A 111,568-nucleotide genomic window follows, 5' to 3' on the forward strand; every position below is an offset into this window, starting at 1 on the left:
GGGTGTGCTGAGCAATCAAGTTATGGCAAACACAAGGTTAGAAGAATATCCAACAAGATTACGGACGTGAAGGAGTAATTTAAAAACACTCAATAGGTTACATCATTCTTAACAAGAGGTTGGAGAAACCAGTTCATCCATGGAATGCGTTCTCACAAGTAGATTGTGACAGAGATTTCACACCTGCAAATATCATCTGAAAAAGGCTTTAAAAATAAAAAAACCAAAGACAAATATTCAGACAAATAACACAGAAAACTTTTACATATTACGTCAAAAATTAATAAGAAGTAATTGAATCAACACAAGCTATGGAAGGGATAACGTTAATGAGATCTTTAGCAATTACAGTTAAAATAAAGTTCACGAAAAAAAATTGAACATTGCAGATGACTGAGGAGAATAGAAGTCAGGTCAGGCTCCAAGTCTGCTATGAGTAAAATGTAACCTCGTACTACCTGCCTCATAGTCCTACACCCCTGAGAAATCTAGGGTGCAGGCAACTCACCAATCCGCACTGAACCATCGTGGTGAGTCATGGTTCACACCCACAACATGAATACACGCAACACACAACGGCCCTCAGTCCCCGGCAGCCGAAAGGCAGAGGGTGCTAAGAATCCCCGGGTTTCAAGAATACAATTAAATATTTGCACCTACAACGTGAGAACATTGAAAGATCCAGAGAAAGAGAAGGAGCTAGAGCAAGAGCTGATAGGTTTCAAGTGGGACTTTCATTGGACTGTCAGAAACACGAAAGAAAGGAGAGCAACTGAAACAGTTGCAAAGTGGGCATGTGCTGTACACAATAGGAGGAAACGAATCTGTTGGAGGAGTTGGCTTTCTGGTCAACAAGAACATCAAGGACCGAGTTATAGAGTACGAAGGAGAGACCAGCAGAGTGACGTCGCTTACACTGAAAGTGAACAGCAAATACCAACTACAAGTAATACAAGTGTATGCGCCAACATCGAGTCACAATGATGAAGAAGTTGAAGAGCTATATGAGGAGATTGGAAAATCAATGGAGAAGAATAAAAGTCAATACAAGATCGTAATGGGTGACTTTAATGCAAAGGTTGGACAACATCATCAAAGCGACGGAGGGACAGTTGGAAATTTTGGTCTTGGAGAAAGGAACGAAAGGGGAACCAGACTGATGCAATTCGCAAAATCAAAAGGTTTGAAGATCGGAAACACCTTCTACAGGAAGAGGAAGATCAGAAAATGGACCTGGATAAGTCCAAATGGCGAAACCAGGAACGAGATCGATTATATTTTGGCAAATAAAAACATGATCCAGAATGTCAATGTCATAAAAAGGGTAAACATCGGTAGTGATCACAGAATGGTCAGAAGTAAGATCAAAATGAATACAAGACTGGAAAGAATGAAAATGATGAGACCAAAAGGAGTGAAAGTAAACATCAACGCCCTGAAACAAAGAGAGAATGAATTTCAACTGAAGTTGCAAAATCGCTTTGAAGCCTTGCAAGAAGAGGACAGTGTGGAGGAAATGGCACTTAACATCACAAAGACCATTAAGGAATGTGCTATGGAAACAGCAGGAAAAGAGGAAAGACGGCGAGAGGAGAAGCTCAAGCAGGAAACTAAAGAACTGCTAAAAGAAAGGAGAGCAATGGCAAAGAAAGATCTGAATGACCAAGAGAGAAGAGAGTACAACAAATTATGTCAAACCATCAGGAAGAGATTGAGAGAAGATCTTAGAGTGCACAACACCTTGCGAGTGAAGGAGGCAATTGAGAGTGGGAAAGGATTGAAAAGAGCAAAAGAAAAAGAAGGCTGCAGGGTTCTTATACCAGCATTGAAAGAGCAAGATGGAACCGCCATCACCAACAGAGAGAGAATTCTTGAGAGGTGCGCAGAATTCTATGAAACGCTATACAAAGATGCAGCCCAGAACATCAGAAAAGAAGAAGTAGAGGTGTACCACCAATCCTTGATAGTGAAATCGAGCATGCCATAAAAGGTATGAAGAATAACAAAGCACCTGGAGAAGATCAGATTGTGATTGAAATGCTCAAAGCCGGAAATGAAGTTGTGAGATCAAAGCTGAGAACACTCTTCAATAGAGTGATGACGGAAGAAAAGATACTCAACGAGTGGAAAAATGCCATTATAACACTCATATTTAAGAAGGGAGACAAGAAAGACCTTGCTAATTATAGACAAATCAGTTTACTCTCCCAAGTCTACAAACTCTTCATGAAGATCTAGAAGAACAGGTTGAATAACAATCTGAGTGACCACCAGCCGCCAGAACAAGCTGCCTACAAAAGAGGTCATTCAACCATCGACCATCTGCAGTCAGTCGTGCAAATACTCGAGAAAACCAATGAGTATAAAATACCCATTCATATGGCGTTTGTAGACTACGAAAAAGCCTTTGATTCTGTACTGCACAAGGCTGTTTTTGAAGCGCTAAAACAGCACAGCATAGAGGAGAAGTACATCAACATCCTGAAAGAGACATATGATGGAGGCACTGCTCAGGTTCGGAACGAATCACTTAGCCGAAAGATTAAGATCATGAAGGGAGTGCGGCAAGGAGACACCTTGTCACCAGTGATGTTCACAGCAGCGTTGGAAGAAATATTCAGGAGAATGGAAGTTGAAGTGGGAATTAACATCAACGGAGAGAGAATGAACAACCTGAGATTTGCAGATGATATCATCTTATTTGCAGAAAAGGAAGAGGATCTCAGCAAGCTGCTCAACGATCTGAACAAGGAAGGAAGAAAAGATGGCATGAAAATGAACAGAAAGAAAATGAAAATCATGTGCAATGAAATAGCTAGGAAAAGGAGAAGGAAAGGAATAATTGTGGATGGAGAACAACTGGAGGAGGTGGATGAGTACAAGTACTTGGGAAGACTGCTAACACCAGGAAATGAGATGGCGAAAGAAATAGACGAGAGAGTAACATCTGCTTAGAAGAGATTCGGACAGTACAGCACGTTTCTGAGAGATCAAAGAATGCCCATGTGTCTCAAAAGGAAGATCATGAACACTGTCATACTGCCATCAATGACGTATGGAGCTGAGACATGGTCACTTACCAACCGCCAAAGAGAGAAACTGGCAGTCACCCAGAGGAGCATGGAACGATCAATGCTGGGTGTTACGAGGAGAGATAAGATCAGGAACGAAGACTTAAGGTCAAGAACAGGGGTGAAGGATGTCATCGAGAAAGTGATTGAAGCCAAAGGCAAGTGGGCAGGACATGTAGCACGAATGAAGAACCACGAATGGGCTAAGAAAACGACAGAATGGACTCTGTGGGACAGGAAGAGAGGAAAGGGAAGACCAAAGAGAAGATGGAGAGATGAGATCGAGCAGAAGGCAGGCAGCACGTGGACCCAAAGTGCCCAAAACCGTGATGAGTGGAGAAAGATGTGGAGGCCATCCGCCAGCAGTGGTGTGACAGGCTAATGATGATGATGATGATGATGATGAGGAGAATAGGTTGGAAATGCAAAATGGATGACTGAGTCTCAAATTACCAAAGCCATATGCCAAAACTGGGCACAATGTACAAACAAACAAAGCAGATATATGGTAAGAATATTTTTTCAAGGTATATTAAAGCAAAGTATAGTACAACCATCATGAAGAAGAAAATGATATTGCAATATGGACGGCGTACATAGGTAAAACTTCTGACAAAGCAATGGGAGGAGAGCCTCTGTAATTCACAGACCCAGAGAATGACCGACAATCTTGAAATCAAAATTAAGGGCTGCATAAAAGAAAATGAGATATAGCAAAGAATGAAATCGAACGAGATCGCAGATCGATCGAGACCATTGGCAGATTTTAAAAAATTAAAAGGTAAATTTGTATATAAAGTGAAGAAAATCAAGAGGAAAGATTTCATCAAGTTATTTGAAAGTCACCGTGAATAGATTCAAATCTAAGCGCTTTTATTGGCAGAAAAAAAGTTTGGGTGTATTTATCATTTAGTAAGCAAACCGTTTTCTGCTTTATTGATCCCACAAGGCGCATCACAGAAAGCTTACTATTATACTTGAGAAGCTTGACCTTGAAATATTTACTGGGAACAAAAAGCTTGAGTTGAATTGATAGAGAATCTAGGGTTGCATAAAAAAATATAGCAAATGAGATGTAGGTTAATGTTCAGAGCTGTTGCCAAACATATGTCAGTGAGATTTAGGTCAGTGTCAAATGCTGAAGTAGTCACATGTAAATTTCTCACATCCAATGAGCAGATGGCAAAAACTAAAGATCCTTTTAAAAAATGTAGCCAAGGAAATGCAAAGAGACAGAAATAAGGCAAATATAGAGGTTAGATAATCGCAGAAATAACATCAAAGAGAATTGCAGATGTGACAATGAAATAAAACGATGAACTAGTCTCAAAAAGAGCACTCACAAATGGAATAAGACTTCAAATATAAAGGATGCTATTGACAGACAGAGAAATATATGCTAAATTCCTTTGTGTGGGTATCAATCTTCAAATATCTCTAGAAAAATGGTTAGAACACTAGCAGCTCTTGAAATATGGTAGAATTTTGTAGGATATTTTTGATTTGCAGCATGACAGAAGACAAATTAAGAATAGCAAACAAGAGAAAACGGTAAGTAAATTATTTTATAACTGGAAAATAAAAAAGAAACAGAAAGGTTTACAAAAAATAGATATTGAGAAGTAAACGAGACATGCTTTTGGGGAAAAAAATGATTGCCAAAGCTGAGATAAATAAGAAATCTCGAGAGAATATAAGAATATATTTTAAAAGAGAGGACACACAGGAAGAAAAGTATACATGAGTATTCGAGGGTCTTTACCATGAGCCACACCAAAAAGCAGTGCTGAGGCATTGACGGACTGTGCACCATCCTAGAAAGCAGTGGAAGGTTGAAGGAAAAAAACAACTGCCACCTCAAACAGTTGGCGGTAGACCGGATTTACCCAACATCAGGGCTCATCAGTACAGCTAGACTGAATGAGGACCTAGAGCTGACCTAGGTCTAGAAATTAGGATACATCAGGTTCTTCTTTGAAAACCTTAAAGTAACAACACCTTCTCCCCCTCTAATAAAATCCCCAAACAGCGATTGAACGAAGGTAATTAGCGCTTGAGGCCAGAACTCAGTTCTAAAGGTGCCTTCCATATTAATTAGCAAGAGAGGTTGCTTTTTTGTCCAACACTTGTCAACTTGTTAACTACAGCAAGTTCTAATAGAGCAACAAACTCTTTTTCGTTTCTTAAAAGGATCACCATTTACTGATCATCCAACTGTTTTTAGCTTTATCTGGAAAAGCCAGAGTTTATCGTTAGAATAGTAGATCTAAATGAAATAAATTGGCTCTTGTGGATTTGTTTTATATAAAGAAATTTTTCAAAGACAGATTCACTGGTTATGGGCGGTGTGTGACCCCCAATATTTATGTGTTCTTTGGCAACACTTGGTAAAAATCACTTTTTCGTAGTCAGTTGTAATCAAATGATGCAAAATTAATTTCATTAATCTTCTTATCTTCCTCATCATTAATTAAAAAAAGAATTCAAAAATGGTAGTTTCAATCATTTTTCAGGCAACGTAAGGGTGTGGCATCAAAATCCAATCATTATCTTACACCCCAATTGTTGCAGCTAAAATCAGTCCCTGAAATTATATCACTTTAACCTATAACATGGTTCACATGGTTCACAGCAAGTCTTTCAAACTGGCAAGTTATTTTGTATAATAAATGAAATAAAATTCATCTCTGGATTTTCAAATTTGATGTTTAATAAAATTTTGCTAAACAAGCTTTTTCCTCATCTTCATTTCCCAATGCATTTTCAAAGAAAATTTTTGGATTTGAAACTTTCAAGCTTAGGGTAAGAATACATTTTCATGATAACAAGTAAAACATTTTTTGGATTTTCTTGATTTTTGCAAGTAAAAGCAAGTTTTAGGAACTGCTTTGAAGTTTTATAGGAGCCCCTTATAAACACAACTTGGGTAATTTTTTGGCACAGTTAGGCCCATATAAATTGGTAAATTGTCAACTAGTAACTAGCAAATTAATACAGTAAATATGTCAAAATAAAGCAAAACAGTTTCCTTTTGTTCAATCAAATCAATGCTAGGTAACAAGAGAGGCAGTCTTTTTCATAAAAGCAATTATTCTCCTTATGAGGCCATTTTTACTCAAATTCTGCAAACTCATGTCCTTCCTCGGCCATCACAAAGACCTAGCCTTGAAATAAGCGAATATTTCTTGTTGCCAATAAAAATGATCTGATTTGAAATCCACAATGTTCTCTAAGGTCCAAACAAGAACAGACTTAGAGTGTTTATAGAGAATGAAGGAGAATCCCAGTGCATTTCATCAATAAATTGTGTACATCAATTCCAAAGCAATTTTCCGCACTAATCAGAACCAAGAGCACCTCCACAAAATGTTTGCTTAATTAAAAGTTACTTGAATAATTGATTTAAAATTTTGAAAAAATGAAAATTGAATATTCGAATTCACTTTCCATTGAATTTGCAGCTTTATTTGCATGTCATTGGCTGATTAAACAATAGCTTAATCAGACAACAACAAAAGTTATTACATGAACTACCATTTATTCGCAGGTGTTGCAATACTTTTGTCCTGTCCTGGTATTTGATTACCATCAATGTTAAAAATGTACTTTGTGTAAATGTTGATTTCTACATTTTAGGCAGCAAACTTATTGGGAACATGGAATTACCAAATAACATGTTTAGACTCCCCTTTACCTGGGTTTCCTGAATGGAGGAGACTGGGGCTCAGTTCAGTTTCAGTTTTCCTTGACAATTCTAACTAAATACATAATACAAATGTATGCAATGTAATTACCTAAATCAACTAAAACAATCAAAATACATGACAATCGACTAATACAGATGTACATTCACGCCAGACACAGAAGAAAGTAAAAAAGGCACAATACTGTACAGAACATAGAATGAGCATGGGTTTCAGAAGCAGTCAATAAGACTACATCTGAAAACCATGCTCATATGTATTTAGATATAGGTATAATATTTATTTAGTATTTAGGTATAATTGTCTAAGCAGGAGCTTTCTAATAGTTTAACCAATCGTGGGAGAGAGTCCACCCCTGCTGGCTGCCCCCCCTCCATCTGAAAACTAGAAAAACATAGACAAAGTTTTGATTGGGCCTTGCAGACCGGAAAGGCCGCATATCTGTTTTGGATTACAATCTATTCTCTGTTGCACATTTTAAAACAAAAGTTTTAAAAAGATGCTGGCTTGCATCATGGTATTGGGCTATTCCATTTGATATCTGTACATGGGGATGGAAGTAAAATTCCAAGGGGGTCTGGCACGAAGGATATTCCAGGGGGTATCAGACAAATGTATGCTTTTTCCAGGGTGTTGAAAAAAAATATATGAAGTTTTCTAAGGAGCATTAAAAAATGTACGATGTTTTCTCAAATGGGTTAAGAAAATTCATTAAAAAGAATGACATGAATTTTCCGGGGGGTTGAAAGAATCAAAATCAGAGTGGTCATGATCTTCAAATTCACTTTCCGGGGGATATATGATTAACAGAAATCTTACTTCCATGGAGAAAAAAATCTTACTGTATGGAGAAAAAATGGAATAGCCCATTGAAACAGGATGAGAGTAATGGTCTGTCTTCTTTTCTACATGGAGTTTGATTGTTCTTCATTAACATTAACCTACTAAGGCATATAAAAAATTGCACAAAGGCATTCAGAATCTTACACATCATCGAATACAACAATACAGCAAAACAGAAGACAAATACCTCATTTCTTTGAGATTTATCGTTAGCAGCGTCGACGCCATTTTGTTTTTCAACGTGAAGGGAAAGAATGGAAACGAGGCTGTTCGCAAGGGATTAGCTGTAAACTATGTATGACCTTTTTTGTGATGAAACATTTCTGATCAAATTGATGTTAATAATAGCAATAGCAATTAGCTATAATTTAAAGTGGAAGACAGAGAATTTCGTCGTTATGAGCTGCACACTTTCTTGGCTATCTGTAGAACTAAATGCACTGCTTTCCAACCTTCATTTTTGCCAAAAAGGAATGTTGTGTTTATGTGTGAGTTTCCCTTGGTTCAAGATGTAGCCAATTTTACTGATCCATAAGGTCTTCAGCAAACAGATACATCGCTTTTGAAACGAATCCCATAAAAACGGTCTTATGTTATGAAATGATAATCGTGCTTCGGTCTTATGTTGTCAATGGGGTCTTGTTTACGGTTTTCTAATATCTCCAGCTTCTTCACACAAATAATATAAAATTGAGGAGGGACACAGCTTTACATGGTATATATATATACGTGCATTAACAGGCCAACATAAAAAGAGGAACTTCACCTAATTCTTAGAATACGATGTTAAATGTCACATCCAAGAATGTTAAATGACAAAATAATGACTAAATATACAACCTTGAACAAAAATCCTTATAATGTCGTATGACCATCGTGTTCTAAAGACTTATCGAATGAACCTTTCTTCTGCACTATTAACCTTTTATTTAGTGGGAAGAAGCCCAAGATCATTTCGACAGAAAATGGTTTGTTCAAATATTCACGGAAGTTTTTTGAAATTCAAGACTAGTGTCATTTAATAAAACGTGAAATTCTTTCAACATTAGATCGACTAATTGAAATATTGTAAAAATACCTTATGTTAAGAAATGTTCCAACTTCTGATATTTATAATTAAAACGGAGATGAACTTGTCTGAAATTTCTTCGAACAACAGGAAAATGAGCAGAAATTTTCTTTCACCTTTTTTCTACATAAAATGACCAAATTCTCACGATATATTATTGCAGGACTATAAATCATGCTAAGAAATAAACCTAAACACAGGACAGAGCAAATTATGTATTTATTGTATTTTAGAACTACATACGAAAATCATGAGATAAAAATATAAACAAGTCATTTACTGTGAATTAAACTAATATTCAAAGGTGTAATCTGCTATTAGTCTTTTAGTTGCTGCAGTTGTTGCTGGAGTGATCATGGTCTGTTTGGAACTGGCGGTGGGCGGGAACCAGGGGCAGGCCTTGTAGGAGCTGGTCGTCTGCAAAAAATTAAAGAATTGTAATTCTCAATAATATAGGAGACAATTGTGGAAATCACCCTAGATGGGATTGATACTAATATTATTAACTGTCCTGTTCTATACACAAAAGTGTGTACAGCGCTGCCTTTACAGCATAAAGCACTACATGGCAGACTGGTAAGAGAGGTAATTTTCATTGAGGATACTTACGTATCTAACAAGCCTTTAAGACAATGCAAACCACATCTATTTCGAGCTGATTGGAAACCAGATTTGTTTATGCTGGTTGTTCGTTTTATAAGTAAAATGGTCTGGACAGTACAGGTTTTATAAATAGGTTTTATAGCAGTGGAACTGGCTAAGAATGACAAAAATAATGCACCTTATCAAGCCACAAACAAACCAGAAAGTTAATAACACAGGTCGTTGAAATACCAGTTGTCAAGAGGAATAAACAATAAAATCCTTACTTAGGTATGAACGGCGTTCCAGAACTGGCTTCTGAATTAGGGAGATCTTTGTTTGACGGTCTTGAAGGAATGTGTGGCCTTGGAGGAGCCTGCACAGCAGGAGATGGCCGTTGGGGAGGCGGTCTAGCAGGTTCGCTTTAGGAGAATACTTTCATTAGGAACTTAGTCAAAGCTTCACAAAAACCCGGAAATAAACCGGACATATGTAGCGCATAACAATAATGTTGAAATGACATAATATGACAATGATTCACCAAATTGAAAATACTGTTACTTTAAAAGAAAATAGCGAATTGTAACTGTTTAATGAAGTCCCATTAAGTCAATGGAAAGCAAAAGCACTGATTGAAGGTAAAAAACATCAAACAAAGGTACATAACTATATCGAACATACTCAAAACAGACTTACGGTTTGCCAAAATCGAAATCTGTTAAATCATGCTCAACAGGTGGAGGAAGTGGGGTTGACACAGTTGTTGAGCTAACATCGCCAATGATTTTCAATGCTTCCTTGCTAGCATGGTAAATTCTTAGAATTTCATTGCGACGAGCCACTTCCGCATCACTTTCGTGCATCATGTCATTCTTTTCAAAGAAAAACAATCGTAAAATGATAAGCAAAAAATAATGTGAGTTGAAAATCAATAAACAGGTTTCCTTTTTCTACGAAATAACTACGAAATCTGCTGAAGGGGAGCAGTAGAGTCAAGTAACCCTAGGTCCTTATTAACTATTCTAAAATGATGCTTATTTTCAAAGAAACTCTTCTCAGTACGTTTAACTAAAAATGATAGCAAACGTCGACTTATTAATTCGTTCATCCAATCATTAATTCATTTACCCGATCATACACTCATTTGTTCATTCATTTGTTTGTTCGTTAATTCACTAACTTATCAATCAATTGATTTGTTAGTTCATTCCACGACGCAATCCAATTAAGATATAGATGGCATCTAAAGTTCATGCCAACTATTTGTGTATGCGGAAAACACTTTTCCGTTGACCATGCGATGTCTTGTCAAAAAAGTGGATACATTCATCATCGACACAATGAAGTACGTGATCTACTCGGCAAGTTAGCAACAGAAATTTCTAACGATGTTAGAATTGAGACACCTCTACAACATCTCAGTGGTGAAAATCTCCCAAGAAATTCCAACATATCAGAAGAGGCAAGGCTTGACATCAGCATACGTGGCTTCTGGCAGAAGGAACAAAGTGCATTTTTTGATGTAAGGGTATTCAACCCATTCGCACCGTCATACAGAAACCAGAAACTAAACAAAACCTTTGCAGGGAATGAAAGAGAGAAGAAATGCGCGTACAGTCAAAGGGTTTTACAAGTTGAGCATGGTTCTTTTACGCCATTGATTTTCACTCACAGTGGTGGTTCAAGTAGAGAAATTGAAAAGTTTATATCGGTTTTATCAACGAAGATATCAGAGAAACGTGATCTAGCAATTTCACTGGTGACTAATTGGATTCGTACCAAGCTGTCATTTGCACTACTTCGAAGTGCCATACTGTGCATACGTGGTTCCAGAAATAGGCAAACAAAAGTTCAAGTGGACACAGCCAACATAGAAATTGTAGAAACAATATCCCGGATTGATTAGTTAAAATTGTTGGGAAAAAAATAAGATTCAAGTTTTTCAAGTTTTGTTCTAATCATGTGTGAACCGGCGGCCTTTCGGTATATAAACAGCGCCAAATGTTGAATCATTGATGAGAAAAAAGAAAAAAAATTTGTTAGTCCATTCATTCATCCACTCATTCAATTCTTTTTCGAAACTAAGCGCTATCACTCAAAAAAATTGCTCCAGCAACTAAAGATAATTTATTTTATTTATCATATATTCCGACATGATCAAACATGTCTCAACTTAACAACATCAATATAAAATGTATAGCCAGACACAGTTCTAGCAGATAGCAATTGTATACAAACCGTATTGCCCTTGGCATAGAGGTTGGCCAATAATTCTGCCTGTACAAAATCTTTAATCTAAAAGGATAAGCAACTGTCAGTCATCTAAACAATTGCGAAAGCAACAAGAAATGTAGTGACAGGCACTTGAATGGCAATATATGTTTACATTTTCATCAACACAACTTGATTTCATGAGCAGAAATACTTCGAAACATACTGTCTAAATTAGTACTTTGGATCAATTTGCTTCCTTGATTTACTTAGAATGAATTTAATTGATATTTCTTGAGTAAATATCAATGGGTCACGGCACCACCATTAAATGTGCTTGTGACATCGAACATTCTAGCTGACTCAGCTATATTATTTCGCGCCAAATTGCAATACATTTAACTATGCATAAAGTTGAGAAATTCACATCAAATACGGGACATTCATGAGGATCACATCAAAATAAAGACATCAAAATAAAACAAAACAAAACACAAGTCTTGTTACCTTGTTTACAACAATGTACATGACAATCTTTGGAACCATATCCTGGACACTTTTGCTGACAATCCGCATATATGAATCCACAAGATATCGGACTGTTTCCACTTGTCGTTCAAGAATCGGATCCATAGAGCCAAGCCCGTTTGACTGTTCAAAGAGATGTGCTTAATGTGTATGCAAAAAAATACTGCAAGTTCAGTGTTATGAAATAATCGAGTCAAAAGGGTAATAACTGAGAATGATCAGGACTAAACAAGCTAACAATTATTTAATCAAATAAAATTTCTTTGACAGGTTTGGAGGTCTGATAGTAAAGTTTAAGCGAAGACAGAGTTTTCATTTTAGAAAATATCTAAACCTCTTATCAAAACTACATTTAGTGGATCTGTTATATGCTTAGACTTCTTACAGAAAACTTCACTTCCCAGGGCAGAAAAGATTCCTATAGTCCGAGTCTAGAAAAAGGAAAACTTCTCAATTTTCCAAGTGCGAACCAAGAATGGGTTTGTCAAACTGAGGGGATTCAAAATTTCTGCGCTGAAAATGGTTTTCTACACGCAACACTTACTTTTCCTTCTGCGTCAAACGTGTTGTGAAATGCATGAAGACGATGTTTTTAACGAATTCAGAATCCTAAATTTTACGAAATTACTTATTTTACTCTTTACACATTTTGTTAGTATTTCTAGCACTACCATAAAAAATGACTAATTGATTTGAGCCATCAAGCTGGATTATCAATCACCTTCTTATTACACAGGAAACTGCTCATAAATTTGAGCAAAAGAGGGCAATTTTATGAAAGCCAAAATCATGAATCAGAGACAGACCCACATGGTCCTATAATACCCATTATTATAACCCATTTGGCAATAGAGCTTTGGAAAAAGCTTTGCCCAACACTCCTGATATGTCCTCAAAGTCCAAGTTGTAGAGCTAATACCATCTTGTAATTAGAGAATTTCCTTTGAAAACCTTACCCCTCCATCGTCATCATCTCTGTCTCTCTCAGGAAACACACCAGCACGTAGAAACGAAGCTTTCCAGCTATCTACGATATCTTGAGTCTCTGCAGACAATTCTAACTGCTTGTAGTCCTTCAAAACGTTTCTATAAAAACCATACAGAAAGACTGTGATGTTTAATTCACAACACTTAAACAACAGTAGTCCACGTAGAGAGCAGAAAGATAACTTTGAAGCTGTTCAACATCTTTGTTGAAGCTTACATTAGCAAGTTATAGGTATACGTTAAAAACGTCTCTTTTGAGTTTTAAAGATTGGGAGGAAATCAGATGGGTAGAACTTCAACCAGAGATCTCTGAAATACAGCTAGGATCTTTACATTATAAAAGGTTTTTAATGTTATTTGCAGCCGCTTTATGCTTAATTGGAATTAAAACTTAATCAGAGCCATTTCTGTAGGCAGGAAGTAGTTCAAACCAAAGTAGATGCTATTTAATTGACCATGACGTTATTCTACGTAAGTAAAAATTCTATGTTTAGACTTATATGAAGATCAAAATAATGTTATAAATCCTATTTGCATAGCCTGATTTGCATGGAAACATTTATTTTCATTTTTTTGCAACACGATGGTGTTTACCGTAATCTCTCTAATGAGCGTCCGGGGAGGGTCAATTGCAGATGGGGGCACGGAATCAAGGAGGCACTAGGTACGAAAATGCGGTCGGAATTAACTTCGATACATACTTTGAATCTGGGTTGAAGAGTGCAAAATAATGGCGCTTTGACAGCAAGCCACTCTCTACATCCCTGAGTCTGCAGTCCTGCAACCTTAGCTGGTACTTCGTTTCTTTCTCCTGATAAACATGAAAACAGTGTTGAAATGAATAGGTTAAACAAAACATCAATCGAGATTTTGTTTTTGCCCTAGAATAGTTTTAAAAAAAGTGAGGCTATTAGCATTATGACTTTATTTTCTTTAGTCAGCTGTCTTTAAAGGTGAACTGACACGCAAAAATAACTTGACCTCAAATGAAGGCATATCGAGCATAAATACCTGATACATTATTATTTTTTAAATATTCAACACAGTTTTCGAGTTATTGAGCGTCAAAGTTAGCCACCGAGCATTTTCCGAGCACGGACGAGTTCGCCCGAGCCTTCTGCATAATCGTGACGTCACAAACACCATGTTCACATCACTTGATCAGCACGACAGTCTGAAAGGGCATGCTTTTATGACTTTTCGGATGAGCACCGATACATTAATTGAGTAGGTTTTGGCTCCATTTCGACAATCTAATTGGAAAACAGATTATGACTCCTTTACAAACCTTTCATAATAAGATTTGCAAGAATATCGTATTATCCAACGCGTTTGAGGCCCTTCCTCCGTCTTGGAGGACCCAGTGTGTGGCGGGCCAGCATATCTTATAATGGTAGCGATAAATATATCGACAGGATTTTCATTTTCTGGAAACCTAAGTAAAATATCTAAGTAATATAAATAAAGTAATAGTAATATAAAACCTAAGTAATATAAAATTTATCAGCCATCACCCCCCCCCCCCCAAAGTTAATTTCGGTCTTTGATCCAGGTTAACTTCAATATTCGCAGTAAATATTTCGAATTTAAGTCACTCATTTTTGGCATATTCTTTATTCAATCACATGAAAGATTTTCAGGGGTTAAGAACCTGGTACGATCGAATCGCTATTTGCAGGAAAACAACTTAATAAGATTGTCAATTCCCAGGCCGCTGCACTCCTGTAACTCGGGTGAACCGATGAGTTTGCAAACCCAAAATAAAATAACTTTCATGATTTATATGGATGTAGAAATAATCTATCGAAGTAATAATATATTGAATTTATTCGAAAAAGAAGCTAGATTCATGATAAAATGATAAGATTCTTATATTTGTCCGCATGATTGACTTCAGAATTGAGAATTTCTTCGAGCAGCTAAAAGTGCCTATTCCTTCCAAACTTAAATTCCCTCCTAACATAACGCAGTACCAGCCAGCACATATCCTTCGTATATTTCATTAGTCTCGATTTTTCATTATTTTGGATCAAAGGCTACGTAGATCTCCTCGAATAGTAACTGAACAAGATGAACTGAACTGTCCAGTCCGTGCGTGATTTCCATTCAAGGAATAAAAACATGGTGTTTGTGACGTCACACGCACTGGGTCACATGAAATGCCGACAATGGTCGAACACTCGACGATAATTTCATGACATTTAGAGCGGAATTGCGTCAAAACGGACAATAATAATTAACCGAAAACTTGAAATTAAGATTCCATGCATCGTTTTCTACATTATATCAAAAAATAGTTTTGCGTGTCAGTTCACCTTTAAGTAACAGAACTTCTGATTCTTTTTAAAGACATGTTTGCATGTGGAAATAAGGTGGTATTTTAAAAGAAAATGTGTTGATGTGCAGCAATTTCAAGTCGAGTGGTAAAAACAAACAACTTATATGATTGAACTTACGCTGTCGTCTTTGAACCAAGTGAGGGATTCAGCTGAACACAAGGAAAGAAAAATACAACAATGAAAATTTGCTATCATGGAAGTTCAAAATAATTATTTCACATTGCTGAGCTGGTCAAGATTAGATTTTTCAATTCGAGAACAAAAACAACAAGATCATCCAGGTTTAACAACAAGTAGCATTCTTTTAAAATTTAAGAAGCATAAGCGAAAAATTGAACGAAAAATCTTTAATAAACAACAGTGCAGGGTAGACTGTTTACAACCAAACCAATTAATCTTTAAAATATAACATTAACTAATAAAGACTGAAAACTTTTTTGAAACCTGACCCTGACCCTGACCTTGACCCTGACCTTGACCCTGACCCTGACCTTGACCCGACCCTGAAGAGATGGTTTTTTATACTGTTTCTCATTGAAAGATTGGTACATTTGAACAGTTATGCATTTTGTTCCACCCTTTTATGAAATCTTGACTGTATGATTACGAGGTTCATTGAGGTTATCTGTTTATAAAATAATACAGATGCATGATGTTTTCTTACACCACGACGTATGGAAAACCCAAACAAAAGAAAACCCGGTTCCTATGAGATTGTGTAATTTTTTATCGAATGAAAAACTTCATTCGTTTCTAACGATGTGTAGCATTTGACTAGGCTCTTGTGCAGACTGGCAAGTTGCAGAGTAAAAAACTTATAAAAATGTAAACAAATTTTGTACCTGTCAAGACAAACCAATAATCCTTTGACACTTTCATGAAACCTCCTCCGCCAAGAGTCAGCCATCCTTTGCGTATCACCTGATTCCCAACGTTCAGCTTACGGCTTCTCGTCTCGCCTGAGTTAGATGCTTTGGATTGTGCTCTAAAATTCATACATAAACATTTTGGATTGAGAGCTAGGAATTAACACAATGATACATTACACAATGCTGTACAGTTTCAAGTCCAGATCAGGCTCAAGTCCCCTTATCTAAAACTGCTTGGGTCAGGGGCGGATCTAGAAAATATTCTGACTGTCGCACACAAGGGTGTGGTCGGAAATATCATTCGTGACCACACCCCTTGGTTTTTAAGGATATTCGCCCCCTTCTCATTTGAGCAGTCGACACGCACATTAAATTGGCTTTTATTTAGAACGTGGCCAAACTGTTGTTTATTCCTTATCTGAGTTTTCAATTGATACTACAGAATCATTTGTGTTGTTTCTTAGCCAAGCGTAAAGCAAGAAAGCGTATTGACGGTTTTCCTTTCATAGTCAGGCAAAAAGTCGAGTCGTCTTTTTCGATTTGTTTATAGTATACGATGACAAACCAGGCCACGCGAAAAAATAAAAAACATCATTGCAATGAATTTTCAGAACTAACCAAATAGAACAAATTTACACAAATATTCATAAAACCTGCATTAATAACTAATATTATTTAATAGCTAAACCAAATCAGCGTGTAAACATGTATTTTACTCCGAAGAAACCCCTTCGAATTCAGGGGAATTTCCAAGCAAGTAAACATTACCCGGAAATATCTGAAAGCTGATAAAGAACTGAAAATCCACATTGAAAAGATCACTTTGAAAGTTTTGTCTAAGTGAAAATTTTTCTTTGCTAACGTCCTGAACATTATTTCTTCGCCAGAGCCAAATCGCAGGTATTGCCCACTGATTATCACCCCAGTCTAGTGCATTTATTGACATTAGTAGGCCCTCGATCCATGGAGGAGGAAATGAACATCGAAACTTGAAAACATCCCGTGTCGAATGTTACTCTGAAAATCTAGCGACCTGTGTCTTCCAAATTACCAGGTTTAACGTATTCGTTTTACATGTAGCCAGCTGACTCCATAACACAAAATTCCTTTTCTCCAGTGAAAAACTTGCCCATGCCAGGCATAAATAAGCTCAAAACTGCACAATACACGCAATGAGGACGGATTAATCTTAACCCAGTGGTGCGACCTTACTAAAAAACATACTGTGCACCGAAGTTCGCACTATCTAGCAATTTGATTGGCTAAAAATTTTGAAACAAAACCTGTGCGAATCGGTGCGAACGTGCTACTAATCATACTGTGCACCGAAATACCCTAATCTAACTACATTGGTACCCTGTTGTTTTTTAGTCAGGATGCTTTGAGATTTGAATCAGATTGAATCAAGATCGAGATAGAATTAGAGATGGTGTTTAAGATTTTGCTTCTGTTTATGGCCAGGTTTAAATCATGCATGATTCAGACCTTGGATCTTCCTGCTCCTGCACAGTGTTCAGTTGTCAAATATAACTGAAGCATAATTCCCGAGTAAATAGAATCAAAACACAAATGAGAAATTTGCCAATAAGCGAAAAAGTTGTTGTTCAGCAAAAACCTCTCTCGAGACGGATTCTTAGTATAATTTTAAAAGTTTGACTGTCGCATGTGCGAACGGTGCGAACGTCTAGATCCGCCCCTGGCTTGGGTGCAAGAAGTTGCAGTGGACAGAGGGATACTGAGATGCAATATGGTTGCCATATGTGCCACTAGGAATTAGGAGTATACCAAATGTTTCGTGCAAGTTGGCAGCCCCCTGCTACTACAAGTAGAATGGGACAATTTATATTTTGTCTGCTATTATACAAGTGAAAATAAACCACACAGGCTACAAATTAACGTCAAGACTACCAAATAGTGTTTCAGAATGTATATAAATCATCTTCGTTCTCTTGATATTCAATAGTAATATAGAGTGAGATTGTAAAGAAAAGCAATGATACGTTTGCCTCACTTTGAAATAAGAACACAGCAGTTTAATTAATATGATACTTAGTTGTTCCACACTAGACTAAGAAAATACTTTTTGCACTTACTCTGCAAAGCCAATGAAATCAGGATGCTGTGTATTGATATAAGCAAGTTCAATCTCAACCAGCAACTTAACCTAAAACGATCAAGAACGGAATAACCATAAAATTTTGCACACGAGAGGAACTAAAATAAAATTTTGCACACGAGAGCTTTGCCTTGAAAGGGCACATAAGTTGGTAGGTAGAACTGTTTCTTGGAAATTGCGATCTAGAATAACATTAGCATCAGACAGAGAAATAAAAAACAGAAGTCACTAACCATGAAGTGTTGGAATGTGAGAGAAACTCATTGAAGTCAACAATGTCCGAGTTAAACAAAAACTTTTCAATAAAAGTATGTTGTTTCTATATTGACCAAGGCGCTGGTAGCAAGATCAGGCGAACGAGCCCAATGATTCAAAAATTATTACTTAAAGTATTAAACGACAAACCTTACATTTAAATGGTTTTATTGTTGAAAATCATGGTCTATCTTCTTATTTCCAGCATATGGTAACATAATTTTCAAGGTGATAAATTAAACCTATAGTAGATTTTGAAGATAGTTGTGTGATATGTCATGTATTAATTGTAGAATAGCTACCTGCCATCTCGGCCTATATACATTTGGAAGAATATTAGGGTGCGAATACGTCAACAAAGGATAAAATTCTGAATCTTTCAAGACTTTCGCAGGAAGTGTCAAAATGATTCTAAATTCGCGGGAATTATCAAAATTTCGCGGGAATTGTCAAAATGAATCTAAACTCGCGGGAATTATCAAAATTTCGCGGGAATCGTCAAAATGAAACTAAATTCTGATGCATACTTGTTCTTTCGCTTTGATTTCAGATTCTCTTATTTCTGTTAGACAAATCATTTCAACTTCGTCTTTTAATCCCGGGTATTTTTCCATCTTTGAAAGAGAAAACAAAATTCAAGATGACGTAAAGAAGATTAGAATTTGTTCAATGCTTTAAATAAAATATAACAAGCAGAGTTCACAAATTTGTTGCTACGCGAGCTTATAAGATGCTACACCATTTTACATTATCATTCAAGGACAAAACTTTCAAAAAAGGCAAAGATCATTTTGAGCAATAACTGCAAGCTGTGCACACAGTTCAAAGGGGACAATAAAAAGTAATACCAAGGAATTTGAATCGTAATTTAAGGATTTTTACTAAAAAATAACGACCAAAAAAGCACAATTTACTGACTAATAATCATATTATAACTGATACCACAAGGAGCATGTAAATACATTGCCACCCTGCAGCCTTTAGATTCTCAACACAGATTCTAAAAAAGAACCTTAGATTTTTAAGGACAAACAGATATCAAAATAGAACTAAAACTTTGAAGTTTAGATCAATAATAACTTTAAATGAATGTATGTCCCCAAAAAGAAGGGGAGGTACATCTTCTAATTGATTTCAGTTCGGGATTGCTCTGTTTTTGAGGTCTTTTCCCTTTACAATCTTTGAAAAAGAGAGAATGTTAAGCATACCTTGTTCGTACATATTTTGACGATGGTAACAAGCTCAGCCATGACCATATCAACACATCTTATAGCTGGTGATCTCAGGCGATCGATCTGCTTTTTAACGATTGCTTCAAATGCCATGTCTGGAGTGAACAGCCCGGACCTATAACAATAATCGTGATAGTTAAACAAGCCTTACGCATCATGCACGGTTCATCAGACATTCATTAGAGTATACAAGGTTGGATAATTATTTAAAGGTAATGGGACATCCAAATCTAGATGCAGATTGAGAGTTATGAGGGATGAAGAACAGCTCGCTAGCTATCCCATCAGGAAGATGAGAAGTCAAGGCGAGAAAACGACTCTTTATTTCTTGACCATTAAGCAGTTGTTACTTGCGATGTTTTTTGTCTTTGGTAGCGGCCCGTTTTTGGTAAGATGTCTTTGAGAATTACATATTAAAGAATTTCACGGAAGAAGTTGCAAATACTTCAGAAATTAGTTCTTAATTTAACAGTGCATAATTTCAACTATAAAAAGTTTTAAAAGGCATAGAAATCGAATAGAGTTCATTCTGCGTGGCAACATTCGCAGAATCTAAGTACCAAATAATCCTTACAAATGAAAAAAACTTAAAACTGCTTACCTGATACCGTGAATATTCTTAATTGCAAAACTTATTTCTCTTCTAAGCTGCTTTTCGTCATACTCGACCTGGGAAAATAAGGGAAAACAAGGGGATTACAAATACATCGAAAACTGTTTTCTGCGAAACCAAACAAGAATAAAACCAAAATGAACTTTTTGTCATCAATCATTACAAATATAAAGAGCGATAACTGTATAAATATTTGAACTAACATAGACCACTGCTAAGATATCATTTAAGTTTAAAGCAAGACCACAGAAAGCAAACCAACTACAAAAAAGGTATTCTCACGGCAATCGCGATTCTTGTGAATCAAAACGTTTGGTTTAAAGCTTTGCTCATCAAAAGCACGTGAATACTCAAGTTAATGATAGATATTTACTAACCTTTACTAATTCAAACGGGAAACGCTCATTGAAGATTCGGTTAATTTTAGCTCCACCTGACAGCTGAGCTGTGTCAATTTCATCCCCACCACCTCCTTCAATGATTCTCTCAATGTCGGCACTGTAATTCTGCAGCATCCTGATAACAAAACAGTATGAAAGTTGCAAGCAATCTCGGGTGCTACCTTAATCATAACGTTAACAGTTTTAAATCAACCATGTATATTGGCTAAAAAGCTTTTGCAAAGACGACCGTATAATTCAAAATCAATTGAATTACTAACCAAATAACAAAGCCACTGGAAAACATATTGAGTTGAGCAGACACAACACTAGCAGCAAAACCACGTGAGCAAAACACTTCCAGATAAAACTATGATTTTTGAGATCGAACATTAAGACGTTACAGGCTTTCAAAAAAACAATAAAACAAACTGACTTTAACTCTGATATACTCGACATAAAACTTCCTTTTGATACAATTTGACTTCATACTTTTCAATATAAATTAGCTGATAGTTAAACAGCTTTAATTTGACACCGATTTGCAATCAAAGTTGCAAGTTGCATTTTCAAGTACTTTGCAAGCAAATTTATCGTTTGGCAATAATCTATACCTTGGGGCTGTCAGTATAATTGGCAACGATAATTGGAAGGCATAAAATAAATTTGAAATGATAACAGAATCGTAGCAACAACAAACCAAAGAAATTCAAATATTTGAATATTAAATTTAATTGTATAATTTAAAAATTTAGAATAAAGCGAGAAAGAAAAAGGTAACATACAACATGAGTGCTTTTGTTTTTGCAGTTGGATCATCTGGTCTAAAATTTTTGTACTCTGCAACTTCTTTTTCCATCGATAAAACTTGATCTTGTAACTTATTCTTCAATGTTGGTAAAGTTTCACGAATGTGATTTGTGAGTTGCTGTGAATCGAATATACCAAATATCAGAGCAAAACTTCACACGCAGAGATGAATTGACAATCGCAGTAGACCTAAAGATACTCTGTGTTTGTTTCCTCTACATATAAGCTAATGGATGTAAAATGAGGAACTTCGTGATTTTCAGGCAGCAAAAATTTTAGTAGATAGAGCAGAATAAAAGTAACTTACGCAAAAGAATCAAGGCGAGATATTTCTTAGGAAGCTTTTTACAGAAGCTGTTGAGGGCTCCTACATCGGAATAAGCACATATACATCGGCTCATAAACAAAACTTCCAATAACCATACTGAATGTTTCAAAACAAAGAAACGGAGTTACAAGCAATCTGAGGCTTTAAGCCTATTTTCACTTCCAACGCCTTTAAAGACCTTCCCCAGGGTAAAACGAAGGTGGCGAAAGCCCTTTCTGTCCTTACTCAACATGCCAGGAAATTTGGCAGAAATGCTCCTTCGTTACCGTGGCATTTGCTTTACAAAAAGCTTTCTTGTACTTATCGGCAACTTTTTCGTGTTTGTTTTCTCGAACGCTTTTGATCGCTCGTTATTAAAACACTGATGTACCATAAACAGTCGGCCATAAAAATGAAATAAATAAAAAAAAATAAAAATAAAAAATAAAAAATAATGTTAATGCGACGTCGTTCCGTCACATCCGCAATCCTTACATTGGTTGTGGTGTGGAACTTAGAAAAGACAGCAATGTATTTTACCTGGTTAAGGGCTTTCTGCAGAAAAGGTGTTCCCATTTTATCAGCCAAATGCCTATAAAACAAAAATTATTCATTTTATTTAAACGTTTTGTCCAAACAAAACAACAAGGTCCTACAAGAAAGAAAACACTTCTAAAAAACGTTCAGGCTTAAATAGTTTTGTGAAAGGCTCTGGTTTATAACAAACTTAAAAGCTAAAGAGTGATATATTGGGTCCAAGTTGTGTTTTTCTTGACAAGGCATTTAACAATACAAATATTTTTAGATGACAGAAAAAAGTTGATTTTTATAGGAAATAATGCTATAAGTTTCAAGTAACCTTGTTGGGGAGATGAGATCTCACTCCTATTGTTTGAGACAAAAGGCTTAATGATTTGTTCGAGCCAATCAACGTCGAGGGGCAGGGACGCATGCGTATTCTAACGAATTATCCCTACAAAATCCCGGGCCATCCTCAACACCAAAAGCCAGGGAGCACAACGAGATCTCGCCAACATGTCGAGAACAGTAATTTTAGTAATTTCTGAGAAGTTTTACGCATATAATTTAAGGACGTATTTTTGTTTATTTTTCATTTAGGGGTTTCCTCGGAACTTTTTGTAGATGTAGTCAAAAGGGGAAGATCAAAATTCGAAGCTTTCCGCCTTAAAAATTTGAATAATTGAATTGAAGGTACGTTGTCTGTTGTTTTAGTTGCCTTGGCCTGGCTCTAGTGTCGGAGGTCAGTTAAAATCAGGTTGTATTGTTTACATCGAATGTCTACTCTCTGTAAACACTTAGGCCGCGTCATGAAGTTCTCGATGTTTTTGCTTACCTTTGGAAGTAAAGTGAGCCTTAATACAAACAAAAAACATAAAACAACAGAGAATCCAGGCAGGATTTTCAGTATGAAAGATATTTCTGCTATGATCAAACTCCCATGTCAATGTGAATGATAAGCTACGACCGCTCACTTAGTTTTGAAATTCGATCGCAAAGTTCTGTTTGTTCCTTTCTCGGGGGGTTCTATGCCTCTTTGATTCAGAATATATAATACGCATGTGCAATGGCCCCAAAACGGGGGTACTCATTTCATACTCAAGAACTTGCTGCATCTCATCTCCCCAACAAAACCCATTTTCAAATTAAATACATATACGAACGGGTTGGAATGTAATTTTTATGGTAAATAATACAGTACAGTATTTTTAAGAAATAGCGCTACTCGGCCTAAGGAAATTTAGAAAAAGAGTTCCTAATGTGCGGGGCCTTACTATATGCTACGTAGCTTGATAAAATTATTTTATTTGATTCAACAATTGAAAGTAGAGATAAATGATTTAATGAAATAGTGTGTTTGTTTATTTGCAAATACTTTCAACACAATTTTCTGGTGATAATACATACGGGTTTTTAATAGGCTTTTACTCTGGTAGCTAAACAATCATGTTCTTATTATCAAATATCGAATTTTCAAACGATAGATTATATCAGGACCAAGGCATAAATAGAGAACCAACGTAGGTAATTATAAAAAACCAGACAGACTGCTCTGGGCTTTTTGCTGACAAAAAATTTCCAGACATTATAGTATGGTCAACCAGAGAATAAATAGCAACTACAAGCCTCCGCAACTAACTAAAGCTACCCTTCCATATTTCGCTTTAAATTTTCTTCCGTTTTTTTTCATTTTTCCCCTTTTTGGTCTTTCTATCTCAATGTTAATTTTTATTCTCTTCTAACTATAACTCTTCCGTGGTCTAAAGTGACGGTGATGCAAACAATTTTATTGTTCAAACTTTCAAGAGCTTAAGCTGGATGTTTGTAATTTTTCTTTTACAATATTGGGGTTCGCTTCACGCTCACTTATGAGACTTACATACTATGTAACTCTACACACTCTCCGTGGAACATCCTGCCCTGTGCTTGAAGAAAGGTTGTAAAATGTTGATATTGTAGCATTCTATTAATTCAGTATTTTGGTTATTTGAACCATTGCAGTATCTGTTTTTGAATCTAAATATTTTAGCAACGTTTTTTCCGCATTGCTTTATAAAAACATATTTGTTGTTTAAAGATTGAAAAAGCAAGACCAGCAATTCATCAGCGATATAAAAACCCTTTAGAATCATTTCAAAGTCATTTTATAAACTAAATTTGAAAATGATTTTGTTTTGAGAGATTATAACAAGGGTGTGTCATTTGCGCTTGTTCATGGTTAGGGTGTGGTCTTTCTCGTAAGATTTGACACTTTCATTACTTATTCAATCTTTCAAATGATTTTCATTTGGCATCTATCAAAGGCTTGTGTTTAAATATGAATACTCACTTTATGGTGTGTAGTATATCTCACGTTCTTCAATTCACACAGGTATACTGGGTTTAATTATTTGAATGTTATATTCACCTGTAGGCTGGATGACTCAGAAAAAATTTCCTCTCGGCTGCCATAGCTGCCTTGATGTCCTTTCTGCCATCAATGTCTTTCTGACTTCGATTTACAATTCCAATAAACCCTAGAAATCGAAGATAGCTAAAACTGTGCGGACAATTAATGTACCATTGCAAAAATAACATAGAAAATGTTCCATTTCCTAAAATCAAACTCAATGACTGTGCCATTGAATGACTAAAAAAATGCCATTTGTTAAAATCATATCTGAAAGGAAGCTAATCTTCATTTAAATGGGAGCTCAATCGAATAATGATGTATATTTGCAAAACAGCTTTTAGCTGTGACGTTTGGCTTATGATACAAATCTCATTACAACATGTCTGTCTTTATACCAAAGATCACTGTCTTAAATGGCAGATGCAATCGAGCAAAGCAATTGGACAATCGAAAAATCAAACAGTATATTGATATCTGCTTGTCAAAAAACAACTGTATAGACAAATGGGTAGTGGTTTAGAGTATTGTCAGTAATTGAATTGATAAGCAGGATCAACTTCTAATTTATAAAAAGCTCTTATGGCGAATATGATGTCTAATCGAGGTGCCACCATCTAACAAACCAACAACTTTATTCTATAAAGTAAACCCTTTTGTTATTATATTTCATGTTTATTTAAAAATCACTTTTTTTAACTCTGTTCCAAGGGACCTCTGATAAAAACAAAAATTACAGTTTAGAGCTAAAGCACAAAAATAAAAAAGAACCATAACATTAAAAGATACTTGTAGTTATACATTATTTACAATAGAAATAAATGGTTCAAATGTCGAATTATGTTTTTAAACTTTTCAGGGAGAATACTGTCTTCAATTAAGCGGAAAAGCTGTTTCACAGTGTCGCTTTCTTGAATGGAAAGCGTTTTTTCATGAGCTGACTTTTGCCCATAAGGTGACTCTAAAAACTGATAACAAACATTACATTGGCGTCCAGGTTTAGAACTTCTAAGCTTCAAATGATACTTATAAAGGTTCCAAAAATTGAGACTTCAATTGTGACATGGCTATATAATTTGCGGCAAATACAGTCGAATCTTACTAACGTTATCTCTTAACGTTATCAAATGATCAAATGAGCCTGTATTGTTGCATGTCTTTGATAGCAGCGTTGGATTTGTAATAAGATGATATTTTGGTGAAAATAACTTTATGCAACAGCCTTCAAAGCCCGTCTATTTCACATGACATGTAAAAATGCATTACAAAGCACTAGGAGATTTAGTAACAAAAGTTGGTGATAAGACACTCAATTGAAAGTAGCTAATGTAAATGTTTTGGTTAAAGAACCTTCACCCACCTCTTCTGAGGGGATACACTTTGTTTTCCAATATATCTTTAGCATCCGTTCCCTCATCCATCAAATCTAACTTTGTAACAACTCCAATTGTTCTCTCTCCTAGAAAATAACCATTCGATGATTCAAGATAGAGGAGAAGCTCTTATTAAACTGTAAACGAAAATGCAATGTGTGGAGGTTAAAATATAGCAAAGTAAGGTTCCACGGGGTAGTCAGAAACTCCAGCTTTCGGTATGAAATACGAAGTGTCGTGCTGCCAGGAATAATTAATAGTAAATTAAAAACAGTTTTACGAATAGAGGAATGAGTAAGAAGATTTATGGAAATGAAGACAAGGAGCCAATTACACTTTAGAGGGTTTGTACCATCAGCCAAACAATGGCACGTATTTGATCTCCATAAGAAGCTACAAAGGTGATTTTATAGTATCAAAGTGAATGTGACATCACAGATTGATTTAATTTACGGACTTTTGAGGATTGTGACTTATATGGATTGTTCATGATTTTTATTTTCTTCACATTGTTGAGTGCTCCGTGTTATTCTGGTATGCGTGCTTTTGTTAAAGTATAAAAATTGAGGTTATAAAGTGTCACGTCTAAAGATGAAAAACGGAAAGTTAAGTAATTCCATATCTAGCTGAATATTTATAGAGAGGATTAAAATTCTAGAATCATATGAGAAGTAAAAGGGGGGGGGGGTAATGTATATATAGGTTAAATTTTCCTTTTTATAAACTGCAATATAATTTGTGACTGAAAGCAGACTTGAAAGTGCTTGCCAAAGTGTTGAAAATGCGGATTTGAAATTTGTTAGAGAGAGATCTTTCTTGCTGGCCAATCCCTGTGATACCATTGAGCCCCCAAGAAATACATTTTGTTTACATCTGAACAGTAAAAAATGTCAACATTAAACACTTTGAAACTTAGCTTTTATCTTTAGCCTAAATTGAGTGTTTTTTGAAAAAGTTTCAGGAAATGAATATAGTGAACATATAAAGTACCTTGAGGGTCGGCTTCTTGAGCAACTCTCAGTGCATCAGAGTTTGCCAAGTCTGAATTCGCAGGAGATACTGCAAGGATTAAACAATTGGGCTTTGTTATGAACGTCATCACCATGTCTTTTATTTGACGTTCGATATCTGGTGGTTGTCCAGGAATTGCAACCCTTGTCATTCCTGGCAAATCTATCAGCGTCAGGTTTAGAACTGCAAAGAAAACAAGAGGTTGGGCATTGAGAAACAAGGTTGGGTTATTTTACACCATTAACCGCTCCCAGATATAATCATCCTAGCATGTCTTTGAGTATGCTTCTTGGTAGTTTTTTGATGGAGAGTTTACGAGATGTGAAGATGGTTCAGTGGCTGGCATTGTGATTGGAGTTGGGAACACATGCAAGGAACTATGGTCAAATTCACTGACATGGCCATACTTTCAATTAAAGTATACATAAGTGAGCAGATTTGCCCGCAATCATTAAACCAAGAAAACAGGTATCACGAAGTGTGGTCACATCCTGAGAAAGGACCAGACACTGACCAATAAAACAAACACTAAGCACAAATAAGGAAAAGAGGTGACAAGGTTGGAAGAGTTCCTGAGAATGCTAACAAGCAGCCATTTTGTTGGGAAATTTTCAGAAGGGCATGAATTGCCCAGGTAGGGCATAAATTGCCCAGGTGGATGACCTTATGCAGGTGATCACCTGGCAATTGTTTTCTTAAAGGAAGCCCTCCAAGGCCTGAGGGGTTTTTAGGGTACTATCTGCCAACTATTGCTAATCATTTGGTTTTGTAAATGAAAGGATACGACCAATTTGTAAACATTTGATCTAATAAAATGTGAATAATAAAGCAATATAATGCTTTGTTTTCATTGGCAACTTGACATTTTGCTCAAAGAGATTTATTTGATCTAACTTGCCATAAACTATCTTCCTGTGGTGAACTTGCCACTCTCAGGTCAGATGAACTTGCAATTGACTTAGAATAAAAACGTCTTATGATTAATATTAATCTTTAGACATAGATAATACCAAGAATTTTAGCTGTGATTTTATTAGTTGGTAGCCATTATAATAGCAAACCATTATAATAGCAGGCTTTCGTCGGAAAGGCGTGCGATCGCACGCGCACGCCCTGGCGCACGCCTGCTGCTTTCCAGGAGTGCAAAACATCGCACGCCTTCTTTTATTATCGGAGCAAAATTCATAATTATTGGTTTTGTGGGTTTTTGAGATGAGTTAATAAATTGATCCCTCCTTGGTACTATTACTTCATGCCACTTCAAAAAGGCTTAACACCTTTTCAGGATTGCCGATTAAATATAAAATTTTGAAATAATCATAGAACTAATCTACAGTGGAATCCCGATATTATGAAACATTAAGTGTTTTGAACAAGACTTTCATTTTCCATCGCTAATGTACGAAAGTAGCCGATTATGCGATAAAAAGGAGCCGATTTGCCAATGATGCGGAAAAAAATAACAGAGGATTTGCTGGATTTCGCTACCCCCTACAGCCCCCTCTTTAGACATCGCTATGCTTTAAATCTAGATTTTAGCAACATTTGATTTAATGAAAATTGGGCCATCATTATATTCTATGCATCTGGCCAGTGAGGTACACAAAATAGCTGTCATGTTTGATAACAAAGGGCTCTCGATGCACTGATTTACATGAAAAAACTGCCATTACAACCAGATGAACGCCAAAGCATCAATGATTCTGCTAAGGATTCATTATTGAAGCTAATGAAAACTGCTTACGACATGGCAAACATATTTCTATACTTGTAGTGCCGTTTTTTTTGGATATATTAAATAAGCTCAGTTTATACTTGTTTAGAAAATTGCTCAATTGCTAAAATGTAAGTAGTCATGGTAAGAATTCAGCGAAGTAAATTTCATTGAAATTTTTGCTGTCATCATTTTCGTGTTGGCCATTTCTCCGTAGATCTACCATAATTATCAAAATGTTTTGTGAAAAAATGTCACACGCCATCACACGCCTGCTATATTTTTCCCACGAAAGCCTGATAATAGCAAATCAATTCCCCTATGATTTTACTGCTCTTACCCTGAATATCTCATGCATAAAAACCACTGCCCTACCAATCCTATTTGGGCTACTGCTGTGTAGCCCAAACTTTACAGAATGAATCTTTACACACTATTCAAAACATAAGTCAAATAACTGCAAGAAACTCACCATGTGGAGAGTAAACTCTGAGATTTATAGGAATTGGTGAAACATTTTTGGTTTTGCCAGTCACTCTGTCAGTTTCATCTTCAATCTCCTGTCTGACAGCATTGAAGTCTGTGAACTTTTTGTTCTTGCAATGGAGGAACTCAGCATACTCTATGGAAAAGAGATTTACACATATAGCTTGCTTCTTTCTTATAAAGAGAGTAAAAAAGCAACATGTGTTTATTAAGGGAATCTGTTTGAGATATGCAATCACCACTGCATGCCTACATATACTGATTTGATTGACCCATTCATTGCCTTTCTTAGGATCAAATTTATGTGTTTTTTGTTTCTTAAATCTCTGCTATTTCTTCTTATCAATAAATCAGGATTAGTGATAACTTCCATATGTTAACTTTCATTGCATTAGTTGCAAAATTATCTAGTTTCTTAAAAAGCAAATCTTCCTGGATCCAATGTTCAGATGGGCCAACTGGAGTTTTTGATCAAATAACACTTGTTAATGGCAGTCAAACATGTAGCAGTTAGGCCATAGAGTTTTGAAGGAGAAATTCAACCATGGCAGGCAAAGTAAAAGTATAATATCTCCTTTTATTGGAAAATTTTAAAGGAAACTTAGTCTATAAATTAAACATTGTTAGGAAACTTGTTAGTTTATATAGCTTTGTAACATAAAAAATCAACAAACAATAAAGTGGTGTGATGTTGTGCCATAGTAAGTTAAATAGCCTGGCAGCTACTACATGTAAACTACTGAGGAGCAAATGTGTCTAGAGGCATGAACTTTAAAGGGGGAAAACTATCAATGTATTTAGCTGGTTTAAAAACAACTTTAAATTCAATTAGTCATCATAAAAAAGCAACTTAAAACCATACTATTCTATGGTTGAATAAAATCATGTAAAGCTCTGCCTATACAGTATCAAGCACTTCACAACAGAGCAGTAAACAGTATATTACTTTGCACTAAAAATCAATTGTGCCATAATTGTAACTTTGAAAAGAGCAATTTACAATCTGCCTGCTGAACGTCTTACAGATGTGCTATATTTGCTATATGTTGAGCATTTGAAAATTTGAAATTTTACATTAAGTTGAAGATTGCACAAAACATGATACATTCTTTATGTAAATTTAACCAAATTATAGCAAAATTATTTTGATCTTTCATGAAATATGTAAACTTTTCAATGAAAGATGTGACCTACATAAGATGGACACCAGGGTTTATTCCATGTACTTAGGCCTGAAGATCTTCGGTGTACACCCAGGTTTTTTTTGGCGTTTGGCATGTAAACCAATAAAAAAATTTTTTTGGCTTACTTAAAATTTCCGTTAGTTGGCATGCTAAACATGAAGCCATGTACATAGTTAACGTAAAATAAAGACTCATACACCACAGTTGTCTCTAATAATCAGTTTTCTTTGTCTGGCGCAATAATGTTTACAGTTTTACCAACTACTTTTTATATTTTCGGGATACATACTGAAACCAATGTCCCTGTGGACCTTTGGCGTACAGTTGATATGGAATGCACCCTGGGATGGACATGGGCTAACATGTGCAGTACTTCCAAATCTATTCAGGTATACCTGAACAAAGGCACAGTAAACAACAGCCTGTATCATACACAAAACTTTATCAAAGACTTTCATAAGTACTTCATAAGTATTTCAAAAAAGTTTCATAATAACACTTTTTTAGAATTTGAATTATTAATTTCCCTTTGATCTGTTAAAGAACATATTAAAATTGATCTGCTATTTTTTCAAATTAAACACCATTAACATTAACAATCTCACCTGTGTTTGAAAATATGAGTTGCAAGATCAGTGGCCTTCTGGTAACTATTCCTGAGCCTCTTGGAAGAAAATCCCTGTTGAACATGAAAAAAATTGGGGGTTTGAAGGACATTTCATGTTGAATTCTGTTTTAGATGCAAGGTATTCTACTGAGCTTGCTTTGAACTAGTATAAACTTGTCCTTGGAAAGCAGCATTTTTTTAAGGTATACATAAAATTTTCCTTGATCCTATCAAAACATTAATAACACATTTTAATTACATTTTGTTGTGCTTTTAGAGGAATTAATCATCTTCTAAAAACAAACAAAAGCAACAAACGTATTAGAACAAATGCTAAAGCAATGTCAGCCAAAGAGCCAAACAAGTAACAGAACAATTAGAGTTTTCCCATAAAAAGTCAGACAATAAAAGGTAGGGGAAAAAACTCATAATTTGATTTTCTGGCTTGAAAGAAATAATTGCCAGTCTTCAAGTTAGCTAGACAGGTCCGAGACCAGAGGGGGGTTAGGGGTCTGAGCCCCAGTCACAAGACAAAAAATAGCATCTTTCACACTTAGTTAGGATGTGACATTTTGCACAGTCGTTTAAAAAATGAACAGTTCCTATTTTTTTCTGGGTTCCTCCCAAGATAAAAACAACTTGCATCATAGTTTATCTCAAGATACAAAACTTGGTATACCTTTTTACAGGTTTTTTTGCATGTTTTCGCCTTAGCCCCTTACAAATTTCATCTTAGTCTTGGGCATGTGGCTTTACAAGTACTGGTTAGATAAGGAGATGCATCTGTGGCTTTACAAGTATTGGTCAGATAAAAAGAAGATATTATATGAAGAACAAAGAGTTGTTGTCAAGATTTCCTCAATCAAAAGGCCAGATGTCGGGTTGTAAGACATGTATGGTTTTGGTCAAGTCTGGCTGCAGCAATTTGAATTTTATAATAGGCTAGGATATATTTTTAAATTTGCTCTAAGCAGCAAAATATTTTATGATAGGAGTGAAAATGATTTGAGAGGCAAATTTTTTGCCTGCACATTGTGGTGAAAATTTGCATTCTCCAACTTGGCATTAACTCAATCTAATTCAATTTCAATCATTTCAATCTCTTCATTGTTCCAAACACTTGATAGGCCAGTGCTCAAGGGTTTTTTATGTTGCGTTTTGATGACGGGTTTACAACAAAATTGACACTAGATTTCATTAGTAGGTCCCTTTCCAAGAGTTTTTATACTTTTGCACTAGTAATGTAGACCCGCAATTGGTGATATTGCTATCCTAGTCTCCATCATCTATCAGCCTCTCTAACAAAAACATGAACAAGTAGCTTGATGGCCACTGCTTATTATCATCCATTCCCGTTTCATATTCTGCTATAAAATTAGCGAGAAAAACTTGGCAGAAGACAGGGGGCTAATAATATGCTGCAACTCTGAGATTGGAAAATATTTACAAGTATGCATGGTTAAAATTATGCTCAGATCCATGCTCACCATGTTCATTAAGAAACCCAATGTTCGGCCTAGTTCAAAATTACTGATGTTACTTACAATCGTTTATCCAGCGAACACCTTCAACATTTATTTTAACGAAAAAATGTTCCTGATATGTTACCTTCCAACAAAATTTTCCAAAACGCTACTTTTACCAGCACTCTGACCTCCGACAACTGCGATTTGCGGAAGGTCGATTGGAGCTTCGATGCCTAACTGAGCAAAAGCATCTTGTAGTTTGTTAACAATGGGAATGAGCTCTTCCATTCCCCTATTGCCCGACATTTTGATTCTTTATATGCAGATAACAGTGCAAAACGATGCTAGTTGAAGCTGGTTTCGCTACACCTTGCCCAATTTCGCCATTTCCTTGAAGCTTTGTGTACAAATTCACCTCTCCTCCTCCAAAGACTGAGGTAGGCCCAAATCTCTCAAGCCTGGAAACTAGAGACGTCATTTCGGCATTTTGTGGTAAATTCAATAAACAGAAGTGATGTCAATAAACTATAAAGATAAAGAACGATACCGATCGAAAAAAGAAAATATTCTGCTGACGCTGTATCAAAAATATATGTAGTGGTTATGGGGGTAGACTACAGATTTAATTGTCTGAAGTTCGAGTTCCTGTCATGACAAAATTTTCACGTGAATTGAAGTGGACAGGGGCCAGGATCACGAGGTGTGGTCACATCAAGAGGAAGGTCCAGGGAACTCCTCAATAAACATTGCTTCTAAGTGTCCTGAAAATCTCTTCGGATACTAGGCAGTATCAAATTCAAAAATATTTATAACGTTGTTTAGGAATAAAACGAATATTTCCATGCAGCAGCAACTAGTTATATAAGCAAACAGTTTTCGGAAGGACGCCTTATGGCCCTCTTATGACACCGTATATTCAAAAATCAAGATGCTTTAAAGAAATAACGTACTTAATACAGCTATTTCTGCTAGTTATTGATTTGGAGGCTGATTATGCCTCCGTCTTGAATATTTGTCATTGTAACACATTAGTCTCGCATTTATGTAAATATTCTATCATACAAAGATATTCTTGTATGATATTTTCTTGCTCTATATTTAACCATTCTTAGACTATATTCCGAAAAATGGACAATATGACAAAGTACACGTTCAATGTGGAGTGAATGAAGCCTCTCCATGAGAAAAAGTGTCCTTTTTAAAGCTGGATTTCAAATGAGCAAACGCGCATGCGTGTTTTTGGTGAATTTTTTAAATACACGTATCTCAAGAACGTCCATATGCACACAAACAAAGTTGAATTGGATCCTACTTTTTTACGTACTACGCCGTATCAAGCCATAAAAAAATCAATTAACTTTCGTATTTCTGGGCATTGATAATGAAATCAAGATGGCGGCTAAAGTTCTGTCGAAGAAACGTGTCGCCAGATATCTCAGAGTAACACAAAGTATTTCGCTAGAACAATTCCCTTTGCAAGTAGAACTTAAAACTTAGGTGGAGTCATCCTGAAGAATCTAAAGAAGTACTCTTGGTCGTACAAAAGCATATCTTGCACAAGAAGATAAAACTCTCTTTTAGATTTTTGATCTGATAATAGTTTTCTTACCCAGAACCTTCTCTTCTTGGTAAAACGATTCTTTTTAATAATAATAAAACGATAGTTTTTCCGCTAAACACAGCTGCTATCCATCATTCAATTCACGTGTTTAAAATTTTGTAATGGAAATTGCACCGAAATTCAAACACATCTATATACGCGTATTTTGATACGATACGCGAAATGGTTTTTCTATTGGAGATTCGGCTTAAGCTTTCAGGGTTGCTAGGGAAGCCTTTTCTGAAGATCTTTACGATTAAATGCGGACCAAAAGAAACTTTGAGAAGATTGAAAACTGATAAGAAAAACCGGCAGACAATATTCTTCACAACAAAAAGGAATGCACGATGTTCCTACCATGAACATATTCCTCGTGGTATTTTAAAAAAATAGAAAGTCAGTGTTTGAAGTCGAAATCGTTGAAATTGTTGCAAAATTGCGGCCTTCGATAGCTATTAAGTTTTGCACAAACTTCGCAAACATTTCACCATGCATTTCATTTTCATGGATATGTGTATTCTAATGAAACACACCAAACATTTTATCGAGCATTTTCACATAAACAATAAGTCACCACCAAATAAAATGCGAGAGAGCTGAAAGATGTGGAAAAGCCAGCTTATTTGAGGAAAGAAATGATAGCATCCGACCACTGGCACACATAACTAGATAGTCAGAAAAATCAGAAAATTTCGGATTTCGGCAAGAGGACTTTGCAAGAGGTATAAAATTTATTCTGAAGGGAGGTCAAACGCATTGAACAATTTAACAAGCTTTGACCACCACCAAGCTTTGCTACAATCATGACAAAAACAAGAACAGTTGCATGTTTTGTAAAAAGTTGCTTGTTACTAGGTAGCCAGAGCTTTATCATCAGCATATCATACTTAGTAGTTCATCAAATATCGTACTTGCTTATCAAATTAATATGCATACAGAAACAGCAAAATTAAAACACTGTAGATACTTTTTCCATCAGCAAAATATCAACAGAAACATATTTAATGGGATGGGTGATATACAGGTTATGCTTATCATGTCTACAAATATTTATAAATAAATGTTTATTTCAGTTATCTGTGCCGATAGTGTTATAATTTTCATTGATTTGTGTAGCATTCAAAATAGAAATAAAATCACAAATTTAATGTTTCGATTATTACACCAGTTTCTAAAATTTTACTACCATGTCAACATTCAATGCCACTTATGACCCATCGGTGGTCATACTTCCTTCTACGTAGCCTGACAACACTTGAATCAACTTGGGCTCCATTGTTCTTATCAGAAATATCTTCTTTCAGTCGATTCTGTGTCAGTTTCAGTAGTGCAATGTTTCTACCAATGGCGTCAAGTGACTCTTTTAAACCATTGTTTCCCTCAATTATCTCCTGCGCTTCAGGTAACTGGGTGCCTGGATGTCTTTGGAAAGTTGATACTGTAGGACGATCTAATCGCTCTCTTGTCTCCAAATCTTTTGAAGTGACTGGGCCCTGTAGTGTTGATAAAACCATCAAACCTCTAAGCATAACACTTAAAACTAAAAATTTCATGCTAAAAAACTGATGATGCCACTATAGGTAAACTCTTTATACCCTCTTTCCTTCTAACACTTATTACTGATGTGAAGGTATTTAACCAAGGCCAATTAGTTTTTAAAAAGGAACTTAATTGTAATTTTGTGGCAATTCTATCAGGGTGGAAAGCAATTTGTATAGTTGTTGAGCTTTGCTTTATGAAACTGATCCAACAATATTGACAAGGATTGTAGCAATAAATATAGCAAACAACAGTTATTGACAAAACCAACAGCAATCCAAGGATTAGACAAATCAGTTTCTCAAACTTACTGGGATTTTTCATCCCTAATAGAAAGGATGCTTCAAAATGCTAAATAAAATAACAGAAGGATCTTTGGGTTTCCTAGTGTGCAAAGTTAAAAGCTGTAATGTTTTATGAAGGTATGGTATGGTCTTGAGTTCAATCATATAGACTTAAACAATCATGAGGTTTTGGTACATACCAAAGTGTAACCTCGAGCAACATCTGTTGCATAATGCCACCTTTCCCCTCTATGTCTTGCCATCCTTATCTCTCCAGAGGTCATTTGCAAGTGTTGCTGAATGAAGAATTTATTGATTATGTTTAGCAACAATTTCAAAAGAACAGAAATCAGTGCCACTTATACTATATGCAGTGCATTTTCAAAATATCTGGCCATCCATTTTGGCACCCAGTTCAATTCTAGCACTGGTCTTCTCCATATTCACATTATGTGAACTAGAAATAAAACCAGCAAGGTGTTCATCAACAGTTTACAATTTGTTTATTAACAGTTAGCAATAAATACATAATAGAAAGAGTTTGCCAACGAAAGAACCAGAAAAGCACTCTATAGCTCGTGTTCTTGGGAAGAGAATTATAGCTGGCTACCTTACTGGGCATGTGTCAAACAGAAAGACAGGGCTCTGCCCATTTATATGGCCACATCATTTTTTGTGCTGTGGACAAAACTGTTTTTGTAGTTTGATCAAGGCTAATGGTTGCTATGTGCAATTCAGTTTGTGCTTTCACTTTCCTTATTGACCTAAGTTGCACACTTGAGAGCAATTTATATTGTTGTTTATAGAGAGACTTGGGTAATTAGATAGTTCCCAAAGGTATTATAACTTTCTGTCATAAAAATTTATTAAACAATTGAACCAGGAGAGTTCTTGAGCAAAAACAAATTACAATATAACTAAAATGCTATTGAAATCATGGAATAAATAAACGAAAACAAACCTTCATAGTGGTTGTTTCTGAAACTTTCTTTGTTAACCCATCATTGACACTTCTATGTGCTGCTTTTTGCAATTTTTGTATTTGGTCTATAGTCTCTGTTACTTCCTTTCTCAAAGTAACAGATCTTTTTCGAGCATCTGCAGCAAGTGACATAACTTCAGTTACCTCTGGAGTGCAAGGTCCTAATGGGTCTGTTTCCATGGGAGCATATCTAACAGTAGATCTTTTACCAACCGAAATGCTATCACTTGAGGTTGTTGCAGGAATGGCTGATGAAACTGAGTGACAAATCAAATCCAAAACTCTGCTTCTTTCTGATATAATAGCTTTGATTCTTTTCCTTGCATTATCAAGTGCTTGGAGCTGTTTTTGGACTGATCTTAGCTTAGATTCAAGAATTCTTTTCAATTTCAGCAACTGCTCTTTTTCCACTGCTAGCAAGTCATCTGCTCCATCAAGTTTCTATAAAAAAGGCAACCATTGTAATCATTTATTCAAGAAAGAGCATTTATCCAAAATAATGTTTTATTCAAGAAAGTGCCTTAAAACAACCTGGAAATTTAATCATTCCTCTAAGAGCTTGTGTTGAACTTAAAAGATATTCGAAAGACAAAAATAAAATAAAACTAAGGGACACGCATGTCAGTTTGAACTTTATTTTGTCATATGACTCATGCTTCAAGAATGCTGGGAAACAGAAATTTAACCTCCCAGCTCAAGAGAGTATAGCAATTACTTGCCCTTGAAGAAAATTTGACCATATTGATTTGACCTTCATTGAAATTGGAATCCATTAAGATTGCTGGATTAAGATTGTCAAATGTTAGGTGTTATTAAATTGCAAGAACTTTCAATGATCAAATTGCAAGCAGCCATAGTGATCAAATAAAGTGGAGTTTAAAACGAAATAGTTGACCAAATGATTGATTAACTTAAAATTGATTTTTATATTGTAAAACGTTTGCTTAGGCTAAGAAGAATTTGATTAATTCTGCAACACAGGAAAATGAAGATAAAGTGCAAATATGGTGCAAAGTCATCCCTTGCAACACCCCTACAATATAGTCTTCCTGCATATTTCTAATTTTGATACAACATGAAGGGAATAGGGGTTTAAATCAACAGATCAATGCTTGTATAATTTATGGAAAATGTGCAATTTAGATGAAAAGCTATGAATATTGATTGGTGTGGTCTGCAAACTCAGTGGGCTGAAAATCGATTTCAACCAAATGGGAATCTAAGTTTGTTTATACAAATGCATACATAATTCATGATTGTTTAAAAAATTGATTTTTGACACACTTGATTTTGATTACGTGAAAATAAACCTGGTGCACACCAGTGTATCAAATATTTTGACAATGAGCAAACATGATGCTGGCAAATTTCCATCATTCTTACATATGATTTGTTATTTTCTATACGTTGATCACAATGGTATTCAAAGTCTTAGCTTGTAATCCTACCTGTTGCCATGACATCAGACAGTTTCACCTGGTGAAACAAAATTGCCAAATTTCTAGAACGGCGATTTCCGGATCGAAATGACAAAGGTTCGAGATGCTCTCCAGCCGAGATCGAGCTGACAGAGACATTTTTCTTACTTTGTGGGGAGAGGGTCACTTCGCCCAGTCTACAGGTAAAAATTCCGTTTTTAGAAAATTGTTAAGTTCTTACCCTCTCTCTAACTGGCCTGGCTTGCCTCCTCATGTGGGAATTATTGTTCAGCAAAATGTCTTTTCGTATATGTTCATGGGTTTTCTCAAGGTTTTCTTTTCCACGCAAAAGTGACTTTATTTCCTCTTCTGTCTCAAGCAAGCAATATTTCAGCTTGACAACAACGGAACGGGTTTCTCTGACATAGCTATGAATTTGTGCATTGCTTTGCTGGATACAGCTGTCTCTCAGTGAAGGCAGTGGGTCTAGTTGTCGTCCTAAATCGTTAAATTTATCGCTGCGTTGAACAACTGTCTGAGCTAGGCGAATATTCTTAACGCTCGCCACTTTCCATGAATCTGGCCCAATAGTTGCCTGTTTTGTCACTTCCATCATAAGTGAGAAGTTTACATGTACTACCGGATGAGTAATATAAAACTGACAATTGTTTGGATCGCAAGGTGTGAACTTGTTCAGCTGATGATGGCGTTTGAACACTTCAACATGCGTACAACAAAAATCAATTCATGATCACCAAGGCATCCTAGCTTGTTTAAGTTTCCTAGCAACTTCAGCCTCGTACTGACAAGGAACCATGGAAAAAGGAAGTAAATGGTTATAAACAAAAGTACATATAGCGATCAATCCATTTTGCCTTTCAAATCTAAAACTTTCAAAATTACAAGTAGATAACGGAGAATGTCACAATTAACAGACTCAAATAACTGGGCTAGGGTTTGACAACCCAGAGAGGCTCAATTGCTAACCATTCAAAAGTTCGAAAAGTTTGCAACATTCGTCCAAAATTTTAAAAAAATCAACCTCAAAATATTTAAATGCAAATAATTTACTGGAACAATTGCAAAGACTAAAAAATTCTGAAAAAAATGCTTTATAGCTATAAAGTATCGCATTTGATTTGTTGGTATTGAGGCACCTGCTACCGTAATACTTCTGGAAACACCCACTTCTCTTCAGCGCCCCCTTGTTGCTTAGGGTGTAACATTCTCGGTCTTAAAACAGTGGAGAGTGGGTGGCTGACTTCAGACTGCGTGCAGCTAAGCTGACTTAGGCATTTCAAATTCACGTTAGTGTTACATAATCTTGGCTTTGAGCGTACGTCGAGAAATAATGAGGTTGTAAATATTACTGCAATGGTATTCTGACATGAGAAGCACCTTGGGAAAAAAGTTCAAAATTCAATGCTACACACATAGGTAATATTTTTGATGAGGCAGGTCTGCTTATGTCAACCAAATGGTTGTTGTGGGTCTTATGAATAACAATACCAACAAGTAACAAAACTAAAAGGAAATAAAACACTATTACAGAATATTAATAAAACATCAATACAAATATACGCTAAAAATTAATACAATATACGCTAACAAAGAGAAAAACATTATAGATTCTTTGGAGGGAATTACTTAAAGTAGGAGCTCTCTCAATAGGTAAACTAATCAAGGAGAGAGCCCTCCCTATCCTGGTATAATTTCAATGAATTTGGTTGAATTTGAATGATTACAAGAAATATACTTTGTCGCTTTTCAATTACAAATTGGATCTAGCTGTTATGTTGGATTGTCTCGTTGAAACTGTATGTTTCTAATTAAAGTTGAGCTGTCTTAAATCTTGCCTTGGAAGCGTCATAACTTTGGGCTTCTTTGATATCAGATGGAAGGGTATTCCAAACAGTAAGGCTTCTGAACTTCACACTGAGCCAACCGAACTCTGTTTTGGATCTTGGAATTTTCATAGCATATTTTAATCTAAAGTTATAATTTTCCTTATTTTTCTGATCTTGAAAGATTTCATTAAGCATCTTGATCATCATTAAGATTTCATTGAGATTTCACATTTCTGATTTTGAAAGCTTTTCGTTGTTTGCTATATATGTAATAGCCACCAGTCGACGCTTATAAACGTAAGTCGTGATTTCTAATTTGGCGTGCCGAGAACTTGATGCGCTGAATATGCTTTAAGAATCAAATTGGCACCAGGTTTACCCTAGTTTCCTACAACCATTATGCAAAAAATTGATTCAATTCTACTGCTATAAGTCTCAACAAAAATTGAAAACACCATATTGTCTTCACTTCCTTCAAATAGCTTTCTTTTTGATGTCAAACGATACTTAGAAACTAACAGGTATTAAAGAGTATCAATTAAAATACGGTTTCACCACCACCCCCTCCCCCCAACTTGTTTTGCATCTTCAAAATTGATTTCAAGCAAATGAGGGTTTTAGACTAAAACTCACTTCTAGAATCAAATTAGGAATTTCTTGTCAGATACAATTCCCTATAATTCCTTATCAAAAATCATTCATTGTATCTTAAATAATCTCGCGTTGAGGTAAGAAAGCTCAGGTCCTCGATGAATTATTTTAATATGTTCCATTAGCCGCAATTAAATCTTTATGAAAGTAAAGCATACGTAGTACCTGCTCATACCAGCTGATGTCTATTGAAGTCTATTGGCATGCTTCTGTAAATTTGCTGTGCCAAAAATCTTCTACAGTCAATTGACTTATTTTTTAAACATGCTTTTAACTAAAGTAGTTTTCATGAGTAGACGAGCCTTGAAGGCTGGAAGGTTTAGGCTTCTGGGAAAGAAAAGGTAGACACACGGAAACTGATTAATTGTCCAGTATCATCACTAATCTAATGAAATCCTAGAAAGATTACATAGGAGAAACACCTTCAAAAAAGGTTTGTATTATACCATCAATGCATTCAGTCGATGATAATTCTATCAGGACCAAAGTATCAAATGTCAATTAAAAATTGTGACGTCATTTTCTAAGAATATAAGCCAGCATTCTCACATCACCAAAACAAAGCACATTGCACGAACAGATTTTTAAATGCAATAACAGCTACCAGTTTATACGAAAACTGAAAACAAATGCTCTGTTTGAGCGTCCTTTCATTAAGCGTAGCAGGTCAATAAAAAATTAAATTAAAACAGTAGGCCTATAAAATACCATGTATAGGCAGAGATGAGTGCTCACAAACTACACACTAGTGATCTATATTCTAACACCCATGGATAAAAGATAAGATATGACGAAGCCCGTTGGATTTTTGCAAATAGACATATTCGTCATGTGTTGCTAAATGAGAGAAGTAGAAGCATAGCAAAATTAGTAGCTGAAAACCAGCTTGAAGACCAAAAGTTAATTGTATTTGAACAGGGAAACAACCAGAAGATGGATAAGCAAAAGAAAAATGCGAAGAGAGACTACACTCAAGACATTGAGAAACTGAGAATGACGAAAGATAAAGAAGAGGAGGCGGTTGAAGAAGCTAAAAAGTTGCGCAATGAAATTGAAAAGGAAATGGGAAAGTCATTTGAAATGATTGAAGAAAGACAAAATGAAGTTAAAGATTTTCTACACCAAAGAGAAAAAGAAGAAGAAGAACACAAAAGAAGAGCAGCAGATATTGTGAAGAGGCTTCAAAATGGTATGATGGATATAGAAGATAATATAAAAAATAAACCTATTAACAGGAAGAGTAAGTCAGAAGAGCAACAAGAATTAATCAAAACAGATGAATACAATAGTAGAAGATTTGGCGATTTTCATACGAATTCAACACAAACAGAAATCATCGAGCAAGTTTCACAGCATATTCAAATCACACCGGATGAGCTCGATGCGCTCCTCCAAAACCAAGGTGCCAATTTGAACAAGAATAGGATCAAAGAAGAAGATATACCTGATGTAATCGAAGCTATAAAAGAAAATCTTATAGAGAAAATGAAACTAAAGCTGGCAGACGAGCAAGAAAAGAATGAAGGCAAAACAAAGAAAAATGATGAGATTAGTAATGAAAAAAAGAAGGACTTGCCTTTGAAAATTTCGAAAATAAATGAAACTGAAGCTGTTAGCAAAGACGGTGAAACTTTATGCGACGATGATTTACAATATCATGACAATTTTAAAAGTGACCAGCTTCCAAGAAAATTGACAGAGCTGGCGAAATCACTAGTCGACAATAAAATCAACGATGATGAGTTGCCTGAAGTTATAAGAGATACGATTGAGGAGAATAAGAATCAGTTAGTGATTGGACTCCTGGAGAATGTCAGGAACGTTGATGAAATACCAGGTGTCTCGGAAAACGCAAGCGATGACCTGCAGGAAACGTATGCAGCTATGCAAACAGATTTTAACAACTTGGCAGATTTTGTTTCAGCAAATGGAAAATATGAAGACGATGTAGGGGAAGCGCGGTTAACAAGATGTAGAGAGCTCTGCAAAGAAATTGATAAAATTGAAAGGGATCTTGAAGACCTGAATGGTGAAATTATTAATCTTCAGGACTCGGAGAATAAAGGTGATGAATTTGTTGATCATTCAGAGAATGGTCAGAAACAAGAAACGAGTGAAGGTGTTGGGACGGTTGAACATCAGGTGGCCGAATTTGATCCGACTTACGCCGACGACAATGGAATCTATAATGGCAAGGAGGCACCCGCAAAAGAGGTTGGCAACAGACAGTTAGCTGAATTGATAAGGAATAAAGTGAATGCAGACGCAAAGCTGAACTCGAAGCTAGATGATCTGCGGCTCATGCTAGGCCAAAGACAACAAAATACGATGTTGCAAACGAATCCGTCTCTGGCGGGCAGTCATACTGAAGGGAACAAGGAGAAAGATATGGCTGCATCGGAAAATACCCACCTCCGCTTGCAGAAAGAATTAGATCATGCGTATCGAGCTAATAAAATGCTTGCAAAAGAAAATGAGAGGCTATTGCAGAAAGCAGGTGACGCGAGAGACGCAAAGGACTTCGATGAGGTAATTTTTGGCAGGACGTTTGACATTCCACGATGGCAAAACGAAAGGCAGTTGCGAGACAAATTAACGAAAGCAGAGGAAGGGATTGGGGAAGAGCTTTTTGATGCCATAGTAAACAGTAAGACACAGCAAAAGAAACCAATTGAAAAAGTGAAGGATTTCGAGCTTTTGCAGATTGAGAATAAAACGGTAGCTGATTTGTTAAAGCTATACAAAGAGAAGGAAGGGACGCTATCGGAACAGCTCGCAGCCGCAGATGTCACAAATGCAATAAACGACATAGTAAATGTAAAAAGAACAGACACAAATAGGTTGATGGAAGATCTGCAAAATGAAGCCAAGAAAACAGATGATTTAATTGTTGATCATGAAGTATTGGCTCAAAGAACAGAAAATGAGTTAAATGAACTTATCAAACAGCGTATTGATGAGATAAGTGATGCCAATGAACAGCAAGAAGAAATAGCAGATCTTGAAAAGAAGTTGGTGATGGTGAATGACGCAATTAACAACTGCTTCTTAGCTAACGATAGAGACACGGTTTTAGGCAACCTTGACGACAAAATTGCTGAGATTGACAAGCAGATAGAACTAATAGGCATGGAACTAAAGAAGGATTTAGAAAGGGAAAATGGTGTAAGCGATGAAGATCTGCGTGAAACAGAAAGGCTGAAAAAAATGCTTGAAAAACTTAAGCTTTACGCAGCAGAAGAAATAAGAAAGGATGAAGACGGTATGAAGAGTTATCAAGTGCCTACTGAGGTGGAGGTAGATGAAATAATCGAAGAAAAACTCAAACTTTTGCGACAATGTGACCAACAGCAAAAAGAGAAAATACCAGGCAGTGATCGGGCGGTAAACGGACGTCAAGTTCGGTTAACCTTAGGCTTAAGTAATGGTTTAGAGACTTCAATAGATGGTGAAAACGTGGAAGCTTCTGATGATGAAACTATTTTGAAGAATGCAAAACAACTGGAAAATATCAAAAATGAGCTGGAACTGACTGACGAAGAAATAGAAGCCATGGACATTGGAAAAGAAGAAATACCGTTTTTAAAAGATGCTATTTCCTCAATGAAGAACTCTATTGCAGAAATGAATGAAAATGTGGACAAGGCTAAAAGCAGATCATTGGAGAGGAACGAAACAAATGAATTACTTGAAAAAATCGAGGAGCAAATTGAAAATCTTAAAGCAGAATTGCTTGACACTGCACTTAAAGGCACAGAAAATAATCAAGCGCATAGGGTAACGGATAATAAACCAGAGGAAATAACAAGAGAAAATGCCAACGAGAAGGTTACAAAATTGTGTGAAATGCTTGAGCGTGAAAAGGCAAGGGTAGCAGAAGTAATAGCGAATACTCAAGATTTGGCAAAGGATATAACCAGCTCAAACGGTCTCAAATTTGTAGAGTTTAAGAACAGATACGAAACCAAAACAAACGAAATAAAAGCAGAGATGGAGGAACGTCTAGATGCTGTAAATAGAGTGTTAAGGGATGCCTCTGACGTATTGGTGTCAAGCAAAAATGAAGGTGACAATGAAGAGAAAAGTAAAATATTAGAAGAAAAGAAAGAGAAGCTTGCTAAACTAAAGGAAGGAATAGCGCAGGTGATGAACGATTTAGAAGGAATTAAAACCTTTGAGAAAGAGGGGCAAATTGGCGATTTGCAAGATTCAGATGCCGAAGAGCTGCTTTACAAAATAGAGGCGATAGAGATTTCTATTGATCGTATGGGAAGGACGATCGAGGATGCGAAAGGGGACTCCAAGACACTAGACACTGTGTTGAAACGACAGGATAGAATGAAGGAAAGTCTTGAAGGTGTGAAGCACGAGCTAACCAGGCTGAAGGACAATATGACAAAAGACTTGAGTGACTTACAGTTTGAAAGGAAAAGAACTGAAGTAGAAATCAAAGAGATATTAGGCGAAGGTGAAATTGAAAATGAGGGCGAAAAAGAAGCTATTTTAGAACTTATTGGGAGTTTTGCTGGGAGCAGCGATGCCAGTAAAGAGGAACAGGAGCTAGAAAGGTATCTACTGCAACGTAAAAGACTTGCTAAAGATTATGAAGATTTTGATAAATTGGGAGGACTTACAGAACGAGACGGAAGATTTCTTGAGGATATGATCCAATCAACAGAATTGGATATCAATGACGCACTAGAAGAAATAGATGAAGTCTGTAAAGGATACCAGTTTGACAATGATCTGGCATTTAACAAAGTGTATTTGAACAACATGGTTGAACAGAGGTCAGGGTTGCACTGTGCTTTGCAGCAGCTTGGAAAAATCATTGATGGATTTATGATACCTGCGGTGGACGACGCACAAGAGCAAGGAAGGAAGGAGTCCGAACAGCAAATGAATTTCGAGGAGCTGCAGAAGCTAGCAGAAACGAAAATAAACTTGATTGATGATAAGCTTCATACGCTGAATAGCATTTTGGAAAACCCTGCACTCAAGAACGTTGCCAAAAACAGAGGAGACATTGTGAGTGAATCTAGAGAAGATGCAATGTACGGTGATATTGATAGCGAAGAAATATTGGCTATCATAAGAGAAGTTAAGGAAGAGTTTGATTCAATTATTATGACCAAAGAGCCAGATGCTGATTGGAAAGGTTTAACTGATTCTCTAGCAAATGAAATAAAACTGCGAGATGATATTGATGCTGAAATTAGCAGCCTGTTCGATAAACGAGAAGAATTGATCGTAAATTATGTTCATAACGTCAATAATGAGGATTTACAAAATGAAGGAGAAAATAATTTGGGTAAAATATCTGAGATCGACAGGAAGATCAAAGATCTGGATAACAAGTTTGTTGACGCATTGCTAAGCTTCAAAGGTGCCCAAGATGCTACTGGTGACAAAACGGATGACGATTTGAAGAAACTGTTCGCAGAAAGAGATTTGACAATGAGGCTGCTCTTTGCATTAAAGACAAAAGAGGGTCAGCGAAGATATACAGCTGAGAGAGAGTTAACAGCTAATAATGCTAGTTCATTAAGAGAAGATTTGGAAGAGAGATTACAGTCCCTGGATTCAAGAATACTTGAGCGTAAAAGCGGTGGTCAATTGGAAAAGATCGAACGTGTACAAAGCCCCAATTTGTTGGCTGTAATGAAAAAAATACATGATGAAACAGAGACCTTGAAGAATGAGGTTGAAAATGATAAAATATTTCTGCGTGAATACAAGCCACACGACTTAATCACAGAAACGGGTGAGACAGTTGATGCTTTAGGGCTCACGTCAGACGAGGAAAGTGAGGAAGTCATTGAAGCAAAGATGGCTGATATTAAAGCCAGGATTGAGGATTTGGAGGACAAGCGGACTGAAGTACTTTTGACCGAGAAAAATACAGATGAAGAGGATGAAATAGAAGAGATGGAAGTGATACAGAAAATACATGACATGGAAAATGCATTGAAGGATTTTGAGAAGAAGCTACGTATTTTGGAAAAGAAAGAGGATCTGGAGAGGAAAATGAAGATTATTGAAAATTATAGTGAAATTACGAGTGAAGATACTGACGGAGATATAGTGCAAGAGAAATATGACATGTTTCTAGAAGCATTAGACGGTGTTGACAGGACAATAGAAGGTTTCGTAGTTGCGATTGAAAATGAACTAGAAAAGCAATCTGCCTTAGCACAGAAGGATAAACAAAGAGAGGACCTGAAGCATATAGAAGCTGATGAGCTTCATGATGTCCTTAGATCTAAGATAGAAGACCTAATAAAAGAAAGAATGAGCATAGAACAGAATAGAGAAAAGATTGTCAACGAGATTCAGGATCAAGGACAATTACAAAAGCTTGTCGATGAAAGAAAGGGCATTATTGAAAAGTTGAATGACATATATAAAATGTATGATGACGAATTGGCAAATACTAACCTACCAAAATGTATTTGTGATAAGAGACAAGATTACTTGCATGATAAACAGAAACGGAAGTTCCTAGAACTGAAGAAACAAGAAATAGCCAGATGTTTAGAAGATTTAGATACGGTAGCTTCATTAGAAAATTCAACAAGTGGGTTTAGCGATATTGAGGAAACTGAAGAAAAACTAGAAGTCATGGCAAAGGAGAATAAAGAGAAGGATGAAATTATTGATAATTTGGGACAGAAAATCTCAGCACTAGAAAAGGAATTAGAAATTTTGAATGACGAATTTCACAAAAATGAAGAATATATGTTGGAAGAAATTGACAAAAACAATGAGGAAATTTCTACACTGACAGGTCAACTTGATGCTGAACGAAATAAGAACAAAGAAATGGAAGATCAAATCAGGATGCTAGATAAGTTAAAAGAAGAGCTGAAGACAAAGGGGAGACGGGTTGTGAAGATTGAAAATGAAAATATCCAGAGCATGAGCCCGACGAGAGAAGACTTGATTGGAGAAGAAAAGGAGCCAGGAGATTCAAATGACTTGCAACATGAAATTGACAAGATATCAGCTGTTGAAGAGATCATGAAGTTGGCTGCAGAGTTTATTTCTGAAAATGAAAGAAAGACTGCACAGTGTGATGAGCTTGAAACTGAGAAGAGTGAGTTGGCAGATATATCTGAAGAGCTCTTAGCTGAATGTCAAGAGTTGAGGATGGATATCGAGAAGTGGAAAAAGAAGCTAAAAGAGACAGAAGATAAAACTGAGAAGATTGAACATGAAAAAGTTATCATGGAGCAAAAATTGGAGAGGATAAAGGATGATAATAATGACTTGGCACAAGAAAATGAGAAATTAAAAAACGAATTAGAAATGGTGATAACTGATTATGAAACAGTGCAAGATAATGTAAGTAATTTAAGAAAGAAGAATTCTTCACTAAATGACGAAATACAAATACTAAAGACGCAACTGGAATTAAATGAAAAGGAAAAAGAGAACAGGAAGCAACCATTCGTTGATAAAGAACAGGAAATTATAGCGTGTGAGAGTAGAGTCTTGTTAAACGAATCTGATTCAGCTATAGATGTCGAAGAATTCAATGATAAAGGTGAAAAGGACGCCCCTTACGGAAAAGCCATGCAAGAAGACCAGGCAAAAATTGAAACAGCACGTTTGCTTGCAGAGATGAAAAGTCTTTCATCAGCTAATGAAATTTTGGATGACAAAATTTTGCTGGAACAGCAGAAGAGAAACTCGCTAGACGAGAAAAATAAAAAGCTAGAATTATTGCTTAATGAACAAAACAGAGAAATTGAAGAACATAGAACTTCAGAAGCACAGTTACGATTTGTCAATAAAGATCTGGAAATGCAGAATGAAGATTTAGAGTATAAGATAAAGAAATCAATGAGAGAAAATGATGGAGCATTAGGCAGATTAAGGGAACTTGAGGAGGAAAGGGACAAGTTGCTAGGGATCTTGGATCAACTAAAAGGTAAACTCAAGGAAGAAAGGGAGAAAACTCTCGATGAGAAGCAGGCGTTTGACGAAGAACTGAGAAGCAGGGCAGACGAATTTTCAAGACTAGAAAGCAATTCAGAGAAAGAAAAAGAACAACTTGAAAAAACAATGCTCAGCAAAGATAGAAAACTGAAAAAACTAGAATTTCAACTTGACGAAGAGAAAGAAGCATATGAGGAGCTTCAGAGGAACTTTGATCGAGTAAAAAAGGCAAAAGAAAGCATACTGACGGATTCCGAGAAACAGCTGCAGAACTTGCAAGAAGAACTTGCTCGTCATAGAAAGCAAGAGACAGCACTGGATCTTGAAAATTCAGGAAAAAAAGATGAAATCGCGCTCCTGAAAGAAAAACTGAACAAAATAAACAAGCGATGTCAACAACAGAGAGATGAAATTGAAAGGTTAACGAGTGAAAACCGAAATCAAATGAACGCTTGCATAAACCAAGCAAAGGAAGCTGAAAACCAGCTGAAAAGCAACGCCAACGAGCTTGATAAGTTTAAAAAGAGGTTTAAGGAAATGAAGAAAGACAAAGAAGCTGAAATACAACAACTTGAAGACAAAAATAGAGAACTAAATTTAGGTATTGACAAAAAAGATGAAAGAATAGAAGAGCTTGAAGAGTCTCTGCAAAGAAAGTCGAGAATGGGTGGGAAAATTGATCCAGAACACGAAGTTATTCAAAAAGTTTATGAAGAGAAATTACAAACTGCAAAAAGAGATTTGCAAGCAAAAGAACTGGACAATGAATCAATTAGAAAAAAGTGCGCAAACATGAAAGAGAAATTGAATCAAAAGGATGTAGAAATGAGCCAGATGATGTCAGAGTTTCAGAGAGAAAGCAGGGGTTTACGCAACAAAATTAGCGAATTAGAACTTGAAGTAGAAAATACAAAAGCCAGAAATGAAATGAAAAGAGCTGATGCAAAGAATCTTATTGAAAAGATTGAGAAACAATTGGCCGAGAAAAGCGAAAATGCTAATAAGAGAGAAAGGGAAAATGAAAAATTGAAAATGGATGTGAGAAAACTAGAAGCATTGCTAACACAAATTAAAGAAAGACGCGAGAACGAAATAAAATCACTGGAAATGAGGATGGAAGACATGGAGGACAGAAATAAAACCTTAAAAGAGAGGTATATGAAAATGCAGGAAAAATTAACAAAGGAAATAGAGGAAAAAGAGGAACTCAAAATTATAAAAAGGAACTATTTAATAGCAAAGGACGAGAATGCTGTTCTAAAAGAAAAAGTACTTGAGTTGTCACAAAACATTGAAGTTAAAATTGAAGCTGAAAGACTCAATAAAGAGCTACAAAACGTGAAGGAGGATTATGAGAAACTGAAAAACGAGTCAGTTAAGGTGATCAAACACTCGAATGATATGAAAAATGAAATTAAACGACTGAAAAATCAAGTTTCGTTGGTGAAAAAGGAGAATGAAAAGGAGCAGAAACTTCTGGTGGAAAATCTAGAAAAGGAATTCCGGAAAAAAATTGAAGAAATAATCAGATCAAACCTGCAAGAAAAGGAAAAATTACTGGATATGTGGGATGAGGAGAGAGATAATTGGGAAGAAGAAATGAAAGAGGAAATGGAAAAGTCAAGATATGAACTGGAGCGAAAATTAAAGGAACAGAAACAGGATATGGAAAGTGAACATATGAATAGGTTTTCAAAGATGATGAATGAAAATAACAGAGTTGTGAACGAGCTAAATGAAAGGTTAAAGGAACTTGAAAATGAACGATACAGAATGGAACGAAAATTTGATGAAGAAATAAGCTCTAGAGAAAATCAATTTGTTGGCGAAAAAGAATACATGGCAATGATGATCCGAGAGTTGCTGCGTAATATAATTGATAACAAGTCAAGGCAAAGTCAAATGAAGCAGAGTCATATAAAGGAAGTGAAAATTATAGAAGACAAATATGAGCATGATAAAAAGAACATGGATGTGCGTTTGAAAGAAGAACTTCAACTTTTGAGAGAAAAGGTTACAGAGATGTTAAGGAAGGATGTTGGCGGGAGAAACAGTCCAAGGGTGTATGGTAAAATGGACGATCAGCTTTTGCTTGACTTTGTGCCAAGAAAGCTTAGATAAGCTGAATCGCTTTTATTTTAATCATTAAATCTCAAATTAGCAATTTAGTATGCACAGGTAGATTTAGAAGATAGATAGTTTTTAGAGCCGGTTAAATACTAGCTGTCCCCGTTAGTAACATCGTTGTTCTCGTTACCAATCTAGCATAAAAAACTGACATAGAATGACAACCCCTAAACATTACTCGCCAAAAATTAATGGAAAACGGGGGAAGATCAGAAATAGTATTCACTTTCTCGTGCATGATTCGCAAAACAGTACCTCCTAAAAACGTACTATTGCCGAGTGACAAGGTAATACAGAAAGATGTTTCTCTAGTAACGCCTTAAGTCTCCATAGTTCCCTTACAGCCCTGCCGAAAGAAATGCTTTGCAACCTAGGTAGCGGAAATGAAATGAGGCTTCAATAATACCAAAAATGACATAATATACTGAGCTTTCCGTGTCATAATAAGACTTAAATAACAGCCTTACCTTGTATTTCATAATTTTTGTGCAAGGCAGTTCTGAGAGATCTTTAGTTTATTCCGAGACATTATACTCTCTGTAAAATGACATAAATACCATCAAAAAAGTTCTCCGTAAAGTATGGTGCAAAAAATAACATAACAAAATATAACAAAAACTTTAGGCGGAATCCTTTTTTTAAATTACAAGAAGGCAGATACTGTGAAAGAATTTATATCAATCATCTAAATGTTATATGTACTGCACATTTAATGATGAAGAGTAAAAATATCGATATAAAAACACTTGATGTTTGCTTTACGGCATTCAAGAAGATGCTTACGTAGGATATAAACAAATTGCATAAATGTAAGAATATTTCACGTTTAAAATTCTATAATGGATAATAAAATTAGCTTGCCTGTTAGGTATTTTGTTTATTCACACTCTTCTTTGATTCGAAAGCTCTTGTTCTACATTGGCGGATAAAATAGCATTTATGAAATATACTTCAGTTATATGAGTTAAACTCCTTATTACTGCCATACCGAAAAGGCGGGTTACTAAAAAGTTTCAAAGAATTTCGTAACTGCTATTTGCGGAAACAGCTGACAAATTTCTAAGAGTAGCTTGTTTTCACTTAATACCTCTTAGAAAAGAAAATGCTACACAATGTATAAAGGAGAGCACTTTTTAATGAAGCTGCGGGCGACTTATTACGTATAAGGCCCAAGACAGGAAAATGACATCCAATTAACATATCTGGAATGGCTGTATGGGTTTTGGCAAGTCCTTAATATAATAAGGCAAGAAAATTTAAAGATAAAGTGCAATATTGCAGAATTACGCGGCTTGGATCCACAGATATCCCCATTGAGCTAAGGCAGTAAATTTCTTACTTCGAATAAGCATAATGGTGATTTTGAAAACAAGCGCTGAAATTTTCCGGTCTTGGAAACTAGGCAGCCGGTTTGATCGAAGCTCGAAATACCGAGCTGGCAAAAAGAACAGAAGCGAAGTAGCATGAGTACATAAGAAGATGAATAATTCAATGAATACATTTAATACATTTCGTTCGTATGACTAAGAGCATAAGATTCTAAATATTCAAACAAATACAGCTTAAGAACTAACATAATGCTTTATAAACTTCATTGAACAAATAAGATTGAAAGCGATAACTGAACAAAAGCTACGTACAAAGAATTCCACTGTATTTCGACTTGAATGAATTTTGGGAATGATAAGAAGGGAGAGTAGTTTCTGAAGGAAGTTTAATATTCACAATGAGTTCAAGCAGGGAAGTTATGGAAAAAGTTGAAAAGGACCAAAAGCCTTAGACGCCTACTACGCTCGCCCCTTGTTAAGTACTTGAGCATTGTCAGCACACTATCTTTAGAAAATCCCATTGATCCGCTCGAGTCGATTTATTCTCTCGAGTTCAGAAAAAATGGCAATGAGTTTGTAAGGTTTACTCGCCAGCTGACCCCACTCTCATCAAAAGTCTCCATCAGAAAAACAATTTCAACTATTTTTAGAGACACTCTTTCAGTTCTCAGCGAAGTTAAAGAAAATTTTACTTTCCGATGCAAAGTTGACGTTCAACTTCACGGGGATAGTTTTAAGATGTTGCTATTGAAAGTATTTTTAAGGACGTTTTTGTGATTAGAGGAGGCTAAAGCTGCTTACAACATAAGATGCAAAAAGGTTATCTTTAATTGTAAATTGTTTTTTAACAATGCGCTGATTTTTTCAAAATTATCTATCAAAATTGCAGCGTTTGACAAAATACATTGCTTGGGGGATGATATTTTACATTATGGCTATGTAATTGAAACTCATTGAAAATTTTCTAGGAATTTGTTAGCACATATAGCGGTTAAGCGATTAAGCGGCTAAGCATGAAGATGGCATCTTCAATTCAAAGAAAGCCCCATCAAGTCTTTCCATGTAAAACAATGATATAAATAAGTATTTTAGGGGCTAGCCAGAATTGTATAGAACTGGCTATATTACAATATCATTAATGTTGAGATCTTAATAATGGTTATTGATATATAAATCAAATAGCAAAAAATAATATTTATGGGCAGAAGATGTCAGGAATGCTGCGTACAGCTGGGATTTATTTTGCCAAATGGGGTACAGCTGTAAAAGATGATATTCATACTATTTGAATTCAAATCAAAAACGCACTATATGAAATAAATATTTCAAAAGGGTCAAATGACAAACATGGGGCAGTGTGTGAAATTACATAGTAAATGCGTGCAAAATACAGATTTTTATTAAAAAGTTGATGTGCTACCATCGCTCATTAAATACTCATCGTCCTTTATCGTCCCCATCGAGGTCTTGCTCCGGTAATTCAATTGCTAAGGCCTGAACAATCCATGGATCACATTTGGACCCTTCCCTAAATTCCTCCATCGTAAGCTTACCATCATCATTCTGCAAGAGAACAATATCATTTAGGTATCATTAAAGTATCATTCTAGTATCAATAAAGCTAAATATCAGTCATTATGCATTATAGTTGAGTATCAGTCGTTATTTATTACAGTTAAGTATCAGTCATTACGCACCCAAAGCCTATAAACGATACAAAAAAGAAAGAAATTTACATTATCAAAAAAAAACTCAAGAAAAACTCAAAACATTTCATTCACAGCAATAATTAACTACTACATTTCTATTTAATACTTGAACCACAAATAACAATTATTTTTTACAAAAAGGAAAAACTACAAACAGTAGGTAGTTATCACTTGAAGAGCAAATGCTGTCAAAATATTAAAGTTATAAAATGAGAAAAAAGGAAACGTAATCCACATGCTACATTATCTTGTTCCAGTTTATTAAGTATATAGCCAACCTTGTTTCCGTTATTGTAATTACTGTTATGTTTCTATTTTTCTAATTATACCTTCTGTTAACGGCCCAAGCTAGATAAGTCTATACTTTTCTTGGGTCGCATATTTAACAGTTTTAATATAGTACTCATCTTCTGTAGTATACGAATAAAATTGAATTGAATTGAAAAAAGCATCAATCATTACGTATTATCGTCAGTAATAGCGAAGACTCTTTTAATGCATGCATCCCGATAACAATGGAAATAGAATATTTATTGCTATCTTGTAGAGGCAGCCATCTGGCAGTAGGCTCTCCCGTATCACAGGTGCTTCCCATTTCAATGTTTCACTTTATAGTTTTAAACGAAAAAAAATACCTGAACAAATTGGCAAAGCAGCTTTACTCTGGACAATTTTTTCATTGTGCTAATTGAGTTACTTCTTGCAAAAGCATTCTAAGGGCGCATCAGGAAGTCCCCAAACAGTTTATTCAATGGCTAACATACAGTCCACTGCCTAACTATTTAGCCTTTTAGAAAAATCATTTTGCGTCTTCTATAAACAGGTTTCACGTCAATAAAAACATGTGCATACGGTTAAGATCAGCAGTTTAGTTCTATCATTTTCGTTTCTAAAGTATAAGAAACACACACGACGAGAAGCAAAAGCAAGCTCAACAGTTCAATGGAACATTCCTTTGGCGATTTCATGTGGTTTTAATCATCTGACCAAAACAATAAGCACCACAGGATCAAATTCTGTTTTTATCCTACCCAGCAAACAGCCTTTCACTCAATATCCGATTTGTTTATTTTTATGGTTATGCCAAAATCTCATTCATTTTTTTAAAGCGAAAGTTCATTCAAGGCTATGTAAGGATTTAGATATCATAGTATAATCAACCCATTTGCGGTTCAGCTTGTACAAAACCTAAAACAAGAAGACCGCATCACAGATTCCATGATGGATGGAAATTTTTAATGAAGCAGAGGGGTTTAGAACTTTAATTAGGCGCGTGTGACAATTACGATGGGTGATTATAGATTGTTGGTTAGCGTCGATTTCAATTGCTTATCTTAAAAAAGCATTTTAACACATATTAGTCAATCTTCTCTGAGAAAGATTAAATCAATAGGCAGATGCTATGTCTCATCTTTAGACAAGATCAAAACCTCTTAAGAATATTTGAACAGCGACTGATTACAAAAGCGTATCATATCAATAAGGACCACTTGAAAATCTTTACGTTGCCTTTTTAAATTCTAGAAAAATATATTCCCTATGATTTATTTACTTGGGTTTTAATCTTAAAAAGTACAGGCTGACATTTATTCCAGTTTTTCTAACTTACATTCGCACAAAGAGCTTAACATGACATCCATGCCATTCTTACTTCACTTTTCAAAATTCACCAACCTTTAAATCAACCTGCTAACCAATGCTTTGGCTAAGTGAGTTTTCAAATGTAAATGATTTATTTGCTACTAAGCACGCCCTTACTCGTGGGTTTCATTCTGAAAACAGAGCAAGCACCTGGATATCATGTTTAGAAGCCCATACAGCCCATAACCACACAAATAGACCAGGTAAAAGCACGGCTCACCTTGTCCATTTTATGAAAAATTTTGTCTACTCTTTTTTCCGGTGTATCTTCGTCTTCTGGCAGATCGACCATTTTACCCTGTTGAAATTCAAATGGATATTTTTAGATTCGGAAAACATAACAGTACAGTCACCATACTGCAAAATGAAATCCGACTCGACTTAAAATCACTTTACCCGTTACAGTCACATAAAATTTAGACCCAAATATGCATAACTATTAAATTTTTACAGTCACACTCCATTCACAGTCACCAATTTTCAAGCAACATTTGGTGGGACTATAACGGGAGTCTACTGTATCCATAAAGTACAGCAACAGGCATTGTTCAGAAAAGTGCTCCTCCTTTCTCCAGACAATTTCATCAAGCTTTGACAACCTTCTTCAGAGAACCAAGAAAATAGGGCGTGATTTGGGCGCGGTTTTTACGCGGTTTCGAAATTGGAATCTTATTTAGGAAATAACTGTAGAAAACCACATTGAGTTAGTGGAAAGGCTATTTCAATCTTCACAAACTAGCTACAAACAATATTTCGTAATTCCCTCAATTTTGTATCTTTCCTTTAACTTCCCTAAACCCTAATTTTGTTTCCCGGAAATGAATATCTGTGAAGACGGAAGTTTTCTAGCTCAAACTGATGTAGCAATCTGCTGAAGGTTAGTATAAATCGCTGGATGGTATTTCTGGCAGTCTATAGGCAGCACATTTCAACGAACAGAAATTAGGCTGCCGAAGGTGAATGATATCTGCTTACCACCATACGATATATAGCTTCGACAATATGAAGCATTTCGTCTCTTGTGATGTAACCATCCTTGTCTAAGTCATACAACGAGAATGCCCCTGTAGATCAAATATAATCATATCAAAAATCTACCATGTCCCTTTTTTAAACTAATGTTGGGGCCTGTTGACATGAAGAAGAAATGAATATTGCTTATTATCTTAACATTCAATGAAGCAACTGAATTCCCCACTTTTTAAAAAAACCATCACGCGAATTACATTCAAGATTTTTTTATCCACAGCTCTTTTTAAAAGCGCCATAATGACTGGCAAATTTCATCTAACTATAAAGATATGAAATTGTTTATAAACAAACTGGCTGCATAGTGACTAATGAAGTATGTCTAAAGAATGAGTCTGGAATAAACAGATTTCAAGATGACTCATAATATATGATGGATTCTAAGAATGATTCAGGATTAAAGTAACAAAAAATACTGTGGCATGCCCATGGATCAACCTGATTAAAAAAATGAATGAAGCTAAGCTTTGATGACATAAACTAGAAAATTCATAAACGCTGATAAACTCATAAATGCATCTACTGAGAGGACGTAATTAGAAGATTGTAATTACACTCAAGTTTCTCGTCCAGACTTCCGCGTGACGTAATAGACAATGCAGTGATGAACTCGGTGAAGCTGATAGACCCATCCTAGAAGAGATGAATTTTGTGCTAATAAATTATGAATAAACAAGATGAGCAAGATGACGGCTTTAGAACACCCGAAAACAAAAGAGTGACGACTTTCCAGTTCCCAAGAAACAATAGTTCATAATCGTTAGCTTTTAACGGTGTGTAAGGAAAAATTAATATGCAAAAACACAAAAATACGCATATGAAGATGTACACTACTGGAAAAAGACTCATCAATGTCTGTGTAGAAAATTTGTTTTAAGGATGTGTCTGAGGCTACTTTCAGAGGTCAGAGATGTAGAGCCGAATTGTCATTTAAAGGGTACCTCATTCGCGTTCATTGTTGTTAGAAACAATAATCCTCAATATTTCAATCACTAAAACGTTTGAAAACATACAAACTCGAAGACACTGTCATAGTATTTGGCTTTACGACGCCTTAGGTTGAATAATAAAATCGAATTATAGTGCTAAAATGACGTAGAGGAATAGCAAATTGCATCAAGCAAAGACTAACAAAATGTTCACTTACGTCATTTTTATCGAAAACTTTGAAAACAAAAGCAGCAAATTTTGATGGATCCCCGAAAGGAAAGAACTGCTGGTAAATTCTTTCGAATTCCTATGAAGATAATTTTTTTAAATAGTACCGAAATTGCAAAGGTATGCAGATCTGCATGAAGCAGGAAACGCCTTACCAACTAAGCAGTAAAAACTAGGCAGAAAGACAATGTCTATTACAACGATGACTCCTTAAGCAATGGGTTTATAACAAATTAAAGACAGACTTGCACCAACTATATATAATTTACTAATAACATCTGAAGAGGTAAAGAGAAGGGCAGATTTTGACCTTACCTTGTTCTAAATCAAACTAGCTGTGACTAGAACTAAAACAAGTCACTGCTGGAATGATGCATCCTAAAATTTATGTCATTGTTTACAAAAATATCATAGCTAGTGAGACAACAAATCAAAGATCTGTTTTGACTAAAAAAATAACAGTTGGTTTAACAAGCTTAGACATTTCAGATGTGTTTTAAAAAGGATAAGATTTAGGTCCATATTGGCTGAATTTTAACTAATCCTATTGTCTCATTCTTCAACCAGGCAAAGGGCATCCTACTATTGACATAACAATATAGCAATGTCTGATCTTTTCATAATCCACTAAGTCTTAATGAAGACAATTTAGACTAAGACAATAATTCTGATTAGCAATATGCCGCTTTTATTGAACAGATAGCTACAGCAGCCCTATGAAATTTGACTGATATTTGATCTACAAAATCATTGAATTCTTTGTTGCACAAGTTCAGAACTATGATAACTGGATTTTTATCAACACTTTTGTAATAAATAGGTTTCTTTCGATTACTAACAAAAATGGTCAAGAATTACTTAAAGGTTTTTGATTAAATGTAGATGTACATGTCATTAAAATCACTGTTTTACTGGTCTGTCATATAGTGCTCAATTCCATATAGGCAAAGCTGTACAGGCTTTTGTCTATAGAACAGACAGCTCTTAGCTGCAACTCTGAGTTTTCAAATTTAATGTGATCAGCAGGCAACGTTTTTAAAATATATAGACACAAAGTATATGCAATTTTTTTTGGAAATAATATGTTGTCTACCTAAGAGTCAGTTGTTGACTTAAAATGTTGTCTGAAACAGATCTATCTTAAGAGGCTGATTAACTAGCAGCATTTGAATAGATACAAGAACAGCATACCCATAGACCTCCTAAGTTGATATTTTTAGAGTCTTCTTCCATCTAAAGTACTAAATGTACAGCTTTATATTAAAGACTAATACCTAAAATAATTGCATGTAGATTACTAGTCCTGTAGAGACAAAACATAATATGCCTGTAGAACTATATAACAAATCAGTGAATGGTTGTAGGTTGTGTCAATTAGCTTGTCAAAATGACCAGGTCTTTGGGCAATAAGGCCTCAGATAGAAATATTCTTCAAAGTTTATTAATAGGCAGGTTTGTCTTGGAATTGAGAACAATTGTTTTGGTACAGGGAGCCAGTTTTGATTTAAAGCAGCTCTTATAGTGTTTAAATATTTATGAGCCATACATTTTCCTATAACATAAGACAAAAGTGAAAAATGTTGATAGTTCCTTGTCACAAATGAATAAAAAGCCATCAGACATCTGCTTAATTTGGCCAAGCAACTTCTTATAAAACTGAAAGTATATTTCCACTAATCTATTTTGGTCTCAATAAACTAAAACAGCTGAAACATTTTCACATTTATTTCACATTTCTAAGTTAATGATATTGTGAAATCAATTTGTTCATGTCAATCAAATGTGTGCTCTTCTTAATTACCTATACCTTAAACCAAAGCATCTAAACTTAAAACTTTTGTAACTAACATGTGCAAACCTTTGCTTTAATGAATGGGGTGAATTTTTCTGACCATATGGTAGGCAAATGATGAGTGAATACATATCACATTGATAAGCAAGAATAAAAATTCTAATCAACACACATCTTGATGAAGTTGGCCAGATGGACAGTCCTTCATGAAATCTCTATACCTAGAACAGAACATTAACAAAATTGAAAATTTGGTGAAATTGATAGAAATTAGGGGGTATTAAATCATAATTTGATCTGATGATGTTCAACAGAAACATTCAAGTGTCATCTAAAATTCATAGTAGAACTACTTTATCTCTCCTGTCATCTTCTAAGTTTTCTAAAGCTCATGAAAGAAATGTATTTCAAATTCCCAAATCAGTTCTTTATGAGATTCATTTAACCAGAAGATGTTTCAAACCTAACAACTTTAGAAGTAAATCTTAGAAGACAGACAAAAAAACTTTTCTATAAATTATTGATAAGAGCTATTAAAGTATTGAGTACTTTACAGATCTTGACCAGAAATGTAGGTTTGTGGTGTGTAATCATCAATTAATATTATGATCAAGTGTACACTGTTGTCAAAGAAGATTATATCAAAAAATCCCAACAAACATCAGCACAAGGAAAGCTTTATAATAAGTCCAATTTACAACTGGAATTAATCATCCTTGATTTGACTTTAAAATGCCATGATGGTGAGTTGCAAAATGTACAGAACAAGAAATTAGACAAAAAGGCCATTAAGAAAAATGGTTGCTCCATTTTAAATGATTCATTGGTCAAGGATAAAATTGTTAGTTTAATCATTGCTATTGTCTTCATAATTTTATTTTCTTAAGAAAACGTTCATAGTGATATATCCTAATATTTCCTAAAAAGCAGAATGCAACTACACTTACCATTTTTGCAATTCTTTCTTGTCAACTTGAAACAAAAACATAGATTATTGGTTTCAAATACAAATCAAACAACAAGCAATCAAGTTTTAAAGTACATTTATACATGATCATCAAACTGAGGGCTGGAAGAATGGAAAGGCCATGCTAACAACTCATATCTGTTTGAAAAGCTGAATACTTTATAATATTGGATCAACAGGGTCTTGCAAGGGCTATGGTTTACGATTATCATAATAGCTGTCAAATGTCCAAATAATTTCACGAAAATTGGTGCAGACATGCTGCTTTAATTACAAGTTTGGGAGGATATAAAATCTTTTTAACCTCTGGCTAGGAAATATGTCAAAAAAGAACACAGTTAATGAGTTTTATTTCAATCAATAACAATAGTTATCATTGGCGCTTGATAATTGCAAGTTAATGGCACTGATAACATCATTGAATAATGCATTGTCAATTAGAAACAACATTTTTAGAAAGCTATGCAGGTTACCAAATACTCCATTTGATGTTTCATGAGTTTTTTGAGTGGACAACCAAATGTGAAAATTTGATTCTGAAATCCAACAATAAACTGAAATTCTCCCAACCCTTCGTTTTATAAATGCAGAATTTGATCAAAAACATACTTTCGTTTCGTACATTTTTTCATTCAAATCCGTAACGAAAAATGAAAGTGAATCAATTATATAAAATGCACCTAGATCACGAAAGGCCACCATGAGGTTGTTTTTCCTAGTTTTTGCTAACGAAGCCTCAGTAGGAAACAAGGGGGTAGAATGTGGGCGCCACATGCTAGAAAAAATTCAATTAGCACACTATGCTTTGATTTATTTATGGAACAAGACGAGCAAGCAACAGGCCAGCATAGTCCTTATTTTGGTTTCACTATAGTATTAGCATAGCACAATGTCCAACATTATTAATATCAGTTACAAAAAATTCAAGAGAATTGGGTGAAAACGAAAAAAAAAGATTTAGTCAACATACAGTAAGTGGCCTTTTGTAGGTTGCGAATTTCATCTTGTGAGAGCTTACTTCCTTTGTGCCCCATTTGTTTTTCTGTCAGAGACGAATGGCATTCAAACAGTTCTGATATCCGTGCTTGATTGTATTATAACTCAAATCAACGATTCATGCATGTACTATGACATTTGCAGGCAAACGGTCTGTTTCATCTTGTTTTCCTCCCTGCACACCTCTTCTTATCATGATGCTTCTGACTGCAGCAATGGAATTTTGATCGGCGAAGATTATTATATGGGAACGAGGCAGATGTTTCGAAACGAAGAAGTGACGCCAGTTTCGCTGATGCGGCTATTATGTGAACCTAGTAGGCTATTGCCCACGTTCATCATGAGCCAAGCCCACCGTCCAAGCTGTTCACCGAAAGTTCTTCAAACATAATAGACAGGATGGGGATGGGGTTAAAATAGGGATCGAGGCTATAAAACTAGGAACCGCATTTTTATCAATTTCAGCAACAATGTGCTTCCAAAGCGATGCTTATGAGGGTAATGTTTGAGATCTTGAATATCCAAAAGTAAAATTTTGCGAAAGAAGGGGGAGCTCATACTCTCAAAATCATAAGGGATAATGGCAGGGTTCTAGCTTTCTCAGGAACTTACATAACAAGAATAAATTTGATTTTGCCTCTATATACCGACGAAGTCCACAAACTTTCTGCCTGGGCTGGAAAGAGTGAGATCTCAGACAGTTTTCGTGCATATGTTTGATGCCCAGTGTTTGATGCCCATGTGCATCTCTTTTATTAGCAATAATCAAACTTAGAAACGAATAAGCTGGTAAATGAACGACTAGAGATGGAAAAAGGAACAGCGATCACCAAGGGTACGTTATTCTCTTGGGGAGGAATTTTACTTAATTTTCTTATGTGAGGGAAGTTATTGAGCACATTTTATCATTCTTCGTAGATATTCTATCTTTCTGCGTATAAAGAGTCTCAGCTTTATTCGTTGTTTGCAAAATGCAGGGGTATACAAATTTTTCTTGAAACAACTTTTATTTATCTTTGGTGATATAGTTGCCTTGCTGTTTTTTGTTATGAATCAACAGATTTATTCCATTTTATATTTAGCTTTGCATATATTTTTCAGGATTTTCATTATGAAATGAATGAGCAGGGTATTTTGAGCAGAAGGATCAGGGGGGGGGGGGGGTGATAGATGACGATTTGACTTTTGTTCCACACCCTTCAGGTGCCTAGAAAATTATGGTAACACCAATTTTATGATTTCATTTCTAATTTAAAGATAAGGAAGATGAAAGGGTTTTTAAAGTAAAATCTTGGCCCCTTTTTTACTTAACTGGTTACCAATTTTTTTTTACCGAATCAAAGCAAAATTAAACGAATGATGCAGAAATTTTGGAGGTGTCGAGCCCCTAACACCCCCAACACCCCCTGATAAGTCCGTCCCTGTGAGTGACCTTAAACAGCAGTTATTGGCATGAAATGGGGAAGGATGTCAGTGCGAGCATCCACGAGAATTTGTGCCATCCAACTCTTTGGTGCCGACACATATCTATGTTAGAAACTGCCTTGGCTTAAGCCTTAGCTAAATGGCTCTGAGTTTTATTCATTGCAATAATCGCATTTATGTACAAGAGCAAGACTCAAACAATGCTAGATATAATGATATTTCCGAATGGACGGTGGCAATAAAACAAGACTTGTTGTATCAAATTCTCGCAATAAAAGAAGTCGATTTGCTTATGAGGCAGATGTTACCTATCCAAGCTATCAACATAATAACACATTGATATTAAATTACCCTTTCAATTTTTAGAATATTTCTGTCAGTAGCAATTCAAATGTCAATAATTTGTTCATAGAGAAAGCCCGATTTTCGATATTTGCATTGCACAATGAAAACCAATTCAAAAAAGAGCTTTCAGATATGCACCAGCTTTTCGAATTCAAATATTGTTATGAAAACTGTTCTATAAGAACAGATATAATCATATCTTCTAAAAAGCGCACGAAAAAGCATAATCACGTTATTCTTTTTCCGTTATACAAGTGGCCGACTGGTATTCTAAAGTTGCTACAACAAAAAATTTGATGATTAGTATGTAAATTATGATCGTAGAAAAAAAATATAATCCTTAATTCAAGCAACCTTTCAAAGGTTATCAATGGTTTCTGGTTTTTTTAAATGTCGAATGAGCTGTTTACTTCAGTTATATTTCGACGGTCTATGTTAAGGTGGGTCTGTATTTACACATCAACTTAGCTTATTTCTAACCTTCTATGTCTCTTCTATGTGTTTTAAAACAGTAAAAATTTAGAATCAATATACAAATTTATTATTTTGCTCGTTAAGTAGACCTGTGCAAATTGGTTGGGGGAGACTTGGTACAAAACGAAAAAGTAAACCGCAGTAATATTTCCTTTAATAACTTCCCCTATTTTCTGTACACGTGTTCTTGCCTTTGCTATTAAGCATCCGATACTGCCTATTGCAGAGAGAATAAGGAACCTTCCGAACATTTCATCTTGTTGATAGGGGCTAAAATTGATCCCTGTGGAGCTACTATTTGCATTCTCAGCGGTAAGACAGATGTAAGCATCTCACTATAATAGAGGTTTAAGATTTCACAATTTTCTGTGATCTTGAATACAGATTTATGTCAAGCAAATTACATTCTACATTTAACACTTTCTGGACCTATGTATCATAACTAGACTGCCTTTCACCTATTGCACTCATTCTCATTTCGTTTTATATGAATAGATTCCTTAGTGACTTCTTATATCTCCTGTAAAAGCAAATCTCTGATTTTTCATCAAAATCTGAAAGGAAAATGCTAAGAGAAAGACGACTTAAGTTGATATAGGAAGCGAACAGCAAGACTGGTAGTGTGGTGTTTCCAAACTTTTTGAGGAATCACATGATGATTTCATTTCTAATTTAACGTTGTTCAAAGCCAAGAACAGTGACAGACACACAACTGGCGAACGTAGGGAAGGCTAACGAACCCAAATCAGTTTTAATAAGCACACCATTTTGTGTAATCACTGTTCTCAATATCTATGGTTTCAAGAAGATTTGAGAGTGTATCTGAAATACAGGTACCGCGAAGAAATTATAGAACAATGGCTTTTCAGCAATGAAAAAATTTAGGATTTGATTTCTTTTCTAATGACAGAACTTTTAGGTATGCACTCTATGATACCTTGGTTGAACAGAATTTTGATGGAGGAAATAGAACGGCTACTTTTTGATAGCATCACTTTGAGATGTTGCTAGGGTTCAATTTGAAAGCAGAATTGTTTTGTTAGCCATTACCAATTGGGGGATTACAACTATAATCATTGCCCAAAGTATTTGGAACCACCAGCAATTTGCGTTGCGTCTTTATTTTTTCACTTCTTTTCCCGGATACTCCTATTTCCGCACCCCCTTCCCCCTAAATAATGTTGATAATTAAGAAAAATAACATAGAAGTTGCAGAAAAAAGCATTCTTCTTAATCCCCTAGGTTGTTTTGTAGTAAACCAACATTGTTTAAAGGGGGAGAGGAGAATGGCTGAATTTCTCTTGGAAACTGACGTCAGTGTACCAAGACTTTGGCAAGGATTGTAGTTAGGTTCCAGTACCCTACATGCATCCAAGAACAAGAAGGGCAGGAAAAAGAAGAGGAAACGGAGAAAAGTAGAGAAAGGAAAAAGAAGCAAGAACAATAAGAGAAAGGAAATAAGAATTATACTTAGAATAACAACAAAAACAAAAAGAATGAAACAAAAGAAAACAAATACCTAGACGAAATATAAACATTCCAAGAGCTAGGACAAGTAAAAGAAGAAAAAGAATAAGAAAAAGAACAATGCCAACAAGAGGGAAAAAAGAAAGAACAAGAGAAAGAGCAAGAACAAGAACAAGAACATAGAGAAGAAGAACTACAACAAAAAAAGACAAGTAACGGGAAGAAGAAGGACAAGATTTAAAGAACACAAAGAAAGAAAAAGTAAGAGCAGAGAAGAATGAGAAGAAAAAGAAGAAGTGGAGAAAGACAAGAAGAAAGAAGAAGAAGAACTACAACAAAAGAAGACAAGTAACAGGAAGATCACGAATGAAGTAAAGAACAGTAACAAATTCAAAGCAATTGGAACAGCTCACGTCGAAAAACTAATCGTAAAGATGGACAAATCCAGAGACTTTTTTGAAATGGGCCAAGAATTTGAAAATAGTAAAAACAGTTAAATTTTATTAATATGATCGAGGAGTTGAGTAATAACGATGTGTAGTTTTTTCTCTCACTAAATAAACCCTTTAAATTAACTTCCTTTGGCTGGATTTTAAATGTACATATTTTTCCTTGTGTTAACAAAATAGAGCAGATTTTTTAGCTAATGAACCTTGCGACTAAAAATGTCATGGAAAACTGTTTTTCAATGGACTTAGAAAGAATTCTTAGTTTGCAGATATAGAAAAATCAGTTATGAAATCAGAGCAACATTAAGAACACCCGAGCATGAAATTATCCAAAAAAAGAGCATCGAGCGTTGGCAAAATTTCTCAAGTAAAAAAGTGTCGAGCATCAAATATTAAAAGAAGGGAAGACAGAGTCAAATAATAGCTACCGGTTGTTGATTCAGGCCATTAACTCCCATTTCTAAAAGCAACAATAAGAAACCAACTGTCTATACCAAACTGCAACTAAGCGTACTCAGTATGAAATTTTCAAAATTTCTATCTATATACTTTAATGTTCGTGTACATTTCTATGCATATTAAGCTTGCGATACGTTTAAATCTATCAGTTGTATCCAGGGCATTTTTTAAGGATTTTTGAGTGGTGGAGCATTTTTCAAAATAGCCCATGCTTACCTCAAGGAACTGTATGGGATCCATGAACGATTGCTTATGATTGTTATTTGTTTCTACTCACGCTAAAAATCCTGGCTTGTTGCAAGGACTAGCTGGGCTGTTTTTTGAAGATAACTATTTACCTTCTATTATATATGTTATTACCAAGGACATAAATTAAAAGACGTTAACAATTTAGTTTTGGCTGTGGAATTGAAATTTTTACGTTGTTTGCAATCTATTACATTTAGAAAAATGTTTGTGACATTATGGTCACGCTGTTTCCACACTGAACTTTTTTAGAATTGAAGGTTTAGGCTTCAAGACTTGACATAAAGTCTTTTTAAAGCGTTCTTACATATTGTATATAAACAAAATTGGAACCTTTTCATAGAGTATTTAAGATCAGGAACCTAGCAAATAGGTTTTCTTAAAAACATAGACTGGGAACAGAGAGAACAGGGGACACGTGCACCTCCCCACCTGTAAATAGTTCAGGAAAAATGCCCCTTTTTGCCAACTGCATAACAAAAAAGTCCCCTTGAAATGCTGAGTCACTATACGAAATGAGCAAAGCTGCCAAAAGGTGAGGGGTTGGGGCAAAACGCCCTAAGGCCTTTAGGTTTAGGGAAACAGTTTATTTAGGTTTAAAAACAGCAAAACAACAAACTCACAACCAGAGCTGCCAAAAGGTGAGGGGTTGGGGCAAAACGCCCTAAGTTTAATGAAGAAATTAGTCAGAGTAACAATTTTATTAATAAACAATGGTACAACGCTTTAAACAATTGCAACAAAATGACTGCAAAAAATATTCTGAAATGCATTTCAGCTTATTTTTAGGGCATGGTCGCCAAAAAACTTCTGTTCGCTTCGCTCGTAGCAGACTTTATCTTTCCGTGTTGCCACAGGGCTTTCAAAACCTCTCGGCGGCATTGCTCACAAGAAACAGCCTTTCTCAACCTTTCTGGAATTTTTGTTATATTACCCCTTTAAAGAAGTTTTCTTACCTTAGAGAATCTATAGTAAGTTGCCTCTTTAAACTGACGCTCTGCTCGGTCTTTTCTAACGCTTCCTTTTCTTAAATCTTCATTGTCAGTTATATGGGAAGTAAAAGTATCAATGTCACACATAACATTACACACTTGACACCGAGACTTGCCACACGGAGTACAACCTTTGTTATGCGAAACCCCTGCCCCCTCACTATGAAGTTTAGCCCTAACTAGTATATCTTTAAGATTCTTACATCTCTTAAATGATATCAAAGGTGGCTGAGGAAACACCTTCCTACGCTCTTCTGATACTGTAAGCATGAAGTCTCCCGGCCACCTTGCCGAAATTATTCAAGGCTGGATGGTAGGTGGTAACAAACGGAACCCGCCCATTCCCATTGTGTTCATGTTTCCCATTAGCCTTATCCAGTAGTGTAACCCATATAACATATCCCATATCCCATATAACTGATAAGGAATATAAGATAAATTTTTCGTTTAATTGTGATTCGTCCAATGTTGTGTATCTTATGGAATGTAAAGTATGTGGTGTACAGTATGTGGGTAGCACTTGCACGTCTTTTAGGCTTAGGTTTAATAACTACAAGGCGTGCAATCGTAAGTTTATCGGGGGCTCTTCGGGTGTACCTCAGGCTGATTTTTTCCGGCATTTAGCAGGGAAGGATCATCATGGGTTTCTCAAAGATATCAAAGTTACTATTATAGATAGACTTAATGGGAATGGTAGGATACATGAAAGTTTCTGGCAGTATAAGTTAGAAACCTTTGCGCCCCGGGGCCTCAATATTAGGTTAGTTGACACATAGTTTTATTTTTATTTCCTATCTTTTTGTTTATACTCTCCTTGTTACATTGTTTATTTTTTCCACGTTTTCTATCTACTTTCTTTCTTTTCTTTGCATTCTACATTTATAATATTTATTTACCTAGTTTCTTATATTTTTTTGGGACAGACAGCATTTACCGTTTCTTTTTCTTGGACTTTTCTGCATGCTAAACCATCTGCTATCACACTTGTTCTATTGTTCTTTGGTCTATTGTATTTATCCATCTTTTCTCACTTCCGGCTGGGCTTAGAAACTATCATTATGTAGTTAAATTAGCTATTATTGTTCTTGCTTGTAAAATGTGTTACCTTTTGTTCTTTTGTTTCGTATTCCTTATTTTACGCTCCAGATGTATGTGTTAGTCATTCTGAAGAAGCTTATAGCGAAACGTCAACCAAGTGTTTTTTTATTGAGTATCTATTTATATTTTTAAAAAACTTTACAAATCGTATCACCTAAACTAATACTTTGCAATGTAATAACACCACAATTTCTAATTAAAGCAATTTCAAATCTAAAAAGCAAGTAAGCAGAGAATAACTATTTTTGTCGTAACAAACAGCTAAATTTCGCGGCTCAGCGTTTCTGCCCTCAGATGCTGTAGGTGGAAGGTTCGAAAATCATCGCATCAGTTAATATTGAAAGCTTTATAACGGTTTTCATTCCAAAAAGCAACTCAAGTATTAAGTATAACTACCCATGGGTGTAGCGGATGCTATGAAACTACCTACAAAGCATCAAAACGGTACCGGCATTCTTCGAACACAGCGACAGGATACCTATGTTTTGGTTTAGTCTTCAATCGCTAACCTGTCCTGAAGCTACAATTCTTCACAGCTTTCTCTGCGTTACATGATTCTTGGCTGTATCCAAGCGCAAACAATGGAAGGGGGCTGAGCCAATACTTTTATTTTCTCGAAAATTTTATTAAGGGGGCTGTGCCCCTGAGCCCCCACCTCTATATCCCTGGGGGTATGCTGCTTTCACTTTCTTTTAGCCTGGGATCAGATATGGAGCTCGGATCTCGAAATGACAGGGGGAAGAGGTCTTTTCCGCTTGAGATCCGGTTCGAGCTCCTTTTCCCTTCGTTCTTTCTTTTTTCCGACTAAACTTTCGCTTCTGAGTCTGGTCACACAGGCTAGATAAGAACTTTAACTTTTTTCTGGAAAGATAAGAACTTCAGCAGCGGACGGATTCGATCACGTTCTCCAAAGTGAGGCTGACTTCTAGTCTGACTGGCAAACACTGAAAAGGAGTCTGGGCTTGGTTCTGTTTCCTTCTGGATTCAAGACTGGAAAAATGGAGCAGAAAGATTCCTCAGCTATCCCGGGCCAGCAGTTTCGTTTAGACGAGCGTCAACTAAAGAATGATGCTGGTGGTTATGTTTTTAAGATTGACGATTTAGATCGGCTGAAAAGATTTCTCGTTTTGGGTGCTGATGGAGGAACGTATTATGCCGGTGAAAGGGAACTTGCAATCGAAAACATCAAGTGCATTGCTGACTTGATATGCAATAGAAGAGGAAAGGAGGTTGTAGATATCCTCAAAACGTACAGTGTCGAAGGAAGGTGTCCCAAACAGATAACCATTGTGTATGCGCTGGCATTTTGTGCAAGATATCACAATGGCACTTTAGATCAACGTTTCCTAGAAACAAGGAAGGCAGCCTATGATGCCTTGAATGAAATTTGTCGTATACCTACAGATTTATTTCATTTTGTAGCCTATTGTGAAGACATAAGTAAAAGCAACAGAGGTCGTTCCGGGACTGGCTGGGGTAGAGCTCAGAGAAAGGCCATCTCGAAATGGTATCTCAGCCAGTCACCGACCAAGCTGGCTTATCACGTAACAAAATACAAGCAAAGAGATGGCTGGAGTCATAGGGACCTTTTAAGACTTAGTCATCCAAAGCCCAGCTCTAAGCAGAAAAGCCATCAGATAATTTTCAGATTTGTCACTAAAGGTTTTAGCGAGTGTAAAAAGCTATTTGATGATCCAGAACAGTTTCCAAGCAAAGATGAAGAAGTTAACAAAACCTTTGCTACTCTCAATGCTGCACAAGAAGCATTACAGCTCAGTATGCAGGACATCCCAGAAAATGAAAAGGAAGAAAAAATTATTGAACTTATAAAAAATCATGATCTAGTCAGGGAACATATACCAAATACATTTTTGCAGTCACTTAAGGTAAAACTATGTAATAGTTATTTGGATTTTCAATCTCGACCTGCCTTCAAGCATTGTTTACAGTGAGAATGACTTATGTGGCTAAGGTCACAGACTATAGAGTCACATTGCCCCTTATGGAACAATTCGATTTATTCATGAATTCCGACTGTGCACTGATGAAAATAAATATGAAGGAGTTAAGGTTTGTTTATCTTCAAAAAACGCGCGAAACTATTTTGCTGATGACATTACTTGAACTCTTTGCTAATTATTGTTGTTTCATTTTGTTTTTTAAAGCTAGGAGGATATTTTAAAAGTAAGCGGAATGTAAACGAAAAAGTTTTCATTAGACCTTCAACCTTTCTTTTTTTCCTGCACGTCAACTTTCTTGGTCATTCCCTCGGTCGGTTTTTTATCTAAAACAAAACCAACCCCCAAAACGTGTTTCTTTATCTCCCAAAAACCAATATTCATTGAAACCCAAACAAAAGCTTGCATAATTTTCATTCACCGGGATTTTTTATCAGGAGCATTTTCATTGGCCTAGTGGCTTCTTTGATGGAACGGCGGGCTTCCTGTTGTGATTCTCAACAATTCATGAGTGGCTGAACGTGTGACACATGATAAAGTCTCATTCAAGTAAGAAAACCAAACTGGGGGATAACCTTTTTTTCTTTACTCTGAATTTGAAAACAAATGGCTCAACGAAAGTCTGATTTGATACTGACGAATGATAAAGGTAGAAGGAAAGAAGGCAGATAACAATTCGCGGTTTTTCTCCATTGTGTGCTTTTCTGCATGCCTAAATTTGAGTCGTTCCATAAGGGACGGTGGCCTAAGTTTTTCACGAAGAAAAGTAGCCTGTAGTAATGTTGCTCGTGCAGAAAGAGAGAAAAGCCGATAAGACTGTCTTTACACAAGCATGTAGATTATACAGCAAATGATGTGCTTGTAGTACTTTTTATTTATTAGGAAGTACCAAAAAGCCGAGGAAACACTTTTTACTGAAATCGTTCCATAAGGGGTGATGTGACTCTATACCGATTAAAGGTTCTGTAATTTGAGTCACTGACATGAAAAGACTAGAGTAAAGAGAGTTACCAGCTCTCTACAGTTCTAGGTGTAGGAATCATGTGGTGTGGTCATGTTAAGAGGAAGGACTCAGCAGACAGTGCTCTATAAGCATAGCTTCTCAGTGACCTAAATAATACCTTCAGAAGCTAGGAAGTAACAAATACAAATACGGTTTGTTCTTTCCTCTTTAACTTAAGATTTTTCATCACTCTATGCCGACCAGAATATATAATTAATTTTATACAGCCCAGTTTTTAAAAAAAGTGAAATACTCACAGCTTTACAAGAGAACAATCTTTACAGAGTGGTATTTATAGTAATAAAGAGATAAATGAATAACAATGGTTTTTTCAGGTATGGCTCCAAATGCTGTTTAAGATGCCAATGACTGCTCTTATAAGAAACCTTGGGAAAATGAGCTCTGAAGGAATGTTTGAGGACAGTGTGAAGCACAATGGGACAGAGATAGCACACAGGGTTGCAGATTGGCTAAAAGATGAAAAACGACTCGAAAAAGCTAGAATACATCCATTCAATGTACTTCTAGCTTTAAAAACCTATGAATCTGGAAAAGGTGACAAGGGATCAAAAACCTGGAATGTTAACAAGAACATTGTTGGTGCTCTTGATGAAGCATTTTATAAGTCTTTCAAGGTAATCTGTTTTTACTTGAAATGTAAACATTAGCAATATATTGCTAAGGTGACTGAGATTGTTGAGATCTGGTAGATGTAACCAGTAGCATTCACGGGGATATATTACAGTGCCTCTAGCTACAACCAATTTTCAGTGAATGCCCATCCACTGAACAAATCTCAATCATATAGGTGTGAATTTTGAAGGCTGAATTTAATTTTTCATAGCATAAAAGGTTTAATAATTTTTTCTGTCCTCAAATATCTTGAAATTTTGAAAGACAATTTCATGCTGCACTACTTTTATTGAACATACATACCCTTTTAATGTGAAAATAAGTACTTTTTGGTCAAAAATAGCAGGTAGGGGCAACTGGGCAAAAGAAAGTATATAACTTTATGAACAACTTATATATTAATAACACTAAAATATCCAGTAATGCCATCCTATCCAACAAGAAGCAAGGGTTAAGAATCCCGCTAACTTTTGAAATTTCAGTAATCTGTGTATCATCTTTTAGAACATTTGTGGCAGGTAAGTGTATAGAATTCCCTCATTCTGTTGAGAAATTGCCAAATTTCTACAATCTATGACAAATTTCCCTAAAATTTTGTTGTTCTGCAATCAGTGATGACATCTACAGTTGGAGATCAAAAGGCAAGGATTTACCCCTGTGTTTTACAGACAAATATCCTTGCTGAGAAAAACTGTGGGTAGGCAAGGTTTTTTAATGCAGAACACGGAAAAAGGTAAACCATGTTGAAGTGTATTTATTACTCAAAACTTTCAAAATTCCAAGTCCGGGTTTTCCATTTTTCTAAACTATATTCCAGTTTTTGGTTCCTGGTACTCTCAAAACAAAGTGTGCGCTTCTCAATTGAAAAAGTCTGCAATCTTTGGGGTTATACTTAATTTGAAAGTCATATTTTGTTCTGGTAAAGAAGGGCATAAAGGGAATGTCACTGGCCCAGACTCAAGCTGTAGTTTTTGGCATCCACTTTGAATTTGCACTGAATTTGACCGTGTTGTTTACCTCTTAGTAACAAAAATTACTAAGATTGAGGATGTCAAGGAAAATAGTTGAAAAACACTGCAGTCCACGAAGCCCTCTCTTTGCACATCAAAAGAGTATCTTATACCGCTGCCTCACAATAATGTAGTCATAAAATTATAAGAAGTGTGATGCAAAGGTAAAGCAAATCAGCGCTTTAAACCCATTTCTAGAAATTTGAACATCCTACCATACAAATATTTAGAAATATAAAACATTATTTCTGTTCTTGATTATGTGAAGACATCAACGAGAGGACGTAAACTACATGCCCAACCTAAAAATGCATATGTCAAGATTTAATGGCCATATCTTTATATGACTTGCACCAAATTGATACTTGATTGAACCTTGGGTAAAACTAGTATTGAAAATCTAATAAAAAATAGCTTGGTATCTAGAATTTTGCTAATATTTAAGAAGCAAAACGCCATTTTTTCGTTTAGATAGTTTAGCACTGCAGCCGAAAGTTTCAGGAAGGATAACGGTGTTATGCCCCGTTACCACTGGTGCCATTACACCACTGGTGCCTCATCATTCACAGGGCACACTTCGCTCTGTGCCCAGGGCCCCTACAGTTAGAGTGGCCACAAATGTTTTGAAAAGATTCATGATCCAAATCCATCATTTTATTTAGCAATATGGGTGGATATTCCTCAAATCCACAACCTAACGGACTTCAATAATTGCAAAACAAGAATATTATCATACTTTATCTCATTCGCACACTAAATTATGTTGCATCAATAGAAGTTGCGAATTGAAATGAAAATATTCAGCAAGAGGATCAGCAATTTTTTCACATTCTTTTCAATATTCACTCGTTCTGCTTTGTTTTTGCCTAATCACCACTTGTTTGCACATTCCAAGGGAATGTATGTTCTTTAAAATTTGTCCAGCATGAAATCATAGTCATGATGAAATCATCTTTAAAAAGATTTACATACTGTGTGGTTTTAGCGACATTAAAATTGTGAACCCCTGCTGATCAGTGCGCCATTATGGGGTTTGCCCAAATAAGGAACTCCCAATGTCCAATTGATGGGGTTTTTTCGGGTCATTTCCAGCATAGTATAGAGCATCTGTGCCAAATTTCAGCTTTATATTATTTTTGACCGGGCTAGACCATTTTTATATCTAATTCCAATACACTATGCCTCTTTTTCTTTTAGTTTGTTAAGCCAACTAACAAACGCTACTTCCTTGGTATTGATGTAAGTGGCTCAATGTCATTAGACAATTGTAATGGATGCTCCATTTCACCTGCATTAGCATCTGCTGCCATGGCAATGACTACCTTGAGAACAGAGCCAAAAACTTTCCCAATGGCATTTTCAGATGGTTTAGTACCACTTAAAATCAATAAAGATATGAAGCTTGCAGATATCTTGAAAGAAACAAAGAAGGTGATGTTTTTTTATCAAGAGTTGGCTTTTAAAAATGTTTTATTTTGGGATTTTGCTATATTATAAACATATTAGACAAAGAGCTTAATTGTGAATATAGTTTCTGAATGGAATGCATGATTGAGATGACACAAATGAAACTAATGTTGCATTTATCAGTTTGCTACTGATAGACTACTACAGCTTTTGAACTTTAAGGTTATGTTTTTGGCACAACTTTGTGATAAAACCATCAATTACCGGTTGATAATATAATTACTTTTTCAGCTAATGTTTGGATCAACTGATTGTGCACAGCCAATGATTCATGCCATGAAAGAAAGCATTGAAGTTGATGTCTTCATTGTTTACACAGACAATGAAACATGGACCGGAGATCTTCATCCCTTCCAAGCCCTTGTTGATTATCGCAAGAAAATGAATATCCCCCATGCAAAACTAATAGTCTGTGCAATGGCAGCAAATGAATTTACTATTGCAGATCCAGATGATCCTTTAATGCTCGATATAGCTGGATTTGATTCAGCAGCACCACAAATTATTGCTGAGTTTGCTCAGTTTGAACCTCAACCTGTAAAGTAGTGTACTGGTACAACCTGTACTGTAGTGTAGCATTCAGTGTACTGTTTCTTGCAGTTATTTCTCATCCAGTTGTGGATGTTTACCTGATTTCTATAAGTTTACAGTTTAAGGGGCACTTTTGATTCCTTGGGACTAAGGGGCACTTATGATAATCATAAGTATACATATAAATCATAAGTATATTACGAATCATTCCTAAAGTATACAGAAAACCATACAAAAATTATCTTGCCATAAGGGCTTTTACAGGTTTAGCCCCCTTCCCTTATTCACATTATGATTTGCTGTATCTGCAAATATCTGGATATAAACCACTCATCTTTCATTCAAGATTTTACATTGTTGAAAGATGTATCTTGTCAAATACAGTGTATTTAGTCTATTTCTCTTGCATATCCAATTTTTGAAGGCAACTTCCTTTCTATCACTTGGTTAATTTTGCCATAGAATCTTGATTATTATCTTGATTATTATTATCTTGAATCTTGATTATTATTAACCTTATGTTTATTATCAATTCAAAATTGGAGCAGTAAATGGCAAAATATTAATGAGATATAAATTTGAAAATACAATTTTGATTACATTGTCCTTGATCCTTCTTTTAGATTCTTATTAGTTCTTTTGCACAAAACATTTAATCAAATTTTGATTCTGGTTTTTCCATGCATATTTGTAATTTCAATGCCCATAGTTAACAAAAGAAAGGATTTAGAAACATATCACTAAGTTCCTGAGTAGCTCTGAAAATTGTTCAATTAATTGTATACAATTTACATGGAAATTTATATAGTAACTATATATGGTCTTGAATTAATATAGCAATTGATGCTGTTAGTACAACATGAGGATCTTCTAATTTTCTTCAATTTCTGATCCAATAAATACTAAGACAGATATGTTGCTTATCTTTGGCACTGAATCTATCCTTAACTTCAAGCATACCAAATGATTTAAAAAAAAGATTCAGAAACCCAGCACTAAGGTTTTCCTGATTGGGAGACAGATTTACGGTAGGACGAAACCTTGACTTTTGCATCTGACAACTGCTTATCATTTTGGATGTTTGTAGATGTCAATGAAGCCCAGTCTGGCAAGAAAGGTTTCTCTTTATACTTCTCCCTTGTAATAGAATACTCTGAAAGTGTTTCCAGCATCCCATAAATTGCTGCTCCTAGCCATGATATATAATTTGCTTGAACTGGAGGTTGGCATATTTTTACACTTTTAAAAGCAAGTTTTTTTGAGTAGAATCCAGTGTTTAACTGATCCTTTATTTCAGCCAATAGCCTTGCTTTAAATCCAGGTGCCATGCTTGTGCCTCCCATTAACAATATATTTTCACTTAAAGTCTTTCTGCAGTCAATGGGGCACCTGCATAAATAAAAAAACAAAGTCATGGCTGCAATAAATAAATATTTTTAAGAAAAATAAAAAAAATTAATTTTTAAAATTGCTGAGAATATCATAAAGTGTTGAAAAGAAATATCATAATGCACTCTAGGAACACATGCCCTAGATTTACCAAAAATAATTCAATCCAGTTTTGACAATTAATCTAGCAGGGAGATAATTTGAATCTCTTTTTGTCTTTTCAACTTTTTTAACCAAAAACGATCAACCAGAACACAATTTATCTATTAAATTACATTATCTAAAACCCTAGTCAGATTGCAGAGCATAGCAGGTCTCAATAGGATATTGTGTTGACACAGTTGTTTCATTAATGTTTTTGTATGCAAAGCTTCTTTAAAATTTTACTTGGCATGCAAAAAGAAGCTTCCATAATAGATTGTAAAGTTGATGTGCAAGTTAAAGTTGATGTGCATACATCTGCCATAATCAGCACACTGGAAATTTGAAAGAATTGTCTCAACATTGTTGATGGTTACATGTATTTTTACCTTGATATGGCATCGAGAATGTATGTAGCAAGAGACTTTCCTTCTTCATCACCATCAAACATACAGTCAAATGAATGGGCTCTTAGTTTCCCATCAATTGTAATTTTCATTCCATGGCCTACTGTATATTCAACTGCTGGGGGTAGATTTTCTTCTGGTTCTTTGTTTCTACCAACAAAGCAAACTGTCGCTTTGATGTTTTCAATTATCTCCTCGTCCATGTTTTGCCCTGTGGCGGATAATAAGTTCTCTTGCAATTGCTTGTGAATAGCTTTCCCCCCAGTTTGGAAAGATTCAATGGCGGAGAGAATCGGAGTGTGCTCGTAAATGGGAACTACTAATGATTCGCTGTAACCACAGTCAACCACTAAAGCAGACGGTACACCCAAAGTAAATAAGGCAAGCAAATGGCTTGGTGCCAACATGACAGATACCACATCAAAATAGGTGAATAGAACTCTGGCTAAAGTGTTTCTGAATTTAACCGGGCATAAGATTGATTCAACGATGACCACTTTACGCTCTTTAGGGTTCACCAGCAAATACTTGAAATATATAGTGTGCAAGAAATCTCGCAAAGTTTTGTACAACTCTGCTTCAGAGGCATTAACTCCCATAACGCTAACTTCAAGCAACTCATTGCCGACAAGTCTTTTCACTTTGCTTGAAATTATGTGTCTCGGAACAGTTTCACCGGCGAACCCAATTTTGGTGTATGCTTCACCAATATCAAGAACAACAGCTTGTTTATCGCCACCTAACCCTATCATCTCAAGTAACGCCATTTTCTACGATCGGAAACACCCAAGTGAACTTAAGGCACCCCTCTTCTATACACCTCGTTTGGAAGACAATTGTTAAAAAGAGGATACCACAAAATGTCTGAAATTAACAGACAAAACAGAAAATTAGAAATTTTGGTATTGTATCAGAAACTCATCTAACTATTATGAGAGCTTAGATTCTTATGAAAAAGAAATGGAAGATAATCGCTTCAACATTGCTGCAGAACATGCACGAAAATTACGAAACCTCAGTGAATCGTCGATGTTACAATTGTACGGTTTGTACAAACAGGTTTGTTGGTTACCCAGCGACGTTGGAGTGAAGCCGTTGCTGATACGCAATATTAGTATATTAAAATTGTAAAAATGTTACAATTTCAAGTTTAAATAGCTCAGCTTTCAATTCATTTTATTAAATTGTGCTTCTATGAAAAACTTTGAGCCAAAACGTGCAGATATTCTTTAAATTTAATTTAGTATATTCTTCAAACAAATGTAATTTATTTTGAAAATTTTATTTCGTGACATTGGATTCTCGTCGTCGTATTGCTTTGTTCCTGTATATCTTTCTAACGTGCAGATACTCTTGATTTTTGTTGAATTAGAGAATAACCTAACCCTTAATCTCTTCTGTAAATTAATCCATTTTCAGGAAGAAGATGTTTTTTCCATTGTTTCAAGCTGAGTAAAGACCAATGATACTGCACTAGTATTTTAGCTGCATTTTCCACATCTCCGTTTTTAGTTTTTTTTGCTTCTTATTGAATCCACGCATGACGCTTTGAAATGCTGTGCTTTAAGCTATTCTTTTGTTATCTATCAAATAATCATAAGAACTAGATAAATATATAAACGTAATTATTAAAATTGCGTAGTGCTTTAGTATTAAAGTAAGAATAGAGTGAAGCAAAACATCACTATTTCCGTTTACACAAATCAAAACTAACATGTGACAAAAAAAACCTTTGACAAAGATAGAAATACTTTACTGGGATGATTAAATAGACCAGCAGTACTTAAGATAATGATGTAAGGATGAAGGTAGAAACGCAACAAAATAATGTGTATGATGTATTCTTAATTAAGAGTACAGAGCTGTTGCAAGAGTATATCTATGTAAATACCAGACTGAAAAGTTTGGTCTGTGCAGGGAATGCGTTCCCTGCGCAATAATTTTTGTCGCGTTCTCCTGCAACAATAGTTAAGAATCTGCCGTAGATTCTGCAAAAAATATTTGTTTATCTGGTCATGTTCCCCTCAAATATTCCACCATTTAAAGGGCCTCTCCAGCCAAATTTTGCACTTGCATTTTATTGGCTAATCTAAAGGAGTTGAACCTGCTGATTACGATTTTGTAATCTTCACAGTGACGTCACTGACTGGTTGATTGTAAAATGGTTAGAATGATTGTAAAAATTTGATATTTTCTTCGATCCTAAAAAGCTCTTGCTGTAGATTTGGATGCAGTTATCAACACGTGACCGTGACTCCTTCATGCTTCGGTGGAAGATATACGAAATTCATGGCGAACAAGAGCCGCACATTGTGATGTCAGAATGTCACCAAACTGATTCGGCTTTTGTCGTTTTTTTCTCTGAAAGGTGCAACTTTAAAGCCTTATAACTAATTGGAATTTTGCAAAAACAACAACTTTACCATAATACACGCACCAGATGCTAATAAAAATTTTTTTTTTGGCTGGAGAGGCCCTTTAAACTTCAAACTTTTGATAACAAGAAAAAACAACGAATACAAGGTCTCTTCGAAAGGTCTCTGGCATTCCCCAAGCAGAAAAAGAACTTTACAGTCTGGTGTAAATATATCCTTTGTCGTAGGCCACAGCTGGTCCTTGTACAACACCAAAACCAGGATTTTGGGATATTGTTGGTAAATCAAAATGGTAATGTTGAATATGAATGATACATAATCTCAACTTAGTCTGTAAGTACCAAAAGAAACCAGAAACAGAAATTGTTTTAACCATAAGCTGTAATTATTGGTATTACAAAACAATTAAAACAAAACAGTGCAAGAAAGAAGACAGTGGGCAATGAGACAACAGAAATTTTAATGTTTTTGAATAGATTTTGGTTTATTACCGTTATTAATGCCATTGTTAACATGCATGGTTTTTACATTCAGGAAATACAAATCTATGCACAGTTTTTTGGCGGTACATAACTTGAAAATGGCTTTGAAAAAAGCAAACATTTCACAACGTTTTAACTAAAAGCTTTTTCGTCTGACACTCCTCAGAGCATAAAATGTCTCTATGCAGTTAAAAATGTTTTGTTTCAATCAATATCATTTGCAAGGTCTCCTGAATTGCTTCACCTGTAGAGTATTGAAACAACCTAGACTCGGATAAGATGAAAAATTGTGGAGCCTCAAATTGTGGAACACTTACTTTTTCTTATGACTGGGCAATTAAAGTATTTTGTATGGTTTCTTTTTTAGGGAATCGTGGAAAAAGCTAGAGAAAATGGATAAAGAAACTGCAAAAGAGGGTTACATAATTCTTGTTCAAGAGCTTGACCCTACATGGGACATTGATGAAGAATCATTAATGGTACAGTATATATGAACTAAATCTCTTGACATTTAATGGAAATCATTTTTTCTTCAAATCTGAAAAAATCAAATCAAAGCAAAAGATGTTATGTTTTCTTAAAACAGAATACTGAATAGGTAAAACAGAATCTCCAAATATAAATTTTGTTCTTGGAGCTACATACATCAACAGCTAATTTTTGTGAAGCTTTAAATTTTTATTTCTAGGAAGATGATTCTGAAACAAAGAAAGCTGGACATGGTATGGGAGTTTCAGTAAGCACAATGTCCTATGGAGAAGATCAGTATATAAGGTGAATATTATATGATTTTACATGATTTTCTTGGTCGTTTCAAGAAAATAAAGCAAAAAATCGAAAGATCCTAAGATTGAATAAAAGACAAGCAATTTCACAAACATTGCATGATATTGTGAAAGAAAATTATGATCATCATCATGAAAAGTTGCTAGACAATAAAGAAAGATTAAGAACTGGCATAAATGAAAGATAATGTTTCTTTGATGTCAGAATTGGATGTTAACTTTTGATAATGTTATTTGATAATGTAACTTTCTCCTCCCCTCTTCCTATATCCTCTAAAATTTTTTCAACTTTTAGGTGACCCAATCCTCTTCCAATAAGTGCTAATCCCAATTGTGAATGGCCTTTCAGTATCAGCAACATATACATGCAAGCATAGAAAATTTTGAAGAATGTTAAGGGTAAAGTTAGACATGAACCCCATAAATAGCCTGTAAATAAGGTCTACTTGTTTCGGGGGAGTCAAAGAATGATATCATACGAGTCCCAGCTGTTTTTCTTCCTTGATGTCTCTAGCCTCTTCAGTGATCTTTTTGCTGGATGCCTGTATTCTAATTGTTGTCAAATAGAAACGAACCATCAACCACTCAAGCAGTCTACCACTAGTCCACCTAGGTACCATAAAATGGATTAAATTGTATTAACTCTTTAACGAAAAGCCATAAAATCAACCAAAAGGCTGATTTTATCCACAAAAAGAATCTGAAGCTACAAAAACAATTTGTAGAATTAAACTTTGCTAACTTTGCAAGACACGACTTAAATTCAATATTGAATACATTAAAGCCAAAAACTGTCGGACGATCAAAGTTTCGGACAAAATTGTGTTCGAGAGTTTAATTGTCTGAAATACTTTTTTGTCTGAAAGTTTGTTTTTCTTGAAAATAAAGAAAGCCCAAATATGGGTTACTTGAAGCTTGTTAAACTACATTAGTCATCTAAAGCGTGTTAAACTATATAAGTTTTCACATTGTCTTCCTCATTTTCATCATTTTCAAATATGTTTAATGTTGAATTTGTTAAAAAATATTCTTTAGCAATGAAGATAAAAGTATTTTTGATTGGTGTAAAGAAAATGTTGTTAGTAAAGTGGCAATGATGTTAGGCACTGGCAACTTCCAAGTTAACAGTAAAGATGAAAATGTATGTATTTACACATTTGTTCTGTGCTTTGTTGATGTATATTTTACTTTGTGAACAAATTGGTACCATAGAAAAATTATTCACACTTTGTCTTGAATGTCAGCAGTGTAAAGTTTTTGACACTAAGCTTCAACAATAGTGAATCTGTACATAGAAAATGAGTATTAAAGAATCAAGCATGCGAGGGCCTGGTTGAGATGATATACAGTTAGTTCTGCTTGCTATTTCATCATTTATTCATCCTATCAGATCTTTTTTCAATATTTTATAAATCGGTTGGTCAGAATTTTTATCTTATCTGCTTTCTCTCATTTTAAATAGCTGAAAGCTCTTCAAAATGTAAGATTACCAACATAAGTGTATTTCTTCCTTGCAATCTTTATATTTTTTCTTAAGGGCATGACTATGCTGCACTGGAGCAGTGACCGTGGCCACAATGATATGGTCAACTTACTGATTAAAAATGGTGCAGATATCAATATGCAGGTAGCTTATTTTTTTGCATTTCTTGCTAATTGACTTATGATTGGGCAATTGGTCAATATTTACACTCAAGTCCAACATGTTGCAAAACGTAATGGTCTTTTGGAATCTGTTAACATCAAAGCAAAGGATTCCAGCTTGTGTAGACAGAAAGAGTTTGTTTTCTATCTTAGACTCTTCAATTAGGTGAGAGGTTATCAGTCCCTGTTAGTAAAAACATTTTATTGTACACATCCAATCCTAACAGTCTTGTTTTGTCAATCACAATTGGAGTGGCAGCAGTATTACAATGTAGTAAATACTATTTAATAGTCTTGCAGTACTACCAAACCTGAAGATGCCTCTTGAGAAAAAGAAGCGGAATTTTATATGCATAATTCAAAGTACTCTGTTAATCTATCATACCATCCCTGTTGAGCAAGCTTGGTGAAACATTCTTTGTTGGCAAGGATTTTTCTGATTGTTGATTCCCCTTTTGAAAAATGAATGACCCTGGCATATTTATGTGTCCACATGCTCCCTGTAAGCTGATCCCCCTTGTCACCCTGGCGCAGCTCATAATTTTCCAATAGGCAGGAAGGCAATTTCTTTGGGCTTTTGAGTCATGAACCAGTATTTGCTTACCAGTGATAAAGGTCCTCAAGAAAAAATTAACACTTTTAGCCTACACAAGGTAAATTTGTGATCAATGTAATTGCATATTATGAATATTTCAAAATTATCCTGATTGTTTGCCTTTACATGGTTTGTTTTTGACAGGTTTAACTTTTCCATCTTTTACTCTATGTTAAGTCTGCTTTACTGGTTTAAATAGAATAATTGATTATCTTTCCTATACAGGATAATGATCTCCAGACATCACTTCATTATGGTATGTAACATGTTAAAGGAAACTTTGAATTACCTTTAGATTAAAAATCTGATGGTGTGATTTCTTCACTTCTATGACAATTTGTCAAATACAAACTTCTAAAGTCAATTTGTTGTGAGCCATCTCTTTAATAATTTCGAAATGGCGAAATTCTAAAGCCATCTCTTAAAAAATTTCTTTTATTTAATGATTAAATCGCACATACTCCATCACAGAATTAGTCATCAAGCCAAAAATAGCAACATATGGAGCTCTCATAGCTCCAACCAGTTTTTGTTGAAGGTAACATTTTTCACCATAGAATCTATGTGTTTAAATTTGTGAGTTATCAGAATTTTCCTCCTCCCCTTCATATTCATTGTTTGTTTCCTTGAAAATTCCTATTACTATTTCTGTTCTCTTTTGTTATTTCTTATACTTGCCCTTTCTTTTTTCTTTAGTCATTCAGTGATAGGTCCTTGGGTCAAACTGATCTAATTTAGGCATGTTTTAATGGATGCAAATTTTGCATCTTTTTATCAAATGAGTTTCTGGATGGTGTCTTCATTAAATTACAAGCACTAGTCTCTCAACATCACAAAAATGGGGCCTTGCTGGAAGGACCCTTACCGTTACAACTGTTACATAATCAAACGTTTCTTTCATTTCGGCCAACTTTCTAACAAGAACACACATTGGTAGTGTCCTTGAATATTTGCAGCTATAGCAACCAATGAGATTGGCAGATTCTAGTGACAACAAACCTGGATCCAAATCTAGGCATAGCAATCCATTAACTTTCTCTATATATACTATTTCTTCTAATGCTATGAATGAATTAAATGCACTGAGAACTTGACTATCAACATCCAACCTTTGTGACAGGTTTTCAATCATGCTTTGAATTTTTTTATCCTTAACTGCTTCTACAACACATGCAGCTGGAATATACAGATCATGTGCTCTTTTTCCTAGGGGTAGTGTTCAGTTTTATGCCCTTCAGAGATGTCATTTGATCTTCTCCCTCCTTTGCTGCCAAGAAAATGCTGTCCATCAACCGAAGGGAGGAGCTGGAAAAAACTTTTCCAGTTTCTCTTTTTTAGAAGCTTCTATGTAGCCATCCATTGTAATAAATGTAGCATTACCACTTTTCTTTTGCTTTTGGTAATACTTGAGAACAAAATGGACATCACCAAGGAATGAAATTGGAAAACCGGCAATCAAAAAAGGCAGACAAAATTTTCCTCGATGGACAGCTAATCTAAAAATGTGTTGGCAACCCAAAAATACAAAGATTTTGATTTAAGGCTAGTTTTCTAACTTGACATAATTTTCTAGAGCAGTTTGTATCCAGGTTGTTTGTGACAATGAAATACTGTTTTATCGACATGGGGCACAAAATCAAGGATAATTCAGTTATGCCACAGCAGACCATGTTCCAAGTAAAATAATAACTCCTAATTCGGGAAGGGCCTAAAAACTCTATTTAAATTCTCCATGTGATTTGTCACAAATATTCTCATTCATTCTTGGCATTCATACATGATTATCTTTATTACTTTGTTTAGCTGTTGTTTGTGAACATGCACATGTTATCAAGGGCCTACTGGAGAGAGGAGCAAATGCAAATTTACAAGATGATACAGGTGCTACACCTCTCGATGTTGCAACTTCACCAAGCATAAGGGACCTTATAAAAGATTTTTCAAAATCCAGCTAGCATTAAGGAAAACTCGATGATTCTAAGGAATCTTATTGTACATATCGTTGATAAATTAAATCTTGAAATGTTCTTGTTAGAATAAACTGTTTTACTAAAATTCACGATGTTATATGAAAGTTTTGCTCTCACTTTACTTTTTCCGCTGCTTCTCCAGGATTTCTAGCAGAAGAGGGGTGAAGTATGAAATGATAATATCTGCACCTGAAAAGAGAAAAAATAACGAGGTTGTATTTACCAATTCCTAGTGAGCAGGACTTGAAGATGGTATATATCTAGCGAAAGAGAAAGTAAACTATAGGCTAAGCGACATGAAATAAACAATAAAACACCAGATGTTGATTTGCACTTACCAGCCCTTCGCATTGATGTAACAGCTTCTAGGACAGCTGCCTCTAGCTGAAAGGCTCCGGCCTTGCTTGCATGGTACAGCATTGCATATTCACCAGAGACCTAAACACCAGAAAAGAATAAAATGCGTGAAATTGGTTAGCATAGTGTTTGTCTCTGTACCAAAAACTTCGTGTTACTTTTGGTCATCCCGCAATGACGTTTTCGTTGCGGTGATTCCGTGAAATACTTTCAATTTTTTGGAAAGTTTCATTTATCAAACGCTTTAGAACTGCCAATTTCTGGTTTATGTCTCCTTTTTCATCTTTGTCTTTGTTGTAAGAGAATGAAAGTGTTAGAGATCACAATTGGTATTCATGTATATAACAACATTTTATGTGACACTTACCTGGTAAATAGCTAATGGAAATTCTGGATGCTGAAAGAGGAAAAATTCACATCAGTATATTGAAAGAAGGTGATCTGAAAGAGAAACACATTGCCCTTCCAAGCACAAGGAATCACAGTCTTGTATCATAAATATTTTGTATCGGCTAGGGCCTAGGACTTCCTAAATATATAAAAAGAATTCAGTCGCTCAAAAGAAAAGCCATTAAATGGTCCTAAGCAGCTATGTAGTCCTGTAGATCACAACAGTTCACAAAAATTGCAGAAAAGTGCCATCAAATGCAATACGGATTTTTGAAAACAAATTTATTCCACGTCCTCATCAAGATTCTTTGCACTGCCTGTTATCAGCTATAGTTCGTTCGTGCTTTCTTTTCCACTGTATATTGACATGTTTTAATAATTGCTGTCATGTGGCATCGATTTCTAACCGAACATCGACAAAAAAGTTAACGAAAAATGTCAACAGCCTTTGTCCTTGAGAATAAAGATTGCTAACAGAAAAAAGTATTGTCCTTCTTTTCGAATCCAATGGCGGAAACCTGAGAGGAAAAAGGGTGCGGTCGCCCCCCCCCCAATATTTTTGAAGACAATGGTCTTTTGCTCCAAAACAGTGGACAAATGTGACGTCATCTTATCAAAACAGTAGGCTTGCTCCCCAATTTTCGACCAAGAGTCCACCACTGTTCAAATCAGTCAAATTCTGCAATAGTCAATATAGCTTGAATTCTAATGAACGTGTTTCATTCAAATGCCTTGCCTATGTTTGTTAGCTAAAATGAATTTGAAAAATTTTGCCGGATCGATAGACAAACAAAACAGAAAAATTTAGAGAAATAAAGCAGAAAAATTTCCAATACCTTAGCTTTAATCTGTTGAACCAAGTCAAGATATGGCATTCCTGGTTTGACCATCACTATATCTGCGCCTTCGTGAATATCGCGCTCCTGCGAAAAGGGAATCAAACAAACGTATAAATGAGATTCATATATAAACGCACAAAATAGCCTTTAATCTAAATAAGGAACGATAACATATATATAAAAAAAATTACGTACGGTTGATCTTAAGGCCAATCCTTTCCCACCAGGTGGCAACTGATAGCATTTTCTGTCTCCAAATGAAGGCGCTGAAGATGCTGCATCCCTTGCAAAAATAACAACTACCATTTGGCTGGGTGTTGCTTCTCTTACATTCTAATCAAGTCTCTACTACCAGACTGCTCGAGTTCACAACTTGTTATTTAGTTAGTCATTTACTGATTGACAGGTTTTTTTCAACCAATGGGAGTCGATGGAAATAGACACGTGCTACAACATACATTCACAACGTTTACAACGAGAATGACAAGGTAGCCGTTTGTAACTATATAGAGTGTTAAGGGTTTTCAAAGTGAAAATTCATTTACCCTGGGCGCCAGAATCTCCATAACAAAGTCTCAGAAATATATTTTAAGTCTTCTCACAAAAATAATAATTTGAGTAAGGACTGGAAATATTTCCTTCCCGTCCCCCGTATCCATTCCTCCTTCGCCACTACGTTGTATCGTATCCCCGGTTTCTTGAGGCTCTAGTACCCAGGGTAACATTTAAGTCCGATTGTTGACAAATACCTGAAGGGTCCGTAAAAACATGATGCAAACTTAGCACTGTAGCTCATTATCGCCACCTGGAGAATGGAAGAGAAGGGATGCCAATCATTTTTAAAAAGCAGCTATATTCTAATACAACAGTTTGGAACAAGCAGCAAAATGAAGCTGACGAACTGTAATATGTTAATTTTTCTAATGTAATCAGCAATAAGAACGAACTGACAATCTTGCAATTTAATATATCACAGAAAAATAAGTAATAATACGTGGTCATATAATTTAGCTTGTGATTTAGGTAATAAAAACTGGTTTACAACAAAAACATGGTTATATACATACCTGTCTCCGATATCCATGTGTGTCGAGAATTTTCGCAATCATTTTAACTCTACCGTCCATGGTATCAGAGGGAGCAACAATATGACACCCTATTGATGGTTAAAGATAGAAAAATATGTGGCAATTACAATAAAGGAAAAACAACATCCACAGAAGCGTTTATTTGAAAGGGATATCAAATTCATTCAGCGATAAATAATCACAAAATTTGAATAAAAAAACACAATATATATCTGACCGATAATATCGCTGTCCGAATTTTTATTGGGGGTTGTAAATGGGGAATTTAATGCATATTAACGGCCATCTTAACCAACCTAGTTTGATACCACGTAATATTAGCAGGATTTTTAAGCATTCACAATAGTAAATCTTTAGAGAAACTAAAGTCTTCTATTTAATAAAGTTTTATCAAGCCTTTTACATAGATGAAAAAAGGACCATATCTATATTTGAAGTACGAAAAATCATAAGTATTGCAATAAAATACTTCAAAATACCACTTGCTTCGAAGCTAATATTAGATAAGGCATTGAATATTAACAACAGAAGAATTTGGTAGCTCAAGCCATCTTTATGGACTAAACCGGCATTACTGGGTTACGAAAATCTTTGAGCATACTTGCCCGCTTCTGCATAGACTAAAGCCACTTTTGCAAGCAGCTCTGTTGTTGCCTTTATATCAATTGTACCGTTGTCCTTTATGATTCCTGAGGATATTGAATCAAACCAAATTTAGTTAACATGTTTCAAATCCAAGGAGCCAAGTTCGTGGAGTATTAACATTACTTTTGGGAATGCAAAACAATCATACTCTTTTAGTTTGTTTTGTTAATTGGACAGTTATATTCCTCTCTTTGCGAGAAAACACGATTGCAGCTTCTTATTTCAGGGTTTGTTGATAAAAATCACATATTTTTCTACTTTTTTTGCTAGTAGTCAAGATCAACCGGTGGGTTTACTGTTGTCTTGTGTATTACTGATGTGAACGGTGAAATGATTTGCATATCCTTGGAAAATAAGTATATTGCACATAGAGAAACGGATTTTCAAAAGACGTTCCATGCACAGTACAAACTACATAAATAAACATTCAAGATACTTGGTATTTTTCATAAGAAATGGATAGGAGAAAAACCAATTACTTTATAAATAGTGTCAGTAAAAGTTGCATTAGTATTCGTGGTCTGTGATATTTTATGTGAAATTAGACAAAACCTAATAGCTCATCAAATGTTACAAAGAAATCAAGTATTTTGACAAAAGCACCAAAGTATCAAATTTCCACTGACCACAATGTCCATGGCTGGTAAAAGTACAAAGGCAGACATCACAAGCTATTAACAGGTTTGGAAAACTATCTCGTAACAATTTAACTGCTGGTATCACTTTGTTGAATTTTTCTGAAGCATAATTAGAAGCAGAAGTATCCTGTAGAAAGGAAAATAGGCGACTCAGAAAAAATGTAAGTCGTTATATAATATAATAATATAAAAATATAAAAAACATGAATTTATAATTATAATATAATATAATATAATATAATATAATATAATATAATATAATATAATATAATATAATATAATATAATATAATATAATATAATATAATATAATATAATATAATATAATATAATATAATATAATATAATATAATATAATATAATATAATATAATATAATATAATATAATATAATATAATAAACTGAGATCTGTGGGAGCAGAGGCATTGTCGCTATATGGAGGGGTCATATATAAGGTCAACAAACAGCTGTATAATTCTAAACCAAAAATCACTGAGTTTGACATCGAAAAACATATTCAGATCTTAAAAGAGTTTTATTATATTCCATCAGTTTTTGCACGCGATCGTAAAAATAACTACAATCGTGTCAGTGATCGTGTATTTAAGAATTACACGCAATTCTATGTCGCAGTCTCTTCCTTGCCAAGCTTAGTTGATGATAAACGATAGAAATCCTTCATCGTGGTACACAGCTCGGTATCGTTAAGTTAGAGAAAATATTTACAACCTAAAAACATACCTTCATCTGGGTTTCCATAATACCAAAGAGCAGAACTGTCTTGAGACCCTTCGAAACCAACGGAGCAACAATATCTTTGAGGTGATCGAGACCTAGTCTAGCAGACGATATTAATAAAAAAATTTCAGCTTTCTATTTTCAGATTCCACTACATACTACAATTACAAAATATATGACGACATTTTCACCAAAAATAATAACTAGCAATCAGTGGCGGCTCTTGCTAATGGGCATCTTGGGCAATGCCCCCTAAAAAAGATTCAAAGGAAATCTATGATATTCATGTTTAATTTAGAAGATAGTCTTACTGTGGTTAATTATATAAGTTTGTAGCTCTTCTAGAAAAAGCTCCTTGCTATCCCGTCTCGTCCTTAGCCTCGCTTCTGGCCCGCTTGTGCCTTGAGCGATGATGTCATTTTACGGGCAAAGTTTTTTTGCCCCTAGCCGACATGCGCACAAGCTAATCTTCGACCTCGAGCATTGCGAAACGCGGCCTGTGATTGGCTTATTTGAAGGAAAAAAAATTTTGCCCATAAAATGACATCATCGCTAAACAATAACCACATCTATAAATGCTTTTTCTTCTGCGCTCCATGACGATCAACATCGAACCATGAATACAGTGAAAAATTTGCAAACTCGACCTTTCTATCGATTATCGCAATATTGATGGTCTGCCCTCTTAACTGTGAAAGTCACGAGCCGCCACTGCTAGCAATACAATCTTTTTTAATAGCAAACAATAAACCCTAAAAAAATAAACCACGATAAGGTACAGCCTACTTAAAACAAATTTGAAACGTATTCAAATATTTGAGGATCGATGCTGAAACTTGCGATGAACAAAGCAACTGTAGCATATCAATACTTCCGAGACGCAGATAGTTGGAAAAAACCCTATCAAGCTCCCGGGATATCTCTTTTGCGATCAGGTTTGAAAATTATTGATATAGAATAAAGGTTAGAGAGTTTCTCAAGGCTGTAGATAGAAGTTGATTCGTTGGTGTTTACTGGAATAGTATTTTATGCTTTAGGATCAAAACACCGCACTGATTGAGTAATGTGAATTTTTAAGAAAATATCTTTTTTTCAATGATTGTCTAGTCGCATAGAGATGAACACACGCACTTCTGGTAATAAATCAAAGAAATGGGAAGGGAATGTCTTGTCAATACGCTAAAGCAAAAACTGCTGATGCAAAAATATTTGTTTCGTGATGTTTCTACACAAGCGTTGCAACTTGCAAGTACTCTAAGGGCCTAGCATTATAACACAGAGCCACCAAATAACATTTTCAAAAAAGATTTCTTATTGATAAAGAGCTTCTTAACTAATTCTTTGTCTAAATGTTTCTTCTCCAAATGACTTTCTTAGCAGAAACTTTTTGAAAAGCATAATAAAAAGGCCATAAGTGGAGCCTGGGGACTAGCTTGCTTTTGGCGGGAATTTTAAAGTCAGAATCTCATTCGTCAGCACTTATGAAGCCAATTTGTCTGGAATGTTTTCCTGGGCGATACATGGAAATAAACTTTTTTACAAGATATAAAGGTATAAAGTAAAAGGATAGATGCAGATGATATTGATTGGTTGTGGTAAGTTTTACAAAATTACTAGCTCTTCCTTCGAATAATGGCGTGTTATTACCTATTTTCGATGGCTCCGTTACAACAATATTACAGGCTGAAAATGAAAATAATCTTAAAATGTAGGCTGTTGTTTACATTGTAAAACAGCTTTTAGTTTTAATTGAGGCCGGCCTCCCCTTATTTTCACTTACGACAAAAAGAGCACAGAAGTAAGATTGCCATATCCAAAAAGCAAAAAATGCACTGCTTTTTTTTAATGGGTCTAAGGACCTTGGCTAAAACAAATTGCAAGGGGATGGTGATAAGAGATAAAGTCTCTGATTCTAAAGCGATCTGCAGTTAACTCAACTTTTGATAGAGTTAACTCAATAAATGTTTGTATCTGTTACAAGTTTGCAAACAAAAATATAGCCACCTTTATTGAAGGGAACCTTTGCATCAAAAGAAACTAATTTCAATTTTTGGACAACCCCATTGTGAAACAAATGCAACCTTAAAATGTTGGTTTGCTGAAAAAATCCACTGTCAGGAGTGTACTATAATTTTTGAGCATCAGTAGTCCTGATGTTAATTGATAAACAAAAATTGCAAAACAAAGCAACTTGGCATGTACATTCTTTGAATGGGCATATAAAAACCTTCAGTATTTTTTCTTTTACATTCAGCAGCCTATTTCCATGACAAATTTTTCTTTATTTCAAAAATATGTATGGATTTGGGGTTTAAATATGGCTTTCGGCAGGAAGATAATGAAATTTCAGATACCAGGGCAAACAAAGTGATGTGAACTTTTTGGGGTGACTTGGACAGAAGCACTATCTACTTTTTTTGCATAAGGGAAACATTTCCTTTAGCCTCTGAAGTTTTTACAAGTTACAATTATCATAGATATAAGAGGATATTTATTTTTGTGAAAAAAAACAAAGGAGGGGTGAACTATCTAACTAACTTACTAAAAATATGTTCAGTGGTTTTGTGGCAATCAAGTCAATTCCAGTCATTTCTGCTTGCCCTGTAACTCTTCTTAAATTTTTATTGTTTTTTCAGTGCCCCCAGGGTCTTTCCAATGTCTACTTGTATGTTATTTTGGTTAAGCCTTTTGCTATTAATTTTATCCTTTAATTTTCTATTATGGAAAAATGACGGAACTTGGAAATCTTCACAGCAAAAGTGCAAAGCAAGGGAAGAGTTATAAGTATCTATCTGGATAGAACTTTGAAGCATCATCTAGGAAATATTCAAAATTATTATTCTCAGTAAAATGGCACAAAATTATTTTTTTCCAAGAAAACATTTGTACACAATAAAAAAATCATACTATTAAAATTTGATTTTTCCTATTTAGAACAAATGAAGATAGTTGATTCTCTCAGCTTCAAGCAAAAATTTTCGGTCCTCAAAATCTCTTTGCATCTTTTAATTTCATTTCTAGATGCATAAAATTCAAATTTAGATTTACTAGCAACAGAGCGTTTGATACATGGTAGGACATTGGATACATTTCTAAATAAACTTGCACTAAAAATTAAAAATTTCAACAAAAATTGTTAATTTTGAAACTTTGATATCTTCACTTTGTGATTGGCAAAGGCAAACAGGAAAATTAGCTCAAGGTGGATTCTTTTACTCTATTATTGAATACTGATATTAAAATGTTACCTGTACTGCCCTGGCATTGAGGCTATTTCTTCTTTTGTAGAATCATTTGAGCTGCAAGATAAAAATGTTACGTAACAGAGCAAGCATACAAATATAACAATATTAGAAAATTTTGAAAGCAGCCTCTAGTTTTGCATATTAGTCTGGCCATTTCTTGAAGCCACTTGAGCAGGTAGCTCTCCAACGTACTACTTATTTTAAAAACAAGGTTTCTCAAGCTTATCACAGTACATATACTAAGATATATGCCACTTGTAAATGTATGGACACAAAAAAGAAACAACATTGTTAAACACAGCTAACCACTATGAAATTTATAATCAGGGCTAGTACTAAAGCCGAGGCTGCTAAAACAAGAAACTAGCGGAACATGCACAGAACTAACAGAACAACCAAGGAATGACTGCAGAACTAAAGTAACGACCAAGGAATTAGTGGGGAACTAGCCAAACGACCAGGAATGAGGAGAGAACTAGCAAAACAACTAGGAAATGAGCTTGGAACTAACAGATCGTATGCTGGAGGAATTTTTATCCAAAATTTTATCCTCGCTTTTGAAGCCTTCTGCTAGGGGCCTACTTGGTTTTAGGTCTATTTTCATTAAGAAGACATAATTTTACTTTGTTTCCCAAAAGTCAAAAATGTAAAAACTACTAACTGTGTTCCCAATATCCTGAAGAATTGTCTTTACACAATTTACTTCATTGGTCACCATTGGGCTTCCTTGGGTTTCCATTCCTAAATGTTGCTAGTGCCACTAGTTCTGTTTGTTTTGTTGTTATCTCCACTGACCTCAAAAAGTCTTTTATAGAGATCAGTGGGTTGTTCCACAGTTATTCTTGGTCATTCCTCTAGTTCAGTGCACTTTCCGCTAGCACCTCATTTTGGCAATGTTGGTGCTAAACCACCATCAAAACATTTCCTTGCTATGGTCCATAAGACCAGTGGCGTCACCAGCTTGAAAAAGCTGGGGTGGATAAAACCAATTTTCTCGGCCATGCCCTTGGACAAGAAACTTTCTCAAGCAGCAATTTTGGTAACAGTGGCTTAATTCCAGTGCGAAAATCGAAATCAATCTGATCAGCCCAACTCCACCCCCCATGCCCCCCAAAAAAGGTTTTCAATGGATTTTGAGAAATTTGAAAATCGACTTTCAAGAAAACTGGGATGGGCAGTCCACCCTATGGCTATGCCACTGCATAGGACTAGGGCAGGTTTATGCAGCTTTCTAACAAGGGCAAATTTTCAAAATGAACTTGTTCGCGCAAGAAACAAAATTTTCTAGTCTCTGATACATTCGGCATGTTCCAATGTTGCTTGGAACCATTAAAAGATATTCAGGAATAAACTGGGGAATCATATATCCACAAATAATTATTCAGGAGTGGGGGTGACAGGCTAGTCCAAAATATGAGTTTAAGGGTATAAAAAGTTTTTCAGCAGTTTTACATTTTGCTGCATACCAAACTGTATCTTGTATCTTGTATATGAAATTTTGCATTCTTGCATGATGTAAAAGTAAAATCCGACAAATTTCGACAAGCCTTATACTTTCTACATACATATTAACAGAGCATCGAACGTGAACCTGAATGCTACACTGGGACGCAGTGTTGGGAGGACACGAACAATCCGGAGAGGTACCATGTTTTGGTTGATGTCATATTGCTAGGAGAGCGTTCCCCGACCCTAAGCGACCTGTGATTCGTTGATGCAGTCAAAAAACTCTACAACGTTCATGACACGAGGTTAATCAGATCAGAACCGGATTCTTCACCTTTCTCGTCTTGAATGTGCATGGTCATTTTATTGATTAGAAGTGAAATTTGTCCAGGTTAGTTAAAAAATCTTTCGCGACGGTGCCAATTTTGATACATGGTTTCCTACGTTGTTGCCAATATGCCATCATAGGCCTTGTGTTTGGCAAAAAACCCGGTCAATTGTTGCGAACTTACCTAATAAAGAGTGGATAAATCAGTTGACTCGCGTCTATAGTAGATCCCACTGACTGCCAGTCACGCAGAGTTTCATGGAAATAACCACTATGAAGGGAAAGGTGTTTTATCCACTCTGTACTTGACTTTTCTGCCTCCATCTTTTCTTCGGTTCCAAAAGGCAGCACCACCTCAGATCCCTGTGACTATTTCTTCCAATGGAAGTCTTTTCTCGGAACTAAAGATGGGGGTGTGAGCGAGGTGCGTACTAGATCCTTGGGCTGGAGGGGCTCCTAAAGAAATGTTCGAAAATGATATTAAAACCCCATAAAATCATACAATGTATAATAATAATATGTCCATGAACCAGACAGACACTTGAGGTGGCATTTATTTAATACAAATGGATCAGATTGATTTAATCCAAATGGATTAGTGTCTGAATTTCTCATGTAATGACGTGAAGTCATTGCTATTGCTTATTTTTTCAACATTTGAATGACTAACTAAATGAGTATTTACTTTGATAATGGGGCCTCCGACGAATGAGGGGCCGAGTGGCCATGCCCCCCACTTTTCTCCAAAACAATTTTTCAAAATCTCCTGTCATGGCTATTAAAGTTTTCCTTAACTCCCCTTCCTTCCCTTTTTCAACCTATGTCGGAGCCCATGGACAATTTATCTAAGTAGAATTTGCAAACAATCTTTTAATGGTACAAAATTTTAAACGTTTTCGATCTATGTTCTAACGTTTTATACTCTGAAGTGTGCCTAGCTAGAAGCTTTAGCATGACTCAAAATGTTTGCTTTTTCAAACCAAATTTGAAATAGAATTAGAAATTTTTCAGTAATCAATAACACGCATAATCGCAGAGATTGATTGATCTACACATTTGCAAAAAGTTACAATAAATAGTGAATAATACTTCATTTTTCTCAAGTTTTTAATGATCTATGAAGGCCAGGTGGCAATGTAGATATGACAGTAAAAGGAAGTTCTAGAATTCTTGGGAAGCGCAAGATGTTGGCTTACAGAGTCTACTCATGGATATACTGCAAACTAAGCTTGTTTTTTACTGTGCCTGCGCATTGTGTTATAGGTAAATTTGGCCTATTTTGACGTGATTTGGCCTATTTTCATAAACAGTTTAGCTACTTGGTACCCATACCACCAGGCAATCCTGGTTTTTAGTCGTTAGTCGAGTCATTGCCGTAAAAAGAAAATTTTTTTCTTAAATTATAATGAGAAAACAAGACATTTTATAACAAAAAATGGCACTGAGCCGGGCTGCCGGACGCAGGCCTGAAGAAGGGGGGCCAAAGGGAATAAAAAAGGCACGATAATATTTTTTTCGGAAACATTAGTAAGTGCCAAAAATGGCACAGATTTCACGGTAATAAATTTAGATATTTATATAAATGATACACGTTAGACATAGTGAAATAAATCTTCGCTGAAAGCAGACATAGCTATGTACTCTATTTAGAGATTACACACTCTTGATCATAATTAATTGTATAGTTTCCCACCTCATGGTCTTCAAAGTTTTTTGAGAGTGTAAATCTTTCTTCCATGTGTGATTTATACCTCTATTACAATACGCTGTACTTATTTTTCTTATAATTTGCATTATAAGTGGATTTGGCCCCGGGAAAGAAGCAGGCAGATATCCTCCTTTCATACTTGTGGCAGGCGCATTATACTCAACAAATGTTCGGATTTATTGCAACATGCCAATGAATTCAATCCAAAATATGAACTGAGTGGATTTTTTGAATTCTTAGTCTCCATATACTTGAATGCCAATTCCAATCCCTCCCCCTTTCAAAGCAAAGTTTGTCTATGATAAGCGAAAGCCCATTCGAATAATGATTTTAATTTCCTTACTTTTATATTTAAACAATTTAATCCCCCTTGGTTTTGCACCTTCCCATCGCCACTTGAACACATAAATTTGTTTGCCTCCATTGAATATTTTTTAAAAGCCATAAAATTTCATGTTTAAGTCATCTTCACGCAGTTGCCTGAAGGTGCGGGCACATTCCTCACGGCCATAACAAATTTGATTTGCAACATTGATTATGTTTATCTCATCAGTCTTATGAACGAAACTGGCCCCGGCGGGCTCAGTCAGTTGGTCAAACGCATTACATGTGCGTTCCGAAAAACTGAGGAAGGGTGGTCTGAAAGCTAGAACTCTGGGACATAGACTCTTGACAATAGGGTTGCTTTTTTAATCAGTCAGAGGAAACACAAAAGAGTTACACAATTTTGGTAAAGTCACAGAATAGGGTACATTTTACGCATCCCAGAATCAGAGATAGGGGTACAGTTTCTACTTTCAGGAACACACACGATATACATTGGACCAACTGATTGTGCCCGCCGAGGACTTACGTACCTTGCACTAATGCGTTTGCTTCTAAAGACATACTAAGGAAATTTTCTCGCGAAACTGGCAGTCTACTTCGCAGTTGAAATTGTTCATCACAGGAGCTTGTGCGGTTTGCATCATGACAATTTATTTTACATAGCTTCTAAAGGCAGAATATGTGGAAGTGAAAAAATACATATATATTTCGAAAAGGGGCTCTTGTTTAAACTTTTTGCAAACAGGTGGGGCTGTGCCTCCGTGGTCCCCTCTGGCTCCGGCGGCCCTGCTGAAGACGAGGAAATAAAAACCAAAAGGTTTGGATGACTAACTTTGCAATGCACATGGGAAGATGATAATGTTGTCTTTTATGTAGTGTCCATAAGAATTTCTTTGGAAAATTTAATGCTGCAAAATGAAAACATTCAAAGGAGGTGATGTTAATTCTAGACTCATTTCCAAAAAAATCTGAGTTAACACAATGATTGAAACAGTGGAATAGAAGAGACGTCTAAAAGGAACTTTTAGAACTTAAAAGTCCAAAAGGCCCATTTTCAACCCACATTTTTGCTGCAGCATTATTTGGCAAGAAGATCACAGAAAGAGACACGATTCCCTTTTTTCTTATTTAATGATTGCATAAGAATTTTAAGAATTTCTTGCTGATATAAAAAAGTAATGCACGCTGTTGTGGAAGCTCATTTTCATGAGTCGAGAACAAGGAATGCGGATCATATTACAGATTAAAGGAAAAATGGTTTATTCGTTGCAACTAAGCCCCAACTAAGTCAGTATTTAAAAATGTTATTCTGGTAAGTTAAGAACTCTGCGTTAGGAAGCTTTCCAAATGTTTTGGGTGTACAAAAATTGATTAGATGTGAATAAACACATCAATCGGGTAAGCGACATAAACAATAAATTTACGTTAAGATAGACGTATGGACCAGCGTGCACCAGGAGCACAATGTTGGAGGCATTTTGAGACAGAGATCAGAGGTCACTTGTACTCGCCTAGCGTGGTAAATTGATACTTTGATGACAAATTGGAGCCCTTGGTGCAACCTCAAAATGTTATTCCTCTCCTCCTATTAAGCAGTTCCAAACCAACACCCGAATACAATTAGAGATCATAGATGCAAAAAGGAGAGGTTGATGTATTGGATATATCACTGATGAGCTGACCACAGCTCTGATAATCTCAACAGTCGGATAAAACAAAAGGAACAATCAATGATAGATCCCACCTTCAAAATACACACATCCGTTTTGTTAATTTGACAATGTGAACTTATCATGGCATGAAAATTCTGCAAGTAAACAATCAGGTCCAATGGATTGATCCAAGGGTGTGATCAATCCTCCCTTGGTAGAACCTGGTAAGGGGTCCCTTACTCGGGGTTACGAGTGATGGACAGTGGTGGACCCAGCTAAAAGCTGGTTGTAAAAGCAGATGATCTAGGACCTCTGAAGGCAAAGGCTGTTCACAGGCAGAGGAATTTAGAAGTTAGGTGGTGAACGCACCTAACAGAAGGTAATGACAAAACGCTTTATGCCTTGTATAATCATGGTGATGTCAAAAACAAATAGAAAAAAAACTTCGAAGAATCCTCAAAATGGGATCTCGTTCGGTAGGGACCATAATGTGCTACAGGTGATACCCGACCGCCAACCTAGGACTGCATGCCGTGAAAAGTTAAATGACATCGTAATGAAAATAAAAAGACTGAAGAAAAGAACCTCTGACATCAGCAGATCGAGGAGAGAGATGACCAGAAAATAAATATTCAAATGATGCATGAAAAAAAGGCAGCGAAGAAACAGAACGTATCTACTGTAGTTGAATACCGGATGAAGATGGCAGTATGTTGATGAAACTAAATCAAGGGGAAGGTGGACGGAGTACATCAAGTCTAAGCAGATACAGATAGACCAGCAATTAGGAAACAGATGGATAAGAAAGGGAACGCAGTAGGTGACGAGATAACATTTGAACTGATCACAGGTAAATGAATCTATCATGTTGAAAAACTCGACTGTGTGAAACATGGGAAGCTGGTGGAAATGCTAGATAGGTTAGAGATTTATGGGGAAGATTTCAAGTAGACATACAGAGAGGAGTGCGACAAGGCTGCGTTCTATCGCCAGATTTGTTTTTCTTGTAAAATGAAGAACTCTTACTGAAATCAAGACATACGATAGAGTCAGTCTGGAAGGAACTTTAATAACTTTAGATAACATAGCGTTGATTGCAGACAGTGAGGTGAAGCTACAGTGACTGTTAGACACTACAACAACAGAAAGAAAGCAGTTTGAAAACAAACTGTGAAAATACGCAAGTAACAATTGCCAGTAAGAGGGCACTGATTCCTGAAGGTATTGTTTGCAGGTAAATGAAGTGCAAATGGAGAAAGAAATTATACAATTACTCAGGCAGTTGAATAGCATTAAATGGGGGATCAGAGGTCAGGCCAAGACGGCATTTATGAGTATGACGAATGTACTGAGTACGGGGAAGATGCGATTGGCTTTTAAAAGCTGTTGTTAAACTGTTTCATCTGGTCAGCGCTATTGGATGATTGCGCGTCGTGGACAAGAAGAGCATAGAAATTAAGGTGCTTTTATTCTGTATCAAAACGATCTTTTCGATAGGACAACTTGCCAATGCCTCATTCACACTTTACGAGCGACACATGCACTAGCTTATAACGATTCAATTTAGATAGCCACAACTTGAGTCGCCGTCCATGCTCACTAACAGTTAGAAATAATCCAGAAATAGACATGATTTCAAAAACAAACAGAAGTAGGATGTAATTAACAAAAATCAATAATATAAATCAATCTCTGCTTGTAACATACAATGGCTTACATTTCCCGATATAACAAAGAAACTGGTGCAAATGAAGAGGGATTACAAAAGTGTCCTGCAGTTGGCATCAATACCCGTGTCCGAGTTTCTTGGATAATTGCACAATATTATCACTACATGTGTTATATAAGGAGAATTTCACCTTCTGGTCAACATGAATCAATCGAATTTTTGTCCGGAATGACACATGTGAAAGCAAAAACAAATAATTCAAAAGGATGGCACAAAAAACAAGTCAGTTTTCAAGACAAAAGCAAAATGAGTTTCATTTTCAAAATCTGTAAGCAACAAGCAAGAAATCTGCTAATAACAAGGCAACTCATGAATTTATAAAGATGATTTACTGAGAAGAGTTCCTTGAACAACAGCGATGAAAACATGCTTATCATTTCTAAACTTCAAACTTATCAAAGGAACAGGTAGGCTTTAATGTCACAAAGACTAGATTGTTCACTTTTTGCTTTTTGGTTGTATAGGCATTCCCTTCTCTTTGCCACGCAACCTCACTCCTGTGTAAGGAAAAAAATCAAAATAAAATTTCTAATTATGTAAAGAATAACCAATGACCAATGCAAAGGCTCAAGCTATCTTCACAGGTTTTATGTTTATACGATAGTTTGAGGATGTTTTTGTTGAAGAAGGGATGAATAAGTACGATAATATTTTTCAATATTGCTATTTTTTCTTCATATTTAAAGCACATCTTAAAACTACTGTTGTTTAGATGCTGATTCATGATTGGAAAATTAACATCGCTAACAAAATGTTTTTTCCTTAAATCGATACAACTTTGATAAACATTAGGGTGCTCTTTCTTTAGGTTAATGATACAAAAAAATTTCTAGAATACCTTTTTATAAAATGCTTTACCTTCCACTTTTTTAAAACAAAAAAGCACTTAGGCAATTAATCTGTAATTTGCACTTGATAAAACTACATTTGGCAAAATGACTACCATTTCGTTTAGAGTCAATTTCGCAACTATCCTTGAAATGAAAGTATTTTGGGATTCCTTTCTTTCAACTTTTCAATCTTACGATTTTATTCCAAGGATATTTGCTTCACAACTCTATGGTGATTAGTCCTAGAAAATCTGACACTACTAAATTTTTTCACTCACATTTTGAGTTGCTTAAAGGCATTTGACATGCATAAGTACAGCGAATTCAAAAATAACTCGTGGAGTAGCCATATCAAATATCTAATTAACATTTAAAGTAAAATATTGGAAACATGCATTGGCTGAACACTGCTTTTAATAAACGATTTAAATATATTCCTGTGTCTAACTGATTCAATACATGCAAAATTATGCATTCAGGAAATGCCTAGTACATACCCAAAGACCTTTCCAGCTTTGACATGATTTGGTTATTTGGGATTGCTCTCCCAGCTTCATAGTCATTCACTACTTGAGGTTTTTCATTTATCCGCTGATGGTGACAAAAGAAATCAAGATTTAAATCAATAAATTAGAGCTAAAAATTAAAAGCTAATTAAAATATAGAAGGGTATTGCAATTGCATTTTATCCATGAAGTCAGTTGATGGAATTAAAAAATCTTAGCTTTGTGTGGGGGTGATGACATGGGTGACATCAGTTTATAAAGAAATGGAAGTAGTGTTAAACTTGCACTTTAAAGGGAGGCCACAGGCCTGGCCGCTTGAGGCGAGCGATAGCTCGCGCTTGCCTCCAGGCTCCCCTTGCAACCTGAGGTGAGCAATGAATTGCTTTTCTAAACAGAACATGAAGGGGGAATCGCTCCCCTAAAATTTCCATTCATTTGCCCTTTTCCTATTCAGAGAATTCTGAAAACGTACAAGGGTTGATTGGTTTATTTTTGCAACAGCGATTTCTCCCGTCATTGCATTTTTGCAATTATTTTTTTGCTTTTTGGGTGGTTTTTGTTATGATAGGCATAAACTTTGATCTATTTGGAAAAGGATAGTTAACTGAAAGGTATGTTTGTAGTGATTAGAACCTTTCAATCTTAAGAAAACAGGAATATTTTTGGAAGGAAAGTCGAAGAAATTGGTAGGAATTGTAGATTGGGGATATAATAAGACAGCAGGTCCCTTCCAGCAATAGAGACAAAACTATCCCTCAAAGAGAACAAGGTACTCTGTCTTGGAGATAAAAAACGACAACCAAAACATGGAATTACACTATCCAGCAGCATTTACTGAAAAACCCAGATTGGATGAAAAACTATAATGGCGACATGTTTTGCATTATTTGCAACAGTCATGTGCTCGTTTTTTCTGATTGGCCTAGTTTGATCCAAAACTGGGCATTATAGTGTAGAGTTTTCCATCTATGTTCTGATGTTTTATTCTCGGAAGAGTGCTATACGTATAACTATGAGTTTGTTTCAAAATTTGTTTTTCAAAGCCATTTTCAAATTCTGTACACAAAAAGATTGTTTTGCAAGAGAATTGTTGTTTTTGTGTTGTGCCAGCTTTATATGAAACTGAAAGAGTCTGTTCTTTCAAATACTTCAAGTAAAGGGGGTGCCTAAGTCACGGTTAAAGCAAATACAAATTGAAAGATATAAAACAGCATACTCCTGACTGAGGCTATTAAAGGCAACCCACAGATACTAAAGGGGCTTATTACTTATCATAAGTCATCTGTCGATCATCTTTAAAGTACATTCTATGTGTTACTGATTTAGCTCGCCTCAGCAATGAGGGGAGCGATTCACAGCTCACCTATAAAAATACAACCAGCCAGGCCTGAGGCCAGTTCTTGTTAATAAATGGATAAGGATCTGGTACTAGATTGTTTTCTAAGAGGGAAGACTTACAGTTGCTAAATCTTTTTGGGTCCATTCTTTCTCTACTCTTGCTTTCTGTATTATTTTCCCAACATCAAGTGTGATAGTGCTATCTAAAAAAGGAAATGTTGGCAATGCATGTCAGAATTACTAATTCCAGAGATACTGCCAATGCCCTCAATTACAATAAATACAAAGGTTGCAACTGGCAATTAAATCTCTACTCTATTGTCAAAGATGTCACACAAATTACAAAGTTTACAATATTTCACAGTGGTCATTAGCCATCTTCAACGCGAAACCATTAGCTGACAGTGTTCATAAGCCATCTTTGAATGACTTCCATGGTAAGATAGAAAGTGAAGGGAACAGTCATGAAAACAGAAAAATATGATGCAAAGAAAAATTTATTGCAAGTTCCTAATTCTAACACCAGTTGAAAAAAGATAAAACTCCAGGAACATAGAGAAAAGACTGTAATGATTGCTGGATTTAGTTTTAGATAGGGACTTACGGTGTAATTCTTCAGTTTCCCGGTCCAACTTTGCAGTATCTCTTGATGCTGTATGTTGTTTGTTTGAGGCTGCTGAAACTGTGCAGATAATATGTTTGTGAATGCAAAGCTTTGGAAAGATCTCATAATGTTGAAATTTGTCTTTGTCTAATGAACCAATGTCTAATGACAATTACACACTTTCAGAAAATACCCAATAGTGACTTAATTAAGCATTTGGCTTGGTTCTGCCCTCTTAAACATTCTGCAAAGTATGTGTTTATTTATCCATTGCAATGTCTGAAGCAGATTATAAATTGTGAACTTTGACAATAGAGACCTTTTAAATCAATTACATTCAAATAAACTTTTGCATCAACTCTCATGTATTTGTAACATGGATAAAAACAAATTGACAAAAACAGTGGGCTTTTTGAAAAATATACTTCTGAGGTGTACTTGTTATGGACAAGGCTTGAGCTTAAACCTTAAGTTTGTGGTTGTGTTGAAAAGGGGGCAAAAAAGAACTGAGCTCTGCCTAGTTATCATATATACATTCCATTACAAACTTTATGTCAGTCATCCTGCTTGAATTGCTCGTAATGGTCAGAATAGATGCTCAAACTTAGGTTTTTTCATAGAACTCACAAAAAAGAGCATGGCAAGGCTGGGAGCACCCCTGCCCCCTAAACTTTTACTATGAAAAATAATTCGAGCAGCCCGGCTCTCCCTTCATCCCATTCAAAATAAGTTCAGTGTTCCTTGTGAAATCTGATGACTAAAGCGATGGACTTGTTGATTTTTGCAAGCAAGCTCTCACCACATTTCAAGTTGCTATTACTAGATTATCTTACTTTTGCCCGTCATAGGTAAGCATACATAAGTGCTACCTGCTGGTCTAAGACATTACTATTTTGTGTTAAACACTCCCTAGAACATGCACTTGACATATGATATTGCAATAAATTGGTTTTGACCCTCAGAAATATTACTTCCCAAATGTATTTTGGTTATAGCATAATCTACTAAAACGAATATCATCAAATGGCTGCACAGTTTAATTTTTAAACCTTTCTTAACAGACTATATTCCACATTCAAGAATCCATACATTTTTTCTCTGTATCAACTCCAGTTCCTTTTCTCATTGCTGTGTTTATAGCCTGAAATAGAACATTGCATAAAATAAATTTAAAAGAAGCTTAAATAAACCTGAAGATGGATATTATCAGTTACGCTTTCTAAAAGCATAGTTTACAGGAACATGTCACCCTATTTGATATTCCGGCCTTGGACTAGGTGGCCATGCATAATAGGCCTAATCGAAAACAATTTGCCGGAACAAAATAACAGACCTCTTTTGAGCGCGCTTCCTTGGCTTTCATTGGTTTCTTCTTCAAATACGTTACTTGGTCCCATTCAGCCATTTTTATTTTCTATTCTTGATGTTGTTCTTTTCCACTTAGTATGTGAACTCAGAGTACAAACGCACGCTACTTCCTCAGCTTGTTGAAAACAATACGTCGAAATTGCATCACATGGAGGGTGCTGTAATATGGTGGCGCATGGTGCAATCTTTGCAATGTCAGCTCTTTTTAGAGGATGATTTCTTGGTTAGACTAGACAAAATGAAAGTGGCAAATGATTTCAGGGGTGGCGCTAGAAGCCAAACAACGATGTGCCGACATTTTTAGAAAAATTTAAGTGCCGACGACTTTAGAAATGGTTGCCGACACATTTCATGAACTCCCCTTCACAGTTTCTTTAAATCTTAAAACGTTTTGAAAATTAACGAATAACTGTATACTTTCTTCAAACTAACAATATCGTTGTTTGTGCTTAGCTCGTAGGCCTTTACACCGTTTACTGGCTAAGCAAGTTTGAGCCATTTATTGCTTAGTTTCTGCCAAAGACAGTATGATCTTGCTTTTGAAAATGTTATTTTAAAAAGATCGAGGACAACATCAAGGTCAAGCATCTAGGCCTATTTTAACTGAATATCAAGGAATTATCTTGTTGAAAGTGAAAATGGCTACGCATTTAATAGTTATCACAAGGCCTGCGTCAAGATATCATGAGACTTTCAGACTTCCAGAAAATTTCTTGGAACTATCGGCTTTGAACTTCAATTTAATGGTTCTTATAAAAGAAGTAAACTCTCATTCGACAGTTTCAAAGTGCCGACAGTTCCATTTCTTTTGTTTCATCGGGCTGCCGACGGGGTGTCATTTGGAACTTTGGGGGGGGGGGGCATCTGCCCCCCATGACACCCCAAAGCGCCATCCCTGATTAATTTCAAGGATAATAATTTTAAATAGGTTGATTTAAACGCCTCTTCAGAATAACGCACTTCCCTTGAAAAGAGGAAGCTATTAGAAAATGAAAAGTAGGGCCAACGTGCCCCCCCCCAACTTTCTGCAGGACAAAGCAGAATTTTATAGACCGTATACTAGCATTCTGTAAGTTATTGTGCTTAAAAATGCCCCAAGGATGCGTTTATAATGTATGAAGAAGGGGGGCAGGTGGAATATTTTATTACCCCAATTTTTTTTAACACCCTGTCCACAACTCATGCACCAATTAGAAATCCTACCCAGCAATGATATGAAGTTTTCCACTCCCCTTGCTCCCTTGAAAACATCACAAAAATTTAAATTATGACAATATAAAGTTCACTTTTTTATTAATGTACCTATGCTTTATATCTTCCACTAGGCCTACTACACTGCCTTCCAGGTCAGTCAGGGGCGGATCTAAAGAAAAATTTGACTGCCGCAAAAGGGTGTGGTCCAAAAGTAAATGGCAAAAGGGGCGTGGTCAAAACCCATTTGCGCATGCGCAATGTAAAGTGGTTAAATAGTGGCGTTGCTTGCATGTAAATATTTTATGTTATTCAAGGAAACTATAAAACAACATTATCTTAAGTAATTCTTCACTGCCAATTATGAATCTTCACTTCCTACTTCTTTTACAGTTACAAAGGTTAGCATGGTTAATAATAGGGTATGGTTGATATCAAATCTGCATTGATTCTATATCTTGCTACTGCACAGGAAACGTCTGTCAAAAAAATTCACCAGCTTGTCTCTGGATGAATTTACACCAATTCTTAGATAAAAAATGTCCAAAGGCAGGCAAATTGCATAATATTAAGCTTTAGAATATTGAAACCATGGGTAACTTTTAAGCCAAGAGAATGAAAAACTTTCTTTTTTCCTAAATTTGGAAGGAACTCTAAAATTTGCATCTGGTTCCCAGGCATTGTTCAAGAGAACCTACTACTGAGCTGCTCCAACAAGTTCAACTTGTCCAAAAAGCCACTATCAGAATAATTTGAAACAGCAATTTCAATTCATTTTCTGTTTTGAGATTTTATGGTTCAGTTTATGAAAGGAAACAGAACTTTCTTTAGGAGTATGAAGGTCTAAGTGAGTAGGCTTGAATTTGGCTTCTTCTCCTCCTAAAGCTACAACAGTTAGACTTTGCATTTGCACTTGAATCTTAAAAACTAGTCTTTACACTACTGGAACTTATTGAACATTGTCACCATCAAAAACTGAACAAAGATGTCAGAAGTCTATATAAAATTCTATCAAAATAGAATTTTATATAGACTTCTGAAATCTTTTTTCAGTCATGCCAATAACCTCTAGATACATGGTGTTTTGATCAAGCTTTGCAGACAGGGTGTAAGTTATTTGATGTTGCTTTGTTTAAGCACCTCAAATGTTTGACAGTTTAAAAGCATATCAATAAGCCTATGGGTCTGGTCTGTTGCCAGCAAAGAAACAAAATTGTGAAAGAATGCACTGAAGGTTACATACAGATAAAGCTCTGCTATAAAATGCCCTAAGTAATTGATATTTTTTCGTACTAAGTTACTTTCATAGATAAAGATTATACAGACAGTTAACATTACAGATTATACCAACAGATGACATTGCAGATTGACAGATAATAGATACAGACATCAAAGAATAAAGTATTTTTCGAATATTTATTTGGGAGTCATTCAGATACACAAATTCTATTTCCCTTAAGTTTACTTGTCTTTTTAAAGACATTTTCTCCAAAATATCTCAAAAAGCAACCAAGGGCATCCTGAGAGGACAAGATAAGCTAATTTCATAACCATAAATAGCAATTCAATAATCCTTACTAAAATAACACAGATTTGCCAATCAGGTGATAGCTATGTCAAGTTATCAGAAATATAAGCACTGGTTAAAATTTACTTCTGAACACATAAACATTCATCAGACTGTAATGTTATGTTTTTAGTTTTTAAGTCTAATAGCAACAGCTTTCCCAAATTGAAAGATCTCTGATACATTTGTGTCTGATGTGTCATAACATAACATAACATAACATAACATAACATACCATAACATAACATAAGATAACATAACATAACATAACATAACATAACATAACATAACATAACATAACATAACATAACATAACATAACATAACATAACATAATTTGAAATATAGCACACAAAATTAGAAAAAGAAACCTAGCATGCTCTGATGCTATGTTTGAAACAAATCGAAATTGAAGTTAAAAAAATTTATAGAGAGAAAGTGAGGCTAGCTATTTTCCCTGGAACCTCCACAGAATTTTTGAAACCAGATTTTCTATGTGTATTAAATTCTTGTGTCTGTAAACTTATAAAATACTTATTAAATACTCTGTCTATTATTTTTAGATTTACATCGTCATGATTCGAGTCAATTTGATCAAACAAATAATATTTTTTCTATACTTTATGTTGTATTCGGAAAGAATTGACAATGCTAACTGACTCTGATAATATACACATTTTATGCGATAAAAAAAAAAGTTTTTTGGCAATCATATTGTTATTAAATAACAAAGAACATTATTCAAATACGTCTAAATTAAAAGAAACCGAACGTTAACAAGAATGAAGCATAAATAACAATGTTTCAAAAACGTTTGCTTCAATAATAATTCACCTCCAAAGAAAAAAGTTTGTTCTCGGCTCAACATAGAACTTTTAACCAAGTAGGCCTTGCTCCGATACTTTAGCTGCAGAGATAGAAGCAGAATTTCCAAGTCTTTTAAGCTTAATATTGCTAAGGTCATGCATGAAGCTTCCAATATTCACGTCTCTGACAGAACTTAACCTTTTTCAGGATATCCTTTCCCCTTCTCAGCTTTATTTTCCTGTCTGTCAAAATCACGGTACAGGAGTGAAATGAGGCTGCTAATCGTCTTCATGATCACCGCACCGATCTAGTGGATCACCTACGTATGACAAGTATCACCCTGATATCAAATGCGGCATTCTGCGGCACCTCAAGATTCCAAATAACCATACGCTGAGCCCACTCCACATATTTTGCATATACAAAAAATTTCTCATACATCTCATCGATGCCGCAAGGAGAACAATAAAAATGACGTAGGGTCTCAAAAACGATTGTTTAAAACTGCGCGGGCATCTAAAATTAATATGCGAAATGCCGCAAAATATAATTTATGTCAAATCATCTGAGGCAGGGAAGAAGATCACATAATCGCAGGGAAAGAATCGCTCAATATGAGGCGAAGCAAAGATGCAAAGTAGGGTCTCACAACGACTGCACGCAATCAATTAATGGAGATACTTGGGGGAGAAGAGGGGGGGAGGTGGGAGGGCATGAGTCATTAACAAATAAATCAAAGGATGTATGTAGTGGAATTTCAAATAAATGAAACTGAAACTGAAGATGTGTTTGGCGAAATTTAAATGTTTCAGTCTTTGTCAGCGGTAGTTGACTGCCTTGCGTAAGGCAGTTGCGGCACCCTAGATCCGCCCCTGGGTCTAGAGTTTAGTTTACTGCTGATCCTTGCAGTGGCGTAGCGTCTATGTATGCTACGCTTGCGGCGCAAGCGTAAAAATTTATAGACAAATTCTAGAATTCTTGCAACACTTTCAATGCATAACAATTTCCGCAATAAACGGCTTCTCTTTCATGTCATGAGCAGCATGCAGTGAACTCTAGCGCCAACAGGCCAATTGGCCCCAAATTGGCTATTTTTCCAAGTAAACAGATCGCTAAAAATTATGAAATTCGAAAAATCTGAAAAACTGAAGCCCCTCCACATCACTCTTTTTGCCTGTCCAAAATAAGAGAAACATGTGATGCTCCAGTGCAGCTTCAGTGCAACTCGAGAGAAGCTTCTGAGAGAAGTGAGAATTTTCCGGACTGGAGCTTGCGGTCGGCCTGAGCGCAAGCCTTCCCAAATATTTGATAATCCACAACATTTTTCTACCTATAAGCTGCTTTTTGCGAATACTCTTTGCGTGATACATCATTTCAAATCCAATTATTTTCCTTTCTTTACTTTGTGACTGTTGAAAAGAGAAAAAGTTTCGTCAATGTGGGGTCAGAGTCTATTTGTCATGATCCGCATTCCGTAATTCAAGTCAAAAGGCTTGCCAGTATAGTCAGAATTTACGGACCAGGGCATGCGGTAGACCTGAGCGCAAGCCTTGCTAAATACATGATGATTTGCCGGGACTAACTTTCTGCAACTTTACACATGGAAGCATCTTCAATTCTAACAACTCTCACAGCTCACTATTTTCATCTTAGTTAACTATGAGAGTAAAAAATGAGCAGAAACTGTTGCTCCTGTTCGCTTAGGCTCTGCAGTGTGTTAACAATTTCGCAATGTGGAGAGCTCCTTCTTGCGGGAATCCCCAGCTTCATTATAGCATAAAAAATTCTTACATTAGGTGGGCATTAGGTGATGCCTTTTCTTGAGGAATATGAATAAGAATAAAATCTTTTGCAAAGCAGTTTTAGCACTAGGAGTTATTCTGAAAAGTCTTGCTAAACAATTGAGCTTTTTTCAAAAACTTTCGCATGGGTGATAATTTTTCCCTTGGCCCCCCTTCACTTTCCAACCTCTGTCGGAGCCTCTGATGCAAAGAATAGACACCTTGATTGATTAGAATTAGACCCCGTTTACACTGTCCCGTGCAAGTTTGGAACCGTGACAAAACTGTCGCGGTTCGCCCTTCCGTTTACACTAGCAGTGTGGAACCGTGACGATTTTGCTCTGCTATCCGGAACAGTTTGGACCCTGCTTTGAAAGCGAACGAATTTTGTACCGTCACGGTTCCGTTTTTGAACGGGACAGTGTAAACACCTATCCGAGACGATTTTGTCACGGATTCACAAAGAGGTCTTTTGTATGGCTGTTTCAGGTAATCGAGGCTTTGATTGTGGCGTAACTACGTTGTCAAATTCTGAAGAAAAGGAAATTCTGAAGAAAAGACAACCACAGAAAAGGCTTGTATTGTTTCCCAGTCCAAGCCTTGATTGGACTTTGCAGTTTTGTAGTCTAAAATAACACTGAAAATTAAAGCCATTTTGTCGTTCGTCCAAGTAAGTTTTTATCGGCCTTCCACTGCATTTTAACTCTCAATAAAAATTCGATTGTTGACTTCGGCGGCAAAATAAAAGCCTTGGTTGACTAAATACAGCTTCTTCTAAACAATGTTCTGCCATTAAATTCTGAAGCCATTACACTGTTCCGGTACAGTGTAAACGGAACAGCTAAACGAAACAATTTGGAACCGCGACAGTGTAAACACTTGCGAACCGTAACGGTACAAAATTGTCCCGGGACAGTGTAAACGGGGTCTTAGAGTACAAATGATTTGTTACTTTGAAAATCAAAATTTGCTATCACGATTATCATTAATTACCGCTTGTATTTTTTAGAAACTGAAATTACCATTACATTTATTCAACATAGCCGTATATTTTATGTTACCGCATGCCTAAGTTCTGCGCTCACGCTACGCCACTGGATCCTTGATATACCTGAGGTGCATTCATATCTTCTCATCCTCATTTTCATGGGAATCTAAAAATTGTGTCATGTGCACAGTACTTGGCTACAGTCATAACTAAGCAGATTAGCATCTATTTAACAATTTTATAGCTCTAAAAATACGAATAAACTTGTGCAAATAAATGCATTTCGGTAAAATCCCATAAATATTTCTCTCGCCCCTTGGTTCGTGGCGCTAATCCTTGGTCCATTGTCATCCCTTAACTATTGCAAACTTTTGAATGATTTTATTGGGGTCTGAAACTCACAGGAAATTAAATTTGATGCCATTAGGTATAAGGCAACAC

At 35.6% G+C, this 111,568-nt stretch overlaps 10 protein-coding genes across 12 annotated transcripts; 4 read left to right on the forward strand and 6 right to left on the reverse strand.

Annotated features, from left to right (window-relative positions):
* Positions 1-537: 537 nt before the first annotated feature.
* Positions 538-1,987, forward strand: LOC135691482 (uncharacterized). Its single transcript, XM_089111225.1, has 2 exons — positions 538-718; positions 813-1,987. Exons 1-2 carry the CDS (start codon positions 538-540, stop codon positions 1,985-1,987), a joined length of 1,356 nt encoding a protein of 451 aa, XP_088967351.1.
* Positions 1,988-7,488: 5,501 nt separating this feature from the next.
* On the reverse strand, positions 7,489-33,116 carry LOC135693435 (dynamin-1). The gene is made up of 22 exons (XM_089111156.1): positions 32,808-33,116; positions 31,198-31,271; positions 29,395-29,544; positions 27,188-27,391; positions 26,185-26,283; positions 24,843-24,951; positions 22,457-22,508; positions 21,585-21,727; positions 20,797-20,935; positions 20,408-20,475; positions 19,783-19,921; positions 19,102-19,188; positions 18,297-18,367; positions 16,177-16,319; positions 15,452-15,483; positions 13,697-13,806; positions 12,965-13,094; positions 11,988-12,131; positions 11,508-11,564; positions 9,966-10,141; positions 9,557-9,691; positions 7,489-9,104 (listed from the first exon to the last, which is right to left on the reverse strand). The coding sequence occupies exons 1-22, from the start codon at positions 32,969-32,971 to the stop codon at positions 9,041-9,043; spliced, it is 2,490 nt and encodes an 829-aa protein (XP_088967282.1). The 5' UTR covers positions 32,972-33,116; the 3' UTR covers positions 7,489-9,040.
* Positions 33,117-35,229: 2,113 nt separating this feature from the next.
* Positions 35,230-39,274, reverse strand: LOC135693437 (tektin-like protein 1). The gene is made up of 4 exons (XM_065211928.2): positions 38,730-39,274; positions 37,050-37,511; positions 36,289-36,384; positions 35,230-35,758 (listed from the first exon to the last, which is right to left on the reverse strand). The coding sequence occupies exons 1-4, from the start codon at positions 39,102-39,104 to the stop codon at positions 35,456-35,458; spliced, it is 1,236 nt and encodes a 411-aa protein (XP_065068000.2). The 5' UTR covers positions 39,105-39,274; the 3' UTR covers positions 35,230-35,455.
* Positions 39,275-41,184: 1,910 nt separating this feature from the next.
* LOC135693439 (uncharacterized) lies at positions 41,185-52,889 on the forward strand. The gene has a single exon (XM_089111523.1). It carries the CDS (start codon positions 41,920-41,922, stop codon positions 51,046-51,048), a length of 9,129 nt encoding a protein of 3,042 aa, XP_088967649.1. The 5' UTR covers positions 41,185-41,919; the 3' UTR covers positions 51,049-52,889.
* Positions 52,514-61,919, reverse strand: LOC135693438 (neuronal calcium sensor 1). Its single transcript, XM_065211929.2, has 8 exons — positions 61,649-61,919; positions 60,659-60,683; positions 59,884-59,932; positions 57,909-57,998; positions 57,316-57,394; positions 56,708-56,796; positions 55,953-56,030; positions 52,514-53,945 (listed from the first exon to the last, which is right to left on the reverse strand). The coding sequence occupies exons 1-8, from the start codon at positions 61,710-61,712 to the stop codon at positions 53,820-53,822; spliced, it is 600 nt and encodes a 199-aa protein (XP_065068001.1). The 5' UTR covers positions 61,713-61,919; the 3' UTR covers positions 52,514-53,819.
* Positions 61,920-69,568: 7,649 nt separating this feature from the next.
* LOC135693365 (RNA-binding protein RO60) lies at positions 69,569-76,143 on the forward strand. Its single transcript, XM_065211818.2, has 4 exons — positions 69,569-70,515; positions 71,926-72,225; positions 74,431-74,664; positions 74,932-76,143. Exons 1-4 carry the CDS (start codon positions 69,628-69,630, stop codon positions 75,244-75,246), a joined length of 1,737 nt encoding a protein of 578 aa, XP_065067890.2. The 5' UTR covers positions 69,569-69,627; the 3' UTR covers positions 75,247-76,143.
* On the reverse strand, positions 75,977-77,974 carry LOC135693368 (actin-related protein 10). Its single transcript, XM_065211822.2, has 2 exons — positions 77,151-77,974; positions 75,977-76,620 (listed from the first exon to the last, which is right to left on the reverse strand). The coding sequence occupies exons 1-2, from the start codon at positions 77,933-77,935 to the stop codon at positions 76,227-76,229; spliced, it is 1,179 nt and encodes a 392-aa protein (XP_065067894.2). The 5' UTR covers positions 77,936-77,974; the 3' UTR covers positions 75,977-76,226.
* A 30-nt stretch (positions 77,975-78,004) lies between these two features.
* LOC135693370 (acyl-CoA-binding domain-containing protein 6-like) lies at positions 78,005-85,123 on the forward strand. 3 transcript variants are annotated; one of them, XM_065211824.2, is made up of 8 exons: positions 78,005-78,227; positions 79,771-79,835; positions 80,393-80,504; positions 80,714-80,799; positions 81,846-81,951; positions 82,348-82,437; positions 83,275-83,305; positions 84,853-85,123. In XM_065211824.2, the coding sequence occupies exons 1-8, from the start codon at positions 78,129-78,131 to the stop codon at positions 85,002-85,004; spliced, it is 741 nt and encodes a 246-aa protein (XP_065067896.2). In that variant the 5' UTR covers positions 78,005-78,128; the 3' UTR covers positions 85,005-85,123. The 3 variants fall into 3 exon arrangements, with proteins under 3 accessions (XP_065067896.2, XP_065067897.2, XP_065067898.2); XM_065211825.2 differs by having other exon boundaries at positions 78,059-78,213; XM_065211826.2 differs by lacking the exon at positions 79,771-79,835 and having other exon boundaries at positions 78,078-78,227.
* LOC135693369 (delta-aminolevulinic acid dehydratase) lies at positions 85,068-95,090 on the reverse strand. Its single transcript, XM_065211823.2, has 12 exons — positions 94,917-95,090; positions 92,962-93,012; positions 89,717-89,813; positions 88,965-89,103; positions 88,299-88,382; positions 87,673-87,761; positions 87,355-87,410; positions 86,801-86,888; positions 86,603-86,689; positions 85,744-85,773; positions 85,358-85,457; positions 85,068-85,208 (listed from the first exon to the last, which is right to left on the reverse strand). Exons 1-12 carry the CDS (start codon positions 95,054-95,056, stop codon positions 85,138-85,140), a joined length of 1,032 nt encoding a protein of 343 aa, XP_065067895.2. The 5' UTR covers positions 95,057-95,090; the 3' UTR covers positions 85,068-85,137.
* A 5,285-nt stretch (positions 95,091-100,375) lies between these two features.
* Positions 100,376-104,931, reverse strand: LOC135693423 (endothelial differentiation-related factor 1 homolog). The gene is made up of 6 exons (XM_065211902.2): positions 104,760-104,931; positions 104,516-104,567; positions 103,427-103,504; positions 102,943-103,025; positions 101,476-101,569; positions 100,376-100,645 (listed from the first exon to the last, which is right to left on the reverse strand). The coding sequence occupies exons 1-6, from the start codon at positions 104,829-104,831 to the stop codon at positions 100,587-100,589; spliced, it is 438 nt and encodes a 145-aa protein (XP_065067974.1). The 5' UTR covers positions 104,832-104,931; the 3' UTR covers positions 100,376-100,586.
* Between the last annotated feature and the right edge of the window lie 6,637 nt (positions 104,932-111,568).

Source organism: Rhopilema esculentum, chromosome 11 (genome assembly GCF_057945365.1).
Source record: "Rhopilema esculentum isolate cy_ngs chromosome 11, ASM5794536v1, whole genome shotgun sequence".
Lineage (NCBI taxonomy): Eukaryota > Metazoa > Cnidaria > Scyphozoa > Rhizostomeae > Rhizostomatidae > Rhopilema > Rhopilema esculentum.

What these genes read in the sequence shown, in the direction of transcription:
- LOC135693438 (XM_065211929.2), bottom strand. Translation starts at nt 61,712, where the DNA reads ATGGGGCACAAAGGAAGTAAGCTCTCACAAGATGAAATTCGCAACCTA. An exon ending in CCTACAAAAGGCCACTTACT is followed by an intron (nt 60,684 to 61,648) that starts GTATGTTGACTA and finishes TTTTGTTTCAAG; the next exon opens with TTGACAAGAAAGAATTGCAA. An exon ending in AAGAAAGAATTGCAAAAATG is followed by an intron (nt 59,933 to 60,658) that starts GTAAGTGTAGTT and finishes GTTCTGTTCTAG; the next exon opens with GTATAGAGATTTCATGAAGG.
- LOC135693435 (XM_089111156.1), bottom strand. Translation starts at nt 32,971, where the DNA reads ATGTCGGGCAATAGGGGAATGGAAGAGCTCATTCCCATTGTTAACAAA. An exon ending in AGTGTATCCCCTCAGAAGAG is followed by an intron (nt 24,952 to 26,184) that starts GTGGGTGAAGGT and finishes TTCGATTTCTAG; the next exon opens with GGTTTATTGGAATTGTAAAT. An exon ending in AAATCAAAGCGAAAGAACAA is followed by an intron (nt 18,368 to 19,101) that starts GTATGCATCAGA and finishes TGATCGTTTTAG; the next exon opens with GTTAAGTTGCTGGTTGAGAT.
- LOC135691482 (XM_089111225.1), top strand. Translation starts at nt 538, where the DNA reads ATGGTTCACACCCACAACATGAATACACGCAACACACAACGGCCCTCA. An exon ending in GCTAGAGCAAGAGCTGATAG is followed by an intron (nt 719 to 812) that starts GTTTCAAGTGGG and finishes TGTACACAATAG; the next exon opens with GAGGAAACGAATCTGTTGGA.
- LOC135693369 (XM_065211823.2), bottom strand. Translation starts at nt 95,056, where the DNA reads ATGGAGGCAGAAAAGTCAAGTACAGAGTGGATAAAACACCTTTCCCTT. An exon ending in TGTTTTTACGGACCCTTCAG is followed by an intron (nt 86,889 to 87,354) that starts GTATTTGTCAAC and finishes TATTTTTGCAAG; the next exon opens with GGATGCAGCATCTTCAGCGC. An exon ending in TTCAACAGATTAAAGCTAAG is followed by an intron (nt 85,774 to 86,602) that starts GTATTGGAAATT and finishes TTCCTCTTTCAG; the next exon opens with CATCCAGAATTTCCATTAGC.
- LOC135693437 (XM_065211928.2), bottom strand. Translation starts at nt 39,104, where the DNA reads ATGATGGAAGTGACAAAACAGGCAACTATTGGGCCAGATTCATGGAAA. An exon ending in CCAGGCCAGTTAGAGAGAGG is followed by an intron (nt 37,512 to 38,729) that starts GTAAGAACTTAA and finishes CCTTTTTTATAG; the next exon opens with AAACTTGATGGAGCAGATGA. An exon ending in CAGAAACAACCACTATGAAG is followed by an intron (nt 36,385 to 37,049) that starts GTTTGTTTTCGT and finishes TTCTTCATTCAG; the next exon opens with CAACACTTGCAAATGACCTC.
- LOC135693365 (XM_065211818.2), top strand. Translation starts at nt 69,628, where the DNA reads ATGGAGCAGAAAGATTCCTCAGCTATCCCGGGCCAGCAGTTTCGTTTA. An exon ending in CATTTTTGCAGTCACTTAAG is followed by an intron (nt 70,516 to 71,925) that starts GTAAAACTATGT and finishes TGGTTTTTTCAG; the next exon opens with GTATGGCTCCAAATGCTGTT. An exon ending in CATTTTATAAGTCTTTCAAG is followed by an intron (nt 72,226 to 74,430) that starts GTAATCTGTTTT and finishes TTTTTCTTTTAG; the next exon opens with TTTGTTAAGCCAACTAACAA.
- LOC135693423 (XM_065211902.2), bottom strand. Translation starts at nt 104,831, where the DNA reads ATGGCTGAATGGGACCAAGTAACGTATTTGAAGAAGAAACCAATGAAA. An exon ending in AGGAAGCGCGCTCAAAAGAG is followed by an intron (nt 104,568 to 104,759) that starts GTCTGTTATTTT and finishes GTTCTATTTCAG; the next exon opens with GCTATAAACACAGCAATGAG. An exon ending in AGTTGATACAGAGAAAAAAT is followed by an intron (nt 103,505 to 104,515) that starts GTATGGATTCTT and finishes TTATCTGCACAG; the next exon opens with TTTCAGCAGCCTCAAACAAA.
- LOC135693368 (XM_065211822.2), bottom strand. Translation starts at nt 77,935, where the DNA reads ATGGCGTTACTTGAGATGATAGGGTTAGGTGGCGATAAACAAGCTGTT. An exon ending in ATTCTCGATGCCATATCAAG is followed by an intron (nt 76,621 to 77,150) that starts GTAAAAATACAT and finishes TTATTTATGCAG; the next exon opens with GTGCCCCATTGACTGCAGAA.
- LOC135693439 (XM_089111523.1), top strand. Translation starts at nt 41,920, where the DNA reads ATGGATAAGCAAAAGAAAAATGCGAAGAGAGACTACACTCAAGACATT.
- LOC135693370 (XM_065211824.2), top strand. Translation starts at nt 78,129, where the DNA reads ATGGAAGATAATCGCTTCAACATTGCTGCAGAACATGCACGAAAATTA. An exon ending in GGAGAAGATCAGTATATAAG is followed by an intron (nt 80,800 to 81,845) that starts GTGAATATTATA and finishes AATATTCTTTAG; the next exon opens with CAATGAAGATAAAAGTATTT. An exon ending in TTAACAGTAAAGATGAAAAT is followed by an intron (nt 81,952 to 82,347) that starts GTATGTATTTAC and finishes TTTTTTCTTAAG; the next exon opens with GGCATGACTATGCTGCACTG.